This window comes from Engystomops pustulosus, chromosome 4, assembly GCF_040894005.1.
Source record: "Engystomops pustulosus chromosome 4, aEngPut4.maternal, whole genome shotgun sequence".
NCBI lineage: Eukaryota > Metazoa > Chordata > Amphibia > Anura > Leptodactylidae > Engystomops > Engystomops pustulosus.
Window position 1 is genome coordinate 197905662 of NC_092414.1, and position 144179 is coordinate 198049840.

The following is a 144179-nucleotide window of genomic DNA, read 5'->3' on the forward strand; positions in this document are numbered from 1 at the left end:
TTGTCTCTGACTGTTCCTGTTATGGGGTCCTGTCAGTATCCTGCTGCCTAGTCCTTGTCTCTGACTGTTCCTGTTATGGGGTCCTGTCAGTATCCTGCTGTCTAGTCCTTGTCTCTGACTGTTCCTGTTATGGGGTCCTGTCAGTATCCTGCTGCCTAGTTCTTGTCTCTGTCTCAGTTATGGGGTCCTGTCAGCATCCTGCTGTCTAGCCCTTGTCTCTGACTGTCTCTGTTATGCGGTCCTGTCAGTATCCTGCTGTCTAGTCCTTGTCTCTGACTGTTCCTGTTATGGGGTCCTGTCAGTATCCTGCTGCCAAGTCCTTGTCTCTGTCTCAGTTATGGGGTCCTGTCAGTATCCTGCTGTCTAGCCCTTGTCTCTGACTGTTCCTGTTATGGGGTCCTGTCAGTATCCTGCTGTCTAGCCCTGCTCTCTGACTGTTCCTGTTATGGGGTCCTGTCACTATCCTGCTGTCTAGCCCTTGTCTCTGACTGTTCCTGTTATGGGGTCCTGTCAGTATCCTGCTGTCTAGCCCTGCTCTCTGACTGTTCCTGTTATGGGGTCCTGTCACTATCCTGCTGTCTAGCTCTTGTCTCTGACTGTTCCTGTTATGGGGTCCTGTCAGTATCCTGCTGCCTAGCCCTTGTCTCTGACTGTTCCTGTTATGGGGTCCTGTCAATATCCTGCTGTCTAGCCCTTCTCTCTGACTATCTCTGTTATTGGGTCCTGTCAGTATCCGGCTCCCTAGTCCTTGTCTCTGACTCTTCCTGTTATGGGGTCCTGTCAGTATCCTGCTGTCTAGCCCTTCTTTCTGACTCTTCCTGTTATGGGGGTCCTGTCAGTGTCATGCTGTCTAGTCCTTGTCTCTGACTATCTCTGTTATGGGGTGCTGTCAGTATCCTGCTGCCTAGTCCTTGTCTCTGACTGTCTCTGTTATGGGGTCCTGTCAGTATCCTGCTGCCTAGTCCTTGTCTCTGACTATCTCTGTTATGGGGTCCTGTCAGTATCCTGCTGCCTAGTCCTTGTGTCTGACTGTTCCTGTTATGGGGTCCTGTCAGTATCCTGCTGCCTAGTCCTTGTCTCTGACTGTCCCTGTTATGGGGTCCTGTCATTATCCTGCTGCCTAGTCCTTGTCTCTGACTGTCTCTGTTATGGGGGTCCTGTCAGTATCCTGCTGCCTAGTCCTTGTCTCTGACTGTCTTTGTTATGGGGTCCTGTCAGTATCCTGCTGCCTAGCCTTTGTCTCTGACTGTTCCTGTTATGGGGTCCTGTCAGTATCCTGCTGCCTAGTCCTTGTCTCTGACTGTTCCTGTTATGGGGGTCCTGTCAGTATCCTGCTGCCTAGTCCTTGTCTCTGACCCTCTCTGTTATGGGGGTCCTGTCAGTATCCTGCTGCTTAGCCCTTGTCTCTGACTGTTCCTGCTATGGGTTCCTGTCAGTATCCTGCTGCCTAGTCCTTGTCTCTAACTATCTCTGTTATGGGGGTCCTGTCAGTATCCTGCTGCCTAGTCCTTGTCTCTGACCCTCTCTGTTATGGGGGTCCTGTCAGTATCCTGCTGCTTAGCCCTTGTCTCTGACTGTTCCTGTTATGGGGGTCCTGTCAGTGTCATGCTGTCTAGTCCTTGTCTCTAACTATCTCTGTTATGGGGTCCTGTCAGTATCCTGCTGCCTAGTCCTTGTGTCTGACTGTTCCTCTTATGGGGTCCTGTCAGTATCCTGCTGCCTAGTCCTTGTCTATGACTGTCTCTGTTATGGGGTCCTGTCAGTATCCTGCTGCCTAGTCCTTGTCTCTGACTATCTCTTTTATGGGGTCCTGTCAGTATCCTGCTGCCTAGTCCTTGTGTCTGACTGTTTCTGTTATGGGGTCCTGTCAGTACCCTTATGCCTAGTCCTTGTCTCTGACTGTCTCTGTTATGGGGTCCTGTCAGTATCCTGCTGCCTAGTCCTTGTCTCTGACTGTCTCTGTTATGGGTTCCTGTCAGTATCCTGCTGCTTAGCCCTTGTCTCTGACTGTTCCTGTTATGGGGTCCTGTCAGTATCCTGCTGCCTAGTCCTTGTCTCTGACTGTTCCTGTTATGGGGTCCTGTCAGTATCCTGCTGTCTAGTCCTTGTCTCTGACTGTTCCTGTTATGGGGTCCTGTCAGTATCCTGCTGCCAAGTCCTTGTCTCTGTCTCAGTTATGGGGTCCTGTCAGCATCCTGCTGTCTAGCCCTTGTCTCTGACTGTCTCTGTTATGGGGTCCTGTCAGTATCCTGCTGTCTAGTCCTTGTCTCTGACTGTTCCTGTTATGGGGTCCTGTCAGTATCCTGCTGCCAAGTCCTTGTCTATGACTGTCTCTGTTATGGGGTCCTGTCAGTATCCTGCTGCCTAGTCCTTGTCTCTGTCTATCTCTTTTATGGGGTCCTGTCAGTATCCTGCTGCCTAGTCCTTGTGTCTGACTGTCTCTGTTATGGGGGTCTTGTCAGTATCCTGCTCCATAGTCCTTGTTTCTGACTGTTCCTGTTATGGGGGTCCTGTCAGTATCCTGCTGCCTAGCCCTTGTCTCTGACTGTTCCTGTTATGGGGTCCTGTCAGTATCCTGTTCCCTAGCCCTTGTCTCTGACTGTCTCTGTTATGGGTTCCTGTCAGTATCCTGCTGTCTAGTTCTTGTCTCTGACTGTTCCTGTTATGGGGTCCTGTCAGTATCCTGCTGTCTAGTCCTTGTCTCTGACTTTCTCTGTTATGGGGTCCTGTCAGTATCCTGCTGTCTAGTCCTTGTCTATGACTGTCTCTGTTATAGGTTCCTGTCAGTATCCTGCTGCTTAGCCCTTGTCTCTGACTGTTCCTGTTATGGGGTCCTGTCAGTATCCTGCTGCCTAGTCCTTGTCTCTGACTGTTCCTGTTATGGGGTCCTGTCAGTATCCTGCTGTCTAGTCCTTGTCTCTGACTGTTCCTGTTATGGGGTCCTGTCAGTATCCTGCTGCCTAGTCCTTGTCTCTGTCTCAGTTATGGGGTCCTGTCAGCATCCTGCTGTCTAGCCCTTGTCTCTGACTGTCTCTGTTATGCGGTCCTGTCAGTATCCTGCTGTCTAGTCCTTGTCTATGACTGTTCCTGTTATGGGGTCCTGTCAGTATCCTGCTGCCAAGTCCTTGTCTCTGTCTCAGTTATGGGGTCCTGTCAGTATCCTGCTGTCTAGCCCTTGTCTCTGACTGTCTCTGTTATGGGGTCCTGTCAGTATCCTGCTGTCTAGTCCTTGTCTCTGACTGTTCCTGTTATGGGGTCCTGTCAGTATCCTCCTGCCAAGTCCTTGTCTCTGACTGTCTTAGTCATGGGGTCCTGTCAGTATCCTGCTGTCTAGCCCTTGTTTCTGACTGTCTCTGTTATGGGGGTCTTGTCAGTATCCTGCTCCATAGTCCTTGTTTCTGACTGTTCCTGTTATGGGGGTCCTGTCAGTATCCTGCTGCCTAGCCCTTGTCTCTGACTGTTCCTGTTATGGGGTCCTGTCAGTATCATGCTGTCTAGTCCTTGTCTCTAACTATCTCTGTTATGGGGTCCTGTCAGTATCCTGCTGTCTAGTCCTTGTCTCTGACTTTCTCTGTTATGGGGTCCTGTCAGTATCCTGCTGTCTAGTCCTTGTCTCTGACTGTCTCTGTTATGGGTTCCTGTCAGTATCCTGCTGCTTAGCCCTTGTCTCTGACTGTTCCTGTTATGGGGTCCTGTCAGTATCCTGCTGCCTAGTCCTTGTCTCTGACTGTTCCTGTTATGGGGTCCTGTCAGTATCCTGCTGCCAAGTCCTTGTCTCTGTCTCAGTTATGGGGTCCTGTCAGCATCCTGCTGTCTAGCCCTTGTCTCTGACTGTCTCTGTTATGGGGTACTGTCAGTATCCTGCTGTCTAGTCCTTGTCTCTGACTGTTCCTGTTATGGGCTCCTGTCAGTATCCTGCTGCCAAGTCCTTGTCTATGACTGTCTCTGTTATGGGGTCCTGTCAGTATCCTGCTGCCTAGTCCTTGTCTCTGACTATCTCTTTTATGGGGTCCTGTCAGTATCCTGCTGCCTAGTCCTTGTGTCTGACTGTCTCTGTTATGGGGGTCTTGTCAGTATCCTGCTCCATAGTCCTTGTTTCTGACTGTTCCTGTTATGGGGGTCCTGTCAGTATCCTGCTGTCTAGTCCTTGTCTCTGACTGTCTCTGTTATGGGTTCCTGTCAGTATCCTGCTGCTTAGCCCTTGTCTCTGACTGTTCCTGTTATGGGGTCCTGTCAGTATCCTGCTGCCTAGTCCTTGTCTCTGACTGTTCCTGTTATGGGGTCCTGTCAGTATCCTGCTGCCAAGTCCTTGTCTCTGTCTCAGTTATGGGGTCCTGTCAGCATCCTGCTGTCTAGCCCTTGTCTCTGACTGTCTCTGTTATGGGGTACTGTCAGTATCCTGCTGTCTAGTCCTTGTCTCTGACTGTTCCTGTTATGGGCTCCTGTCAGTATCCTGCTGCCAAGTCCTTGTCTATGACTGTCTCTGTTATGGGGTCCTGTCAGTATCCTGCTGCCTAGTCCTTGTCTCTGACTATCTCTTTTATGGGGTCCTGTCAGTATCCTGCTGCCTAGTCCTTGTGTCTGACTGTCTCTGTTATGGGGGTCTTGTCAGTATCCTGCTCCATAGTCCTTGTTTCTGACTGTTCCTGTTATGGGGGTCCTGTCAGTATCCTGCTGCCTAGCCCTTGTCTCTGACTGTTCCTGTTATGGGGTCCTGTCAGTATCCTGTTCCCTAGCCCTTGTCTCTGACTGTCTCTGTTATGGGTTCCTGTCAGTATCCTGCTGTCTAGTTCTTGTCTCTGACTGTTCCTGTTATGGGGTCCTGTCAGTATCCTGCTGTCTAGTCCTTGTCTCTGACTTTCTCTGTTATGGGGTCCTGTCAGTATGCTGCTGTCTAGTCCTTGTCTCTGACTGTCTCTGTTATAGGTTCCTGTCTGTATCCTGCTGCTTAGCCCTTGTCTCTGACTGTTCCTGTTATGGGGTCCTGTCAGTATCCTGCTGCCTAGTCCTTGTCTCTGACTGTTCCTGTTATGGGGTCCTGTCAGTATCCTGCTGTCTAGTCCTTGTCTCTGACTGTTCCTGTTATGGGGTCCTGTCAGTATCCTGCTGCCTAGTCCTTGTCTCTGTCTCAGTTATGGGGTCCTGTCAGCATCCTGCTGTCTAGCCCTTGTCTCTGACTGTCTCTGTTATGCGGTCCTGTCAGTATCCTGCTGTCTAGTCCTTGTCTCTGACTGTTCCTGTTATGGGGTCCTGTCAGTATCCTGCTGCCAAGTCCTTGTCTCTGTCTCAGTTATGGGGTCCTGTCAGTATCCTGCTGTCTAGCCCTTGTCTCTGACTGTTCCTGTTATGGGGTCCTGTCAGTATCCTGCTGTCTAGCCCTGCTCTCTGACTGTTCCTGTTATGGGGTCCTGTCACTATCCTGCTGTCTAGCCCTTGTCTCTGACTGTTCCTGTTATGGGGTCCTGTCAGTATCCTGCTGTCTAGCCCTGCTTTCTGACTGTTCCTGTTATGGGGTCCTGTCACTATCCTGCTGTCTAGCCCTTGTCTCTGACTGTTCCTGTTATGGGGTCCTGTCAGTATCCTGCTGCCTAGCCCTTGTCTCTGACTGTTCCTGTTATGGGGTCCTGTCAATATCCTGCTGTCTAGCCCTTCTCTCTGACTATCTCTGTTATTGGGTCCTGTCAGTATCCGGCTCCCTAGTCCTTGTCTCTGACTCTTCCTGTTATGGGGTCCTGTCAGTGTCCTGCTGTCTAGCCCTTCTTTCTGACTCTTCCTGTTATGGGGGTCCTGTCAGTGTCATGCTGTCTAGTCCTTGTCTCTGACTATCTCTGTTATGGGGTGCTGTCAGTATCCTGCTGCCTAGTCCTTGTCTCTGACTGTCTCTGTTATGGGGTCCTGTCAGTATCCTGCTGCCTAGTCCTTGTCTCTGACTATCTCTGTTATGGGGTCCTGTCAGTATCCTGCTGCCTAGTCCTTGTGTCTGACTGTTCCTGTTATGGGGTCCTGTCAGTATCCTGCTGCCTAGTCCTTGTCTCTGACTGTCCCTGTTATGGGGTCCTGTCATTATCCTGCTGCCTAGTCCTTGTCTCTGACTGTCTCTGTTATGGGGGTCCTGTCGGTATCCTGCTGCCTAGTCCTTGTCTCTGACTGTCTTTGTTATGGGGTCCTGTCAGTATCCTGCTGCCTAGCCTTTGTCTCTGACTGTTCCTGTTATGGGGTCCTGTCAGTATCCTGCTGCCTAGTCCTTGTCTCTGACTGTTCCTGTTATGGGGGTCCTGTCAGTATCCTGCTGCCTAGTCCTTGTCTCTGACCCTCTCTGTTATGGGGGTCCTGTCAGTATCCTGCTGCTTAGCCCTTGTCTCTGACTGTTCCTGCTATGGGTTCCTGTCAGTATCCTGCTGCCTAGTCCTTGTCTCTAACTATCTCTGTTATGGGGGTCCTGTCAGTATCCTGCTGCCTAGTCCTTGTCTCTGACCCTCTCTGTTATGGGGGTCCTGTCAGTATCCTGCTGCTTAGCCCTTGTCTCTGACTGTTCCTGTTATGGGGGTCCTGTCAGTGTCATGCTGTCTAGTCCTTGTCTCTAACTATCTCTGTTATGGGGTCCTGTCAGTATCCTGCTGCCTAGTCCTTGTGTCTGACTGTTCCTCTTATGGGGTCCTGTCAGTATCCTGCTGCCTAGTCCTTGTCTATGACTGTCTCTGTTATGGGGTCCTGTCAGTATCCTGCTGCCTAGTCCTTGTCTCTGACTATCTCTTTTATGGGGTCCTGTCAGTATCCTGCTGCCTAGTCCTTGTGTCTGACTGTTCCTGTTATGGGGTCCTGTCAGTACCCTTATGCCTAGTCCTTGTCTCTGACTGTCTCTGTTATGGGGTCCTGTCAGTATCCTGCTGCCTAGTCCTTGTCTCTGACTGTCTCTGTTATGGGTTCCTGTCAGTATCCTGCTGCTTAGCCCTTGTCTCTGACTGTTCCTGTTATGGGGTCCTGTCAGTATCCTGCTGCCTAGTCCTTGTCTCTGACTGTTCCTGTTATGGGGTCCTGTCAGTATCCTGCTGTCTAGTCCTTGTCTCTGACTGTTCCTGTTATGGGGTCCTGTCAGTATCCTGCTGCCAAGTCCTTGTCTCTGTCTCAGTTATGGGGTCCTGTCAGCATCCTGCTGTCTAGCCCTTGTCTCTGACTGTCTCTGTTATGGGGTCCTGTCAGTATCCTGCTGTCTAGTCCTTGTCTCTGACTGTTCCTGTTATGGGGTCCTGTCAGTATCCTGCTGCCAAGTCCTTGTCTATGACTGTCTCTGTTATGGGGTCCTGTCAGTATCCTGCTGCCTAGTCCTTGTCTCTGACTATCTCTTTTATGGGGTCCTGTCAGTATCCTGCTGCCTAGTCCTTGTGTCTGACTGTCTCTGTTATGGGGGTCTTGTCAGTATCCTGCTCCATAGTCCTTGTTTCTGACTGTTCCTGTTATGGGGGTCCTGTCAGTATCCTGCTGCCTAGCCCTTGTCTCTGACTGTTCCTGTTATGGGGTCCTGTCAGTATCCTGTTCCCTAGCCCTTGTCTCTGACTGTCTCTGTTATGGGGTCCTGTCAGTATCCTGCTGCCAAGTCCTTGTCTATGACTGTCTCTGTTATGGGGTCCTGTCAGTATCCTGCTGCCTAGTCCTTGTCTCTGACTATCTCTTTTATGGGGTCCTGTCAGTATCCTGCTGCCTAGTCCTTGTGTCTGACTGTCTCTGTTATGGGGGTCTTGTCAGTATCCTGCTCCATAGTCCTTGTTTCTGACTGTTCCTGTTATGGGGGTCCTGTCAGTATCCTGCTGCCTAGCCCTTGTCTCTGACTGTTCCTGTTATGGGGTCCTGTCAGTATCCTGTTCCCTAGCCCTTGTCTCTGACTGTCTCTGTTATGGGTTCCTGTCAGTATCCTGCTGTCTAGTTCTTGTCTCTGACTGTTCCTGTTATGGGGTCCTGTCAGTATCCTGCTGTCTAGTCCTTGTCTCTGACTTTCTCTGTTATGGGGTCCTGTCAGTATCCTGCTGTCTAGTCCTTGTCTCTGACTGTCTCTGTTATAGGTTCCTGTCAGTATCCTGCTGCTTAGCCCTTGTCTCTGACTGTTCCTGTTATGGGGTCCTGTCAGTATCCTGCTGCCTAGTCCTTGTCTCTGACTGTTCCTGTTATGGGGTCCTGTCAGTATCCTGCTGTCTAGTCCTTGTCTCTGACTGTTCCTGTTATGGGGTCCTGTCAGTATCCTGCTGCCTAGTCCTTGTCTCTGTCTCAGTTATGGGGTCCTGTCAGCATCCTGCTGTCTAGCCCTTGTCTCTGACTGTCTCTGTTATGCGGTCCTGTCAGTATCCTGCTGTCTAGTCCTTGTCTCTGACTGTTCCTGTTATGGGGTCCTGTCAGTATCCTGCTGCCAAGTCCTTGTCTCTGTCTCAGTTATGGGGTCCTGTCAGTATCCTGCTGTCTAGCCCTTGTCTCTGACTGTCTCTGTTATGGGGTCCTGTCAGTATCCTGCTGTCTAGTCCTTGTCTCTGACTGTTCCTGTTATGGGGTCCTGTCAGTATCCTCCTGCCAAGTCCTTGTCTCTGACTGTCTTAGTCATGGGGTCCTGTCAGTATCCTGCTGTCTAGCCCTTGTTTCTGACTGTCTCTGTTATGGGGGTCTTGTCAGTATCCTGCTCCATAGTCCTTGTTTCTGTCTGTTCCTGTTATGGGGGTCCTGTCAGTATCCTGCTGCCTAGCCCTTGTCTCTGACTGTTCCTGTTATGGGGTCCTGTCAGTATCATGCTGTCTAGTCCTTGTCTCTGACTTTCTCTGTTATGGGGTCCTGTCAGTATCCTGCTGTCTAGTCCTTGTCTCTGACTGTCTCTGTTATGGGTTCCTGTCAGTATCCTGCTGCTTAGCCCTTGTCTCTGACTGTTCCTGTTATGGGGTCCTGTCAGTATCCTGCTGCCTAGTCCTTGTCTCTGACTGTTCCTGTTATGGGGTCCTGTCAGTATCCTGCTGTCTAGTCCTTGTCTCTGACTGTTCCTGTTATGGGGTCCTGTCAGTATCCTGCTGCCAAGTCCTTGTCTCTGTCTCAGTTATGGGGTCCTGTCAGCATCCTGCTGTCTAGCCCTTGTCTCTGACTGTCTCTGTTATGGGGTACTGTCAGTATCCTGCTGTCTAGTCCTTGTCTCTGACTGTTCCTGTTATGGGCTCCTGTCAGTATCCTGCTGCCAAGTCCTTGTCTATGACTGTCTCTGTTATGGGGTCCTGTCAGTATCCTGCTGCCTAGTCCTTGTGTCTGACTATCTCTTTTATGGGGTCCTGTCAGTATCCTGCTGCCTAGTCCTTGTGTCTGACTGTCTCTGTTATGGGGGTCTTGTCAGTATCCTGCTCCATAGTCCTTGTTTCTGACTGTTCCTGTTATGGGGGTCCTGTCAGTATCCTGCTGCCTAGCCCTTGTCTCTGACTGTTCCTGTTATGGGGTCCTGTCAGTATCCTGTTCCCTAGCCCTTGTCTCTGACTGTCTCTGTTATGGGTTCCTGTCAGTATCCTGCTGTCTAGTTCTTGTCTCTGACTGTTCCTGTTATGGGGGTCCTGTCAGTATCCTGCTGCCTAGCCCTTGTCTCTGACTGTTCCTGTTATGGGGTCCTGTCAGTATCCTGTTCCCTAGCCCTTGTCTCTGACTGTCTCTGTTATAGGTTCCTGTCTGTATCCTGCTGCTTAGCCCTTGTCTCTGACTGTTCCTGTTATTGGGTCCTGTCAGTATCCTGCTGCCTAGTCCTTGTCTCTGACTGTTCCTGTTATGGGGTCCTGTCAGTATCCTGCTGTCTAGTCCTTGTCTCTGACTGTTCCTGTTATGGGGTCCTGTCAGTATCCTGCTGCCTAGTCCTTGTCTCTGTCTCTGTTATGCGGTCCTGTCAGCATCCTGCTGTCTAGCCCTTGTCTCTGACTGTCTCTGTTATGCGGTCCTGTCAGTATCCTGCTGTCTAGTCCTTGTCTCTGACTGTTCCTGTTATGGGGTCCTGTCAGTATCCTGCTGCCAAGTCCTTGTCTCTGTCTCAGTTATGGGGTCCTGTCAGTATCCTGCTGTCTAGCCCTTGTCTCTGACTGTCTCTGTTATGGGGTCCTGTCAGTATCCTGCTGTCTAGTCCTTGTCTCTGACTGTTCCTGTTATGGGGTCCTGTCAGTATCCTCCTGCCAAGTCCTTGTCTCTGACTGTCTTAGTCATGGGGTCCTGTCAGTATCCTGCTGTCTAGTCCTTGTTTCTGACTGTTCCTGTTATGGGGGTCCTGTCAGTATCCTGCTGCCTAGCCCTTGTCTCTGACTGTTCCTGTTATGGGGTCCTGTCAGTATCATGCTGTCTAGTCCTTGTCTCTGACTATCTCTGTTATGGGGTCCTGTCAGTATCCTGCTGTCTAGTCCTTGTCTCTGACTATCTCTGTTATGGGGTCCTGTCAGTATCCTGCTGTCTAGTCCTTGTCTCTGACTGTTCCTGTTATGGGGTCCTGTCAGTATCCTGCTGCCTAGCCATTGTCTCTGACTGTCTCTGTTATGGGGTCCTGTCAGTATCCGGCTCCCTAGTCCTTGTCTCTGACTGTCTTAGTCATGGGGTCCTGTCAGTATCCTGCTGTCTAGTCCTTGTTTCTGACTGTTCCTGTTATGGGGGTCCTGTCAGTATCCTGCTGCCTAGCCCTTGTCTCTGACTGTTCCTGTTATGGGGTCCTGTCAGTATCATGCTGTCTAGTCCTTGTCTCTGACTATCTCTGTTATGGGGTCCTGTCAGTATCCTGCTGTCTAGTCCTTGTCTCTGACTATCTCTGTTATGGGGTCCTGTCAGTATCCTGCTGTCTAGTCCTTGTCTCTGACTGTTCCTGTTATGGGGTCCTGTCAGTATCCTGCTGCCTAGCCATTGTCTCTGACTGTCTCTGTTATGGGGTCCTGTCAGTATCCGGCTCCCTAGTCCTTGTCTCTGACTGTCTTAGTCATGGGGTCCTGTCAGTATCCTGCTGTCTAGTCCTTGTTTCTGACTGTTCCTGTTATGGGGGTCCTGTCAGTATCCTGCTGCCTAGCCCTTGTCTCTGACTGTTCCTGTTATGGGGTCCTGTCAGTATCATGCTGTCTAGTCCTTGTCTCTGACTATCTCTGTTATGGGGTCCTGTCAGTATCCTGCTGTCTAGTCCTTGTCTCTGACTATCTCTGTTATGGGGTCCTGTCAGTATCCTGCTGTCTAGTCCTTGTCTCTGACTGTTCCTGTTATGGGGTCCTGTCAGTATCCTGCTGCCTAGCCATTGTCTCTGACTGTCTCTGTTATGGGGTCCTGTCAGTATCCGGCTGCCTAGTCCTTGTCTCTGACTTTTCCTGTTATGGGGTCCTGTCAATATCCTGCTGTCTAGCCCTTCTCTCTGACTGTCTCTGTTATGGGGTCCTGTCAGTATCCGGCTCCCTAGTCCTTGTCTATGACTGTTCCTGTTATGGGGTCCTGTCAGTATCCTGCTGTCTAGTCCTTGTCTCTGACTGTTCCTGTTATGGGGTCCTGTCAGTATCCTGCTGTCTAGCCCTTCTCTCTGACTCTTCCTGTTATGGGGGTCCTGTCAGTGTCATGCTGTCTAGTCCTTGTCTCTGACTGTCTCTGTTATGGGGTCCTGTCAGTATCCTGCTGCCTAGTCCTTGTCTCTGACTATCTCTGTTATAGGGTCCTTTCAGTATCCGGCTCCCTAGTCCTTGTCTCTGACTGTTCCTGTTATGGGGTCCTGTCAGTATCCTGCTGTCTAGCCCTTCTCTCTGACTCTTCCTGTTATGGGGGTCCTGTCAGTGTCATGCTGTCTAGTCCTTGTCTCTGGCTGTCTCTGTTATGGGGTCCTGTCAGTATCCTGCTGCCTACTCCTTGTCTCTGACTATCTCTGTTATGGGGTCCTGTCAGTATCCTGCTGCCTAGTCCTTGTGTCTGACTGTTTCTGTTATGGGGTCCTGTCAGTATCCTGCTGCCTAGTCCTTGTCTCTGACTGTTCCTGCTATGGGGTCCTGTCAGTATCCTGCTGCCTAGCCCTTGTCTCTAACTGTTCCTGTTATGGGGTCCTGTCAGTATCCTGCTGCTTAGCCCTTGTCTCTGACTGTTCCTGTTATGGGGTCCTGTCAGTATCCTGCTGCCTAGTCCTTGTCTCTGACTGTTCCTGTTATGGGGTCCTGTCAGTATCCTGCTGCCTAGTCCTTGTCTCTGACTGTTCCTGTTATGGGGTCCTGTCAGTATCCTGCCGCCTAGTCCTTGTCTCTGACTGTTCCTGTTATGGGGTCCTGTCAGTATCCTGCTGCCTAGTCCTTGTCTCTGACTGTTCCGGTTATGGGGTCCTGTCAGTATCCTGCTGCCTAGTCCTTGTCTCTGGCTGTTCCTGTTATGGGGTCCTGTCAGTATCCTGATGTCTAGTCCTTGTCTCTGACTGTCTCTGTTATGGGGTCCAGTCAGTATCCTGCTGCCAAGTCCTTGTCTCTGACTGTTCCTGTTATGGGGTCCTGTCAGTATCCTGCTGCCTAGTCCTTGTCTCTGGCTGTTCCTGTTATGGGGGTCCTGTCACTATCCTGCTGCCTAGTCCTTGTCTCTGACTGTTCCTGTTATGGGGTCCTGTCAGTATCCTGCTGCTTAGCCCTTGTCTCTGACTGTTCCTTTTATTGGGTCCTGTCAGTATCCTGCTGCCTATTCCTTGTCTCTGACTGTTCCTGTTATGGGGTCCTGTCAGTATCCTGTTTCCTAGCCCTTGTCTCTGACTGTTTCTGCTATGGGGTCCTGTCAGTATCCTGCTGCCTAGTCCTTGTCTCTGACTGTCTCTGTTATGGGGTCCTGTCAGTATCCTGCTGCCTAGCCTTTGTCTCTGACTGTTCCTGTTATGGGGTCCTGTCAGTATCCTGCTGCCTAGTCCTTGTCTCTGACTGTTCCTGTTATGGGGTCCTGTCAGTATCCTGCTGCCTAGTCCTTGTTTCTGACCCTCTCTGTTATGGGGGTCCTGTCAGTATCCTGCTGCTTAGCCCTTGTCTCTGACTGTTCCTGCTATGGGTTCCTGTCGGTATCCTGCTGTCTAGTCCTTGTCTCTGACTGTCTCTGTTATGGGGTCCTGTCAGTATCCTGCTTCCTAGCCCTTGTCTCTGACTGTTCCTGTTATGGGGTCCCGTCAGTATCCTGCTGCCTAGCCCTTGTCTCTGACTGTTCCTGTTATGGGGTCCTGTCAGTATCCTGCTGCCTAGTCCTTGTCTCTGACTGTTCCTGTTATGGGGTCCTGTCAGTATCCTCCTGCTGTCTAGTCCTTGTCTCTGACTGTTCCTGTTATGAGGTCCTGTCAGTATCCTGCTGCCTAGTCCTTGTCTCTGACTGTTCCTGTTATGGGGTCCTGTCAGTATCCTGCTGCCTAGCCCTTGTCTCTGACTGTTCCTGTTATGGGGTACTGTCAGTATCCTGCTGCCTAGCCCTTGTCTCTGACTGTTCCTGTTATGGGGTCCTGTCACTATCCTGCTGTCTAGCCCTTGTCTCTGACTGCTCCTGTTATGGGGTCCTGTCAGTATCCTGCTGTCTATGTATAGAAGAAAAAGAGTTGCCAGCTCACCTCCCCGTCAGTATCGAGTCCGGCACGGGCCCCCCCTGCTGCTGGGGTACATCAAATAGCGAAAAAAAGGGAAATGCGGTCCAGCCAGGCTCCAGATACAAATAGATTCTTTATTCAGTGCAGAGTAAAATATGACAATCCACTCCTGGTAGGCGTATAGCCTACGCGTTTCGGACGGTTATCACGTCCTTAATCATGGCTATAGGGTACTAACACAGTAAGACTTATATAGCTTGGTACAAACAAGGGCACCTCCCCTCTCACGCCCTCATGAACATTTCCGTTTCCGCCCATCTCCGGTCCATTAAAACCTCTGAACTATTACAATTTCTGTATGTGAAAAATAGCAACATTCATCATTGACAAAAATAAGTATGATTCCTGTAAACAGCACATTGATCAGACCAATAATACGAGACCCAAGCAATATATATACAATAGTCCGTGCAAGATCGTATTACGTCACGTGACTTGGATCACGTGGTTGGTCACGTGATCCATCTGGGTCACATGGGTGTATAATGTGATTCATTGCCCGTTGCTTGGTAACCCGACAACAGGAGGAGGGATATAGACAGGGTAATGGAAATTCGTCAACGAAGAGAAAACCAGGGGTGAAGAAGAGTCCCGACGGCACCGCAGCGGGGACCCCCGACGGGAACCACAGAAACGACAGAGCCGGGCATCGGCGAGGATCCTCGCGGCGCCACCGAACAAGGCTCTCCCCAACGACACGGTAGGTGCAACTTTGTCTAAATCCAAGGAAAGAGATATTAGACCAAAAAATGCGCTATAATACATTAAAAACAACAATGGATCAATTCTGTGAATATAGTACAGTAATTTGAATATTAAAAATAGGAAGGAAAGAAAGCGAAGTGGCAAAAATAAGCATGTATCAAATGATATAGTGGCATTAGTCATATATCAGATAGTGAAAAGAAAACTCGGATGGCACGCATGGTAAGGCTAATAATGGTACATAATTTCTCTTCTCATATTGAGACCTTGTGGGAGACGAGTACCCAAAGAAAAAATCCAATAAGCCTCCCTGCTAGCCAAACGAGCTGCCATATTGCCACCTCTAACATTCACATGGACTTTTTCTATAGCAAAGGTAGTCAAGTATTGTACATCTCCATTATGACATGTAACAAAGTGTTGTGATGCACCTGAGAAGATTGCGACCCGTAGGGTTGGAAATATCCCGTAAGTGTTCTAGGAACCGTATCTTGAATCTGCGGGAAGTGTGCCCAACATACATAAGGTTACAAATGGTACATTGGATAATATACACTACATTATCCGTATTACAGTTTAAAAATTTTTTGATGACAAATCGTTTCATGCCATCACTTGACATAAAGTCCTTCTTTTTATTGGCTACAAATTTACAAGTTTGGCACCGGGTTGCTCCACACTTAAAAAAGCCCTGAGTAGAAAGCCACGTAGATTTAGATTGTGTAGAGAAAAGGGAAGGAGAAAGCAAGTTCCCTAAACTCTGGCCTCGTCTGGAAACTATACGGCATCCATTGCCAAGGATGTTTTCCAATATAGGATCTGTTTTTAGGAGGGGGACATGGCGATTTACGATGTCAGAAATGGCTTTAAACTGTGGGCTGTACTGGAGGACCAGAGTGGGGATTTTGGGGTGGTTTTTGGAAGCTTTAGATTGTTGCGGATATAGTAAATCTTGTCTGTTTTTGTTGGAGGCTCTGTTATAAGCTTTCTCCAGTATCCAATTCGGGTAACCTCTACTTCTAAGCCTACCGCAGACCTTAGATGCTTCTCTGTAAAAATCAGAAATGTTGGAACAGTTCCGCCTAGTTCTTATTAATTCCCCTACGGGGATAGCCTGGATCGTGTGACGTGGGTGTTGAGATTGAGCATGCATGATCGTATTACCTGCCGTTGGCTTACGGTAAGTTCTGGTATTAATATTCTCACCAGTGCTGTCTAGCCCTTCTCTCTGACTCTTCCTGTTATGGGGGTCCTGTCAGTGTCATGCTGTCTAGTCCTTGTCTCTGACTGTCTCTGTTATGGGGTCCTGTCACTATCCTGCTGCCTAGTCCTTGTCTCTGACTGTTCCTGTTATGGGGTCCTGTCAGTATCCTGCTGCCTAGTCCTTGTCTCTGACTGTCTCTGTTATGGGGTCCTGTCAGTATCCTGCTGCCTAGTCCTTGTGTCTGACTGTTCCTGTTATGGGGTCCTGTCAGTATCCTGCTGCCTAGTCCTTGTCTCTGACTGTCTCTGTTATGGGGTTCTGTCAGTATCCTTCTGCCTAGTCCTTGTCTCTGACTGTCTCTGTTATGGGGTCCTGTCAGTATCCTGCTGCTTAGCCCTTGTCTCTGACTGTTCCTGCTATGGGTTCCTGCCAGTATCCTGCTGCTTAGCCCTTGTCTCTGACTGTTCCTGTTATGGGGTCCTGTCAGTATCCTGCTGCCTAGTCCTTGTCTCTGACTGTTCCTGTTATGGGGTCCTGTCAGTATCCTGCTGTCTAGTCCTTGTCTCTGACTGTCTCAGTCATGGGGTCCTTTGAGTATCCTGTTGTCTAGCCCTTGTTTCTGATTGTCTCAGTCATGGGGTCCTGTGAGTATCCTGTTGTCTAGCCCTTGTTTCTGACTGTCTCTGTTATGGGGTTCTGTCAGTATCCTGCTCCATAGTCCTTGTTTCTGACTGTTCCTGTTATGGGGGTCCTGTCAGTATCCTGCTGCCTAGCCCTTGTCTCTCACTGTTCCTGTTATGGGGTCCTGTCAGTATCATGCTGTCTAGTCCTTGTCTCTGACTATCTCTGTTATGGGGTCCTGTCAGTATCCTGCTGTCTAGTCCTTGACTCTGACTGTTCCTGTTATGGGGTCCTGTCAGTATCCTGCTGCCTAGCCATTGTCTCTGACTGTCTCTGTTATGGGGTCCTGTCAGTATCCGGCTCCCTAGTCCTTGTCTCTGACTGTTCCTGTTATGGGGTCCTGTCACTATCCTGCTGTCTAGCCCTTGTCTCTGACTGTTCCTGTTATGGGGTCCTGTCAGTATCCTGCTGTCTAGCCCTGCTCTCTGACTGTTCCTGTTATGGGGTCCTGTCACTATCCTGCTGTCTAGCCCTTGTCTCTGACTGTTCCTGTTATGGGGTCCTGTCAGTATCCTGCTGCCTAGCCCTTGTCTCTGACTGTTCCTGTTATGGGGTCCTGTCAATATCCTGCTGTCTAGCCCTTCTCTCTGACTATCTCTGTTATGGGGTCCTGTCACTATCCGGCTCCCTAGTCCTTGTCTCTGACTCTTCCTGTTATGGGGTCCTCTCAGTATCCTGCTGTCTAGCCCTTCTCTCTGACTCTTCCTGTTATGGGGGTCCTGTCAGTGTCATGCTGTCTAGTCCTTGTCTCTAACTATCTCTGTTATGGGGTGCTGTCAGTATCCTGCTGCCTAGTCCTTGTCTCTGACTGTCTCTGTTATGGGGTCCTGTCAGTATCCTGCTGCCTAGTCCTTGTCTCTGACTATCTCTGTTATGGGGTCCTGTCAGTATCCTGCTGCCTAGTCCTTGTGCCTGACTGTTCCTGTTATGGGGTCCTGTCAGTATCCTGCTGCCTAGTCCTTGTCTATGACTGTCTCTGTTATGGGGTCCTGTCATTATCCTGCTGCCTAGTCCTTGTCTCTGACTGTCTCTGTTATGGGGGTCCTGTCAGTATCCTGCTGCCTAGTCCATGTCTCTGACTGTCTTTGTTATGGGGTCCTGTCAGTATCCTGCTGCCTAGCCTTTGTCTCTGACTGTTCCTGTTATGGGGTCCTGTCAGTATCCTGCTGCCTAGTCCTTGTCTCTGACTGATCCTGTTATGGGGGTCCTGTCAGTATCCTGCTGCCTAGTCCTTGTCTCTGACCGTCTCTGTTATGGGGGTCCTGTCAGTATCCTGCTGCTTAGCCCTTGTCTCTGACTGTTCCTGCTATGGGTTCCTGTCAGTATCCTGCTGCCTAGTCCTTGTCTCTAACTATCTCTGTTATGGGGGTCCTGTCAGTATCCTGCTGCCTAGTCCTTGTCTCTGACCCTCTCTGTTATGGGGGTCCTGTCAGTATCCTGCTGCTTAGCCCTTGTCTCTGACTGTTCCTGTTATGGGGGTCCTGTCAGTGTCATGCTGTCTAGTCCTTGTCTCTAACTATCTCTGTTATGGGGTCCTGTCAGTATCCTGCTGCCTAGTCCTTGTGTCTGACTGTTCCTGTTATGGGGTCCTGTCAGTATCCTGCTGCCTAGTCCTTGTCTATGACTGTCTCTGTTATGGGGTCCTGTCAGTATCCTGCTGCCTAGTCCTTGTCTCTGACTATCTCTTTTATGGGGTCCTGTCAGTATCCTGCTGCCTAGTCCTTGTGTCTGACTGTTCCTGTTATGGGGTCCTGTCAGTACCCTGCTGCCTAGTCCTTGTCTCTGACTGTCTCTGTTATGGGGTCCTGTCAGTATCCTGCTGCCTAGTCCTTGTCTCTGACTGTCTCTGTTATGGGTTCCTGTCAGTATCCTGCTGCTTAGCCCTTGTCTCTGACTGTTCCTGTTATGGGGTCCTGTCAGTATCCTGCTGCCTAGTCCCTGTCTCTGACTGTTCCTGTTATGGGGTCCTGTCAGTATCCTGCTGTCTAGTCCTTGTCTCTGACTGTTCCTGTTATGGGGTCCTGTCAGTATCCTGCTGCCAAGTCCTTGTCTCCGTCTCAGTTATGGGGTCCTGTCAGCATCCTGTTGTCTAGCCCTTGTCTCTGACTGTCTCTGTTATGGGGTCCTGTCAGTATCCTGCTGTCTAGTCCTTGTCTCTGACTGTTCCTGTTATGGGGTCCTCTCAGTATCCTGCTGCCAAGTCCTTGTCTATGACTGTCTCTGTTATGGGGTCCTGTCAGTATCCTGCTGCCTAGTCCTTGTCTCTGACTATCTCTTTTATGGGGTCATGTCAGTATCCTGCTGCTTAGCCCTTGTCTCTGACTGTTCCTGTTATGGGGGTCCTGTCAGTGTCATGCTGTCTAGTCCTTGTCTCTAATTATCTCTGTTATGGGGTCCTGTCAGTATCCTGCTGCCTAGTCCTTGTGTCTGACTGTTCCTGTTATGGGGTCCTGTCAGTATCCTGCTGCCTAGTCCTTGTCTCTGACTGTCTCTGTTATGGGGTCCTGTCAGTATCCTGCTGCCTAGTCCTTGTGTCTGACTGTTCCTGTTATGGGGTCCTGTCAGTATCCTGCTGCCTAGTCCTTGTCTCTGACTGTCTCTGTTATGGGGTTCTGTCAGTATCCTTCTGCCTAGTCCTTGTCTCTGACTGTCTCTGTTATGGGGTCCTGTCAGTATCCTGCTGCTTAGCCCTTGTCTCTGACTGTTCCTGCTATGGGTTCCTGCCAGTATCCTGCTGCTTAGCCCTTGTCTCTGACTGTTCCTGTTATGGGGTCCTGTCAGTATCCTGCTGCCTAGTCCTTGTCTCTGACTGTTCCTGTTATGGGGTCCTGTCAGTATCCTGCTGTCTAGTCCTTGTCTCTGACTGTCTCAGTCATGGGGTCCTTTGAGTATCCTGTTGTCTAGCCCTTGTTTCTGATTGTCTCAGTCATGGGGTCCTGTGAGTATCCTGTTGTCTAGCCCTTGTTTCTGACTGTCTCTGTTATGGGGTTCTGTCAGTATCCTGCTCCATAGTCCTTGTTTCTGACTGTTCCTGTTATGGGGGTCCTGTCAGTATCCTGCTGCCTAGCCCTTGTCTCTCACTGTTCCTGTTATGGGGTCCTGTCAGTATCATGCTGTCTAGTCCTTGTCTCTGACTATCTCTGTTATGGGGTCCTGTCAGTATCCTGCTGTCTAGTCCTTGACTCTGACTGTTCCTGTTATGGGGTCCTGTCAGTATCCGGCTCCCTAGTCCTTGTCTCTGACTGTTCCTGTTATGGGGTCCTGTCACTATCCTGCTGTCTAGCCCTTGTCTCTGACTGTTCCTGTTATGGGGTCCTGTCAGTATCCTGCTGTCTAGCCCTGCTCTCTGACTGTTCCTGTTATGGGGTCCTGTCACTATCCTGCTGTCTAGCCCTTGTCTCTGACTGTTCCTATTATGGGGTCCTGTCAGTATCCTGCTGCCTAGCCCTTGTCTCTGACTGTTCCTGTTATGGGGTCCTGTCAATATCCTGCTGTCTTGCCCTTCTCTCTGACTATCTCTGTTATGGGGTCCTGTCACTATCCGGCTCCCTAGTCCTTGTCTCTGACTCTTCCTGTTATGGGGTCCTGTCAGTATCCTGCTGTCTAGCCCTTCTCTCTGACTCTTCCTGTTATGGGGGTCCTGTCAGTGTCATGCTGTCTAGTCCTTGTCTCTAACTATCTCTGTTATGGGGTGCTGTCAGTATCCTGCTGCCTAGTCCTTGTCTCTGACTGTCTCTGTTATGGGGTCCTGTCAGTATCCTGCTGCCTAGTCCTTGTCTCTGACTATCTCTGTTATGGGGTCCTGTCAGTATCCTGCTGCCTAGTCCTTGTGCCTGACTGTTCCTGTTATGGGGTCCTGTCAGTATCCTGCTGCCTAGTCCTTGTCTATGACTGTCTCTGTTATGGGGTCCTGTCATTATCCTGCTGCCTAGTCCTTTTCTCTGACTGTCTCTGTTATGGGGGTCCTGTCAGTATCCTGCTGCCTAGTCCTTGTCTCTGACTGTCTTTGTTATGGGGTCCTGTCAGTATCCTGCTGCCTAGCCTTTGTCTCTGACTGTTCCTGTTATGGGGTCCTGTCAGTATCCTGCTGCCTAGTCCTTGTCTCTGACTGATCCTGTTATGGGGGTCCTGTCAGTATCCTGCTGCCTAGTCCTTGTCTCTGACCGTCTCTGTTATGGGGGTCCTGTCAGTATCCTGCTGCTTAGCCCTTGTCTCTGACTGTTCCTGCTATGGGTTCCTGTCAGTATCCTGCTGCCTAGTCCTTGTCTCTAACTATCTCTGTTATGGGGGTCCTGTCAGTATCCTGCTGCCTAGTCCTTGTCTCTGACCCTCTCTGTTATGGGGGTCCTGTCAGTATCCTGCTGCTTAGCCCTTGTCTCTGACTGTTCCTGTTATGGGGGTCCTGTCAGTGTCATGCTGTCTAGTCCTTGTCTCTAACTATCTCTGTTATGGGGTCCTGTCAGTATCCTGCTGCCTAGTCCTTGTGTCTGACTGTTCCTGTTATGGGGTCCTGTCAGTATCCTGCTGCCTAGTCCTTGTCTATGACTGTCTCTGTTATGGGGTCCTGTCAGTATCCTGCTGCCTAGTCCTTGTCTCTGACTATCTCTTTTATGGGGTCCTGTCAGTATCCTGCTGCCTAGTCCTTGTGTCTGACTGTTCCTGTTATGGGGTCCTGTCAGTACCCTGCTGCCTAGTCCTTGTCTCTGACTGTCTCTGTTATGGGGTCCTGTCAGTATCCTGCTGCCTAGTCCTTGTCTCTGACTGTCTCTGTTATGGGTTCCTGTCAGTATCCTGCTGCTTAGCCCTTGTCTCTGACTGTTCCTGTTATGGGGTCCTGTCAGTATCCTGCTGCCTAGTCCCTGTCTCTGACTGTTCCTGTTATGGGGTCCTGTCAGTATCCTGCTGTCTAGTCCTTGTCTCTGACTGTTCCTGTTATGGGGTCCTGTCAGTATCCTGCTGCCAAGTCCTTGTCTCCGTCTCAGTTATGGGGTCCTGTCAGCATCCTGCTGTCTAGCCCTTGTCTCTGACTGTCTCTGTTATGGGGTCCTGTCAGTATCCTGCTGTCTAGTCCTTGTCTCTGACTGTTCCTGTTATGGGGTCCTCTCAGTATCCTGCTGCCAAGTCCTTGTCTATGACTGTCTCTGTTATGGGGTCCTGTCAGTATCCTGCTGCCTAGTCCTTGTCTCTGACTATCTCTTTTATGGGGTCCTGTCAGTATCCTGCTGCTTAGCCCTTGTCTCTGACTGTTCCTGTTATGGGGGTCCTGTCAGTGTCATGCTGTCTAGTCCTTGTCTCTAACTATCTGTGTTATGGGGTCCTGTCAGTATCCTGCTGCCTAGTCCTTGTGTCTGACTGTTCCTGTTATGGGGTCCTGTCAGTATCCTGCTGCCTAGTCCTTGTCTATGACTGTCTCTGTTATGGGGTCCTGTCAGTATCCTGCTGCCTAGTCCTTGTCTCTGACTATCTCTTTTATGGGGTCCTGTCAGTATCCTGCTGCCTAGTCCTTGTGTCTGACTGTTCCTGTTATGGGGTCCTGTCAGTACCCTGCTGCCTAGTCCTTGTCTCTGACTGTCTCTGTTATGGGGTCCTGTCAGTATCCTGCTGCCTAGTCCTTGTCTCTGACTGTCTCTGTTATGGGTTCCTGTCAGTATCCTGCTGCTTAGCCCTTGTCTCTGACTGTTCCTGTTATGGGGTCCTGTCAGTATCCTGCTGCCTAGTCCCTGTCTCTGACTGTTCCTGTTATGGGGTCCTGTCAGTATCCTGCTGTCTAGTCCTTGTCTCTGACTGTTCCTGTTATGGGGTCCTGTCAGTATCCTGCTGCCAAGTCCTTGTCTCCGTCTCAGTTATGGGGTCCTGTCAGCATCCTGCTGTCTAGCCCTTGTCTCTGACTGTCTCTGTTATGGGGTCCTGTCAGTATCCTGCTGTCTAGTCCTTGTCTCTGACTGTTCCTGTTATGGGGTCCTCTCAGTATCCTGCTGCCAAGTCCTTGTCTATGACTGTCTCTGTTATGGGGTCCTGTCAGTATCCTGCTGCCTAGTCCTTGTCTCTGACTATCTCTTTTATGGGGTCCTGTCAGTATCCTGCTGCTTAGCCCTTGTCTCTGACTGTTCCTGTTATGGGGGTCCTGTCAGTGTCATGCTGTCTAGTCCTTGTCTCTAACTATCTCTGTTATGGGGTCCTGTCAGTATCCTGCTGCCTAGTCCTTGTTTCTGACTGTTCCTGTTATGGGGTCCTGTCAGTATCCTGCTGCCTAGTCCTTGTCTATGACTGTCTCTGTTATGGGGTCCTGTCAGTATCCTGCTGCCTAGTCCTTGTCTCTGACTATCTCTTTTATGGGGTCCTGTCAGTATCCTGCTGCCTAGTCCTTGTGTCTGACTGTTCCTGTTATGGGGTCCTGTCAGTACCCTGCTGCCTAGTCCTTGTCTCTGACTGTCTCTGTTATGGGGTCCTGTCAGTATCCTGCTGCCTAGTCCTTGTCTCTGACTGTCTCTGTTATGGGTTCCTGTCAGTATCCTGCTGCTTAGCCCTTGTCTCTGACTGTTCCTGTTATGGGGTCCTGTCAGTATCCTGCTGCCTAGCCCTTGTCTCTGACTGTTCCTGTTATGGGGGTCTTGTCAGTATCCTGCTGCCTAGTCCCTGTCTCTGACTGTTCCTGTTATGGGGTCCTGTCTGTATCCTGCTGTCTAGTCCTTGTCTCTGACTGTTCCTGTTATGGGGTCCTGTCAGTATCCTGCTGCCAAGTCCTTGTCTCCGTCTCAGTTATGGGGTCCTGTCAGCATCCTGCTGTCTAGCCCTTGTCTCTGACTGTCTCTGTTATGGGGTCCTGTCAGTATCCTGCTGTCTAGTCCTTGTCTCTGACTGTTCCTGTTATGGGGTCCTCTCAGTATCCTGCTGCCAAGTCCTTGTCTATGACTGTCTCTGTTATGGGGTCCTGTCAGTATCCTGCTGCCTAGTCCTTGTCTCTGACTATCTCTTTTATGGGGTCCTGTCAGTATCCTGCTGCCTAGTCCTTGTGTCTGACTGTCTCTGTTATGGGGGTCTTGTCAGTATCCTGCTCCATAGTCCTTGTTTCTGACTGTTCCTGTTATGGGGGTCCTGTCAGTATCCTGCTGCCTAGCCCTTGTCTCTGACTGTTCCTGTTATGGGGTCCTTTCAGTATCCTGTTCCCTAGCCCTTGTCTCTGACTGTCTCTGTTATGGGGTCCTGTCAGTATCCTGCTGTCTAGTTCTGGTCTCTGACTGTTCCTGTTATGGGGTCCTGTCAGTATCCTGCTGTCTAGTCCTTGTCTCTGACTTTCTCTGTTATGGGGTCCTGTCAGTATCCTGCTGTCTAGTCCTTGTCTCTGACTGTCTCTGTTATGGGTTCCTGTCAGTATCCTGCTGCTTAGCCCTTGTCTCTGACTGTTCCTGTTATGGGGTCCTGTCAGTATCCTGCTGCCTAGTCCTTGTCTCTGACTATCTCTTTTATGGGGTCCTGTCAGTATCCTGCTGCCTAGTCCTTGTGTCTGACTGTCTCTGTTATGGGGGTCTTGTCAGTATCCTGCTCCATAGTCCTTGTTTCTGACTGTTCCTGTTATGGGGGTCCTGTCAGTATCCTGCTGTCTAGTGCTTGTCTCTGACTGTTCCTGTTATGGGGTCCTGTCAGTATCCTGCTACCTAGCCCTTGTCTCTGACTGTTCATGTTACGGGGGTCCTGTCAGTATCCTGCTGCCTAGTCCTTGTCTCTGACTGTTCCTGTTATGGGGTCCTGTCAGTATCCTGCTGCCAAGTCCTTGTCTCTGACTGTCTCAGTTATGGGGTCCTGTCAGTATCCTGCTGTCTAGCCCTTGTCTCTGACCGTCTCTGTTATGGGGTCCTGTCAGTATCCTGCTCCATAGTCCTTGTTTCTGACTGTTCCTGTTATGGGGGTCCTGTCAGTATCCTGCTGCCTAGTCCTTCTCTCTGACTGCTCCTGTTATGGGGGTCCTGTCAGTATCATGCTGTCTAGTCCTTGTCTCTGACTATCTCTGTTATGAGGTCCTGTCAGTATCCTGCCGTCTAGTCCTTGTCTCTGACTGTTCCTCTTATGGGGTCCTGTCAGTATCATGCTGTCTAGCCCTTGTCTGTGACTGTCTCTGTTATGGGGTCCTGTCAGTATCCTGCTGTCTAGTCCTTGTCTCTGACTGTTCCTGTTATGGGGTCCTGTCAGTATCCTGCTGCCAAGTCCTTGCCTCTGTCTCAGTTATGGGGTCCTGTCAGTATCCTGCTGTCTAGCCCTTGTCTCTGACTGTCTCTGTTATGGGGTCCTGTCAGTATCCTGCTGTCTAGTCCTTGTCTCTGACTGTTCCTGTTATGGGGTCCTGCCAGTATCCTGCTGCCAAGTCCTTGCCTCTGTCTCAGTTATGGGGTCCTGTCAGTATCCTGCTGTCTAGCCCTTGTCTCTGACTGTCTCTGTTATGGGGTCCTGTCAGTATCCTGCTGTCTAGTCCTTGTCTCTGACTGTTCCTGTTATGGGGTCCTGTCAGTATCCGTCTGCCAAGTCCTTGTCTATGACTGTCTCTGTTATGGGGTCCTGTCAGTATCCTGCTGCCTAGTCCTTGTCTCTGACTATCTCTTTTATAAGGTCCTGTCAGTATCCTGCTGCCTAGTCCTTGTGTCTGACTGTCTCTGTTATGGGGGTCTTGTCAGTATCCTGCTCCATAGTCCTTGCTTCTGACTGTTCCTGTTATGGGGGTCCTGTCAGTATCCTGCTGCCTAGCCCTTGTCTCTGACTGTTCCTGTTATGGGGTCCTGTCAGTATCCTGTTCCCTAGCCCTTGTCTCTGACTGTCTCTGTTATGGGGTCCTGTCACTATCCTGCTGCCTAGTCCTTGTCTCTGACTGTTCCTGTTATGGGGTCCTGTCAGTATCCTGCTGCCTAGTCCTTGTCTCTGACTGTCTCTGTTATGGGGTCCTGTCAGTATCCTGCTGCCTAGTCCTTGTGTCTGACTGTTCCTGTTATGGGGTCCTGTCAGTATCCTGCTGCCTAGTCCTTGTCTCTGACTGTCTCTGTTATGGGGTTCTGACAGTATCCTGCTGCCTAGTCCTTGTCTCTGACTGTCTCTGTTATGGGGTTCTGACAGTATCCTTCTGCCTAGTCCTTGTCTCTGACTGTCTCTGTTATGGGGTCCTGTCAGTATCCTGCTGCTTAGCCCTTGTCTCTGACTGTTCCTGCTATGGGTTCCTGCCAGTATCCTGCTGCTTAGCCCTTGTCTCTGACTGTTCCTGTTATGGGGTCCTGTCAGAATCCTGCTGCCTAGTCCTTGTCTCTGACTGTTCCTGTTATGGGGTCCTGTCAGTATCCTGCTGTCTAGTCCTTGTCTCTGACTGTCTCAGTCATGGGGTCCTGTGAGTATCCTGTTGTCTAGCCCTTGTTTCTGACTGTCTCTGTCATGGGGTCATGTGAGTATCCTGTTGTCTAGCCCTTGTCTCTGACTGTCTCTGTTATGGGGTTCTGTCAGTATCCTGCTCCATAGTCCTTGTTTCTGACTGTTCCTGTTATGGGGTCCTGTCATTATCCTGCTGCCTAGCCCTTGTCTCTCACTGTTCCTGTTATGGGGTCCTGTCAGTATCATGCTGTCTAGTCCTTGTCTCTGACTATCTCTGTTATGGGGTCCTGTCAGTATCCTGCTGTCTAGTCCTTGACTCTGACTGTTCCTGTTATGGGGTCCTGTCAGTATCCTGCTGCCTAGCCCTTGTCTCTGACTGTCTCTGTTATGGGGTCCTGTCAGTATCCGGCTCCCTAGTCCTTGTCTCTGACTGTTCCTGTTATGGGGTCCTGTCACTATCCTGCTGTCTAGCCCTTGTCTCTGACTGTTCCTGTTATGGGGTCCTGTCAGTATCCTGCTGTCTAGCCCTGCTCTCTGACTGTTCCTGTTATAGGGTCCTGTCACTATCCTGCTGTCTAGCCCTTGTCTCTGACTGTTCCTGTTATGGGGTCCTGTCAGTATCCTGCTGCCTAGCCCTTGTCTCTGACTGTTCCTGTTATGGGGTCCTGTCAATATCCTGCTGTCTAGCCCTTCTCTCTGACTATCTCTGTTATGGGGTCCTGTCAGTATCCGGCTCCCTAGTCCTTGTCTCTGACTCTTCCTGTTATGGGGTCCTGTCAGTATCCTGCTGTCTAGCCCTTCTCTCTGACTCTTCCTGTTATGGGGGTCCTGTCAGTGTCATGCTGTCTAGTCCTTGTCTCTGACTATCTCTGTTATGGGGTGCTGTCAGTATCCTGCTGCCTAGTCCTTGTCTCTGACTGTCTCTGTTATGGGGTCCTGTCAGTATCCTGCTGCCTAGTCCTTGTCTCTGACTATCTCTGTTATGGGGTCCTGTCAGTATCCTGCTGCCTAGTCCTTGTGTCTGACTGTTCCTGTTATGGGGTCCTGTCAGTATCCTGCTGCCTAGTCCTTGTCTCTGACTGTCCCTGTTATGGGGTCCTGTCATTATCCTGCTGCCTAGTCCTTGTCTCTGACTGTCTCTTTTATGGGGGTCCTGTCAGTATCCTGCTGCCTAGTCCTTGTCTCTGACTGTTCCTGCTATGGGTTCCTGTCAGTATCCTGCTGCCTAGTCCTTGTCTCTAACTATCTCTGTTATGGGGGTCCTGTCAGTATCCTGCTGCCTAGTCCTTGTCTCTGACCCTCTCTGTTATGGGGTTCCTGTCAGTATCCTGCTGCTTAGCCCTTGTCTCTGACTGTTCCTGTTATGGGGGTCCTGTCAGTGTCATGCTGTCTAGTCCTTGTCTCTAACTATCTCTGTTATGGGGTCCTGTCAGTATCCTGCTGCCTAGTCCTTGTGTCTGACTGTTCCTGTTATGGGGTCCTGTCAGTATCCTGCTGCCTAGTCCTTGTCTATGACTGTCTCTGTTATGGGGTCCTGTCAGTATACTGCTGCCTAGTCCTTGTCTCTGACTATCTCTTTTATGGGGTCCTGTCAGTATCCTGCTGCCTAGTCCTTGTGTCTGACTGTTCCTGTTATGGGGTCCTGTCAGTACCCTGATGCCTAGTCCTTGTCTCTGACTGTCTCTGTTATGGGGTCCTGTCAGTATCCTGCTGCCTAGTCCTTGTCTCTGACTGTCTCTGTTATGGGTTCCTGTCAGTATCCTGCTGCTTAGCCCTTGTCTCTGACTGTTCCTGTTATGGGGTCCTGTCAGTATCCTGCTGCCTAGTCCTTGTCTCTGACTGTTCCTGTTATGGGGTCCTGTCAGTATCCTGCTGTCTAGTCCTTGTCTCTGACTGTTCCTGTTATGGGGTCCTGTCAGTATCCTGCTGTCTAGTCCTTGTCTCTGACTGTTCCTGTTATGGGGTCCTGTCAGTATCCTGCTGCCAAGTCCTTGTCTCTGTTTTAGTTATGGGGTCCTGTCAGCATCCTGCTGTCTAGCCCTTGTCTCTGACTGTCTCTGTTATGGGGTCCTCTAAGTATCCTGCTGTCTAGTCCTTGTCTCTGACTGTTCCTGTTATGGGGTCCTGTCAGTATCCTGCTGCCAAGTCCTTGTCTATGACTGTCTCTGTTATGGGGTCCTGTCAGTATCCTGCTGCCTAGTCCTTGTCTCTGACTATCTCTTTTATGGGGTCCTGTCAGTATCCTGCTGCCTAGTCCTTGTGTCTGACTGTCTCTGTTATGGGGGTCTTGTCAGTATCCTGCTCCATAGTCCTTGTTTCTGACTGTTCCTGTTATGGGGGTCCTGTCAGTATCCTGCTGCCTAGCCCTTCTCTCTGACTGTTCCTGTTATGGGGTCCTGTCAGTATCCTGTTCCCTAGCCCTTGTCTCTGACTGTCTCTGTTATGGGGTCCTGTCAGTATCCTGCTGTCTAGTTCTTGTCTCTGACTGTTCCTGTTATGGGGTCCTGTCAGTATCCTGCTGTCTAGTCCTTGTCTCTGACTTTCTCTGTTATGGGGTCCTGTCAGTATCCTGCTGTCTAGTCCTTGTCTCTGACTGTCTCTGTTATGGGTTCCTGTCAGTATCCTGCTGCTTAGCCCTTGTCTCTGACTGTTCCTGTTATGGGGTCCTGTCAGTATCCTGCTGCCTAGTCCTTGTCTCTGACTGTTCCTGTTATGGGGTCCTGTCAGTATCCTGCTGTCTAGTCCTTGTCTCTGACTGTTCCTGTTATGGGGTCCTGTCAGTATCCTGCTGCCAAGTCCTTGTCTCTGTCTCAGTTATGGGTTCCTGTCAGCATCCTGCTGTCTAGCCCTTGTCTCTGACTGTCTCTGTTATGGGGTCCTGTCAGTATCCTGCTGTCTAGTCCTTGTCTCTGACTGTTCCTGTTATGGGGTCCTGTCAGTATCCTGCTGCCAAGTCCTTGTCTATGACTGTCTCTGTTATGGGGTCCTGTCAGTATCCTGCTGCCTAGTCCTTGTCTCTGACTATCTCTTTTATGGGGTCCTGTCAGTATCCTGCTGCCTAGTCCTTGTGTCTGACTGTCTCTGTTATGGGGGTCTTGTCAGTATCCTGCTCCATAGTCCTTGTTTCTGACTGTTCCTGTTACGGGGGTCCTGTCAGTATCCTGCTGCCTAGCCCTTGTCTCTGACTGTTCCTGTTATGGGGTCCTGTCAGTATCCTGTTCCCTAGCCCTTGTCTCTGACTGTCTCTGTTATGGGTTCCTGTCAGTATCCTGCTGTCTACTTCTTGTCTCTGACTGTTCCTGTTATGGGGTCCTGTCAGTATCCTGCTGTCTAGTCCTTGTCTCTGACTTTCTCTGTTATGGGGTCCTGTCAGTATCCTGCTGTCTAGTCCTTGTCTCTGACTGTCTCTGTTATAGGTTCCTGTCAGTATCCTGCTGCTTAGCCCTTGTCTCTGACTGTTCCTGTTATGGGGTCCTGTCAGTATCCTGCTTCCTAGTCCTTGTCTCTGACTGTTCCTGTTATGGGGTCCTGTCAGTATCCTGCTGTCTAGTCCTTGTCTCTGACTGTTCCTGTTATGGGGTCCTGTCAGTATCCTGCTGCCTAGTCCTTGTCTCTGTCTCAGTTATGGGGTCCTGTCAGCATCCTGCTGTCTAGCCCTTGTCTCTGACTGTCTCTGTTATGCGGTCCTGTCAGTATCCTGCTGTCTAGTCCTTGTCTCTGACTGTTCCTGTTATGGGGTCCTGTCAGTATCCTGCTGCCAAGTCCTTGTCTCTGTCTCAGTTATGGGGTCCTGTCAGTATACTGCTGTCTATCCCTTGTCTCTGACTGTCTCTGTTATGGGGTCCTGTCAGTATCTGGCTCCCTAGTCCTTGTCTCTGACTGTTCCTGTTATGGGGTCCTGTCAGTATCCTGCTGTCTAGTCCTTGTCTCTGACTGTTCCTGTTATGGGGTCCTGTCAGTATCCTGCTGTCTAGCCCTTCTCTCTGACTCTTCCTGTTATGGGGGTCCTGTCAGTGTCATGCTGTCTAGTCCTTGTCTCTGACTGTCTCTGTTATGGGGTCCTGTCAGTATCCTGCTGCCTAGTCCTTGTCTCTGACTATCTCTGTTATGGGGTCCTGTCAGTATCCTGCTGCCTAGTCCTTGTGTCTGACTGTTTCTGTTATGGGGTCCTGTCAGTATCCTGGTGCCTAGTCCTTGTCTCTGACTGTTCCTGCTATGGGGTCCTGTCAGTATCCTGCTGCCTAGCCCTTGTCTCTAACTGTTCCTGTTATGGGGTCCTGTCAGTATCCTGCTGCTTAGCCCTTGTCTCTGACTGTTCCTGTTATGGGGTCCTGTCAGTATCCTGCTGCCTAGTCCTTGTCTCTAACTGTTCCTGTTATGGGGTGCTGTCAGTATCCTGCTGCTTAGCCCTTGTCTCTGACTGTCTCTGTTATTGGGTCCTGTCAGTATCCTGCTGTCTAGTCCTTGTCTCTGACTGTTCCTGTTATGGGGTCCTGTCAGTATCCTGCCGCCTAGTCCTTGTCTCTGACTGTTCCTGTTATGGGGTCCTGTCAGTATCCTGCTGCCTAGTCCTTGTCTCTGACTGTTCCGGTTATGGGGTCCTGTCAGTATCCTGCTGCCTAGTCCTTGTCTCTGGCTGTTCCTGTTATGGGGTCCTGTCAGTATCCTGCTGTCTAGTCCTTGTCTCTGACTGTCTCTGTTATGGGGTCCTGTCAGTATCCTGCTGCCAAGTCCTTGTCTCTGACTGTTCCTGTTATGGGGTCCTGTCAGTATCCTTCTGCCTAGTCCTTGTCTCTGGCTGTTCCTGTTATGGGGGTCCCGTCACTATCCTGCTGCCTAGTCCTTGTCTCTGACTGTTCCTGTTATGGGGTCCTGTCAGTATCCTGCTGCTTAGCCCTTGTCTCTGACTGTTCCTTTTATTGGGTCCTGTCAGTATCCTGCTGCCTAGTCCTTGTCTCTGACTGTTCCTGTTATGGGGTCCTGTCAGTATCCTGTTTCCTAGCCCTTGTCTCTGACTGTTTCTGCTATGGGGTCCTGTCAGTATCCTGCTGCCTAGTCCTTGTCTTTGACTGTCTCTGTTATGGGGTCCTGTCAGTATCCTGCTGCCAAGTCCTTGTCTCTGTTTTAGTTATGGGGTCCTGTCAGCATCCTGCTGTCTAGCCCTTGTCTCTGACTGTCTCTGTTATGGGGTCCTGTAAGTATCCTGCTGTCTAGTCCTTGTCTCTGACTGTTCCTGTTATGGGGTCCTGTCAGTATCCTGCTGCCAAGTCCTTGTCTATGACTGTCTCTGTTATGGGGTCCTGTCAGTATCCTGCTGCCTAGTCCTTGTCTCTGACTATCTCTTTTATGGGGTCCTGTCAGTATCCTGCTGCCTAGTCCTTGTGTCTGACTGTCTCTGTTATGGGGGTCTTGTCAGTATCCTGCTCCATAGTCCTTGTTTCTGACTGTTCCTGTTATGGGGGGTCCTGTCAGTATCCTGCTGCCTAGCCCTTGTCTCTGACTGTTCCTGTTATGGGGTCCTGTCAGTATCCTGTTCCCTAGCCCTTGTCTCTGACTGTCTCTGTTATGGGGTCCTGTCAGTATCCTGCTGTCTAGTTCTTGTCTCAGACTGTTCCTGTTATGGGGTCCTGTCAGTATCCTGCTGTCTAGTCCTTGTCTCTGACTTTCTCTGTTATGGGGTCCTGTCAGTATCCTGCTGTCTAGTCCTTGTCTCTGACTGTCTCTGTTATGGGTTCCTGTCAGTATCCTGCTGCTTAGCCCTTGTCTCTGACTGTTCCTGTTATGGGGTCCTGTCAGTATCCTGCTGCCTAGTCCTTGTCTCTGACTGTTCCTGTTATGGGGTCCTGTCAGTATCCTGCTGTCTAGTCCTTGTCTCTGACTGTTCCTGTTATGGGGTCCTGTCAGTATCCTGCTGCCAAGTCCTTGTCTCTGTCTCAGTTATGGGTTCCTGTCAGCATCCTGCTGTCTAGCCCTTGTCTCTGACTGTCTCTGTTATGGGGTCCTGTCAGTATCCTGCTGTCTAGTCCTTGTCTCTGACTGTTCCTGTTATGGGGTCCTGTCAGTATCCTGCTGCCAAGTCCTTGTCTATGACTGTCTCTGTTATGGGGTCCTGTCAGTATCCTGCTGCCTAGTCCTTGTCTCTGACTATCTCTTTTATGGGGTCCTGTCAGTATCCTGCTGCCTAGTCCTTGTGTCTGACTGTCTCTGTTATGGGGGTCTTGTCAGTATCCTGCTCCATAGTCCTTGTTTCTGACTGTTCCTGTTACGGGGGTCCTGTCAGTATCCTGCTGCCTAGCCCTTGTCTCTGACTGTTCCTGTTATGGGGTCCTGTCAGTATCCTGTTCCCTAGCCCTTGTCTCTGACTGTCTCTGTTATGGGTTCCTGTCAGTATCCTGCTGTCTACTTCTTGTCTCTGACTGTTCCTGTTATGGGGTCCTGTCAGTATCCTGCTGTCTAGTCCTTGTCTCTGACTTTCTCTGTTATGGGGTCCTGTCAGTATCCTGCTGTCTAGTCCTTGTCTCTGACTGTCTCTGTTATAGGTTCCTGTCAGTATGCTGCTGCTTAGCCCTTGTCTCTGACTGTTCCTGTTATGGGGTCCTGTCAGTATCCTGCTTCCTAGTCCTTGTCTCTGACTGTTCCTGTTATGGGGTCCTGTCAGTATCCTGCTGTCTAGTCCTTGTCTCTGACTGTTCCTGTTATGGGGTCCTGTCAGTATCCTGCTGCCTAGTCCTTGTCTCTGTCTCAGTTATGGGGTCCTGTCAGCATCCTGCTGTCTAGCCCTTGTCTCTGACTGTCTCTGTTATGCGGTCCTGTCAGTATCCTGCTGTCTAGTCCTTGTCTCTGACTGTTCCTGTTATGGGGTCCTGTCAGTATCCTGCTGCCAAGTCCTTGTCTCTGTCTCAGTTATGGGGTCCTGTCAGTATCCTGCTGTCTATCCCTTGTCTCTGACTGTCTCTGTTATGGGGTCCTGTCAGTATCTGGCTCCCTAGTCCTTGTCTCTGACTGTTCCTGTTATGGGGTCCTGTCAGTATCCTGCTGTCTAGTCCTTGTCTCTGACTGTTCCTGTTATGGGGTCCTGTCAGTATCCTGCTGTCTAGCCCTTCTCTCTGACTCTTCCTGTTATGGGGGTCCTGTCAGTGTCATGCTGTCTAGTCCTTGTCTCTGACTGTCTCTGTTATGGGGTCCTGTCAGTATCCTGCTGCCTAGTCCTTGTCTCTGACTATCTCTGTTATGGGGTCCTGTCAGTATCCTGCTGCCTAGTCCTTGTGTCTGACTGTTTCTGTTATGGGGTCCTGTCAGTATCCTGGTGCCTAGTCCTTGTCTCTGACTGTTCCTGCTATGGGGTCCTGTCAGTATCCTGCTGCTTAGCCCTTGTCTCTGACTGTTCCTGTTATGGGGTCCTGTCAGTATCCTGCTGCCTAGTCCTTGTCTCTAACTGTTCCTGTTATGGGGTGCTGTCAGTATCCTGCTGCTTAGCCCTTGTCTCTGACTGTCTCTGTTATTGGGTCCTGTCAGTATCCTGCTGTCTAGTCCTTGTCTCTGACTGTTCCTGTTATGGGGTCCTGTCAGTATCCTGCCGCCTAGTCCTTGTCTCTGACTGTTCCTGTTATGGGGTCCTGTCAGTATCCTGCTGCCTAGTCCTTGTCTCTGACTGTTCCGGTTATGGGGTCCTGTCAGTATCCTGCTGCCTAGTCCTTGTCTCTGGCTGTTCCTGTTATGGGGTCCTGTCAGTATCCTGCTGTCTAGTCCTTGTCTCTGACTGTCTCTGTTATGGGGTCCTGTCAGTATCCTGCTGCCAAGTCCTTGTCTCTGACTGTTCCTGTTATGGGGTCCTGTCAGTATCCTTCTGCCTAGTCCTTGTCTCTGGCTGTTCCTGTTATGGGGGTCCCGTCACTATCCTGCTGCCTAGTCCTTGTCTCTGACTGTTCCTGTTATGGGGTCCTGTCAGTATCCTGCTGCTTAGCCCTTGTCTCTGACTGTTCCTTTTATTGGGTCCTGTCAGTATCCTGCTGCCTAGTCCTTGTCTCTGACTGTTCCTGTTATGGGGTCCTGTCAGTATCCTGTTTCCTAGCCCTTGTCTCTGACTGTTTCTGCTATGGGGTCCTGTCAGTATCCTGCTGCCTAGTCCTTGTCTCTGACTGTCTCTGTTATGGGGTCCTGTCAGTATCCTGCTTCCTAGCCTTTGTCTCTGACTGTTCCTGTTATGGGGTCCTGTCAGTATCCTGCTGCCTAGTCCTTGTCTCTGACTCTTCCTGTTATGGGGTCCTGTCAGTATCCTGCTGCCTAGTCCTTGTCACTGACCCTCTCTGTTATGGGGGTCCTGTCAGTATCCTGCTGCTTAGCCCTTGTCTCTGACTGTTCCTGCTATGGGTTCCTGTCGGTATCCTGCTGTCTAGTCCTTGTCTCTGACTGTCTCTGTTATGGGGTCCTGTCAGTATCCTGCTTCCTAGCCCTTGTCTCTGACTGTTCCTGTTATGGGGTCCCGTCAGTATCCTGCTGCCTAGCCCTTGTCTCTGACTGTTCCTGTTATGGGGTCCTGTCAGTATCCTGCTGCCTAGTCCTTGTCTCTGACTGTTCCTGTTATGGGGTCCTGTCAGTATCCTCCTGCTGTCTAGTCCTTGTCTCTGACTGTTCCTGTTATGAGGTCCTGTCAGTATCCTGCTGCCTAGTCCTTGTCTCTGACTGTTCCTGTTATGGGGGTCCTGTCAGTATCCTGCTGCCTAGTCCTTGTCTCTGACTGTCTCTGTTATGGGGTCCTGTCAGTATCCTGCTGTCTAGCCCTTGTCTCTGACTGTTCCTGTTATGGGGTCCTGTCAGTATCCTGCTGCTTAGTCCTTGTCTCTGACTGTTCCTTTTATGGGGTCCTGTCAGTATCCTGCTGCTTAGTCCTTGTCTCTGACTGTTCCTGTTATGGGGTCCTGTCAGTATCCTGCTGTCTAGTCCTTGTCTCTGACTGTTCCTGTTATGGGGTCCTGTCATTATCCTGCTGTCTAGCCCTTGTCTCTGACTGTCTCTGTTATGGGGGTCCTGTCAGTATCCTGCTGTCTAGTCCTTGTCTCTGACTGTTCCTATTATGGGGCTCCTGTCAGTATCCTGCTCCATAGTCCTTGTCTCTGACTGTCTCTGTTATGGGGTCCTGTCAGTATCCTGCTGCCTAGTCCTTGTCTCTGACTGTCTCTGTTATGGGGTCCTGTCAGTATCCTGCTGTCTAGCCCTTGTCTCTGACTGTCTCTGTTATGGGGTCCTGTCAGTATCCTGCTGCCTAGTCCTTGTCTCTGACTGTCTCTGTTATGGGGTCCTGTCAGTATCCTGCTGTCTAGCCTTTGTCTCTGACTGTCTCTGTTATGGGGTCCTGTCAGTATCCTGCTGTCTAGCCCTTGTCTCTGACTGTCTCTGTTATGGGGTCCTGTCAGTATCCTGCTGTCTATTCCTTGTCTCTGACTGTTCCTGTTATGGGGTCCTGTCAGTATCCTGGTGTCTAGTCCTTGCCTATGACTGTCTCTGTTATGGGGTCCTGTCAGTATCCTGCTGTCTAGCCCTTGTCTCTGACTGTCTCTGTTATGGGGTCCTGTCAGTATCCTGCTGTCTAGCCCTTGTCTCTGACTGTCTCTGTTATGGGGTCCTGTCAGTATCCTGCTGTCTAGCCCTTGTCTCTGACTGTCTCTGTTATGGGGTCCTGTCAGTATCCTGCTGTCTAGTCCTTGTCTCTGACTGTTCCTGCTATGGGGTCCTGTAAAGAAGTTATATGCAGGCAGCTGACAGCACAGCAGTGTAAGGACACTCCCACAAGGGTTTGAGTACAATCCTTAAATATATCTATGTTTCACAGTCCTGCTGCTACTAACAACATACACAATGTTGATGTAAATTTTCTATCTATTCAGTGCTTCTTCTCTGACCATCCCCCATGCTTTATACCGCAGCTCTGCTTATTCCTATTGTTGCTGTGTGTAAACACAAACCTGTCACGGTCTCATCAGAGAGTCAATGCGGGGGAATGTTGATCTATAGACACAAGGACTTACTGCAAGCGACTACATGAAAAGATTATAATATTCATACATATGTTAAGCATCATCATATCAATTACATTCAGAATTTTTATTTACATGTTCCAAGTGAATAAAAAATATACAAGAATATATATGCAAATCTGCATGTACAGAGGTTTGGATACATCTCTAATGCTCATTCTATGAGAGGAGGCTATAGAACACTGCCCCCTGCAGGCCAGATGTGTGTATAGCACCGGCATTCAATAATAATCAATAAAAGTGACAGCGCATAATGAGGACCATTCGTTTATTTACTTGCCTTTCATCTCTGATGTATTATATCACATTGCCTTTAATTAACCCCACGAGGGCAGAATATCGGCAATGCTCTGTCATCACAAATACAGGATATTTGTTTCTGTACTGTCATGAATATAATCTGCATTCATCCTCACACGCGAAGACCCTGGTGAATATTTATGTGGGGCTGCGTCCTGCGCTCATGTATGAGCAGCCTTGTCTAGATGGCGACACGTGACCCGGCGCCGTGACATGGCACATAACAGGTGCACATGTAGCCGCACTGATTTCCTGGCACAGCGACCACCTGCTCTTCTGGGAAGTGGCGCCCAGGACTCTGCCCTTTAATAGGGAGGTGATGGCAGTCCAAGGGCACTGTAATAGTGCAGAAGAGAGCGGTAGTCACAAAATTCCTTACCAAGCACAGCGCCGCTCATGGTATAGTGGCTGTGATCGGTACTGCAGCTGTACATTGGCACTGAGCTGCAATCAGGCCAGGTGACTGAGAGGTCAATACTAAAACAAAAATCTATATTTGCATTTCTATTTTTTTATATTTCTGTTTCCAAGCCATACGAGGGCTTGTTTTCTCTGGGATATATTATACTTCCTACTGGCACTGTTTGATATTTCGTTACAATGTACTGGAAGCTGGAAAAAAAATCTGAATGCGATGGAATTGATGGAAAAATGTTATCATTTTCTTGCTGTTTTTTTTTTAATGGCTTTCACAATGATCCGGGGGAAGGGGGGAGGCAGGCACATGTCAGTGAGATGTAGCAGAGCTGTGTGTCTAATAAGCATCTAATGGATCTCATGATCTGTGAGATGTAGTAGAGCTATGTGTGCAAAAGGCATCTCATCATGTCTGATCTGTCTTATCTCTGTGTCAGTGTGTTAGTAGAGTAGCCAGATGAAAGTGTATATATACCTGTACCCTGATAATGTAGCCACATTGTCAGCCCAAAGAACTAGATAGATAATAATATGTATGTTTAGAGAGGCCCCGCCCACACCCTGGGATTATGCACTGACCATCACTGAGTGATGGGAGCTAAAACAGCAATAAAACTGAGTAACACTGTAAAGTAAGGGGTTAAAATGATCTTTATTGTGTGAACATCCCTAGGGGACTGAGATGTGAGAATGTTCTTTCGTGTGGAAAACCCCTTTAAGGGGAGAAAAAGTTGCAATTCCTGGCTGTGTGCCAGGAATTGTGACTTTATGAAGGCGGAAGTTTGAATGAACCCTTACTTCTAGGGAAAGGGGGATGATTAGAATATTTTTTTTTCAGGATCTAGGGGATCTACAGTGACAGGTATCAAAACTGTTGACTCCTGATGATGTCACAGGGGTCGGGGATCAGTACCACCTTTGCAGTTCCCAATGTGCCACTGTTGAACACTGTTGAACCAATGATGAGCCAGTGCCAAAGAAAAATAAAATCAAAGGAAAATTAATAACTTACAACCATCCAGTGTAGATATTGAATTATATTTTATTTAGAATTTCTTTTCTGGACAATCCCTTTAAAATGTGACTGGTTCTTTAAGAGATTCAACCATAGTTCTATGTTTTACCATGAATTAGTCAGCGATTTTCAGCCATTATTGATATTATTCTCTGACGGATCTGTCAGCAGAGAATGGGTCCTGTGTGTAGCTGATAGAATATTTTTAGATTACTGTAGAAACTTGCTGTCATGGATCTGATTACAGGCAATGACAGATCTACTCAGAAATACTGTCTGTAGTGATCGTATTTTGTTTACAATCCCTACTACAGGCCGCACATGGGAATAGTTTCATATTCTGAAAAAATTAAAAAAAAATTAAACAAAAAAATTCTAATCTGAGTGTGGGGTCTGTTTAGGGTCTCGACACTGAACCGTCTCCATCTTTGCTCTCATAGAGCAGTATAGGTTTTCTGCAGCCGGAACTGTATCAGGAATTGTATTTAATATAAGCTGTACAACATCACGTACAGTTAGCTCCCCCTAGTGGTGACTATAAACAGTCAAAAAGATAACATTTTATTAATCTAAAAAATCTAAAAATCCCACATAATGTGGGGGTGATCTGGTTTCTGCGTATGCCCTGCAATAAGTCAATTGAGGTTGCATGCAGCGTTTTTAAACACAAGCCACAATTCAGAGGCTACGGGGAGGGGCTTGGCCCAATCATGGAAGTGTTTCTACTAAAAAACAAGTAGCGCTCATTCCAGAGTGCATAGGCCGCATAGGCCGCAGTCACATGTGTTGCTAGCATTGCGTTCATAATGCACGCATTGTTGATGCATGTGTGTGTACAAACATTTTGGAAATGTAAGTGTTAACAATAATGTAATTAGGCAAATCACCTCTACTCAGTGCTGTAATGCGTTTCAAAACTCAATGAAAACGCAACCAAAACGTGTGAACGCGCCCTTGGGATTGGGTTTGAAACACCTAAAAGAAGCAAGATGTGAATGCTGCCTCACTTGCACTGTGTGAACACACACCTATTTCCATAGTGGATGTAGGCGCTGGCCTGGTCTATGAGCAGCAGCTGTGGAGCCTCACCCTGGGATCTCCATTAGTTGTGTGGAGGCTCCGGAGTGACTACCGGGGCCTGGACGCCTGTGGATTAGGATATGATTTCCCGAGCATCATTCAGCCTGTCCAGCATTCACTCAGTAGCGTCAGCGAGGCAAGTGTGCGAGATATGGGGTGAGTGTGACTGCCATATACCAACCAGAAAAACCATGTGATGGAACTACATAATATTAATAATAATAAAAATGCTCTCTACCTCTATGTGTAAAATAAAATGTAGCTTTTTTTCTGTGTCTGCATAAAACACAATGTGAAGGAAATCTTAGGTTGTGTTCACACATTGCGTTTGTCAAACACATGCATTTTTTTTAAATGGACTGCCTAAAAACAGGTTCGCCGCTTTGTCTGCGTTTTAAAAACGCAAACGCAAACAAAGCCGCGCCTACCGGGGCGGGCCAGGGCCCAATCGCATCGGCGTTTGTATGGAAACGCCTGCGATCGGGAACGAGCCACCAGTGTTTTGCGTGAATTTAATGCAAAACACCGGCGGCTCGTTCCCGATTGCAGGCGTTTCCATAGAAACGCCAATACGATCGGGCCGCGGCCCGCCCCGGTGGGTGCGGCTTTGTTTGCGTTTTCAAACGCAGACAAAGCGGTGCGTGTGGCACCGGCCTGAGGGCGCGTTCACACGTCGCGCTATCGTCGCGTTCGTAACGCGACCCTAGCGCACAGTGGGCGGGGCTCGGGCCGATCGCATATGCGCTTCCCGGGAAACGCATGCGGTTGATAACCCGATCGCATGCGTTTCTCTGGAAACGCATATGCGATCGCCCCAAACTCCGCCCCCTGTGCGCTAGCGTCGCGTTATGAACGTGACAATAGCGCAACGTGTGAACGCGCCCTCAGGGTGAAGACACACGTGGCGTTTTTAGGCCGTTGTTGGGTCGTTTTTGCAATCGGGAACGAGCCGCCGGTGTTTTAAATTTTGCGTTTTGCCGGTGGGTGCGGCTTTGTCTGTGTTTGCAAACGCAGACAAAGCGTTACGTGTGGCACCAGCCTTAGGGTGCTGCCACACGTTGCCATTTTGGTCTGTTTTCGATCCGTCTTAATGCATGCGTTTTTGACCGTTTTCCATGCGTTTGGCTGCTTAGAACCTGTTCATCTATTAAGATAAACAGCCAAACGCATGGAAAACAGTAAAAACGGATGTGTTTTTTAAACAGGGGGGAGGTTCACGGATTATCTATTCTTTTATTACTTTGATGTGAAAATAACAAACCACTTATAATCAACTCGCTCTGGTGATGTCACAACGACAGCCCCTGGCTGCAGTCCATAGCAAATAGGTAATCCCAGACTACCCCTTAAAGGGGTATTCCGGGAATATGAACGTCTGATACAGAAACCCATGATGCTATAAATAAATGAATGTAACAATAGTCAATGTCATTAGTCACTAAATGGAGCTTAAATAGTCAGATTTTATGATTTACAAAATTCAGGCCTCTCTAAAGTAGGTGGAGTTGGTAAAATTAAAGAGATCCCAAACATGTGCAGATATTCTTAGATTTTACTACTTTAGCAAATAAAACTTCCTTTTTAACTAAACTGCATTTGCCTGTGTCACGCCATATTCTGAGTGCTATAACTTTTTTTTATTCCCCAATCAAAAGTGGGTTATTGGGGTTGTATATAGCAGGAAAAGGTAACGGTTAGATTGGTGATATTATAGGGGACATCTGAAAATTTTGATTGCTCTCTATTACATATTTTTGGGAGGTACGAAGCACTAAAATTGCAATTTTTAATTAGATTTTAATTTTTATATTTTATACCCTTGACCATACGGGTATAATAATGTAATAGATGCTTGGCCAAGGTCGCTACAGGCGTGACAATACCAATTTTGTGTTTTGGCGTGGGGGAGGGGGTAATTTATTTTATATATAAGTATATACAGGCGGTCCCCTACTTAAGAACACCTGACTTGCATACGACCCCTAGTTACAAATGGACCTCTGGATATTGGTAATTACTGTACTTTATCCTTAGGCTACAATAATCAGCTATAACAGTTATCACCGGTGTCTGTAGTGAAGCTTTATTGTTATTCCTGGCTCTTATGACAATCCACCATTTTTAAAATCCAATTGTCACAGAGACCAAAAAAGATTTGGCTGGGGGTTACAATGATAAAATATACAGTTCCGACTTACATACAACTTCAACTTAAGAACAAACCTACAGACCCTATCTTGTATGTAACCCGGGGGCTGCCTGTATAAGAAAATGGGTGGTTTTTGTGTTATAGTTAACTTTTTTTTACTGTCCCACCAGTTGACTTACACTGGGGATACCTTGATCCCATTCCATTTTTTTAATCCCCTTCCTTAAAAATACTTAAATTCTTTAAAAGTAACTTTTTCATCCTTTTCAGGATGTGATTTTTTTCATTGCTACCTTTCTGGCGAGTAGTCTAAGGCTAGGCTTGTATCATTACACCCTGCTGATGTCTGCCAATCATTTTCTCCCTCATACAGTGAAAATAATTGCCCACTTTCTGCCCCCTGCCATTTTACCCCTGTGCCACCTGTTCTACCTCTTTTCCAATGCCTCCCTTCCTGTTGACCCCCTCCCCCTCCTTTAAAACAATAACCCTAAAGGTGCGTTCACACATAGGCCACATTTATTAAAACGCTTGCGCCAGTTTTCTGTCTGAACGTCAAGTGTCTGCACCAGTTTTGTGTGGCAGCTGCTCTGTAGCCGCCGCACCACAAAATTCTGCACATAAAGGGGCGTTGCAGTGCATAGTGGGACTCTCCACCACATTTATTACTGCAACTCAACAGGATTGCGTTGCACGCTCTATGTTAACAGTGCACATAAAAAAGGTTGGTGACACTTCCCAAAAAGTGCAGGGTGTATCAGATTAATGAAGACCGTTCGGTAGTATTCTATAATGTGCTGCATCCTGCACACTCCACAGGCAAACTTTTGCACTACTTTTGATAAATGTGGCCCACAGTGTTTTCTGCACATGATTGTACGGATGCATAACACCACATGTGTTTTCATGTGTTTGGCTGCTTAGAAAGAGTTTTCTTTCATTGCTAGAAGTGTAAGCAGGTGTGAAAACGTAAACACAGCAGCTTACGCTTCCATCAATGAAGAAAATGGCTTTAAAAGCAGCCAAACACCTGGTAACATGAAAAACGTATGGTGGGGCAACAGGTGGGGGCAAAAGCGGGCCATGGGTCACTTTTTCTGACTCAAATTTGGGAGGCATAGTAAAGGGGCCCACTGAGGCACTGGCGCCCAGGGGCCTACTATAACCTGGAGCCGGCACTGGTTGGATTCACAATTGTCTGTGATCAGTCGGCACAGAAAAGTGCTGTGCCATGAACTGATCACTCTTCCGGGACTGAACTCTGTGTATAATCTTGATATATAATACATGGCTCCGCTAGGTTAGATACTACCAAGAGTATATGGTGTCCGTCAAGTCTCCGTAGTTTCTGTATGCTTAGAAATATGGTGTGGTTTGGATTGTGTGTGGGGCCTGGAACTGATACCCGCTGGTTGTGTGTGGGCCCAGCGTCTACTACCTGCTGGTAACTATCCTTGATACATTTGGTGGCAATCGCCCTGCGTCACCAGTAGCCCACTATATCCCCCACTACGTTCATGATTGACCAGTCAAAGGTCCATCAATAAACAATAAGCAGTTGAAAGAGACTAAAAAACCAGAAAAATGTGAGGGCACGTCACACCACCAAAGCTTTATTTAAAGACCAATCCACCAAGAGGGAGCAGGGGGGTATCAATCCTAATCTGTGTTGTGGTCAGTTGATGATGGAATATCCCTGAACAGACCTCTAGCACATTGTCAAGTTATTATTACACTTTTGTTTTGCTGTTAGAGTAATATCTTGATTCTTTGTTCTGGTTGGATTTCTAGGCTGTGAACTGAGCTCTTCATGCCGGAAGTTTTTGTTTGAGCCTGAAGATGAATATGTGGTCCATTTGCTAGGATTGTGGACGGTAAGATATAAACCATACAGTATATAAAATGCAACTTAATTTTGTTAACCGGCTCCTCCTCTAAATTTGGACACTTCTAGCATGTTCTCCAAAAATCACCTCATCTTCATCCTCCATTTTCAAAGGCCCTGTACTTGGTTTCATTCTAAATGCCTCCTCACATCCCGGGCTTGTTCTATATCTCGTATTCTGTTTCAGACGTAGGATTAGGAGCGGTCCACCTAACTCAAATCAACATGGACCTCATTAAGGGGCGTAACTACAGGTTTAGAAGCCAAAGCAGCTGCTATGGGGCCTGCAGTGTCTGGGGGCCCGGCACTCGACCAGACACTGTAATTAATGGAGGATGAGAACCATTATATACATATGATGCTGCAGAATATGTATATAACAGAGCACATCTTCCACAGTATACAGTTGAGCCTACAGCACAGATAAGAAATGTCTGGGGAGGGCGAAGCAGGACTAGGGATCTCATCTGTACTTCCTGCCCTCTATTAGCCCCATGTGGTCAGCAGCCACTGTGCTACATGAAATCATATCTGTGGCCTCTGACCCCCACCTGGGATGAGAAGACTGTCTGACAGTGAGTATGTGCATATGAGTGTTTGTGTGTGTGTGTGTGTGTGTATATGGTTATGCAGGGCCGGATTATAGGGAGGTGTGAGCTGACTGTTTCTGGGAGTGAAGTGCAGTGGTGGTACCATCACACAGCACGTGCTTCTGCCTCCATGCTGTGACAGTGACTCACTCCCTGGTTCGGTCGGTGAGAGCGTGTCTGCCCAGCCGTACTTAATCGCATGCTGCATGCTTTTCAGGAACTACGTTGCATGCAGAATAACACCTGATTCCTACCCCTCCCCCCCCCCACCTTAGTACCTAATACTGGTTGTCTCAACTGATCACTTGGCCCATGGAGGAGAGAAAACTTTCACAGAAGCAGTGACACGTGGAACTGGTATGGTGACTAGGACAAGGGCTATCACCACTGCCCCTGTGCCAGCCAGGCAAGCAGCCAGGCTACCTCCACTGCCACTGTGCCAGCTAGGCCAGCACCAGGCTACCACCACTACCACTGTGCCAGCTAGGCCAGCAGCCAGACTACCACCACTACCACTGTGCCAGCCAGGCCAGCAGCCAGACTACCACCACTACCACTGTGCCAGCTAGGCCAGCACCAGGCTACCACCACTACCACTGTGCCAGCTAGGCCAGCACCAGGCTACCACCACTACCACTGTGCCAGCCAGGCCAGCAGCCAGACTACCACCACTACCACTGTGCCAGCCAGGCCAGCAGCCAGACTACCACCACTACCACTGTGCCAGCTAGGCCAGCACCAGGCTACCACCACTACCACTGTGCCAGCCAGGTCAGCACCAGGCCACCACCACTACCACTGTGCCAGCCAGGCCAGCAGCCAGACTACCACCACTACCACTGTGCCAGCTAGGCCAGCAACCAGGCTATCACCACCACTACCACTGTGCCAGCTAGGCCAGCAACCAGGCTATCACCACCACTACCACTGTGTCAGCTAGGCCAGTAACCAGGCTATCACCACCACTACCACTGTGCCAGCTAGGCCAGCACCAGACTACCACCACTACCACTGTGCCAGCTAGGCCAGCAGCTAAGGTGCAGAGAGACAGAGAAAGTTCTGTAGAATCACAGACTGCATGGAGGGACTGATTGGGAACAGGGAGATCTTGTACCTCGCTGTTCTGTGCAGGAGAAATATGCATTCACACATCCAGCTTTACTTCATTCACGTGACTTCCTCCCTTGTGGGCAGGGATCAGCAGCCCCCCCCCTCCCATGAAACCGTCAGATAAACATCAGATAAAAAAAATCTACGGACTCTAGGGCTTATCAATGCATAAAGAGGAAGCAGCTATTGCAGCCCTGAGGTAGAAACTACTGCAAATAGGTAACAAACATAAGAGCCAAAGTTGTTTTACATCACAATAGCTATTGATTTGTAAAAAATAAAAAAAACTTTTACAGTTACTCTTTAATGTGTATATAAATACATTTTGTGTGATTGTATAAACTCTGTGTGTGTGCAAATATGTATATATCTTTTTAAGCAGAAGGGGGTCCGCCAGCAGAAGTCTGCTATGGGGCTTATCTTCTCCTCCCCTATTATGGTCATTTGTTAGGCAACCCAGGAACAAAAGTCTGATTTGCTCCCCCCTCAAGAATACTGAAGTATCTATCCCATATACCGGGACGTAACTAGGAGAGGCTGGGCCCCATAGCAGATTTCTGAATTGGGCCCCCCTTCCCCTTTAAAAATATACATCTACACTCATATAAACACACATTAATATACTTATGTATACAGTAAATAGAATATACTGTATACAGAAAAAGAATACAAAAAATTGATTATTTCAATATTTTCAAAGGTATAAGTACATATTTCTTCCCATTTAAGTGTTATTAAAAATATATATTCAGTGAGTTCCATATAGAACAATTTAACAATAATCCCCCCCCCCCCCTCCCAGTTTCTAAACCAAAACAATTAGTAATGTGATGGTACAGGATTTTTTTTCATAAAAATTTTAATGTGCACAAATAATTAAAAATGTTACACTTAACATGCTGTGTAAATGTAACGACGTACAACACCGTCCCACCCCCAAAAGCTCCCCCTCCAAAGAAAACACAAGAACACTTAGACCCTCAGCATTTGTGTTTTAAAAAGGAAACAAAAAGTGGAGAGGTTAATTTTCATGCGATGTTCATTCGATGGGTGCACAGTGAATGTGAGATAATCCTGAAGTCTTACACACGCAACTAATTTTTACTACAAAATAATTCCGTTACAAAGAATTCACCCGACAAAAAATATAAAATAAAATGAATAATCGTGTCCTGAAAGTCAGACATCGCTCATTTCACATGACTTTTTTGTATCTATTTATTTATTTTAGTTTTTCTTGTTTTTTTTTTTTTTTTGCTTGCTCAGCAGATTTGTCTTGGAGATGCAGAAGATAAAACCCACGTGATCGCTGTGGAAAGTGAACAAACACACGGCCAGCCGGTGCACATTGCCTCTCTCCATCCTTCTCTACTACCGATGGTACACACTTAAGGACGCAGGGTTTTTCGGCTCATTTCTCGCTCTCCAACTTCAAAAATCCATAACTTTTTCATTTTTCCGTGTACAGACCTGTGTGAGGGCTTATTTTGTGCGTAACGAATTTTACTTTCCCGTAATGTTATTTATTTTAACATGCCGTGTACTGCAAAGCTGAAAAAAAATTCCAAATGTGGAAAAATTGGTCTTTTTTACGACTTTCACTCTTCGCTCAAAATAACACGCCTACTTTATTCTTCGGTTCGGTGTGATCGCGGTGATACCAAATTTATACAGGTTTTATTGTGTTTTAATACAAATTCAAAAATTAAACGAATGTGTACAAAAAAGAAAAAACATTTTATGCCATCTTCTGACGCTAATAACTTTTTCATACTTTGGTGCACGGAGATGTGTGAGGGGTCATTTTTTGCGAAATGAGGCGACGTTTTCATTGCTACCATTTTGAGGTCTGTGCGACATTTTGATTATTTTTTATTTAATTTTTTATGTTCTGTAAAAAGGTGTAAAAGTCGCATTTCGGACATTTGGGCGCCATTTCCCGCCTCGGAGGTCACCGCCGCCTGTAACCGTTTTTATATTTTGATAGATCGGGCATTTTGGGACGCGGCGATACCTAATATGTTTGGGATTTTTACTGTTTATTATGTTTTATATCAGTTCTAGGGAAAGGGGGGTGATTTGAATTTTTAATATTTTATTAATTTTTTTTATTTTTTAAACTTTTTTTTTTCTTTTTCTTTTCACTATCTTTTAGACCATCTAGGGTACATTAACCCTGGATGGTCAGATCGCTGCTACCATATACTGCAATACTTCTGTATTGCAATATATGGCATTTTTGCAGCTCATTCATTACAATGAGCCACTGGCTCATTGTAACGAATCTGCAGATGCCAGATAGTCTCGGGTCAAACGAAGACCCGAGGCTACCATGGCAACCGATCGCCGCCCCCCGATGACGTTCGGGGGCCCGCGCGCCGCCGTCTTTTAAGTCCCGCCGGCGACTTTGCCGGTAGCAACGGAGGGGTTAATAGCCGCGATCGGAACACCCGCAATTCCTTTTGGTACTGATTGCGGATGTCAACCCTTTACATGCCTCCAGAGCCTCATTGGCGTCATCACGTCATCTTGGTTGTGGTCATCACTCCCTGTGTTGTCATTCTGGAGCAACGATCTGTCATCATGACAGCCCGGAGTCTTTATAACACCCTAGAACTTGTCATTTCTGCAGATCTGTTATAGTGTGCTGGTGGCACATTGTACCAGATCACATGCAAGAATGCCATTTATTGCCATACTACAGTAGGCGCAAACTCCCAAGGGTTAAAGTACCTTAGGGGGTTCTAAAACATAGTAAAAACACGTTAGTTGAATTTTTATTTTGCAACTAAAAATTAAAATGAAAAATGAGTTAAAAAGTCACAGTCCCACAAATGGTATCAATATAAACATCATCACGTTCTGCAAAATATGACACCTTACACAGTTCCATATGTTAAAGTATTAAAGTTATTGGTGTCAGAATATGGAAAAATTAAGAGATGTGTTTTTTTAAAATTATTTTTGTACATAAGGTTTTATTAGAACCTGTAAAAAATGTGGTATCCCCATAATCCTACCAACCCAAAGGATAAAGGACAAGTTGTTTTTCACAGGGCACAGAGAGAGAGCTGTAAAAACACAAGAAAATGGTGCAAAAGAGTTTTTCACTTAAGTGCATGGCATTTGGAATTTTTTTTCCCCTCTTCAAAGGACACGGAATGGAAAATTAAATATTGCCAATAGGAAGTACAATTTGTTACACAGAAAAAGAGCCCTTGTAAAGCTCTATAGATGGAAAAATAAGAGTAATGGGAATGCCAAAATGCGAGCAGCAGGGGTGTAACTACAGGGGGAAGCAGCCTTAGCAGCTCCTATAGGGCCCGTTGTGTCAGGGGGCCCTGGCATCTTAGTTATTGGTTGTGCATATGATATGCTGGATGGGTGTGTCTCTATATTTTGTATGTCTCTATATGGAGATGTGTACATGTTCTATATGTGTGTGTATATGCTGCATGGGCGTGCATGGTACTGTTTGTATGTGTGTATATGCTTTATGTAAGTATGTATATATTTTATGTATGTGCTGTATGTATATAAATGTGTGAGTATACAAATATGTATATTTTTAGTATAATTTTGTATATGTATATTAGTTACACCCCTGGAAAAAGGCTATCGGCAGGAAAAGTTGATGCGTTACATGAATGTCAGAGTCGGTCTGACACTGCACGGTCTTGACACTTTTGATAAATCTGCCCCAGCGTATTCACTTTTCAGTAGCGATGTCCTCGGCCATGATGAATGTTACCGTATTTACTCACTTTTATTCCCTTAGGTCAATATCCACGGCCTGGAGATTACTCCACCTGTAACGTTCCTCCTGACTTCTGGCTCGGGCCCGGTGTACATCTCCGGACAGCATGTAACGTGTAAGTGCTACTCGTATACAAAGAATGACAGGATCTATGTCTGGATTCTGTAAGACATGATAAAATAACTTTCTCACGCGTTTCAAGACGTGCATCAAATATGTCATACGAAAGTGTGAGTATAGGCAGGGACACCACGGATTCCATAACATATTGGGGCAGATTTACTTACCCGGTCCATTCGCGATCCAGCGGCGCGTTCTCTGCGGTGGATTCGGGTCCGGCCGGGATTCACTAAGGTAGTTCCTCCGACGTCCACCAGGTGGCGCTGCTGCGCTGAAGTTCCCCGAGGCCAGCCTGAATGCACTGAAGTACACCGGCCTATTCCTAGTGAAGGTAAGCGCGAGTCCCGCTTTTAAATGTGGCGGTTTTTCTAAATCCGTCGGGTTTTAGTTCGGCCGCGCCCCCCCCCCGATTTCTGTTGCGTGCATGCCAGCGCCGATGCGCCACAATCCGATCGCGTGCGCCAAAATCCCGGGGCAATCCAGGGAAAACCGGCGCAAATCGGAAATATTCGGGTAACACGTTGGGAAAACGCGAATCGGGCCCTTAGTAAATGACCCCCAGTCAATATATTCATGAATTTCTAAGGCATGTGTCCTATTTCATGTGGTGGTCATGCAGGTATCTTATAGTTTTTTTTTTATATTTTTCCTCATTTTAGTGGAAGATACTTTGGACTTCTCTCACGAAGTTGGTGTCCATTTAGGGTGAGGATGCCCTTTCATAACTATCCAGTTGGTACTTGAATTCATAGAGGTAACACTCTCTACCCTGTACTAGCACCAAGACTTTTATTTTTGGGTAGTTCTCTGACGACTTCTACTCGTTACCGATAGTAAGGCCCCGCCCATGTGAAATGCCCCTCCCACAAGCGGGTAAAACCCCCATTTTTTTTTTTTTTTTTTTTTTTTTCAGTAGGTTCCTGTTTAGTGATAATATAACTAGTGGAATTTATTTTTCCATATAAACACAAGTTTATTATTATTATAATATGTTTACTGATATCCTATATTTTTCTGTATAAAAATGTTTTCTAAATGTCAATTTCTTTGTGTTTTTAGTACTTTTTAGGTTCCTGCAAAAAGGAGACCGCGCCACTGATGAACATGTATGATGTGTGACCTAGACCTCTCCGGACACCTGAATAATTTATATTTCTATACAGGATAAGCTTGTCTTCCTGTTTTACTCATTGATTGAATATTGTGACTATAAATCAAACTTACAATTAAAAGTGTTATAGTTTTATTCTATTTTTTTGATAGTTAAATCGTACCCAACCAAAGCAGTTATTCCCCTATTCCCTGTACACAAATTAGGTCTTCAGCAATCTTAAGGGTCAGGGTCCAGTGATGGTCATGTAGAGGTTCTCCTGCTATGGCATTGATAGAGATGGTAAAGCGCAGAATTTGTCCCATACTTGACTTTATAAATAAAGAATTATTATTTATGCAGTGCTGCACAGAGCTTGTCAAATCAGTCCCTGTCCCCAACGGGGCTCACAATCTAATCAACCTACCAGTATGTTTTGGAGTGTGGGAGGAAACCAGAGGAAACCTACGCAAACACGGAGAAAACATACAAACTCTTTGCAGATGTTGACCCTGGGACTTGAACCCAGGTCCGCAGAGCTGCAAGGCTGTAATGCTAACCACTAAGCCACTATGCTGATAGTATTATGATGGGGGTTGGGCAAAACAGGAAGTCTATGACATACAACTTTTAGCTAACAGCTTCCCCTCCTTTTTTTTGTGCCCCCCCCCCAGCAGTTCTCCTTCTCAATTTTCCCCCACCATGCAGCTCTCACTCTTCTTGTGCTCATCTGTAAAATAATAACCACAGATACTCGCCTCTCCCCATTCCCCCGCAGCAACTTCTCTCTCCTCTGCTCCTGCTGTATGCACCTCTGAAGGTGGCAGGCACATGATAATGAAGGGATAATGCAGGGAGCTACCAGCTCTCTGTATTATTGTATTTAGCTTTGTTGTTGTCCGAGTTGTTCTCCTGGCACATACCTTTCCCCTGTTGGGGCAGCAGGACAGAGCCCAAATATATCTATTCCAGCAGGAACAAATGCAACCACATCGAAACAGTGCGTCTACATTTGGGGATTATCTTCCTTGTGGAATACATATACTGGTTTGATTTTAATCCCACCCCATATCATTAGGCTTCCTGAAAGTCATGCTTGATGTTAAGGGGCTACCTCACAAGGTAACAATAAAGGAGTGTTTTTTTTTTTTTTGTTGTCGCATCCTGGAAAACTTATTAGCATATTTTCACATTGGGGGGGGGAATCAGCCAAGGAAATACAGGCTATACAATGGGGTTATATTCCACATTAAACATTACTCCCTTCCCCTTGGGACTAAAGTCCTGTACAATAATCCTTTTATAATGATGGAAATCAAGTCCAATTTGCATACAGAGACTCTGAGCTTCATATATGACTAAGATGCTGTGAGTCCAGGTTCAGTTGATAAAATATGGCCATCGTATGGGTCAGTACATTATGGACTGAAAATACCTCTAAGTAGGAGGGTCTCAAGTCTAATAATTATACAAAATAAGAGCAAACAGACGCCAATGTAATGGCCATACTACAGAGAAAAGCAGACGGGGACATAGTAAATTCTGTTTATTTGGGTCCGTTGATTTGCAGTCGGGACAGGATTTACATTAATACCCTCTGAATTCTGTTTAACAGTAACAAGAAGTTCTCTCCTCTTCTATTGAGCCCTGGAGGATTTGTAGTTGTAATACACATAAGATGCTCTATAAACTCCTTACTCCGTGTATTAGGAGCTCCCTCTGTATGTAGTCACCTCACCCAGCCCGGGGCTATGTTGACAAGTTTCCTTGGTGACTCTAGTCCTTCACATTCCCTTTCCAACGACATAAAGGAAGAGAAACACTGACTGCTATAGACGCCGGGCCTGAGGCGCTGTGTACAATGAGAGGATTGCCTTCTGTGTTCAAGGAATGTACAGATCCATCTATCGGAGAAATCCAGATGAACAGAACTTTCTAGTGTAAGAGGTAAGGGCTGTGCCGTGAACGTTCCAATTTCCCTCACAATATAGCACCTACTTCTAAATGTGATTAGAGGGACTCTGATCAGCCGGACCTCATGTTACTTTACGGCATGTAGATAGTGAGTAAGATGTAGCCTCCTTATGGTACTTCTCACCACTTTGTTTTGGTTTCCTCCTCTACCTTTTGATACTTTTTCAAAAAGTCTACTACTTTGTCTCAGGTGACTACTACAGATTTGTCTCAGGTGACTACTACAGATTTGTCTCAGGTGAGAACATTTTCAAGAGATGGTAGAATAAACCAGACAAAGCAGTGATAAGTCTCCCTCCACCCCCAGGGTCTCGGAGAAGCGAATCCACATTTCCATGTTATTGTTCTTCCAACATTTGAGATTTATGAAAGTGATATTTTAAAGAAAGCCAGCCCCTCTAGGTTTTCTGTCCACTGAAAATAGCAGCATGTATGATGACTATGCAGCGAGTGTGACGGGGAAGGAGGAGACAGAGCATACAGCAGAGATCATCTACACACTGTACTGTGGTGTCTACTCCTAGCCATGTTGCCTCCAAGCTGATCTGCTGAGATGTACGGTGCATTGGTAGTTAAGTCTCCATCGAAACTCTCTGACAGATGAGCAGCCGTGAACATGTTAAACGGTTCCTATAGCTACTAATGTAATTTTCACCTCACCGGCCTTCTGAGTGGCCACATCCCATAGTAGGAGTGTCTAGTACTCTGACCATTGGACACGAGAGGTGGCTCCTCCTTCAAGGTGGGTAGAGCTTCACATTTAAAGTTCTCAGTGCAGAGATGCTTAGCGCCCCTGTTATTTTCATATACTACCAGACAATATGCAGAAATGTTCCCTGATGTGCTGGGGCTAAAACCCTGGCGAAAGGCTTGGTTAGATGTCCTAGGCGGTACTACTAGAGAAAATAATTGGGATTGGGCAGGGATAATTAGCAGGGGTAGGTGGACTAGCAAATGGTGGTAAACCGGCCTAGATACCAGACGACAGTGAGATCTATATGGCCAGTTTAAAGGGCACCTACCACCACGAGGAGTGGTAGGAGGAGTAACGTGGCTACTGGGGCGGGGAGAAGTCGCGCCGTGTAGCCTCGTGCCCGGCTACTCCATGTCCCAGTACTACTCCATGTAATAACTAAATTTACATATTAAGGGAATAAAGTTTATTAAAAGTTAGCGGGGACACGAGGATTAGCTCTAAAAAGGGCTATCCTCACGTCCCTTACATCCACCTACCACCCGATCTACCTTTATAGGTAGAATCGTGGTGGTAGGTTCCCTTTAAAGGAAATCTGTCATCATAATTCAGCATGATAAACCAGGGTCACTTACTAGGTCCAGACACTGATTAAAGTAATCTTACATTTGTTATTCTTGGCCTCCTTCCTTCTAAAATCAATGTTTAAAATTATGCCCCTCTGAGCTGCAGGTTCACAAGCTGTTACATTATGAAGGAGCATTTCCCCAGTGGAGAAGCTGTCGGCTCCCAATGCAAAGTCTGTGCCAGGGCCCTGACTATAATGTATGGTTTATAGTATTAGTCTTCTCATGTGGGAAAGTGACACTTTATAGGCCCCCTAAACCTCTTTTGCCTTGTTGCTTGTGACTGCACCCTCTGTGCCCCCTCAAGTGATGCCCCTGCATTTACCCCCTCACACTGTGTGCTCACTGCTGCCAAGATTACGGGAACTGCAGGGGGGGAGGGTGAGAGTGAGACGTGGTAGTTACCGCCTAAATTCCCAGAATAAGAGATGGCTCTGATCATGGGAAGTTTACATCTTAGATGCCACAGTTCCCTCTTTCGCAACTTTGGTTTCTTATGATGTGACTGTGGTGTCCTAACGGGTTTCCAAGGCAAAAGGGGGCAAGGGCCCAGTAGGCATTCTGTTTGATTTCTCACATTCAGATATGAAACTGTTTACTCAAAGTGGTTTCACAGATAACCCCACTGATGCCAGGGCAGTGGTGAATAAATAGAAAATGAAGTCTACTACCCTCTTTCAGCTGCCATGTCACTTTGGTACTTTTGTATTTTGGCCCAGCTTGTGGCAAAAGTTCAGGAGGTTCATGTGGCTTACTTCGGCCTCCTTAGACTTTGGACAAAGTGCCTGCCCACAAATGTGCCATTTATGGTCCTCGAACAACCTTGTGCAGGGGGCTTAATATTTTTATATCTTGGTTGAGCAGAAAAGCCCCTTCAGTCTTCCTCGAAGAAGAAAGGATAAGTACAAGATGATGACCCTCTCCATCTTCCTTGATGTTCCTGAAGCTACAAAAGACACAGATAAGCAGAAGGAAGAGGCTCATCTTAAAGACAGAGACAGGAGAAAAATTTTCCTTGCTCAAAGAGGTAAATTCATCACACAATATCATTTTATTTTTTGGGAACTACCAGGATCTTCATATCGAAGGCTTATAGTCACTTATAGACCTACAGGATGAGTATTTAATAATTTACAGGCCTTATTTAAAGAGATTGTCCATGACTATTATTGGTGGCCTATCCTCAGAATATTGAACAGATGTGATTGCCTATCTTTAGAATAGGCTTTCCAAAAAAAAAACATGGCGCATGTAAGGGAAGGTTTGAAAATCCTGGACTTGTGTAATGGCCAAGTGGCCACTTTGAATGTACGGCATCTAGGAAGCCACCTAGATGCTACCACTATCCTCACACCAGTGATGAGTGGCAGTGATGGGCCACAGGATAACATGGACAGGTAAGTATGTAACTTTTAGGAAGTCTTTTTGGACTTTTAGTGATTCTCAAAGAGGAACTGGTTACTAAAAACATTCTTCATTTCTTCTAAGTCCTCCTATCTGAGGATGGTCAGCCATGGGTTCCATTGCCGGTAAAAAAGGCATATCTACAGATAGTCAATGATCCAACAAGAAATCATGAGCATCTACCGGTGGCAGGAGAACAAGGATTCATCCGAGGAGTCATAGAGTTTGCTCTTGGAAAGGACAGTAAAGCCATCTTACACAACAGGGTAGGATCTCTTGTCCAAATTACCTTATGGTAGAATACCTAGAGGAATATGATTTTCTGATGGCCACTGATGTTACATTTCTTTGTCAGGCAAGTGGTGTGCAAACCCCAGGAACCACTGGAGCCTTCAGAATAGGAGCAGAATTTCTCCATCGTTGGTATCATATAAATAAGACTTTTTCGGTCTGTCTTGCTCAACTTGCTCATGGTAGGTACTTTTTATAGATATACAAGAGCCAAACAACTAAACATGTATAGAAAATCTGTGCTGCCTTCATATCTCGTATTTCCAATGTTTCCACCCATCTTAAACTAAATTCTGTTTAAATGGTGAAAGGATGGTGTTTGAGGTTACCATATTCGACTCACTTCGATTGACTATGACCCCAAAGATCAGACCCTATGAACAAACAGAAACAAAAGAAGACCTTCTAAATTCAGACCTGAGACCAAACTCTAGAGATACGCTCCTCGTCTCATTTCCTCAGTGTATAACATTCTGCATTTCACTACAGGAATATGGAGAAATATTAGGTGAGACATGGGGGGGGGGGGGGGGATTTGCCGCCTCTCACAGGTATGGATAACATTTCTTCCATGGAGAAGATATCTCACCATGTTTGGACAGTATCATCTGCTCCTCAGTGTGATGATTGTACTTTTGTACAGACACCCTATAAAAGGGGAGAGGCATTTCTAAATATTGGTCAACCCTTTCTTCTTATATGTGTGTGGTCCTGTATAATAGCTCATTGACCAGTCCATTGAATGACACTGGTTGGATGTTCATGATCTATTCTTTAACATTTTCCCACAACAGAATGTGAAGCAGAAATGGTCTTCAGGGACCAATTCCTTCTCCTGTCACTGGATTGCTGTCATTCCTTATTGTCTGAAGCATTGTCATAGGATGTAACCTAGGATATCCTTCTGCTATGTGAAAAATCCTCTGTACTCCATGTACAGATGGAGTAGTAAACTAACATCAAAAAATGCATGTGGGGGTGTCCTGAAACACAAAGCTCTATGGAGCACAGAAGAGGCTATAGAGTAACCCTGGTTAACCTCTTAATGACCAAGCTATTTTAGGATGTTATGTTCAAGCACTTTTTCAATATTGCATTGATGAATGGTTGCTCTGCTTAGGGTCTGTACCATGACCATTAGTGGCTTTCTTATCTTGGTCTCCATCTGGTCTACACTGAGCCCTGAAAACGGTCTCGTCAGGAAGGGAGAAAACCCAGTCCTCCGACCATCGCAACACATGGCACATCTTTCTCATCTTTCTATAGCTGCTTACCCCCAGCAAGAGGATGAGTTCTCTCTGTGGAGCAATATGTAACCTGTACCAGGGTCTTTAACTCTAATGTATTGTATATAGTACTGGTCTCTTTGTATGAGTAGAGGCACCTGATACACCTTCAACACAACAAGTCTTCGATTCAACCCAACGCTCTTCACCACTTTAGAGGGGTTTTTTTTGAATTCCTATAAAATCCTTGGGGCAGGGGTGGCAAAAAAACTAAACAAAACAAGTTCAACCAATCCCTAGTCTTCTATGACCACAATACATTGCTTCCTCTGATGTCACTAGGGACAAGGAGTTCATTGGTTGGCCAAAGAGGCCCTATGTCCCCAAACAATGCAATGTAGGAACTGGGAGAAAAATCCCCTTAGAACCTAAGAATCTCCGTTCTAACACCCGTCTAGTACTTTTTTAGAGGTCTTTCTACTATTCTCCATGAACATTGATACATTAGCCACATCTCTGCTCATCACTTAAAGGCGTCAACTCTTCTGTTTCCATATCCAGAAAAGGGTTACAGAATACTTAAACTATTGAATGATATCCAGTCCCAAAAACTAGTAACGGCTGATGCTATGTCAGCCTTTAAAAAAGGGATGACCAGAATCGTGGCAGGAAAAATCTTATTCTTGAGGATTGGTGACCTAGTTCTTGTTGTGTCAGAAGTCTTGGTGGTCACGGGACTGTCAATAGCCTCATTGGTCACGTGAAGGAGAAGGGAGATGTTCGTCAGTGTCTTCAGTATTCTCCCTGGTGTATAAATTCAACAGTGACGTCAATGTCCACCACTGATACCAGTAGTGTCAACAATGGACCAGAGGCCATGAATGCAGATTGAAGTGGGTACCTCTTTTTTTTGGCACCCAACCATAGGGTTTTCTCTAACCTGTAAAACACCTTAAATACAACTGGCATTGGCTAATGTATAGTGCATCTGCAAATCACTGAACTTGATGGACATATGGTCTTTCATCCCGAGAAACAATGCCGTGTTTTTCCCTCTACGACTTTGATCTTGTTACATAACCCACAGTAAATAACCGCGTCCCGCGATGGGTCCCGACTCGCTAGTTATCTAATGTGGCATATTGGGGTCAGGAAGGCTCCTGTACACAAAGGCTCAGCAGTGATGACACCGGTGTATCCGCTTTCCCAAAATTCCCAAAGAGGTCTTTAAGCTTGGCATTTGTAAACAGATTATCCTTGGCACGCTAATAACAATTAGGGCCGCTCCTGGGAGAGGTTTCACATATATACAGCTAACTTCCCCCCGCTGGCTCCAATTCTATTCTCTTTCTTCTAAACCCTTAAATGCCTACTGGGACCATTGCCCACCGTCACAATCAATCAGTATTTGTCTATTTTTATTCATTTCCTCCTCTGTAGTTAAAGAGACCCCTCTCTCTTTCTTTTCCTTTTAACTTGTCTTATTTCATGACAGGAAGAGCTGGGTGGCTACGGCAGCCGGAGGAAAAAACAGGAGCTGACTGGTGTATAGCTTACTGGGGGCTCGGAGACGAAATATAAATATTCTAGCATGTGGCCCGCAGCCTGGCAGGATCACACGCGATGTTATTGTATAGGATGGCACCTCCATTGTCTACTTACATAATCTTTGTTTGGAGTAGAGGACGGCCATCTATACAGCCGCACAATATTTTAGGGTATCCGGATATACAGTATAGGAGAGTGGAAGCTTCCGAACACTTTCTGTCCCTTGACCGTTATGGAACAATTTATATCTTTCAAAAAGGGACTTTTATTGATGTGTATGCATTGACCTCAAATAAGTAGGTGCCATGTTCATACTGTGGTGTCATACTTGGATTTTTTGGCTTTTTGGACTTTTGGTTGTTTGGTAGGTGGCCAAACTGTTCTAATGAGAACAAAGTTGACTGAATCTGGTATTTCAATAAGTCTGACCAAGTACCTTCTGGGAATTCCAAGTTTCCCCCCAAAGGATGATGTCAGCAGAAATATGGATTGAGTGCATTAAATGTTCTTAAAGACGACAGGTCCCCAGTTGTGTCTTGTTGGTTCCTATTCCCTTCCATCAATCTGGAATCGGGGGGGAAAGGTTAGATTGATGCTTGATCCCTGTTTTTAAAGGGGTTGTCTCACAACATTAACCATAGAACAGAAGATAAGTAACAAATCAATGAGACAACTGCTGGGACATGTTCTAAAAACAAAGGCCCAACTAGTGCTCGAAGGGTTTGTGAAAAGAATGTCTGGCAACCAAACAGACATATACACACACATACATAATATACACACATACATACATAATATACACACATACATAATATACACACACATACATAATATACACACACACATACATAATATACACACATACATAATATACACACATACATACAGTACCATATACAGACATAATTATATGGCATATACACAGCACATACACACACACACACACACACACATAAAGAGAATATTTACACGACGCATAGTTATATATACACTTCCTATATATTATTATTTCAGGTGTGTATTGTGGAAGATGTGCACTGCTATAACCGTGTGCAGCATAATGGGGCAGATTTACTTACCCGGTCCATTCGCGATCCAGCGGCGCCTTCTCTGCGGAGGATTCGGGTCCGGCCGGGATTCACTAATGTAGTTCCTCCGACGTCCACCAGGTGGCGCAGCTGCGCTGAAGTTCCCCGAGGCCCGCCGAAATGCACTCAAGTTCACTGACCTATTCCTGGTGAAGGTAAGCGCGAGTCTCGCGACACTTTTTTTTTTTTTAATGCAGCGGTTTTTCCGAATTCGTCGGGTTTTCATTCGGCCACGCCCCCCGATTTCCGTCACGTGCATGCCAGCGCCGATGCGCCACAATCCGATCGCGTATGGCAAATTCCCGGGGCAATTCAGGGGAAATCGGCACAAATCGGAAATATTCTCGTAACACGTTGGGAAAACGCGAATTGGGCCCTTAGTAAATGACCCCCAATATGTATATAACACTGCACATCCTCCATTCTTTAGTGCGGCAGGTCGGGAACTGAGCCTCCTGACACCGTGGGCCTCATAGAAGCTGCTATGGCTTCCACTCCTGATGGGTTACTGCGAGTGATGTTATGTTCTTTGCACACAGGATGTTTGAGACAAACCTCTGCAGTTAGGTTTGAGGCCAGGGATAGGCTATGAACGTAATGTCATCACCAACCAACCATCGGGAGGGGAAGCAACAGTGAATGGGTCACCATGGGAGTCAGTGAAGCCCACCAAAGTGGAAGCATTTTCTTCTATTTCCCATAAATTCTACTTAAAATGTTGCCTCTTTTTGAGCATATTCTGTCGTTTGCTAGACAGGTACCGAGGGATATTTGAAGCTGCAGGACTAAAAAACTTCTGTCCGTACCGTTTTTGGGATAAAATAAATATGGGCCTGGCATTACCAGAAATGCTGGAAGATCTGGAGGTAAGAGGATCCCTACTGTTATCTACATCACTGATATTTGGGTTTGGACTGTTCCGGTATAATGGGTAGCTTCTTCATTTGTCTATCTGTCTAGTGAAATGAACTATAACAGGTGGAAGCGTTTAACTACCCTACAGCACCCCCACAGGAGAATTGAAGTATTACACAGCGCTTTTAATGTGAATATCCTGCACGTACAAGTTGAGTCCTCCAGAGACTAAGACCTTTTGTCTTGTTTCCTTCATTAGCGCTAATAAAACTACTAAAAGAAGATGTCTCCCATAATATAGTCAGACTTCTCTAAAGGGTTTTCTAAAATCAGCAGCCTCCACATATTAAATGTCCATGTTTTTTTTTTTAGAATTCTCCAGACTTTTCCATTGTGGTACTACCAACTTCTTGCAACTCAACCGGAGTCCAACTCAGCCACAGTGATTGGAGGCAGATAGCGGACATCATGAAGGTGAGAGGGGGAGGGGCTTTTTATCAAAATGTTAGCCATGGGGTTGAAATGGATGAACGTGATCTTATTGCTGAGAAGGTTGACTAGTTCTGTTAGTGAATATGTGGTGGTCATGTCATTTCAGACAGGCCCACCAGAGACTCAGAGGATCCTTCAGTGGGCCCAAGCTCTGACCCACTTTGGACAGTGAGGTTATCACTGTGTGTATGGCCTGGAGGGCCTGCTGTTTCTACTCCCTAGGAGTCCTGGGAAGGTGGTCCCCAGAATAATTGTATAAGATGGGCTTACGGAACCCTAGCCTGACAATGTGGTCATGTTGTTTCAGACAGGCCTACCAGAAAATCAGAGGATTCTCTGATGGGCCCAAGCTCTGGCCCACTACTGAAAAGTTAGGACATCCTTGGGTGTATGGCTCGGAGGGCCTACAGTTTCTACACCACTGGAGTCCTGGGAAAGTGGTCTACAGAATAATCTTATAAAATAGGCCCAAGGAACCCTAGGCTGAGACTGCGGTCATGTTGTTTCAGACTGGCCCACCAGAGAATCAGAGGATCCTCCGGTAGGCTCAGACCTACTACTGGACATTGAGGTCATCACTGTGTGTATGGCTCGTGGGATCTGCTGTTTATACACCCCTGGAGTCCTGGGAAAGTGGTTCACAGAATAATCTTATAAGATGGGCCCAAGGAACCCTAGGCTGAGACAGCGGTCATGTCGTTTCAGACTGGCCCACCAGAGAATCAGAGGATCCTCCGGTAGGCTCAAACCTACTACTGGACATTGAGGTCATCACTGTGTGTATGACTCGTGGGATCTGCTGTTTCTACACCTCTGGAGTCCAGAGAAAGTGGTTCACAGAATAATCTTATAAGATGGGCCCGAGGAACCCTAGGCTGAGACTGCGGTCATGTCGTTTCAGACTGGCCCACCGGAGAATCAGAGGATCCTCCGGTGGGACCAAGCTCTGACCCACTACTGGACTGTAGGGTCATCACTGTGTGTATGGCTCGGGGGATATGTTGTTTCTGTACCCCTGGAGTCCAGGGAAGGTGGTCCACAGAATAATCTTGTAAGATGGACCCAAGGAACCCTAGCCTGACACTGCGGTCATGTGATGGACATACAGTATATGTGTGTGACTCATCACAGTCCAGGTGTCATAATTCAGTCTTCTTCAGGCCTAATATTTCTACATCGCTATTAGTCACCCCCATCTTTTATTTCAGAGAAAAAACATGCTCCCGTTCTTCCATCTGAAGGACCAGGGCCTGGGCTCCGGGGATGTGGATGCAGATGCTTGGCCTGTGCGATACTTTGTATCTGAAGACTTTGAGCTCTTCTGTGCCCAATCATTTTCTACAAGTTTTGGGTTGTATGGTATGTATGATATATAGTGTGCAGAAATGATGTGGTTCGTGTAGGGTTTGTACTGATTTTACAGCTTGTATCGGTTATAATGTAGTTTCTTTGGATTATATGGAAGACGAGGGTCACACTTGCTGGTTTTGATCAGCCTTTTCTGCTATTACTATGACTACAGTGTGATGCTTATTCTGCTCTTTATATACCATAGTCATAGCGTATACTATGCCAGATGTCACACCAAGACTGTACAGTCTGTTACAGTTAGTATTGAATGGTGATGGCGCCACCAGGTGTTCATGTCATACATTACAGATTTGAGGACACTTTTATTTCCCTTCTGCAGGTGAGAGGGTGGGGAATCTACTAATTGTAATGAAGAACAATGAAGTTGTCGTCAGCGTCCGCTCCCAGCTGGAGGGTCTCGCACGTGACATATGGTCCACGCCACCTTCTATAGGGTCACGGGTTGTGGCAACGGTGCTGAATAACCCAACACTGTATGTGGAATGGTGAGTGGTGCTGCCAGAATGGAGAGGCCTGGATTGCATGGAAAAATTGTGGGGCACAAAGAGGTAATACAATGAAAGTGTCAGGAGGTATCACAACAACAAACTGTTGTTGTAATGCTGCTTTCAGGACCTACCCACATTGTCATGTGAACATGCGTTGCAGGTCCTTTAACACATAAAGGTCCTGTACTCTGTATGTATTGTCCCTGTACTGTGACATCACTGTGTGTATTATCCCTGTACTGTGACATCACTGTGTGTATTATCCCTGTACTGTGACATCACTGTGTGCATTATCCCTGCACTGTGACATCACTGTGTGTATTATCCCTGTACTGTGACATCACTGTGTGTATTATCCCTGTACTGTGACATCACTGTGTGTATTATCCCTGTACTGTGACATCACTGTGTGTATTATCACAGTACTGTGACATCACTGTGTGTATTATCCCTGTACTGTGACATCACTGTGTGTATTATCCCTGTACTGTGACATCACTGTGTGTATTATCCCTGTACTGTGACATCACTGTGTGTAATATCCCTGTACTGTGACATCACTGTGTGTATTATCCCTGTTCTGTGACATCACTGTGTGTATTATCTCTGTACTGTGACATCACTGTGTGTATAATCCCTGTACTGTGACATCACTGTGTGTATTATCCCTGTACTGTGACATCACTGTGTGTATTATCCCTGTAATGTGACATCACTGTGTGTATTATCCCTGTGCTGTGACATCACTGTGTGTATTATCCCTGTACTGTGACATCTGTGTGTATTATCCCTGTACTGTGACATCACTGTGTGTATTATCTCTGCGCTGTGACATCACTGTGTGTATTATCTCTGTACTGTGACATCACTGTGTGTATTATCTCTGTACTGTGACATCACTGTGTGTATTATCCCTGTACTGTGACATCACAGTGTGTAGTATCCCTGTACTGTGACATCACTGTGTGTATTACGTGATCTTTTTGAAATGCTCTGCTGGTGATGTCCTATAATTGGGCTTCTATTGTTACTAGTGACGCCCCTGGTGCAGATATAACCAGCGCTGTTATTACAATCCCATAATCCTCTGCTTTATACTCGTCTCCTTTCACCTCTGTAGGAAGGACAGTGTGATGATGACAGTGAGACGCCTCATGGTTATCAGGGAAAAAATCCGGGAGAAGTTAAGACTCCTGGAGACCATAAAGTCATGGGAGCATGTCACCAGGCAGGCCGGGCTGTGCGCTTTTTTAGGGCTAACATGTAAGTAGTCACATGTCTCACATCTGACAATTATTTTATATAGGGAATGTCAGGACTGCTGGAATTACAGTGTAATCTACATAGGGGTGGTGGGTTAGGATGCTATGCTCTTCTCATCCTGCTCTATAACATGCTTCCTGCAGATAGGACTCTATGTACAATCTGCTCATCTCCTCCTGCTCTATAACATGCTTCCTGCAGATAGGACACTATGTACAATCTGCTCATCTCCTCCTTCTCTATAACATGCTTCCTGCAGATAGGACACTATGTACAATCTGCTCATCTCCTCCTACTCTATAACATGCTTCCTGCAGATAGGACTCTATGTACAATCTGCTAAGCTCATCCTGCTCTATAACATACTGTCTGCAGATAGGACACTATGTACAATCTGCTCCCCCTGCTCTATAACATGCTGCCTGCAGATAGGACATTATATACAATCTGCTCAGCTCCTCCTGCTCTATAACATACTGTCTGCAGATAGGACATTATATACAATCTGCTCAGCTCCTCCTGCTCTATAACATACTGTCTGCAGATAGGACACTATGTACAATCTGCTCCTCCTGCTCTATAACATGCTGCCTGCAGTAAGGACACTATGTATAATCTGCTCAGCTTCTTATGCTCTATAATATGCTGTCTGCAGATAGGACACTATGGGGGTCATTTACTAAGGGCCGATTCGCGTTTTCCCGACGTGTTACCCGAATCTTTCCGATTTGCGCCGATTGTACCTGAATTGCCCCGGGATTTTGGCGCACGCGATCGGATTGTGGCGCATCGGCGCCGGCATGCACGCGACGGAAATGGGGGGGGGGGCGTGGCCGAACGAAAACCCGACGTATTCGGAAAAACCGCCGCATTTAAAAACCGAAAATGTGTCGCTTGGGAAGCGCTTACCTTCACCTGGTCCAGCTCGGTGTATTCCGGCGCGTTCAGATGATTTTCAGCGCAGCAGCGCCACCTGGTGGACGACAGAGGAACTACCTTCATAAATCCCGTCCGGACCCGAATCCTGTGCAGAGAACGCGCCGCTGGATCGCGAATGGGCCGGGTAAGTAAATCTGCCCCTATGTGTAATCTGCTCAGCTCCTCCTGCTCTATAACATGCTACCTGCAGATAGGACACTATGCACAATCTGTTCAGCTCCTCTTGCTCTATAACATGCTTCCTGCAGATAGGACTCTATGTACAATATTCTCAGCTCATCCTGCTCTATAACATGCTTCCTGCAGATAGGACACAATGCACAATCTGCTCAGCTCCTCCTGCTTTATACCATGCTGCCTGCAGATAGGACACTATGTGCAATCTACTCAGATTCTCCTGCTTTATAACATGCTGCATGCAGATAGGACACTATGGGGGTCATATACTAAGGGCCCGATTCTCGTTTTTGCGACGTGATACCCAAATTTTTCTGTCTTCCCCCGATATTCCCTGTATTGCCCCGGGATTTCGGCGCAGTGATCGGATTGTGGCGCATTGGCGCCGGCATGCACACGACGGAAATCGGGGGGCGTGGCCATTAAAAAAACCCGACGGATTTTTTTTTAAAAAGTGTCGCTCGACACGCGCTTACCTTCATCCAGGAGGGCTCGGTGAACTCCGATGCTCTTCAGCGCAGCAGCGACACCTGGTGGACGTCTGAGGAACTGCCTTAGTGAATCCTGGCCGGACCCGAATCCACCGCAGAGAATGCGCCGCTGGATCGCGAATGGACCGGGTAAGTAAATCTGCCCCTATGTATAATGTGCTCCGCTCCAGCTGCTCTATAACATGCTGCCTGCAGATAGTACACTATGTATAGTCTTCTACAGGACTATATTTTGATCTGTTAAAGGGTTTCTGATAGCGGAGCTGACACTTTGCACTACGAGAATAAAGTAACTCACTGAATTGAATTCTTTGTGGAGCCGCCATTTTTTTTCCCTCTGCGTATTGAGGATGAATCAGTTTCTGGCCGTGCACTCACTTCTACTGACTGGTGCAACTGCTCAGCGTATCTGTAGTATATTCTGTGACTTCATCATGAATACTGAGAGTGACTGGAGCCATTGTAGGGGATTAGGATGAGGAGCAGCTTCTTAATGCGATTATATGACTGGAATATTTCTCTCTTCTCTGTTAGTAAATCAAGTGGATGTTCTGGCCAAGAAGAAGCACGTGTACTTACCCGAACATGGACAGATGAACATCTCAGGGCTCAATGCCACTAATCTGGATTATGTCACCCGGGCCATACATGACGTCACTATGGATGGCCACTAGATTCCAGCACAGCACTGTGAGGCAATATGGACTCTCAGAAGATGAAGAGCAGAGGAAGTGGCACCATCCCAGGGGCTGATGAGGGTTTCCAGGCCGATGATCCTAAGGGCTCAATTAGACGGATGTAATGGGGGCCGCTATGGTGCGGCTCGATATCGGGCCCCTATTGACGTCTATGGCGCCCTGATCACGGGGAGCACACGTTGTCGCACTGCACCGTGACCATGCACATTGAAATATAGGACATGTCCTTTATCTTGCCGTGTTTCCGCGCCGACCCCGCGCTTCTCTACGGAGAGGGGAGGGATAAGCAGCGCTCACTCTTCCTCTCTCCTGCATGCGGCTGGTCCAGTCTACGGCCCGGGTGAAACACCTTGTGTGAATGTACCCTTAGACGACGAGTGAGCTGAGAGATGAAACAATGGGGCACATTCACTTACCCAGTTCAGTCGCGATCCCGCGGCGCGTTGTCCGACGCTGATTCGGGATTCACTAAGGTCCGTGCGCCCGATATCCAGCAGGTGTCGTTGCTGCGCCGAGGTCCGCCGGAGTTCACCTTCTTCGTCCTGGTGCATGTGAGTGCTGATCTTGTGACACAACTTCTTTTTAAATTCCGTGGTTTTTCCGAATTCGTCGGGTTGTCCGACGGCCACGCCCCCCGATTTCTGTTGTGTGAAAGCCGGCGCCGTTGCGACACGATTCGAACGCATGCCAAAATCCCGGGGCAATACAGGGGAAATCGGCGCAAATCGGAAATATTCGGGTAACACGTCGGGAAAACGCGAATCGGGCCCTAAGTAAATGACCCCCAATGTCCTAAAACACAGACTAAAAATAACAACTTCATGGACTATTGGAGCAACATTGGTTCGTATGAAGCAAATTAGAAAAAAATTTGGATTCCATTCTGTGCCGCAAAATCGTCTGATTCATACGAAATCAATGATGATTTTTTTGCATCTCTAATCAAAGCCACAATGTGGGAGGAATCTGCAAGGGTGACGGACGCTGTTAGTGATTTACTTCTGGGTCCATAGTGGAATAATTTGCATTAAATAATTTATTAATCATCCACCATTTATTCTTATGTGATATTTCTATCTCCATAATTTTATACATTTGTATAAATAAAATAAACATTTGGGGGGGATTTAGCACGACTGAATGCCAGCGTACAAGCTGTGATTTAGTCACAGTTCCCGGCTCTGTGCCACCTCCGCCCTCTTTGCCGGTTGGGTGGGGGATGTGGCGGTGCAGGGTCCATGCTCCACACCTGTGCACTAGCTATAGCCTGTGTCTGGTGCAGACTAAAGCGCAGTTCGACACCTAGATCTGAAAGGGATTTCCAGGTCTCGAGAACCCATTTATAATTCAGATATCCTGACTTTATAAACATCTCTTTATCAGTAAACTGCCACGGAGAACATTGACCAAGAGCATCTCTCTCTGGAGGACTCAACACATCTACGACATCTATTAGTATATGTAATGCCTCACTGAACCTGTAGGGGTGCTGCAGGAATATAGAACACTTGCTATCAGGTTCCTCTACAGATTATAACTCATGGTTAGGCCTTATTCTAAGGAACCTGGCCACGATAAGCGGTCACTAGGCTTTCAATGGAGCAGAGCGCTCACTCCCTCTACTTTCTCCACCCGGCCAGGTGCTACACCCGGGATCCGGTCAGGGTGAGCACACTACTATGTGAATAAGGACCTAAGGACAATTTACAATCAACTCAATTTCAGATTTTAATTGTTTATGGATTTCAAAAATTTTCTCAAAGCCTCCTTCACGCTTTGGTTTCTGAGACTATACACCACCGGGTTCAGCAGGGGGATGAGATACACGTACAATGTGGTTAAAATTTTGGCTTCGCTCAATGACATAGACGATGATGGTCTCATGTATATCACAAACACCATAATATAGAAGAGACTCACAACGGTGAGGTGGGAGCCACACGTGGAGAAGGTCTTGTATTTCCCCCCAGGTGTCCGGATCCTCAGGATACTACATAATATTTGCATATAGGAAATTAGGGTGACTGCGAAAGAAGTCATAACTAGGACGACTCCCTGTATGAGTATTACCACGTGAAGAAGCGTTGTGTCACTAAGCGCCAGATGGATGAGGGCATTGATGTCACAGAAGAAGTGATTGACCAGGTTAAAGCCGCAATAGTCAAGGCTGGAGGTAACAGATGCAATGGGAATGGAGGCTACTAGTCCGCCAACCCAAGAACCAATGGCCCCAAATTTACATATTTGTGGGTTCATTACCATAGAGTAATACAAAGGTTTACAGACGGCCACGTAGCGGTCGTAGGACATAATGGTTAGTAAGAACTACTCGGTACTGGCGAAGGCGATGAAAAAGTAGAGTTGGACGATACAGTTCACATGGGAGATTCTACCACTGCTGGTGGCAAAGATGGACAGGAGCTTTGGGCAGGTCACGGATGTATAAAGGATATCCAGGGATGAGAGGTTACATAAGAAGAAGTACATCGGGGTGGAAAGCAACGGACTCCACATTATAAGGACAACAAGGAGAAGGTTCCCACACAGGGTCACAATATAGACACCAACAAAGTACAAAAACAGAGGCGTCTGTAGAGCGTGAAAGTCCAAGAAGCCAACAATGTAAAACTCTACCGATCCACTCGTACAATTTCTCGAATACATCAGAAATGTGATGGAAGGTTATCCTGTCATATATGCACTATATACATTTAGGAAACTTTATGTTGTTTTTTATCCACAATCCTGTGTAGAATAAGGAAAGAACTTAAAAAAAAAGTTTTTTTTCAGTTTTTTGTAACATTTCTGGACACGATTCATATTCATTAAAAAAGTATAAAAATGGAAAACACCATAAAACTACAAAAAAACCTGACTGTTCTATCTTAAAGGGAACCTATCAGCAGAAATTGACCTAATAAACCACAACCATTAAGTTGTCAAGCATTTTTACTTATTTAACTTATTTCTTTCCTGGCCTCATGTCGATGTTGAATCAAGTGAGATGTAAATTAATTGTTTAAAGTAACGGAGAGTGCAGGACTGAAGTCACATAAGCAAAGGCAGCAAAAGGTCAGAATCGGCCCCGTCTCTGTGATACAACGAGCCGTGGACCTGTGTGACCATCCACCGCTTTCTGTCCACTGGAAGTAAACATAGAGGGGCTCATTTACTTATTCGGTCCAGTGGCGATCCTGCGGCGCGTTCTCCGACGAGGATTCGGGTTCTGCCGGGATTCACTAAGGTCTGAGCGCCTGATGTCCACCAGGTGTCGCTGCTGCGCCGAGGTCCGCCGGAGTTCACCTGCTTCTTCCCGGTGCATGTAAGTGCTGATCTTGCAACACAAATAATTTTTTAAATTCTGTGTTTCTTCCGAATCCGTCAGGTTGTCTGAGGGCCACGCCCTCCCGATTTCTGAAAGTCGGCGCCGATGCGCCAAAATCCAATCACATGCGCCAAAATCCCGGGGCAATTCGGCACAAATCGGAAACTTGACGAAAGTGTGAGATTCGGACCCTTAGTAAAGGAGCACCAGAATCTTTCAATAGAAGGACAGAGAGCAGAGATCTAGAAAACTCGTATGAATTGACATAAAAAAACGAAAATATTTTTCTGCTGCAATGGGAAAACCCCTTTAATTCTGACATCAATGTATTAACTCTCATGTATTTGACTCGATAGCATCTAGATCCGATCCTGGTGCATTTTGAAAGATCAAAAAGGTTCTGCGTGCTGGAGGTACTGGCAATTAAAACGATATTGGAGGGAATTTATAAAAAACTTGTCCACAAGTTTTCTGGCAGACAAAGCATTTATAAAGCCCTCCCCCCCACACGCCACTTTGGGACAGCACAGGAGCAGGGGGCCGGCATGTGGAGCCTATAGATGAAATCTCCACCAGGGCAGACTTGTTCTAAACAGGTCGGACCTGGTGGAGATCCCTTCTGGATGGAACCTCTTAGCAGACCTGGGATACCAGGCACCAACAGGGAGAATTTAGTTAGTTTCAAATACCAGTCTCTAGAAATTTCCCTGCATTTTTGAAATTGGATTTTTATCTAAAGCCTGTATTCCCTACTTCCTTCAATTGTCCATGAATCTGGTCCTACACTACATATCATTGTACCTGGTGCATGTTTCGGGTCCTACACTACATATCATTGTACCCGGTGCATGTTTCGGGTCCTACACTACATATCATTGTACCCGGTGCATGTTTCGGGTCCTACACTACATATCATTGTACCCGGTGCATGTTTCGGGTCCTACACTACATATCATTGTACCCGGTGCATGTTTCGGGTCCTACACTACATATCATTGTACCCGGTGCATGTTTCGGGTCCTACACTACATATCATTGTACCCGGTGCATGTTTCGGGTCCTACACTACATATCATTGTACCTGGTGCATGTTTCGGGTCCTACACTACATATCATTGTACCTGGTGCATGTTTGAAGCAGAAATTCTTATCTTTAAAATGACAACAGGCACAATGGTTCTAGATACTATAGAGCCTGACAGGAAGAACCTTTCCCTCCAGCCTCACAATTTGCATCTATGTTTTTTTTAATAAAGGAAAAGAAAATTATAGAAATACATTTTTTTTTTAAAGGACATTCTGTTCCTTTTACATGAATGTATGTGGCTAGTTTCTGAATGCAGAATCTAAAATAATTCTACATTGGACTCAATGACCGAAGGGATGAGCTATGAATGTTTGGCTCTGCTACATCTACAGTCAGAGGTGATTGGGTTTGTTTGTGCACATCCTATGCATATGATTATAGATTTGACAGTTTTAACCCAGATTGTCTTTGGTCTCCTAAGATTCTAAACCCCATTATATTACCTTGTATTGTGGCAGGTGACAAACTCAGTTCTGCAACATCATTAACACAGGGTTTTCATAGTATTTTCCACTCTCCAAATAGGATTCAACTTTGTTCTTGTAAGTGTCAATGTACCAACGGTCCTAGCTCTGCTCTGGACATTGAGTCCAGTGATCAGACCCTCAAACTGAGTGAATGCTCGTTTCGAGTACACAGCCCGGAGCGGAGATGTGAGCGGCTGCTCCCCTCTGGAGCTTTATATCAGACACAGACAATAGATTCAGAAGATTTAACTCCCTAATGGCTGCGCTACGTTGTACCCTTGAGAAAACTAGAAAGCTCTTCTCTCCACGGTTTACTACGAGTTTCATAAATATTCTTGTTATTGAAAGATTTTAGAAGAATTTAGAATAAATTTAACTCCTAAGTGACCACGGCCGACAAGGAAGATAGTGGAATCTATTTGTTGTGCTTTTGCCTCCCTACATTACATTCATATTATGTTGACGGAGGACTTGTTTTTTGCAGGTTGAGAAGCAGATTTTTTAAAGAATATTTGGGAAACTAAATATATAAATTGCAGAAAAACCAAATGTAAGCCAGCTCACCCATATGATGGTAGATATCAACCCAATCTGGAAGCTTTTGGTGCACGGACTAGGTCCAAAGCTCACGGATATACAACTCCAACAAAACCTTTTAATCCGGCACAGGAACTCATATGCATCATTGATGGGTGAATCATCTTTATTTATCCATAAGTTGCAAAAAACACATACACAGCGGTATAAAATAATCAACGTGTCTAGACGCATAGGGGCTTACTTACTAGGGGTCCCGCCCCCGCATTTTCGTTGGGCTTCCCAAATTTTCGGGGATCACGCCGGGGATTGTGTCGCACGTGATTGGATTGTGTCGCAATCGCACCGGCTTTCACGCAACACAAATCTGGGGCGGTGCAGTCAGACGATCCGACGGATTCGGACTGAGCACGTGATTTAACATTTAAATTTGTGTCGCAAGACAATGCATTTACATGCAACGGGATGAAGAAGGTGATCTCCGGCGGACCTGAGCGGGGAAGCGACACATGCAGGATATCGGACGCACAATCTTCTTGAATCGCGGTAGATGTGCATTCCGGCGGATCGGGGAACGCACAGGACCAGGTAAGTAAATGTGCCCATAGCATCTTAGTCATGATCATGGTGCATATACACTCACCGGCCACTTTATTATGTACACCTGTCCAACTGCTCGTTAACACTTAATTTCTAATCAGCCAATCACATGGCGGCAACTCAGTGCATTTAGGCATGTAGACATGGTCAAGACAATCTCCTGCAGTTCAAACCGAGCATCAGTATTGGGAAGAAAGGTGATTTGTGGCCTTTGAACGTGGCATGGTTGTTGGTGCCAGAAGGGCTGGTCTGAGTATTTCAGAAACTTCTGATCTACTGGGATTTTCACGCACAACCATCTCTAGGGTTTACAAAGAATGGTCCGAAAAAGAAAAAACATCCAGTGAGCGGCAGTTCTGTGGGCGGAAAGGTCTTGTTGCTGCCAGAGGTCAGAGGAGAATGGGCAGACTGGTACGAGCTGATAGAAAGGCAACAGTGACTCAAATCACCACCCGTTATAACTAGAGATGAGCGAGCACTAAAATGCTCAGGTACTCGTTATTCGAGACGAACTTTTCCCGATGCTCGAGTGCTCGTCTCGAATAACGAGCCCCATTGAAGTCAATGGGAGACTCGAGCATTTTTCAAGGGGACCAAGGCACATGGAAACCTCAGAAAAGGATGGAAACACCATGCATGGATGCCTCTGAGGCTGCTTAAACGCACCATTATGCCAAAATTATGGGCAACAGCATGGCCATGACAGAGTGACAGAATGAAGCTAGATAGCATCTAAAACATCCAATAATTGACCCTGACACTATAGGGGACGGCATGCAGAGGCAGCGGCAGCAGGCTAGAGAGTGGCATGGCGACATACCCTAAATGGACTCAGGCTTCAAACCAATGGGTGGCAGAGAGGAACCAAAGGAGGTGAGCAAGAAGCGCTGAAATTATTTCCTCTGTGAACAAAAGGTTGACGGTATATTTAGTCGATAACACAGCATGGTGGCGACATAGTGACCAAGTTCCATAACGTATCTGGTGAAACACCCGAAAAATGAGCCTGACACAGCTCGTTTGATAAGGGGACGACATTTAGAGGCAGCCATGGAGAGGACTTCCATGATTAAGAGCGACAGTATGGGGCATCCATATTGCGCTTCTATGATTGCAACTGCAGGTCTCCAGCATGGCGGCAACAGACGCGCCGAGTTCCACTATGTATGTGGTGAAACACCTGAAAATTCTGCCTGACACAGCTCGTTTGATAAGGGGACCATGTATGGAGGCAGTGAACTAGTAGTAGATTAAAGGTGCTGCAGTTAAAACTATGTTAGTTGGATCTTGGGATGGAGCTGGCGCTCCGCTGCCAGGCGAGCTTTCGCCAATCCAAGCCCCTGTCTCTAGGCTACTCCCCAAACAGCACTTCTAAGAACCTTTTGTATAAGATCAAGTGTAGTAGCGTTCTTATAAGTTTGGGATATGGCGGGTGAGGAAAATGTAAACAGATGCGCAAGAAGCGCTGAAATAATATCGGTAAATGGTAAAAGTTTGGCAGTATATTTTGTGGATTACACAGCAGGGTGGCGACAGAGTTAACAAGTTTGATGTGGAATGCCCTGTAATAGCTCTTGGGCGGTGTGCCTTTTATCGCCTAGGCTCAGCAGTTTGAGCACCGCCTGCTGTCGCTGCTGTCGGTCCCAGCCTCCACCAAGTTAAGTGTAGTAGCGTTCTTATAAGTTTGGGATATGGCGGGTGAGGGGAATGTAAACAGATCCGCAAGAAGCGCTGAAATAATATCGGTTAATCATAAAAGTTTGCCAGTATATTTTGTGGATAACACAGCAGGGTGGCGACAAAGTTAACAACTTTGATGTGAAATCCATGAAAACAACCCAAATTTCTGCCTGACACACCTCATTTGATAAGGGGACGATGTTTGGAGGCAGCTATATGGACGACTTTTGGAGGTAGCAATGGAGACAACGTGTGGAGGCTACTATGGAGACAATTTAATTTGGATAGTGCCTGTATGTGGCAGTCCAAAAAAGTTTTCAAACCAGAGGAGCAGGTAGGTGGCCCTCCAGAAAAATTTAATAGATTGAGTGCCTGTATGTGGCAGTCCAAAAAAGTTTTCAAACCAGAGGAGAAGGTAGGTGGCCCTCCAGAAAAATGAAATAGATTCAGTGCCTGTATGTGGCAGTCCAAAAAAGTTTTCAAACCAGAGGAGCAGGTAGGTGGCCCTCCAGAAAAATGAAATAGATTAAGTGCCTGTATGTGGCAGTCCAAAAAAGTTTTCAAACCAGAGGAGCAGGTAGGTAGCCCTCCATAAAAATTGAATAGATTGAGTGCCTGTATGTGGCAGTCCCAAAAATTGTTTCAAACAGAGGACCGGGTAGGTGGCCCTCCAGAAAAATGAAATGCATAGAGTACTATAGCTAGAGCTAGTGGGCCCTGTCAAAAAATAGCCAGTTTCCTCTGCTTTAGTGTACAAAGAGGAGGAGAAGGAGGAAAATGAGGAGGAGGAGTGCATAAATTATTCAGGTTGAGCTTCCTTCACCTGGTGGAGATTGGAAATTATGAGAAATCCAGGCTTTATTCATCTTAATAAGCATCAGCCTGTCAGCGCTGTCAGTCGACAGGCGTGTACGCTTATCGGTTGCACTGAAAACCCGCTCGGACAACACGCTAGCGGCAGGGCAGGCAAGAACCTCCAAGGCGTATAGCGCCAGTTCGTGCCACATGTCCAGCTTTGAAACCCAGTAGTTGTAGGGAGCTGTGTGATCATTTAGGTATGGTCAGCTACGTACTCCCTCACCATCTTTCTGTAAAGATCAGCCCTACTCTGCCGAGACTGGGGACAGGTGACAGTGTCTTGCTGGGGTGACATAAAGCTGGCAAAAGCCTTGTAAAGCGTACCCCTGCCAGTGCTGGACAAGCTGCCTGCTCGCCTACTCTCCCTCGCTACTTGTCCCGCAGAACTACGCACTCTGCCGCTAGCGCTGTCAGAAGGGAAACACTGTTTCAGCTTGTGCACCAGGGCCTGCTGGTATTCATGCATTCTCACACTCCTTTCCTCTCCAGGGATGAGAGTGGAAAGATTTTGCTTGTACCGTGGGTCCAGGAGAGTGAATACCCAGTAATCGGTGCTGGAATAAATTCTTTGAACCCGAGGGTCACGGGATAGGCAGCCTAGCATGAAATCTGCCATATGCGCCAGAGTACCAACGCGCAAGAATTAACTCCCCTCACTGGCCTGACTGTCCATTTCCTCCTCCACCAACTCCTCCAACTCCTCTTCTTCTGCCCATACACGCTGAACAGTGAAGGACTGAACAATGGTCCCCTCTTGTGTCTCGCCAACACTCTCCTCCTCTTCCTCCTCATCCTCCTCCACCTCCTCCGATATGCGCTGAGAAACAGACCTGAGGGTGCTTTGGCTATCAACAAGGGAATCTTCTTCCCCCGTCTCTTGTGACGAGCGCAAAGCTTCCGACTTCATGCTGATCAGAGAGTTTTTCAACAGGCCAAGCAGCGGGATGGTGAGGCTGATGATGGCGGCATCGCCACTGACCATCTGTGTTGACTCCTCAAAGTTACTCAGCACCTGACAGATATCAGACATCCACGTCCACTCCTCATTGTAGACCTGAGGAAGCTGACTGACCTGACTACCAGTTCTGGTGGAAGTTGACATCTGGCAGTCTACAATCGCTCTGCGCTGCAGGTAAACTCTGGATAACATGGTTAATGTTGAATTCCACCTCGTGGGCACGTCGCACAACAGTCGGTGAGCGGGCAGTTGGAGGCGGCGCTGCGCTGCCCTGAGAGTGGCAGCATCTGTGCTGGACTTCCTGAAATGCGCACAGATGCGGCGCACCTTCGTGAGCAAATCAGACAGATTGGGGTATGTCTTGAGGAAACGCTGAACTATCAGATTTAACACATGGGCCAGGCATGGCTCATGTGTCAGTCTGCCGAGTTGCAGAGCCGCCACCAGGTTACGGCCGTTGTCACACACAACCATGCCTGGCTTCAGGTTCAGCGGTGCCAGCCACAGATCAGTCTGCGCCGTGATGCCCTGTAATAGTTCTTGGGCGGTGTGCCTTTTATCGCCTAGGCTCAGCAGTTTGAGCACCGCCTGCTGTCGCTTAGCGACGGCACTGCTGCTGTGCCTAGAGCTAGCGACTGATGGCGCCATGCCCACGGATGGTAGTTCGGAGGAGGAGGTGGAGGAGGGGTGGGAGGAGGAGGAGGCATAGTAGGCCTGAAAGACCTGGACCGAGGTAGGCCCCGCAATCCTCGGCGTCGGCAGTATATGACCAGCTGCAGGGTCAGACTCGGTCCCAGCCTCCACCAAGTTAACCCAATGTGCCCTCAGCGATATATAGTGGCCCTGCCCGGCAGCACTCGTCCACGTGTCCGTGGTCAGGTGGACCTTGTCAGAAACGGCGTTGGTCAGGGCACGGATGATGTTGTCTGACACGTGCTGGTGCAGGGCTGGGAAAAGTAGTGGCGGCTGGGGACCGAATACCGAGGGGCGGCCGCCGCCATGAGGTTGCGAAAGGCCTCGGTCTCTACCAGCCTATAGGGCAGCATCTCCAGGCTAAGCAATCTGGAGATGTGGACATTGAGGGCTTGGGCGTGCGGGTGGGTTGCACTATATTTCCTTTTCCGCTCCAGCGTCTGGGGTATGGAGAGCTGAACGCTGGTGAATGCTGTGGAGGATCGTGGAGGCGACGATGGGGTTTTTGGGCCAGGGTCCTAGGCAGGGGGCTGACTATCAGCTGACACAGGGGAAGGAGCAGTGGTGTGCACGGCCGGAGGTGAACGGGCTTGGTGCCACTGAGTGGGGTGTTTAGCATTCATATGCCTGCGCATACTGGTGGTAGTTAAGCTAGTAGTGGTGGAACCCCTGCTGATCCTGGTTTGGCAAAGGTTGCACACCACAGTCAGTCGGTCATCCGGTGTTTCCTTAAAGAACCTCCAGACTTCTGAAAATCTAGCCCTCGCCGCGGGAGCCCTCGCCACGGGAGCTTCACTACGTGACACATTTGGCGCTGATGCACCAGCTCTGGCCCTGCCTCTCCGTCTGGCCCCACCACTGCCTCTTCCAACCTGTTCTGGTCGAGGACTCTCCTCCGTCTCAGAAGCACTGTGTTCACCCGGCCTCTCAACCCAGCTTGGGTCTGTCACCTCATCATCCTCCGATCCCTCAGTCTGCTCCCCCCTCGGACTTCCTGCCCTGACAACAACTTCACCACTGTCTGACAACCGTGTCTCCTCATCGTCGGACACCTCTTTACACACTTCTTCCACTACGTCAAGAAGGTCATCATCACCCACAGACTGCGACTGGTGGAGAACCTGGGCATCGGAAAATTGCTCAGCAGCAACTGGACAAGTGGTTTGTGACTGTGGGAAGGGTACAGAAAACAGTTCCTCAGAGTATGCCGGTTCAAATGTCAAATTTTCCTGGGAGGGGGCAGACTGGGGGGGAGGAGGCTGAGGTGCAGGAGCTGGAGGAGTGCCGATTTCGGTGACATGGGTGGACTGCGTGGAAGACTGACTGGTGGACAAATTCCTCAAAGCATTGTCGGCAATCCACGACATCACCTGTTCGCACTGTTCTGGCCTCAACAGTGCTCTACCACGAGTCCCAGTAACTTCAGACATGAACCTAGGGAGTGTAGCTCTGCGGCGTTCCCCTGCTCCCTCATCAGCAGGTGGTGTCTCACCCCGCCCAGGACCACGGCCTCTGACCCCTGCAGTAGTTGGACGCCCACGTCCCCGCCCTCGTCCTCTACCCCTAGCCCTCGGGTTAAACATTTTCAAAATGAAAGTTATAACTTTAATTTTTTTTTTACTTTTTTTTGTGTTTTTTTTTGTGTTTTTTAGTTTTTAAAACCAAACGATGCTATCCTATTGCTGTGGCTATTTTCTAGCCAACTATGAAAGCACACTGCTATGCCAGATGAGATGACGCTGAGTTATGAAAAAATACACGTAAAATAAAAAGAAACTGGCAGACTGTGCCTAATTGAAATCAAACCCCTAATAAATTGTCCCACTTTGGTGTTTGAGGTGGATATGTGTGTCACTAAGAGCTAAACACAACGGTCGCAGGTCTCCCAGCAAATTCCTCACAATATGGTACTAGCTGCAAATAAAAAAAAAAAATGTATAACGTTATTGTAGCCCTAAGAAGGGCTGTTGGGTTCTTGTAGAATCACTCCTGCCTAACACTATTCTAATAGAACAGCCTAACTCTTTCCCTGACCAGCAGCAGCTCTCTCCCTAGCGGCATCCAGACACAGAATGATCCGAGCAGCGCGGGCAGCGGCTAGTCTATCCCAGGGTCACCTGATCTGGCCAGCCAACCACTGCTATCGACGTGTAAGGGTACCACGTCATGCTGGGTGGAGTGCAGAGTCTCCTGGCTTGTGATTGGCTCTGTTTCTGGCCGCCAAAAAGCAAAACGGCGGGAGATGCCATTTTCTCGAGCGGGCGAAGTATTCGTCCGAGCAACGAGCAGATTCGAGTACGCTAATGCTCGAACGAGCATCAAGCTCGGACGAGTATGTTCGCTCATCTCTAGTTATAACCAAGGTAGGCAGAAGAGCATTTCTGAACGCACAGTGCGTCGAACTTTGAGGCAGATGGGCTACAGCAGCAGAAGACCACACCGGGTGCCACTCCTTTCAGCTAAGAACAGGAAACTGAGGCTGCAATTTGCACAAGCTCATCGAAATTGGGCAGTAGAAGATTGGAAAAACGTTGCCTGGTCTGATGAGTCTCGATTTCTGCTGCGACATTCGGATGGTAGGGTCAGAATTTGGCGTCAACAACATGAAAGCATGGATCCTTCCTGCCTTGTATCAACGGTTCAGGCTGGTGGTGGTGGTGTCATGGTGTGGGGAATATTTTCTTGGCACTCTTTGGGCCCCTTAGTACCAATTGAGCATCGTTGCAACGCCATAGCCTACCTGAGTATTGTTGCTGACCATGTCCATCCCTTTATGACCACAATGTACCCTGTAACATCTGATGGCTACTTTCAGCAGGATAATGCGCCATTTCATAAAGCTTGAATCATCTCAGACTGCTTTCTTGAACATGACAACGAGTTCTCTGTACTCAAATGGCCTCCACAGTCACCAGATCTCAATCCAATAGAGCATCTTTGGGATGTGGTGGAACGGGAGATTCGCATCATGGATGTGCAGCCGACAAATCTGCAGCAACTGTGTGATGCCATCATGTCAATATGGACCAAAATCTCTGAGGAAAGCTTCCAGCACCTTGTTGAATCTATGCCACGAAGAATTGATGCAGTTCTGAAGGCAAAAGGGGGTCCAACCCATTACTAGCATGGTGTACCTAATAAAGTGGCCGGTGAGTGTAAATTGAACCTGGGTTCAAGTCTCAGGGTCAACATCTGTTTGTATGTTCTCTCTGTGTTTGCGTGAGTTTCCTCCGGGTCCTCCAGTTTCCTCCCACACTCCAAAACATACTGATAGGTTGATTAGATTGTGAGCCCCATTGGGGACAGGGACTGACATGGCGAACTCTGTGCAGCGCTGCGTAATCTGTGTGCGGTATATAAATAAAAAGAATTAATAGAAATATATAAACTGTTAGATGCTGCATATAAATAAATTGGAGGTGCTACATATAAATAATTAGTGAGTGATATATAAATGAATAAGTAGGTGGTACATAATTTGAGGGATGCTCTATATAATATGGGGGCCTGTTTATAGATATAAGAAGATGAAGATGATGAAGTGAGGAAGTTTTCCATGTTGCCATAACTACATATATCTTGTGGCTGGAAGAAGATGACATGGTGGTCTGGAAGTTGTGGAAGAAAATCAAAGAAAACTCCTCCAATAAAACCCAATCTGATGTTATTCATTTTTGACTGGAAAAGTTAAAAATATCATTGAAAAGAATTTTAAAACAAACAATCAAACCCGTCATCTGTGAGTCACCAGATTACAGTAAGTTCTTGTATTACCCATGAGCTCATAATTCTGCATCATTTCTTCTGTACTCTGTACTTTTGTTATTACTCCTATGAAAAGGAATAATCCAAAAAACGTGGTCAATAACGGTTAATGACCCGTGATCACTTATATTCTTAAGGCAGAAAAATACATACAAAGAAGTGATCTTTTTAAAACTTAACATTTACTGAGAAGTCTCATAAAATATACAAACATTGAGTGGTACACAATAGCTGCTGCTATGTAGAATCCTTAGTGCATGAACCCCATCTAGAAAAGAATAGACAAATGCAAGACGTGAGCTGGGTGGCCTAAATGGATAAGGTTTCACATGAAAAAATATTAAACACCAGTCTCACCTTGAATGCTCAGCAGCATAAGTCATCAATGTACACTATCCAACTTCCTTGAGCGTGTCAATTTGTTCATTGGTTTTGTCTCAAGATAGAAGCGTCGGAGTGCTCGTCCGAAAAGTAGACACAACGTGTCTTAAAAGGTGTGAAGAGGATAGGTGAGTATAAACAGGGTAAGATGGGACTTACGGATGTCAAGAATGGGGTCAAGATGACAATGTCACTCTCCCTGGTACACCCTGAGTCCAACTTCTCTGATACCCTGAAAACCTAACCGCGGAGTCGTGGTCCTATTTGGCCACAACCCCAACAGGAACCTGTCCCTGGCCGGATGGGCCTATTAAACAAGCCTATACCACCGGAATGGTTCCCGTAAAAAGATTGAAGAGAGTCTGGTATACAGTTATGGACAGTATATAGTCCTATGGAAATTTAATACACAATGTAGGGATGAGAGCGACCGAATCCCGACAGGACCTGTTTCACCCTTCCAGGGCTCATCAGGGGAAAGTTGCGGTGCGCCAAAAGGTGTCCCTAATAAATATAACCATATTATCGCAAAACATCACGAAACAGACCGAAGGCGGGGCTGGGCGTGCGCATGCGTGTATAAGCACAGGCATGCTATGCCCGCGCCTGGTCGCCCGCAGCCCGGACACCCACCGTGCACATAATCTGTCGCACGGGGAGGCCGCCGATGCGCACGACCCGCACATGCGCAAAGAAACTCACCGCTCAGAGTCTGGCAAAAGTGCCAGGACTCCAGCGGAGTGAGTGTCCCCGGGGAGGGTGGAGAAGAGCAGGGAAATGTGGTTGGATGAATAATGCGCCATAAAGTCCCTCAATTTAAAGGTTAGGGACAAAAGTTAATGGATCAGGTGTACATTAGGTGAATGTCTGACCCTGATGAAAAAATACATACTAAAACGGGATTTAGGTCAACGTCTCCCTGGTAGTAGAGGCTAGTGGAGTAAATGCATCTAAAGCTGTCCGAATAAAAAGAAGAAAAAAATATTAATAACAGGATGTTATAGTGATCTGGTTAACTTAATATGCTTGATATGGGCAAAAAATAGGGACTAGAGAAAACAAGTAAAGCTTAACTGTTCATTCAGCCCTCTTGGGGCTTCTGTCTTAAGTCTGAATATCCAGCGTGTCTCCTTCTGTCTGAGAATGCGATCCCAGTCCCCTCCTCTTTCTGGTGGTTTTACCAGGTCTATGCCGACAAAGGAGAGCCCATGTAGGCTGCCTCCATGTTGGTCATGTATATGTCTTGAGAGGGGTTTGTCCCTATTGTGCCTAATGTCACCCAAATGTTCCCCAACACGGCGTCGGAATTCCCTAAATGTTTTTCCCACGTACTGTTTGCCACATCCACAGGTAAATAACCCCAAGGGATTTGCAGTTTATATAGTGTCTGATGGTATACGTGGCCCCTGTGGTAGAACTGTTAAAGGTTTTAGTCTTCTTTATAACCTTACAGGCCACACATCCAATGCATCGGTAGCATCCCACTACCTCCTGTTTGAGCCATGTGCCTGCCTGTTCCGGTCTACTAAAGTGGCTATGGACTAGTCTGTCCCTGATATTCCGCCCCCTTCTGAAGGTAATTGTAGGATGGTCCTGTGTCACTGTGGATAAGTCTGGGTCCATTTTGAGCACGTGCCAGTGTTTATCAAGTATCTGTCTGACCAATTGTGCGCCACTGTCATAGGTACCGACTAAGCGAATAGGCTGTGGTGAAGAAGATGCCGGACGGGGCCTGAGTACGTCCACTCTATTGGATCCTAGCGCTTGTTGATATGCTGAGCGGAGGATGTGGTCTGTATAACCACGGGCCAAAAAACGGGATCTTAAATCCTTAGCCTGGCGTCTAAACTCACAAATGGATGAGCAATTTCTGCGCATCCTGAGGTATTGACCATACGGGATGCCTTTCTTTAGGGCCGGTGGATGGAAAGAATCCCAGCGCAGGAAGGAATTGGTGGAGGTGGGTTTTCTGTACACCGTGGTATCCAGTTCCCCGTTAGATCTTTTCTGGATAAATACGTCCAAAAATGGTATGGTTGTGGTGTGAATCTCATGTGTGAACCTGAGGCCCAAAGTATTTTGGTTAAAGTCACCCATGAGTGTCAGGAACTGTTCCTCTGAGCCCTCCCACGTGATGAAGATGTCATCGATATAGCGAGCCCAGAGGCTCGCCATACCGATGTATCGAGGGCCGGATTCGTCACTGAAGACGACACTGTGTTCCCACCAGTCCAGGAACAAATTTGCGTAGTTGGGTGCCAAGGAGCTACCCATCGCAGTGCCCCTGAGCTGGTGGTACACAGTGCAGTCGAAAGTGAAGCAGTTACGTGTAAGTGAAAATTCTAGTAAGCGCAGAATAAACCGATTATGTGCTCTGCTATTGTGTACCACTTAATGTTTGTATATTTTATGAGACTTCTCAGTAAAAGTTAAGTTTTAAAAAGATCACTTCTTTGTATGTATTTTTCTGCCTTAAGAATATAAGTGATCACGGGTCATTAATCGTTATTGACCACGTTTTTTGGATTTTTTTTTTGTGTTTATAGATTTATAGGGATGGCCGGTTTCCTCAAAACTGGGCTAGATACATCCCAGTGGTTGACTGAAGCTAGTGAGGTTTTTTCAGACAAAGCTTTTTCTATTAAGAAATACACACCAACCATTAAGGGTGCCTTTAAAGAACTGCATCAAGCCTATAGGGACCAGATTAGTTCCTGGTGGGAAGTTCAGGGCTTAGAGAATTATATCAAACACAACATAGTCCCCCGGGGCCTGCGAATATCACTAGTCCCAGCGACCAGATATCAGGGACCGGGGTTCACGACCAAGTGGGAGAAGGAGGCCACTGTCTGCTCAACACGTCTCATGCGACTCCTCCTTCAGGAGGAAAAAGCCCGACTTGAAACACTGACCACTAAGCTACAGGAACAGATCGATATAACCACAGACACAGTTCTCCACAGACCCAGAGTTCCAAGGTCTGGAGAAACAATTGCAAAACAACCTGGAAAGATTCCAATACCATTTGAAAGAAAGCATAAACAGTTTAATAGAGATCTCTGTGATTTTAGAGACAACAAGGCATACTCCTGCATCAACACCAGGCAGGTCCCTAACGACACAGAGGCATCCACGGACACTGACACGGACACAGACCTACTGACCAAAAACCAAACTAGTAGGGGTGGCAGTAGAGGAAGGCGAGGTAGGGGTAGAGGCAGAGGCACAACTGGACGTGACACAACATGTCAAGGACCACCTATAAACAGCAACACCCATCTCCCTCCTCCTCATCTTCATCTTCTTCTTCTTTTTTAACAACAGGTCCCTTGTATCCCCTGAGGAACCGGAACCCCAGGGGACGACCTTAGACTCCTTTATAGTAAATCTGTTGCGGTGGCATAAATTCTTTAAAATAAGAGAGAAGAAAGAAAGTCAGGAACTGGGAATACCACAGGACGTCCTTAGGGACGTCCATTTGCTGGGGAACCTAGCGGAACCCCTACCAGCCACCTCAGGACTAGGCCCTTTCACGGACCTCAAATTGAACAGCACAAAAAAAACCCCTATAGGAGAGATCTCCACTATCGATGTCTTTGCACAATGGGTGCTCAAGGACCTAGAAGAAGCAGCAATTGACCAAAGACATACCAATTACGATAAAGAAGAAGTACAGGCACTCTCCTCTCTAGAGAACGATACCAGTATTACCATCAAGCCCTCAGATAAGGGGGGTAACATCGTGGTCATGCAATCTGAACAGTATCAAGTCATGTGCCTTGACCTATTGAGAGACAGAGCGGGCTATGCCACCCTCTCTAAGAACCCCACTAAAACATTCTTGGGGGAACTCAAAGACATCTTGGGGTCAGCACTTGAGGATCACCTAATTAGCAGAGACAAATTTGATTTTCTTCTACCTATGTACCCTAGATTGGCAACTTTCTACAGCCTCCCCAAACTGCACAAAGGGACGAACCCTCTTAAAGGCAGACCCATAGTCTCAGGGGTTGGCTCCTTATGCCAGAATGTTGGCATCTATAAAAATCCTAGCCCCTTTCGTGTCAGCACTCCCCTCATACGTTAGGGACACTACAGACCTGCTTAAAAGACTTGATGGACTGTCGATAGGCCCAAATACCTACCTTACTAGCATTGACGTAGAATCCCTTTATTCATCGATCCCACACAATCTGGGTCTTCGGGCAGTAGACTTCTACTTGAACACCCGAAGTAGTCAGTGCCTATGGTGTGACCTTAACCAAAATACTTTGGGCCTCAGGTTCACACATGAGATTCACACCACAACCATACCATTTTTGGACGTATTTATCCAGAAAAGATCTAACGGGGAACTGGATACCACGGTGTACAGAAAACCCACCTCCACCAATTCCTTCCTGCGCTGGGATTCTTTCCATCCACCGGCCCTAAAGAAAGGCATCCCGTATGGTCAATACCTCAGGATGCGCAGAAATTGCTCATCCATTTGTGAGTTTAGACGCCAGGCTAAGGATTTAAGATCCTGTTTTTTGGCCCGTGGTTATCCAGACCACATCCTCCGCTCAGCATATCAACGAGCGCTTGGATCCAATAGAGTGGACTTACTCACACCCCGTCCGGCCTCTTCTTCGCCACAGCCTATTCGCTTAGTCGGTACTTATGACAGTGGCGCACAATTGGTCAGACAGATACTTGATAAACACTGGCACGTGCTCAAAATGGACCCAGACTTATCCACAGTGACACAGGACCATCCTACAATTACCTTCAGAAGGGGGCGGAATATCAGGGACAGACTAGTCCATAGCCACTTTAGTAGACCGGAACAGGCAGGCACATGGCTCAAACAGGAGGTAGTGGGATGCTACCGATGCATTGGATGTGTGGCCTGTAAGGTTATAAAGAAGACTAAAACCTTTAACAGTTCTACCACAGGGGCCACGTATACCATCAGACACTATATAAACTGCAAATCCCTTGGGGTTATTTACCTGTGGATGTGGCAAACAGTACGTGGGAAAAACATTTAGGGAATTCCGACGCCGTGTTGGGGAACATTTGGGTGACATTAGGCACAATAGGGACAAACCCCTCTCAAGACATATACATGACCAACATGGAGGCAGCCTACATGGGCTCTCCTTTGTCGGCATAGACCTGGTAAAACCACCAGAAAGAGGAGGGGACTGGGATCGCATTCTCAGACAGAAGGAGACACGCTGGATATTCAGACTTAAGACAGAAGCCCCAAGAGGGCTGAATGAACAGTTAAGCTTTACTTGTTTTCTCTAGTCCCTATTTTTTGCCCATGTCAAGCATATTAAGTTAACCAGATCACTATAACATCCTGTTATTAATATTTTTTCTTCTTTTTATTCGGACAGCTTTAGATGCAATTACTCCACTAGTCTCTACTACCAGGGAGACGTTGACCTAAATCCCGTTTTAGTATGTATTTTTTCATCAGGGTCAGACATTCACCTAATGTACACCTGATCCATTAACTTTTGTCCCTAACCTTTAAATTGAGGGACTTTATGGCGCATTATTCATCCAACCACATTTCCCTGCTCTTCTCCAAACCCCCCCCCCCCCCCGGGGACACTCACTCCGCTGGAATCCTGGCACTTTTGCCAGACTCTGAGCGGTGAGTTTCTTTGCGCATGCGCGGGTCGTGCGCATCGGTGGCCTCCCCGTGTGACAGATTATGTGCACGGGGGATGTCCGGGCTGCGGGCGACCAGGCGCGGGCATAGCATGCCTGTGCTCATACACGCATGCGCACGCCCAGCCCCTCCTTCCGTCTGTTTCGTGATGTTTTGCAACGGACCGATCATGTGACGGGGCGGGACGTCGGGGGGCGTGGCAATATAGTACAGGGCGCGCTATTTAACCTGTGCAGTAGAAACCCACACACAGACCCACTGGTCCTACAAGGCCGTGCACGGGGACGCTGTAACTGGGCCCCCACAGCCCCCACCTGACCACCAGTCCGTACCAACAATTTAGACTAAGGTAAGAACACAATTTTTGGGCGCCCACCGTTGAAACATTAGCCCTTATTAGATTTTCAGGATTGACCATCAGTATACTCCTTCCCTCCTTTATAATAGGGACGGATTACCCCTGTGTTTCCCTTACCCACAGGAAAGGTAGGACTTTTCAAGCTTTTCTCTGTTAAAAGCACCACCCACTTGTTGCTTTGACTGAAACAATGTTGTATGGTTATATTTATTAGGGACACCTTTTGGCGCACCGCAACTTTCCCCTGATGAGCCCTGGAAGGGTGAAACAGGTCCTGTCGGGATTCGGTCGCTCTGATCCCTACATTGTGTATTAAATTTCCATAGGACTATATACTGTCCATAACTGTATACCAGACTCTCTTCAATCTTTTTATGGGAACCATTCCGGTGGTATAGGCTTGTTTAATAGGGCCATCCAGCCAGGGACAGGTTCCTGTCGGGGTTATGGCCAAATAGGACCACGACTCCGAGGTTAGGTTTTCAGGGTATCAGAGAAGTTGGACTCAGGGTGTACCAGGGAGAGTGACATTGTCATCTTGACCCCATTCTTGACATCCGTAAGTCCCATCTTACCCTGTTTATACTCACCTATCCTCTTCACACCTTTTAAGACACGTTGTGTCTACTTTTCGGACGAGCACTCCGACGCTTCTATCTTGAGACAAAACCAATGAACAAATTGACACGCTCAAGGAGGTTGGATAGTGTACATTGATGACTTATGCTGCTGAGCATTCAAGGTGAGCCTGGTGTCTAATATTTTTTCATGTGAAACCTTATCCATTTAGGCCACCCAGCTCACGTCTTGCATTTGTCTATTCTTTTCTAGATGGGATCCTATGAATAGGAACCGCATGGAGACTTTTTATTATAATTTTCTTTCTCGATTCTTTGAGGCTTAAATATTTAAAATCAAATTCTCCTTGTCACATGCGATGATTGGACACTGTCACAGTGTATATTTAGCACAGTCCTGTGACTAAAGGAATAGCAACACCCACTTGTCAGTTTATTCACACATATAAAGAGGAATAGCTGGAGCATAATCCAAACTTTTTGAAAGTTCCTGTGCTGTATTTATACATTTTGCTTGCTTCTGGTGCTGTATTGATACCCGCGGCTTGGTTTTTGTGCTCCATTTAGGTACAGTTGTCATTTATGATATTGTTCTGGTGCTGCCTTTTGGTATGAGTTTGGTTCTTATGTAGTATTTATGGTCTGAGCTTGGTTCTGCTGTAGTATTTATTAGTACAGGAAGGGTACTTGTCTTACGTCGGCGCACACAGATACGTGAAATGCACAAGATGGATCCAATAAAAGGGGCGTATTTTTATTCAGTATCTTAGGAACACTCCTAAGATACCGAATAAAAATACCCCCTTTTATTGGATCCATCTTGTGCATTTGACGTATCTGTGTGCGCCGACGTAAGACAAGTACCCTTCCTGTACTACTGACTACGCTTACAGACCGGTTTGGCAACCGTGTCTCGACGACCCTTGTCTACAGGCAGCACCAGGAAATATCAACCCTTTCACCTTCATTAGAGTTGTGCCTAATACAGCACAACCAAATCCGGTGAGCCTCTCTCCACCTCTCCTAAACAGCACCACAGCCTACGACCTTACTACTCTATGAGCGGTTTTTGGTCTCTCCTTGTCCGCCTTGCTGTAGTATTTATGGCATAAGCTTGGTTCTGCTGTAGCACTTATGGCATGAGCTTGGTTCTGCTGTAGTATTTTGGGTATGAGCTTGGTTCTGCTGTAGTATTTATGGTATGAGCTTGGTTCTGCTGTAGTATTCATGGCATGAGCTTGGTTCTGCTGTAGTATTTTTGGCATGAGCTTGGTACTGCTGTAGTATTTTTGGTATGAGCTTGGTTCTGCTGTAGTATTTTTGGTATGAGCTTGGTTCTGCTGTAGTATTTATGGTATGAGCCTGTAGTATTTATGGTATGAGCTTGGTTCTGCTGTAGTATTTATGGTATGAGCCTGTAGTATTTGTGGCATGAGTTTGGTCCTGCTTTTGTATTTATGGCATGAGCTTAGTTCTGCTGCAGTATTTATGGCATGAGCTTGGTCCTGCTGTAGTATTTATGGTAAGAGCAGGGTACTGCTGTAGTATTTATGGTATGAGCTTGGTTCTGCTGTAGTATTTTTGGTATGAGCCTGTAGTATTTATGGTATGAGCTTGGTGCTGCTGTAGTATTTATGGCATGAGTTTGGTCCTGCTGTTGTATTTATGGTATGAGCTTGGTTCTGCTGTAGTATTTATGGTATGAGCTTGGTTCTGTTGTAGTATTTATGACATGAGTTTGGTCCTGCTGTAGTTTTTTTGGTATGAGCTTGGTTCTGCTGTAGTAATTATGGTATGAGCTTGGTTCTGCTGTAGTATTTATGGTATGAACTTGGTGCTGCTGTAATATTTATGTTATGAGCTTGGTGCTGCTGTAGTATTTATGCCATCAGCTTGGTTCTGCTGTAGTATTTATTATTGCATGAGCTTGGTTATGCTTTAGTATTTATGACATGAGCTTGGTTCTGCTGTAGTATTGATGGTATGAGCTTGGTCTTTGCCTGCTGATTTTTTCTTTTTTTTTTTTTTTGAATTTTCCAATTGGTTTATGGTCAGGGTGCTGAAAAATGACCCAGTTAAATGCCTTTGCATAACCACAAAGAAAGCATACAGGAAAGAGAGACATTTAACACAAGTCAGGACATCATCATTGTCCGCCAGTGCACAACGTCAGCCTCAGCGGCACAAGGCAACGATAAAAAATGCATCTGCATCTGCCCGAGGATTGTCGCTGGTTAAAATCCGGGGATCAAGATAAAAAGCTTTAGAAATGAGGAAGAGGGGAGTGAGTGAGTTGAGGGAGACGTTAGTCGAGTCACTTTGGTGAAGAGAAATTCCTAAGCAAAGGGGGGAGATGATGGAGCTGAGGGAGACATTGGAGCCCCCACAGATTGGACCCCTCGTCGCTCCATCAGACTAATGGAGCAGACGGCCGCGCATGACTGTTCTGTTATCCATTAATCTCTATGGAGCTGATGGAAACTGCCGAGCGCAGCGCTCACCGATCTCCGTCAGTTCCATAGAGATTCACGGGACCCCTCGTTTTTGCTGTCTGTGGGGGTCTCAGCAATGAGACCCACACTGATCAGCAGGTTAGGCCCCTACCTTATGGATGGGGCCTAACTTCAGTTCATGTGGACCAATGACCTTGACATTTAGGAAATTCTGTTTTGTTCTCTAATTTTGATCTTCAGTCGATGTGAGTGTGCACAGCTCATCCAGATTCTGCTGTAGTAATAAATTCTGTCCACCAGGTGTCTCCGCAGACTCACTGCATCCCATTTTTTCATAGACCTGCGTTTTGTATAAAAATAAGTCATTTCTACTGTTTAACATCTTTATGGGGTGACATACATAGTATTTATTCATTATCTATGGAAATATCCTTAAAAACTGACATTTTCTTAAGACCCTCTTATAGTGCAACAGATTTATAAGTGTTTGATGCTGGGTCATAATTCTCATGTAGCATACAACTATTTATGACATGAGCTTGGTTCTGCTGTAGTATTTATGGCATGAGCTTGGTCCTGCTGTTGTATTTATGGCATGAGCTTGGTTCTGCTGTAGTATTTATTTATGGTATGAGCTTGGTTCTGCTGTAGCATTTATGGTATGAGCTTGGTTCTGCTGTAGTATTTATGCCATGAGCTTGGTTCTGCTGTAGAATTTATGGCATGAGCTTGGTTCTGCTGTAGTATTTATGACATGAGCTTGGTTCTGCTGTATTTATGACATGAGCTTGGTTCTGCTGTAGAATTTATGGCATGAGCTTGGTTCTGCTGTAGTATTTATGGCATGAGCTTGGTTCTGCTGTAGTATTTATGGCATGAGCTTGGGGCTGCTGTAGTATTTATAGCATAAGCTTGGTTCTGTTGTAGTATTTATTATTGCATGAGCTTGGTTCTGCTGTATTGTTTATGGCATGAGCTTGGTTCTGCTGTAGTATGTATGGCATGAGCTTGGTGCTGTTGTAGTATTTATAGCATAAGCTTGGTTCTGTTGTAGTATTTATTATTGCATGAGCTTGGTTCTGCTGTAGTATTTTTGAGATGAGCTTTATTCTGCTGTAGTATTTATGGTATGAGCTCGGTTCTGCTGTAGGATTTATGGCATGAGCTTGGTTCTGCTGTAGTATTCATGGTATGAGCTTGGTTCTGCTGTAGTATTCATGGAATGAGCTTGGTTCTGCTGTAGTATTTTTGGTATGAGCTTGGTACTGCTGTAGTATTTTTGGTATGAGCTTGGTTCTGCTGTAGTATTTACGGTATGAGATTGGTGCTGCTGTAGTATTTTTGGTATGAACTTAATGCTGCTGTTGTATTTATGGTAGGAGCTTGGTACTGCTGTAGTATTTATGGCATGAGCTTGGTTCTGCTGTAATAATTATGGCATGAGCTTGGTTCTGCTGTAGTATTTATGGCATGAGCTTGGTTCTGCCGTAGTATTTATGGCATGAGCTTGGTCCTGCTGTTAGATTTATGGCATGAGCTTGGTTCTGCTGTAGTATTTTTGGCATAAGCTTGGTTCTGCTGTAGTATTTATGGCATGAGCTTAGTTCTGCTGTAGCATTTATGGTATGAGCTTGGTTCTGCTGTAGTATTTATGCCATGAGCTTGGTTCTGCTGTAGTATTTATTTATGGCATAAGCTTGGTTCTGCTGTAGTACTTATAGCATAAGCTTGGTTCTGCTGTAGTGTTTATTATTGCATGAGCTTGGCTCTGCTGCCGTATTTATGACATGAGCTTGGTTCTTCTGTAGAATTTATGGCATGAGCTTGGTTCTTCTGTAGTATTTATGGCATGAGCTTGGTTCTGCTGTAGTATTTATGGCATGAGCTTGGTCCTTCTGTAGTATTTATGGTATGAGCTTGGTTCTGCTGTAGTATTTATGGTATGAACTTGGTTCTGCTGTAGTATTTATGGTATTTGCTTTGTTCTGCTTTAGTGTTTATGGTATGAGCTTGGTACTGCTGTAGTATTCATGGCATGAGCTTTGTTCTGATTTAGTATTTATGGTATGTGCTTGGTGCTCCTGTAGTATATATGGCATGAGCTTGGTTCTGCTGTAATATTTATGACATGAGCTTGGTTCTGCTGTAATATTTATGGCATGAGCTTGGTTCTGCTGTAATATTTATGACATGAGCTTGGTTCTGCTGTAATATTTATGGCATGAGCTTGGTTCTGCTGTACTATTTATGGTATGAGCTTGGTCCTGCTGTTGTATTAATGGTAAGAGCTTGGTTCTGCTGTAGTATTTATGGCATAAGCTTTGTTCTGCTGTAGTTTTTATTGAATGAGCTTGGTTCTGCTGTAGTATTTATGGTATGAGCTTGGTGCTGCTGTAGTATTTATAGCATAAGCTTGGTTCTGCTGTAGTATTTATGGCATGAGCTTGGTTCTTCTGTAGTATACATGGCATGAGCTTGGTTCTGCTGTAGTATTTATGGTATGAGCTTGGTTCTGCTGTAGTATTTATGGTATGAGCTTTGTTCTGCTTTAGTGTTTATGGTATGAGCTTGGTACTGCTGTAGTATTCATGGCATGAGCTTTGTTCTGATTTAGTATTTATGGTATGTGCTTGGTGCTCCTGTAGTATATATGGCATTAGCTTTGTTCTGCTGTAGTATTTATGGCATGAGCTTGGTTCTGATGTAGTATTTATTATTGCATGAGCTTTGTTCTGCTGTAATATTTATGACATGAGCTTGGTTCTGCTGTAATATTTATGGCATGAGCTTGGTTCTGCTGTACTATTTATGGTATGAGCTTGGTCCTGCTGTTGTAATAATGGTAAGAGCTTGGTTCTGCTGTAGTATTTATGGCATGAGCTTTGTTCTGCTGTAGTTTTTATTGAATGAGCTTGGTTCTGCTGTAGTGTTTATTATTGCATGAGCTTGGTGCTGCTGTAATATTTATGACATGAGCTTGGTTCTGCTGTAGTATTTATGGCATGTGCTTGGTTCTTCTGTAGTATTTATGGCATGAGCTTGGTTCTGCTGTAGTATTTATGGCATCAGCTTGGTTCTGCTGTAGTAATTATGGCATGAGCTTGGTCCTCCTGTAGTATTTCTGGCATGAGTTTGGTGCTGCTTTAGAATTTACGGTATGAGCTTGGTTCTGCTATAGTATTTATAGCATGAGCTTGGTACTGCTGTAGTATTTATGGTATTAGCTTGATTCTGCTGTAGTATTTGTAGTATGAGCTTGGTTCTGCTGTAGTATTTATGGCATGAGCTTGGTTCTGCTGTAGCATTTATGGCATGAGCTTGGTTCTGCTGTAGTACTTATGGCATGAGCTTGGTTCTGCTGTAACATTTATGGCATGAGCTTGGTTCTGCTGTAGCATTTATGGCATGAGCTTGGTTCTGCTGTAGTACTTATGGCATGAGCTTGGTTCTGCTGTAGCATTTATGGCATGAGCTTGGTTCTGCTGTAGTACTTATGGCATGAGCTTGGTTCTGCTGTAACATTTATGGCATGAGCTTGGTTCTGCTGTAGCATTTATGGCATGAGCTTGGTTCTGCTGTAGTACTTATGGCATGAGCTTGGTTCTGCTGTAGTATTTATGGCATGAGCTTTGTTCTGCTGCAGTATTTATGGCATGAGTTTGGTTCTGTTGTGGTACTTATGGCATGAGCTTGGTTCTGCTGTAATATTTGTGGTATGAGCTTGGTTCTGCTATAGTATTTGTGGCATGAGCTTGGTTCTGCTGTATTATTTGTGGTATGAGGTTGGTTCTGCTGTAGTATTTGTGGCATGAGCTTGGTTCTGCTGTAGTATTTATGGTATGAGCTTGGTTCTGCTGTAGTATCTATGGTATCAGATTAATTATGCTGTAGTATCTATGGTAAGAGCTTGGTTCTTCTGTAGTATTTATGGTTTCAGATTAATTCTGCTGTAGTATTTATGGTATCAGATTAATTATGCTGTAGTATCTATGGTAATAGCTTGGTTCTGATGTAGTATTTATGGTATCAGATTAATTCTGCTGTAGTATTTATGGTATGAGCTTGGTTCTGCTGTAGTATTTATGGTATGAGCTTGGTCCTGCTGTAGTATTTATGGCATGAGCTTGGTTCTTCTGTAGTATATATGGCATGAGCTTGGTTCTGCTGTAGTACTTATGGCATGAGCTTGGTTCTGCTGTAGTATTTATGGCATGAATTTGTTCTGCTGTATTACTTATGGCATGAGCTTGGTTCTGCTGTAGTACTTATAGCATGAGCTTGGTTCTGCTGTAACATTTATGGCATGAGCTTGGTTCTGCGGTAGTACTTATGGCATGAGCTTGTTTCTGCTGTAGTATTTATGGCATGAGCTTGGTTCTGCTGTAGTATTTATGGCATGAGCTTTGTTCTGCTGTATTATTTATGGCATGAGCTTGGTTCTGCTGTAGTATTTGTGGTATGAGCTTGGTTCTGCTGCAGTATTTGTGGCATGAGCTTGGTTCTGCTGTAGTATTTGTGGCCTGAGCTTGGTTCTGCTGTAGTTTTTGTGGCATGACCTTTGTTCTGCTGTAGTATTTATGGCATGAGCTTGGTGCTGCTGTACTTTTTATAGTATGAGCTTGGTTCTGATTCTATTTTAATGCACTGAGCTTCGTTCTTGTGCTGTATTTATGTATCACAGATAGAGTCCTCATATTGATCTGTAAAACTGTAGTAATCATGGTGCTCTATTTCTGTTATGGCCTCTCGTTCTTGTGTAGCTTTTTTTATTAAATAAAATTAGTTCTCTATTAGCAAATGTTGGAGCCAGATTGATCAATCTGTTCTCACTGAAATCTGATGGAATTTGGCTTTGGCCTCTACAAAAGTTGCGTCTCACAATCTTATTTTTCGGTATATATATTTCGATTACTTGCTCACGTTTTTTTTAGCGGATGACATTGTTGGATTCATTTCAATGGCTTTGTGAGTTTTAACAGATCCATGTGGAGAATGTAGCAGCTCCTATTCCTGACCCTTTGCGGATCTGCATAATCAGATGTCATGTGGATGATGCCACATTCACCTCCAAATTGCTTCATTGATCCGTTGTTAGAGGTCCGAAAACAGCAATTGAAGCCAACTAACAGAAGGTGTAAACTTAGATTAGACAGTTTTATGCTACATGAGAATTAAGACCCAGTCTCAAACACTTATAAATCTGTTTCACTATAAGAGGGTCTTAAGAAAATGTCAGTTTTTAAGGCTATTTCCATAAATAGTGAAGAAATACTGTGTATTTCACTGCGTAGAGACATAAAACAATAGAAATGACTTATTTTTATACGAAATGCAGGTCTGTGGATTGTTAAGAATGAAATGCAGTGTATCTGTAGAGACACCTGGTGGGCAAAATTGAATACTACAGCAGAATTGGATGAAGTGTGGAGACTCACATGCACTGAAGATCAAAATTAGAGAACAACGCAGAACTTCCTAAATATCAAGGTCATTGGTCCACATTTATTAAAGGGATTTTCCCTTGTGGCTGTGTCAGATTAATGGAGCAGACGGCCGTGCATGACCCTTCTGCTCCATTACGGTAATCTCTATGTAGCTGACGGAGATCGGTGAGTGCGGCGCTCGGAAATTTCCATCAGCTCCATAGAGATTAATGGAGAAGAACGGTCATGCGCGGCCATCTGCGTCATTAGTCTGACAGAGCTATGAGGGGTCCAATCTGTGGGGGTCCCACTGATCAGCAATTTAAAGGGAATTTCCACATCATCTATTACAATGTGCAAATCGCACATTTTAATAAATGTGTTAAAACGAGACAGCCTTTGGTCTTCGTGTGACCCGAGGTTGTCATAGCAACGGATCACCAATTCCAGATGACGTCACGGGGAGCGAGTTTCTGAGCCAACGTGTCAACTCCAGCTTTTTAATTCCACTTGTGATTGCGGGTGCTACCGGTAGGTATTAGCTGCAATATGCAGCAAACACTCGCTGGCTATGGAGAGGGCTCATCCCGTGATCCCTCTCCAAACACCCACAGCCGACGCGGTTTTAAGTTTGTTTTATAAATTGTATATTTTCTAAAGCACAGAATAAAAATGTAAATGACATAATTGTAAAACGCACTGATCAAAATTCGAGTACACTTTCAGATACCTGCAAGTTATTGGTGTTAATCTAGCACTTTCCAGTTTTCACTGACTTTGCAAAAATGTTTGGCTGTTCCAAAGTGACTGAAACCGTGCGGCAGCAGGTTGTCCAGATGAAGGTGAAAGGGGCGACCCTATAACACCCATAGCAAAAGAAGTTGGTCTTTCCACGTCTTTGAATTCTATAATATTGCCTCTCTAAAACATCTTGTCCCCAAGAAGGCTGATTGCAATAGAGGACAGGATAATGCGGAAAATCTCCATGGGTAGTCGTTTCATCATTGCACCTGGACTTGCTCACTAACTCGGTACTGAATAGGGTAAGGGTCTGCCTCGTCATACAGGGTCACAATGTTTAATAGCATGTGGACTGAACTCTGCAGTGATCAAACCGTTCATTAGCAGAAAGAATCAAATGGCTTCACTCACCTCTGGTAAGGAGCATGTTGTGTGGACAGAGGAATAATCCACAGTTCATTTTAGAGATGAAAGCAATTTTAATTTATTTGGATCTGATGGGAAACATTGGGGCACATTTACTATGCTCTGTGCGCCAGTTCTCTGTCGGACTTTGCACATTCACATAGTGCAAACTACTTACCCAGGAATTTAAGAAGTGTCTGCCCCACAAATTTTGTAGCATGTGACCATTCTGTGTCACGGCTGCACTATTTTTCACGCAAAGTCCGACAGAATAGTGTACCACGCCCCATGTTAAATGTGCACCAAAACAAAAGTGGTGAGTCCTGAATTTGGCTTCCCCTGCAGACTACACAGGCAAGCTGCACATACTACACACTGCACTGTTATTAGTAAATGTGCCCCATTATGTTTGTCTACACAGCTATATGGCGTCCACAATCAAATTATTTGAAATAATAGTTGAAGCCCTAAATAAAGTGTGCAATTCTGCAGAAGCTGTGTCAGAGGGTCAGTCAGGGGTGCGAAAGGAATTGAAGGGGGTGAGGACAAACATGTATCAATCTAATTCCTACCACCAGGAATTGATTGCCCAAAATTCAAGTTAGCATAATCCTCCTTGCCAGACTGGCTTCTCCAATTAGAACCTTGGCTCCCACAGTTTCCGATTCAGTTTTTATTACACAGACCTGTAGCTCATGTCTTTATTAGATCAATGTAGCAAAAAGCCTTGCCAGCCGACCAACCAAGTCAAAAAGGACGTGTTTGCTCCAACGTCTCCCTCAGCTCCATCATCTCCCCCCTTTGCTTAGGAATTTCTCTTCAGCAGAGTTACTCTACTACCATCTCCCTCAACTCACTCACTCCCCTCTTCCTCATTTCTGAGGAACACAAGCTTTTTAACTTGACCCCCGGATTTTAACCATCCTCCAGATTCGGATTGCATTTTTCCTTACTCTGTGCCGCTGAGGCTGATGTTGTGCACTGGCGGACAATGATGATGTCCTGACTTGTGTTAAAGGGATATTCCCACGAAGACAAGTTTCTTATATATACTCAGCACATCAAAATAAACATTCTCTAATTCACTGTATGCATGCAGCATTTCACAGATATAAGTCAAACCTGACTCTATCAGTCCTGCTTTACACAACATCAGTTGCCCTTAGACACAACCCTGTAACTTCAGACTTAGGGTTGGGCACCATCTTGGATTTCTGTGTGAGATCGTGCTGCTGAGATTACTGGGGCACATTTACTTACCCGGTCCTTCGGAGTTCCCAAAAGTGCATTGTCCGACGATAATGCACTGTGCCGTGATTCGCTAAGATCTTGTGCCCGACATCCTGCATGTGTCGTTTCCCCGCTCAGGTCCGCCGGAGTTCACCATCTTCTTCCTGGTACATGTAAGTGCATTGTTTTGCGACACTATTTTAATCTTAAATCCCGCGCTCTGTCCAATTCAGTTGGATCATCCGGTGGCTGCCCCCCCCCGTTTTCTGCCGCATGATAGCCAGAGCCGCTGCACCAAAATCTGACACGATCCCCTGCTAAATCAGTGTCCCAGTGGCGCAAATCCCCCAAAAATTAAAAATTAGCGGGCAAAGAAGAAGATCCACGGAACAAGCAAAAGGTCACGGAATATTAGCTCTGTGCTACCATAATATTACAGCAGGCAGATGGAAGGGGGAGCATGGGGGCAGATTACAAGGGCTTTCAGAGGAAGGGGGTAAAGCCCCCAAGAGCCCTTACGCTTAATTTCCATAAAGTCAAAAGTACATGTCACAATCTCGGGGGATAAACAGTGGACTCCCTGGACCACCGCGGGAGATAACAACCTTAGCAGCCACAGGATAACAGGACCACTATAGGATACCACAGAACAAGGGAACACAGGAAACCAGGAACACGGGAACACCACGGAACACGGGAATCACAGAATCCACAGAGGCGTCTGGAAACGCTCGGGAACACGAAGGGCTTTCTCTTCAGTAACAGGACATGAAGATCCGGCAGGGGATGCTGGGAGTCGCCAGGCTATATAGCCGAGCCAGGAATGCCAGAGCCAATAAGGAGGACGCTGGCCCTTTAAGGCTGGGAGAAGTCAGTGCGCGCCCCCTCTAGTGGCAGGAGCACGCAACTGCATGGAAGGAGCATGCGGCCTACACGCTGGGAGCAAGAGTGCAGGCCGGAGCCAGGAGAGGTAAGTGAGAGCTAGGGGAGCGGGGACCGCGGCAGCAGGCACAGGTACACAGGTACCCTCAATCCGTACCGAGGATCGCAGGTGTAACCGTGACAGTACATAAATAACCTTAAAGAAAATCTAGCATCAAAATCCAGCAAGATAAACCACAGACATTTAAAATGATTTTTTTAAGCATTAGGGGCCCTGCAGGTAGTTACCAGAGCTCCACAGGCTTCTTTACTGTGCAGGAACACTTCTCCCTCCCATTGTGTGAGATTACATCAGATTAGTTTTTGAAGGAAGGAGGACATAAACACTAGTACCCCCCAAATAAATAATGACTACAAACCACAAGTAGGCCACCCTAAAAATGTATAATACAAAAAAAAGAGATAAGCAAAGGAAAACCACCCACTCAGCATGAGCCTCAACTAACGTTCACAATGCCTTATTTATTCACCATAGGTTATGAGAACATGACAGACCTAAGACAATGGTGTACCAAGGTATTCCCCAAAGAGATTGTAGAAATTGTAGAATAGAAATTGTTTCCACATCGAAAAGGTGATGAGGATTTGCCAAAAGTTCACATACACCACAAGAAAGCAGAGGCCAGCTGACAGAGCTCCTCAAACATGCATCTCCACATCAGTGGCTCTCCGACATGAAGGTCCATCAAATTTAAACACTGGTGAAAATTCAATCACACTGATTAATTTGGTGGCAAAAAAACTAAAGAAAAGGGAAAATAAAGTAGCTCCGTGGACGCCAATATGGAGGTGTTGTTGGCTTTAAAGGTTTTTTTGGGGGGTATAGAAGCATGGCTGCTTTCATACAAAAACAGCTTCTTATGGGCACCCCCAGAAGAACAAGAAGAAGAAAAAGAGCAGGACCAAGGACCAAAGTGATGTTCTAATTGCACAGAAATTACTTTCTTATATTTAAAATTGGGAAACTTATAACTTCTGATTTAAAACAGTCTTCCAGGCTCTCCAGACATCTTTGTTCCTTAAGCTGTACACGAGGGGATTCAGCATGGGGATGACATTGGAATAAAGGACACTTATGACCTTGCGTTGGTTCTGGGTCACTGAAGCCCTCGGCACAATATAGAGTGTGAAAATCACTGAATAGAACAGAATAACTGTGGTAAGATGGGAGGCGCAGGTGGAGAAGGTTTTGCGTTTCCCACCCAAAATGTTTATCTTGGACACAGTATTCATTATGAAGACATAAGAGATTATTGTAGGCAAGAAACAGGAGGTAAAGAACAAAGCTCCTTCAAACAATATGATGTTCTGGGTAAGGGTTGTACTGCTACAGGAAAGTTCTAGCAACACAGAGATATCACAAAAATAGTGATTGATGACATTGGAAGAGCAGTAGACATTTCGAGACGTAGTGATGGATATAGGTAAACAGAAGATGAAACCACAAAGCCAGATCATTGAGGAGGCTACATGACAAAACCTCCTGTTGAGGACCATATGATAGTGTAGAGGTCTGCAGACTGCCACATAACGATCGTAAGACATGATGGTGAGGAGGAAGTACTCAACGGATGTAAAAGCAACAAATAAAGTATACTGGAGTATACATTCCCAGTGGGAAATGACACCACTGGATGTGATGAAGATACATAGTAACTTTGGAGAAGTGACAGATGTGTAGGTAATGTCCAAAAAAGCCAGGTTACACAAGAAGAAGTACATGGGGTTCACTAGCAAATTACCTAAGGCAATGAGAGCAATGAGGAAGAGATTGGCCACCAACGTGACCATGTGAGACAAGAGAAAAAAGAAAACAAAAGGAACCTGAAGGGAAGGAAAATTGGAAAACCCAACAATGATGAAGTCAAAATACATTGTATGATTTCCACCTGTCATTTCTGTAGATCATGGAACAATAATGGTTGCTTGTTAGCAAAGGTAAGTGAGGTCCTCTAAGAAGAGTCATCATTATCCCACCATGTTCCTTGGATTTTTTTTACCATTCTGCTGGGTATAAAATACACAATAGTCATTCTTTTTTTTACCAATGTCTACCAAGGATATAAATTCTGAAATGGCAAAACTTCAACAACCATGAAGAAGAATATCCTTCTAACTAGAGGTTGGGGTTTTGATAGTGCGGCTTGAATCTTTTCTTACTGTAGTGGTTGGGGTCGATTTTGAAGATCAGAATCTTAGCTTTAGCTTGTATCTCTAGCCTCTATGTATATCCTAGGATATCAGTAGTTCAAGTTTTCTCAAACCTTCCAGTTCCTTACTCCACTAACATGGAGGAAGAGAGGTGGAGCCAGTTTTAGACATGTTGACCGGTTATAGAAGACAAGGAGGACCTCCTACTATCGAATACAGGCAGTCCCCGGGTTACATACAAGATAGGTTCTGTAGGTTTGTTCTTAAGTTGAATTTGTATGTAAGTTGGAACTGTATACTTTATTATTGTAATCTCAGACAGAATTTTTTTGGTCTCTGTGACAATTGGATTTCAAAAATGTTGGGTTAGCATAAGAACCAGGATTAAAGGGGTATTCTCGTCTGGGCATTCACATTCAGTTTCACTAATCTTCCATATATAAAAATTTCTTCAATTGGATGTTATTAAAAAAATTGTTCCTGTGTGAAGATAATTTCTCATAAACATAGCCATGTTGTCCCTTAGAAACAAGATAGCTTCCTCGGTTACGACCACGTCACACTCTGGTAGCGGTGGCCAGACATGCGCTATTGAGTCCTGCCTGAGCACCTGGATTCAGCCTCCATTACCACAGGACGGCTGTGCGACATGCAGTAACATTTCATATACAAAAACTTTTTGTGTCTTTGTGCAATCACTCCAGCAGAGGTGGCCGTATGCGAGGAAGCTATCTCGTTTCTAAGGGACCATATGACTACATTTATGAGAAATTATCTTCACACAGGAACATTTTTTTTAATAACATCTAATTGAAGAAATGTTTATATATGGCAGATTTATCAAACTGAATGTGAGTGCCCAGATGAGAATACCCCTTTAATAACAAATCTTAATTGCAGACGCCTGTGATAACTGTTATAGCTGATTATTGTAGCCTAAGGCTAAAGTACAGTAAATTACCAAAATCCAGAGGTCTGTTTGTAACTAGGGGTGGTCTGTAAGTCGGGTGTTCTTAAGTTGGGGACCGCCTGTACTCCAGTAATGGAAAGACCATGGACCGTTATGCTACAAATCTTTTACCTAATCATTCATTTGGTGCCCCAATTCAGATGTTTAATAAAGTGAAAATAGGAATTCTCACCTCTGGATGATTTGAAACAAGAGAGAGATGGCTGCATGTTCATACCTATGCGGCAAAAAAATAAAAAATAAAGGTCAAAAATAAAATATCTACCAAGCCAACCAGAATCTCTTCAATTGAAATATGGTTTTAATACAGGCAGTCCCCGGGTTACATTCAAGATAGGGTCTGTAGGTTTGTTCTTAAGTTGAGTTTGTATGTAAGTCGGAACTGTATATTTTATCATTGTAATCCCAGCCAGAACTTTTTTGGTCTCTGTGACAATTGGATTTTAAAAATGTTGGGTTGTCATAAGAATCGATATTAACACTAAAGCTTCATTACAGACACCAGTGATAACTGTTATAGCTGAGCATTGTAGCCTAGGACTAAAGTACAATAAATTACCAATATCCAGAGGTCCGTTTGTAACTAGGGGTCGTATGTAAGTCGAGTGTTCTTAAGTAGGGGACTGCCTGTAAATGCAAATTCCATTCTAATACAAACTCATAAATAAAAGATTTGGCTCAACCCCCTCCACTGCTAACACCTGTGATTGGGGCTGGCAAAGTCACCAGCAGCAATTTAATGCAGGCCGCCATCATTTTGGGGAGGATCACCACTGCTCAATCCTCCCCAAAATGTTGGTGCCATGTTAGTGCCAGTGAGCCCAATCACGGGTGTCACTGGTGGGGGTTCAAACCTAAAAAGGGTTTTAAAAATTGAATAATGCTTGAAAATGAATAAGTTAACCCCCTGACTCCGAATTCAGCTTTCACCTTCGTGGTCAGGGCCTGTTTATAGAATCTATAAGTGGTTACAACTTTGGAACGCTTTAACATATCCAGGGGGTTTTGAGATCATTTTCTCATAATACATTACACTTTATGTTATTTGAAAAATTTGGGCGACATGTTTTGCATTTAGCTACCAAAAAAATGGGACAATGAATCAAATTTCAAAAAGTTCTCCATTTACAAAGTTCAAAATTTTCTGCTTTCCAGAATGACAGTCATACCACCCGAATAACATGATAACAAACATTTACCGAATGTCTGCTTCATGTTGGCCTGATTCTTTTTTATGTCCTCTTATTTTTCTAGGATATTATGAGGCCTAAAACTTTACGTGCGATTTTGCCCATTTTCATGAAAACCACCAAAACTTAATTTTTAACTTTGAAGTGGCTTTAAGAGGTCTTAATAACAGTAATACCCCGGAAATTTCCAATTAATGAAACTATACCCCTTAACAATTGTACAAGAACTTTTAGGAAGTTTGTTAACACAGGGGTTAAAACAGAAAGGAGTCGCAATTAAATAATTTTAATTTTTTTTCGAAGCTACAATCATACACATTGATGAGATTTTTGAGAATTATTTCTGGGTGGAGGACAATAAAATCACGAATCCTCGTTTAGAATTTGCAGCTTATTTTTTTCCATTGTTCACCGTACCAATGGAGCACATTTACTTACCCATCCAAGGAGTTCACCGAAAGTGCATTGTCCGCTAATAATGCACTGTGCCGTGATTCACTAAGATCGTGCCCCCGATATCCTGCATGTGTCGCTTCCCCGCTCAGGTCCACCAGAGTTCACCTTCTTCTTGAAGCTTGAAAAAGGTTCCCGTGGAGCCGAAACGTTGCTGCACTTTGTTGTACCTTATGAACATGGAATAAAAGAACACTTAGGTCACTGAATATTGCATGACTTGGAGTGCTGCCTACTTTTGTTTTTCTACTTTAAAGGACTTTAGGCCTAGTCCTATTGAGCCTCCACCCACAACTAATTACCTTCTTCGTGTGCTGTTTGGACTTCCCTTGTCTATGTATCTATCTATCTATCTATCTATCTATCTATCTATCTATCTATCTATCTATCTCCTATCTATCTATCTATCTATCTATCTATCTATCTATTTCCTATTTATCTATCTATCTCATATCAATCTATCTATCTATCTATCTATCTATCTATCTATCTATCTATCTATCTCCTATCTATCTCCTGTCTATCTATCTATCTATCTATCTATCTATCTATCTATCTATCTATCTATCTATCTATCTATCTATCTATCTCATATCAATCTATCTATCTATCTATCTATCTATCTATCTATCTATCTATCTCCTATCTATCTGTCTATCTAGGAAAAAAAGAGAAGTCCGGAGCAGCACTACTGGTTAAGTGATAAAGTGGTGCAAAGCCGTAAGTTCCGTGGCAAGCGGTCTTTTGTAGATAAGTCCAAAAAATAGGCAGCACTCCAAGGTTGTAGTCAAAAGTGTGAGGGTGAAGGCAATGGAATAAAGCTTCACCCTCACACTTTTGACTACAACCTTGGAGTGCTGCCTATTTTTTGGACTTATCTATCTATCTATCTATCTATCTATCTATCTATCTATCTATCTATCTATCTATCTCATATCTATCTATCTATCTATCTATCTATCTATCTATCTATCCATTACTATCTATCTATCTCATATCTATCTACAGGCGGTCCCCTACCTATGAACACTCGACTTACATACGACCCATAGTTACAAACGGACCTCTGGATATTGGTAATTTATTGTACTTTAGTCCTAGGCCACAATAAACAGCTGTAACAGTTATCACAGGAGTCTGTAATGAAGCTTTAGTGTTAATATTGATTCTTATGACAACCCAACATTTTTAAAATCCAATTTTCACAGAAACCAAAAAAGTTCTGGCTGGGGTTACAATGATAAAATATACAGTTCCGACTCACATACAAACTCAACTTAAGAACAAACCTACAGACCCTATCTTGTATGTAACCCGGGGACTGTCTGTATACATCTATCTATCTATTATTTAAGAATACGTACAATTTTGGAGATTACGATAGAAGCGTCAGGCCAAGATGTTCCAGAAATGCAGGAGCTGATTGTATCTCACAAGTCCCTATTTATTAGTCTGTTGATCCCCAGTAGGATTAGTATAATGAGTCCCTCTTAGATTTGGATGTCATTCTACTGATTAACTTTGTTATTCCATGGGAATGGAGATTTTCTATATTTTGTGGCTGAATGTGAAGAGTGCTGGACCCCAGCACAATAATGAAAAGTGACCATTATGAAACCCCTTTTAATAATTTGCTTGTGATTTTTATTTTGTGTCTGATTGTTGTTAATGACGCTCTAATACTCCGGAGCTCTGCTCCATCTCCCCTCCACACCGTCCTCTCTTTGTGACTCGCAACATTGACAACTCTCACGTAACCTTTTGTATTTTGGAGATGAATCACTGCCTTTCCCAAAACTTAGGCAGGTTATCTCATATCTTATTGGGCAATAAAGAGAAAATAACTCTCCAACCTACCTACCTAATCAATTAAGACAGCCAGGAGTGGAATAAAGCAGTGTTCAGACCAGTTAAGGACAGAATGTAAATTGAGAACAAAATAACACTCATCATGGCATCCTCAGTTGAACATAGCACAGATGTTACAACTAGAGATGAGCGAGCACTAAAATGCTCGGGTACTCGTTATTCGAGACGAACTTTTCCCGATGCTCGAGTGCTCGTCTCGAATAACGAACCCCATTGAAGTCAATGGGAGACTCGAGCATTTTTCAAGGGGACCAAGGGTCTGCACAGGGAAGCTTGGCCAAACACCTGGGAACCTCAGAAAAGGATGGAAACACCACGGAAATGGACAGGAAACAGCAGGGGCAGCATGCATGGATGCCTCTGAGGCTGCTTAATCGCACCATTATGCCAAAATTATGGGCAACAGCATGGCCATGACAGAGTGACCGAATGAGGCTAGATAGCATCTAAAACATCCAATAATTGACCCTGACACTATAGGGGACGGCACGCAGAGGCAGCGGCAGCAGGCTAGAGAGTGTCATGGCGACATACCCTAAATGGACTCAGGTTTCACCAAAGGAGGTGAGCAAGAAGCGCTGAAATGATTTCCTATGTGAACAAAAGGTTGACGGTATATTTAGTCGATAACACAGCATGGTGGCGACATAGTGACCAAGTTCCATAACGTATCTGGTGAAACACCCGAAAATTAGCCTGACACAGCTATTTTGATAAAGGGACGACATGGGGAGGCAGCCATGGAGACGACTTCCATGATTAAGAGTGACTACTGGGGCATCCATATTGCTTCTATGATTGAAACTTCAGGCCTCCAGCATGGTGACAGATGGGCCAAGTTCCACTATGTATCTGGTGAAACACCTGAAAATTCTGCCTGACACAGCTCGTTTGATAAGGGGATGATGTGCTGCATATCCTCTCATGCTCCAGCGTCTGGGGTATAGACAGTTGAAAGTTGCACATGGAGACATTGGTGGACGCTGTGGAGGATCGTGGAGGTGAAATGGACAGGAAACAGCAGGGGCAGCATGCATGGATGCCTCTGAGGCTGCCTAATCTTGGGATGGAGCTGGCGGTCCGCTGGCAGGCGAGCTTTTGCCTGTCCAAGCCCCTGTCTCTCGGCTCCTCCCCACCCAAAATGGGCCTGGGGGCCAGAAGCGTTTACTTTGAAAAAATTATAATTTTCAAAGCAGGCCAGGTCGTTTCAATATTTCACGTAGGAATAATGGAATAGCATAGTGGTTCTATTTTTAATTGTTTTTACGGAAATGGTTCCATGATTAAGAGCGACAGTGTGAGGCATCCATATTGCACTGCTATGATTGCAACTTCAGGTCTCCAGCATGGCGGCGACAGATGGGCCGCGTTCCACTATGTATCTGGTGAAACACCTGAAAATTCTGCCTGACACAGCTCGTTTGATAAGGGGACCATGTATGGAGGCAGTGAACTAGTAGTAGATTAAAGGTGCTGCAATTAAAACTATGTTAGTTGGATCTTGGGATGGAGCTGGCGCTCCGCTCCCCAAACAGCACTTCTAAGAACCTTTTGTATAAGATCAAGTGTAGTAGCGTTCTTATAAGTTTGGGATATGGCGGGTGAGGGGAATGTAAACAGATGTGCAAGAAGCGCTGAAATAATATCGGTAAATGATAAAAGTTTGCCTGTATATTTTGTGGATTACACAGCAGGGTGGCGACAAAGTTAACAAGTTTGATGGGGAATCCATGAAAACAACCCAAAATTCTGCCCGACACAGCTCGTTTGATAAGGGGACCATGTATGGACGCAGCTATATGGACGACTTTTGGAGGCAGCTATGGCGATGACATGTGGAGGTAGCAATGGAGACAACGTGTGGAGCCAGCTAAAAAGACGACATGTGGAGGCTGCTATGGAGACAATTTAATTTGGATAGTGCCTGTATGTGGCAGTCCAAAAAAGTTTTCAAACCAGAGGAGCAGGTAGGTGGTCCTCCAGAAAAATTAAATAGATTGATTGCCTGTATGTGGCACTCCCAAAAATTGCTTAAAACAGAGGACCGGGTAGGTGGCCCTCCAGAAAAATTTAATACATAGAGTACTATAGCTTGAGCCAGTTGGCCCTGGCAAAAAATAGCCAGTTTCCTCTGCTGTAGTGTACAAAGAGGAGGAGAAGGAGGACAATGAGGAGGAGGAGTGCATACATTAATCAGGTTGAGCTTCTTTCACCTGGTGGAGAATGAAAATCCGGAGAAATCCAGGCTTTATTCATCTTGATAAGCGTCAGCCTGTCAGCGCTGTCAGTCGACAGGCGTGTACGCTTATCGGTGATGATGCCACCAGCTGCACTGAAAACCCGCTCGGACAACACGCTAGCGGCAGGGCAGGCAAGAACCTCCAAGGCGTATAGCGCCAGTTCGTGCCACATGTCCAGCTTTGAAACCCAGTAGTTGTAGGGAGCTGTGTGATCATTTAGGACGATGGTATGGTCAGCTACGTACTCCCTCACCATCTTTCAAGTAGGCCACCCTAAAAATGTATAATACAAAAAAAAGAGATAAGCAAAGGAAAACCACCCACTCAGCATGAGCCTCAAGTAACGTTCACAATGCCTTATTTATTCACCATAGGTTATGAGAACATGACAGACCTAAGACAATGGTGTACCAAGGTATTCCTCAAAGAGATTGTAGAAATTGTAGAATAGAAATTGTTTCCACATCGAAAAGGTGATGAGGATTTGCCAAAAGTTCACATACACCACAAGAAAGCAGAGGCCAGCTGACAGAGCTCCTCAAACATGCACCTCCACATCAGTGGCTCATGGTATGAGCTTGGTTCTGCTGTAGTTTTTATTGAATGAGCTTGGTTCTGCTGTAGTATTTATGGTATGAGCTTGGTAGAGATGAGCGAGCACTAAAATGCTCGGGTACTCGTTATTCGAGACGAACTTTTCCCGATGCTCGAGTGCTCGTCTCGAATAACGAGCCCCATTGAAGTCAATGGGAGACTTCAGCATTTTTCAAGGGGACCAAGGCTCTGCACAGGGAAGCTTGGCCAAACACCTGGGAACCTCAGAAAAGGATGAAAACACCACGGAAATGGACAGGAAACAGCAGGGGCAGCATGTATGGATGCCTCTGAGGCTGCTTAATCGCACCATTATGCCAAAATTATGGGCAACAGCATGGCCATGACAGAGTGACAGAATGAAGCTAGATAGCATCTAAAACATCCAATAATTGACCCTGACACTATAGGGGACGGCATGCAGAGGCAGCGGCAGCAGGCTAGAGAGTGTCATGGCGACATACCCTAAATGGACTCAGGCTTCAAACCAATGGGTGGCAGAGAGGAACCAAAGGAGGTGAGCAAGAAGCGCTCAAATAATATCGGTACATGATAAAAGTTTGCCAGTATATTTTGTGGATTACACAGCAGGGTGGCGACAAAGTTAACATGGAAGCCATGAAAACAACCCAAAATTCTGCTTGACACAGCTCGTTTGATAAGGGGACGATGTATGGAGGCAGTGAACTAGTAGTAGATTAAAGGTGCTGCAGTTAAAACTATGTTAGTTGGATCTTGGCATGGAGCTGGCGCTCCGCTGCCAGGCGAGCTTTCGCCAATCCAAGCCCCTGTCTCTAGGCTACTCCCCAAACAGCACTTCTAAGAACCTTTTGTATAAGATCAAGTGTAGTAGCGTTCTTATAAGTTTGGGATATGGCGGGTGAGGGGAATGTAAACAGATGCGCAAGAAGCGCTGAAATAATATCGGTAAATGATAAAAGTTTGCCAGTATATTTTGGGGATTACACAGCAGGGTGGCGACAAAGTTAACAAGTTTGATGTGGAAGCCATGAAAACAACCCAAAATTCTGCCTGACACAGCTCGTTTGATAAGGGGACCATGTATGGAGGCAGTGAACTAGTAGTAGATTAAAGGTGCTGCAGTTAAAACTATGTTAGTTGGATCTTGGCATGGATCTGGCGCTCTGCTGCCAGGCGATCTTTCGCCAATCCAAGCCCCTGTCTCTAGGCTACTCCCCAAACAGCACTTCTAAGAACCTTTTGTATAAGATCAAGTGTAGTAGCGTTCTTATAAGTTTGGGATATGGCGGGTGAGGGGAATGTAAACAGATGCGCAAGAAGCGCTGAAATAATATCGGTAAATGATAAAAGTTTGCCAGTATATTTTGGGGATTACACAGCAGGGTGGCGACAAAGTTAACAAGTTTGATGTGGAAGCCATGAAAACAACCCAAAATTCTGCCTGACACAGCTCGTTTGATAAGGGGACCATGTATGGAGGCAGTGAACTAGTAGTAGATTAAAGGTGCTGCAGTTAAAACTATGTTAGTTGGATCTTGGCATGGATCTGGCGCTCTGCTGCCAGGCGATCTTTCGCCAATCCAAGCCCCTGTCTCTAGGCTACTCCCCAAACAGCACTTCTAAGAACCTTTTGTATAAGATCAAGTGTAGTAGCGTTCTTATAAGTTTGGGATATGGCGGGTGAGGGGAATGTAAACAGATGCGCAAGAAGCGCTGAAATAATATCGGTAAATGATAAAAGTTTGCCAGTATATTTTGGGGATTACACAGCAGGGTGGCGACAAAGTTAACAAGTTTGATGTGGAAGCCATGAAAACAACCCAAAATTCTGCCTGACACAGCTCGTTTGATAAGGGGACCATGTATGGAGGCAGTGAACTAGTAGTAGATTAAAGGTGCTGCAGTTAAAACTATGTTAGTTGGATCTTGGCATGGAGCTGGCGCTCCGCTGCCAGGCGAGCTTTCGCCAATCCAAGCCCCTGTCTCTAGGCTACTCCCCAAACAGCACTTCTAAGAACCTTTTGTATAAGATCAAGTGTAGTAGCGTTCTTATAAGTTTGGGATATGGCGGGTGAGGGGAATGTAAACAGATGCGCAAGAAGCACTGAAATAATATCGGTTAATCATAAAAGTTTGCCAGTATATTTTGTGGATAACACAGCAGGGTGGCGATAAAGTTAACAACTTTGATGTGGAATCCATGAAAACAACCCAAATTTCTGCCTGACACACCTCGTTTGATAAGGGGACGATGTATGGAGGCAGCTATATGGACGACTTTTGGAGGTAGCAATGGAGACAACGTGTGGAGGCTGCTATGGAGACAATTTAATTTGGATAGTGCCTGTATGTGGCAGTCCAAAAAAGTTTTCAAACCAGAGGAGCAGGTAGGTGGCCCTCCAGAAAAATGGAATAGATTGAGTGCCTGTATGTGGCAGTCCAAAAAAGTTTTCAAACCAGAGGAGCAGGTAGGTGGCCCTCCAGAAAAATGAAATAGATTGAGTGCCTGTATGTGGCAGTCCAAAAAAGTTTTCAAACCAGAGGAGCAGGTAGGTGGCCCTCCAGAAAAATGGAATAGATTGAGTGCCTGTATGTGGCAGTCCAAAAAAGTTTTCAAACCAGAGGAGCAGGTAGGTGGCCCTCCAGAAAAATGAAATAGATTGAGTGCCTGTATGTGGCACTCCCAAAAATTGTTTAAAACAGAGGACCGGGTAGGTGGCCCTCCAGAAAAATTAAATGCATAAAGTACTATAGCTAGAGCCAGTGGGCCCTGTCAAAAAATAGCCAGTTTCCTCTGCTTTAGTGTACAAAGAGGAGGAGAAGGAGGAAAATGAGGAGGAGGAGGAGTGCATAAATTATTCAGGTTGAGCTTCCTTCACCTGGTGGAGATTGGAAATTATGAGAAATCCAGGCTTTATTCATCTTAATAAGCGTCAGCCTGTCAGCGCTGTCAGTCGACAGGCGTGTACGCTTATCGGTGATGATGCCACCAGCTGCACTGAAAACCCGCTCGGACAAGACGCTAGCGGCAGGGCAGGCAAGAACCTCCAAGGCGTACAGCGCCAGTTCGTGCCACATGTCCAGCTTTGAAACCCAGTAGTTGTAGGGAGCTGTGTGATCATTTAGGACGATGGTATGGTCAGCTACGTACTCCCTCACCATCTTTCTGTAAAGATCAGCCCTACTCTGCCGAGACTGGGGACAGGTGACAGTGTCTTGCTGGGGTGACATAAAGCTGGCAAAAGCCTTGTAAAGCGTACCCTTGCCAGTGCTGGACAAGCTGCCTGCTCGCCTACTCTCCCTCGCTACTTGTCCCGCAGAACTACGCACTCTGCCGCTAGCGCTGTCAGAAGGGAAATACTGTTTCAGCTTGTGCACCAGGGCCTGCTGGTATTCATGCATTCTCACACTCCTTTCCTCTCCAGGGATGAGAGTGGAAAGATTTTGCTTGTACCGTGGGTCCAGGAGAGTGAATACCCAGTAATCGGAGCTGGAATAAATTCTTTGAACGCGAGGGTCACGGGATAGGCAGCCTAGCATGAAATCTGCCATATGCGCCAGAGTCCCAACGTGCAAGAATTCACTCCCCTCACTGGCCTGACTGCCCATTTCCTCCTCCTCCAACTCCTCCAACTCCTCTTCTTCTGCCCATACACGCTGAACAGTGAAGGTCTGAGCAATGCTCCCCTCTTGTGTCTCGCCAACATTCTCCTCCTCTTCCTCCTCATCCTCCTCCACCTCCTCCGATATGCGCTGAGAAACAGACCTGAGGGTGCTTTGGCTATCAACAAGGGAATCTTCTTCCCCCGTCTCTTGTGACGAGCGCAAAGCTTCCGACTTCATGCTGATCAGAGAGTTTTTCAACAGGCCAAGCAGCGGGATGGTGAGGCTGATGATGGCGGCATCGCCACTGACCATCTGTGTTGACTCCTCAAAGTTACTCAGCACCTGACAGATATCAGACATCCACGTCCACTCCTCATTGTAGACTTGAGGAAGCTGACTGACCTGACTACCAGTTCTGGTGGAAGTTGACATCTGGCAGTCTACAATCGCTCTGCGCTGCTGGTAAACTCTGGATAACATGGTTAATGTTGAATTCCACCTCATGGGCACGTCGCACAACAGTCGGTGAGCGGGCAGTTGGAGGCGGCGCTGCGCTGCCCTGAGAGTGGCAGCATCTGTGCTGGACTTCCTGAAATGCGCACAGATGCGGCGCACCTTCGTGAGCAAATCTGACAGATTGGGGTATGTCTTGAGGAAACGCTGAACTATCAGATTTAACACATGGGCCAGGCATGGCACATGTGTCAGTCTGCCGAGTTGCAGAGCCGCCACCAGGTTACGGCCGTTGTCACACACAACCATGCCTGGCTTCAGGTTCAGCGGTGCCAGCCACAGATCAGTCTGCGCCGTGATGCCCTGTAGTAGTTCTTGGGCGGTGTGTCTTTTATCGCCTAGGCTCAGCAGTTTGAGCACCGCCTGCTGTCGCTTAGCGACGGCACTGCTGCTGTGCCTAGAGCTACCGACTGATGGCGCCATGCCCACGGATGGTAATTCAGAGGAGGAGGTGGAGGAGGGGTGGGAGGAGGAGGAGGCATAGTAGGCCTTTGAGACCTGGACCGAGGTAGGCCCCGCAATCCTCGGCGTCGGCAGTATATGACCAGCCCCAGGGTCAGACTCGGTCCCAGCCTCCACCAAGTTAACCCAATGTGCCGTCAGCGATATATAGCGGCCCTGCCCGGCAGCACTCATCCACGTGTCCGTGGTCAGGTGGACCTTGTCAGAAACGGCGTTGGTCAGGGCACGGATGATGTTGTCTGACACGTGCTGGTGCAGGGCTGGGACAGCACATCGGGAAAAGTAGTGGCGGCTGGGGACCGAATACCGAGGGGCGGCCGCCGCCATGAGGTTGCGAAAGGCCTCGGTCTCTACTAGCCTATAGGGCAGCATCTCCAGGCTAAGCAATCTGGAGATGTGGACATTAAGGGCTTGGGCGTGCGGGTGGGTTGCACTATATTTTCTTTTCCTCTCCAGCGTCTGGGGTATGGAGAGCTGAACGCTGGTGGATGCTGTGGAGGATCGTGGAGGCGACGATGGGGTTTTTGTGCCAGGGTCCTGGGCAGGGGGCTGACTATCAGCTGACACAGGGGAAGGAGCAGTGGTGTGCACGGCCGGAGGTGAACGGGCTTGGTGCCACTGATTCGGGTGTTTAGCATTCATATGCCTGCGCATACTGGTGGTAGTTAAGCTAGTAGTGGTGGAACCCCTGCTGATCCTGGTTTGGCAAAGGTTGCACACCACAGTCCGTCGGTCATCCGGTGTTTCCTTAAAGAACCTCCAGACTTCTGAAAATCTAGCCCTCGCCGCGGGAGCCCTCGCCACGGGAGCTTCACTATGTGACACATTTGGCGCTGATGCACCTGCTCTGGCCCTGCCTCTCCGTCTGGCCCCACCACTGCCTCTTCCAACCTGTTCTGCTATAGGACTCTCCTCCGTCTCAGAAGCACTGTGTTCACCCGGCCTCTCAACCCAGCTTGGGTCTGTCACCTCATCATCCTCCGATCCCTCAGTCTGCTCCCCCCTTGGACTTCCTGCCCTGACAACAACTTCACCACTGTCTGACATCGTTGGACACCTCTTTACACACTTCTTCCACTACGCCAAGAAGGTCATCATCACCCACAGACTGCGACTGGTGGAAAACCTGGGCATCGGAAAATTGCTCAGCAGCAACCGGACAAGTGGTTTGTGACTGAGGGAAGGGTCCAGAAAACAGTTTCTCAGAGTATGCCGGTTCAAATGCCAAATTTTCCTGGGAGGGGGCAGACTGGGGGGGGGGGGGAGGAGGCTGAGGTGCAGGAGCTGGAGGAGTGCCGATTTCGGTGACATGGGTGGACTGCGTGGAAGACTGACTGGTGGACAAATCGCTCGAAGCATTGTCGGCAATCCACGACATCACCTGTTCGCACTGTTCTGGCCTCAACAGTGCTCTACCACGAGTCCCAGTAACTTCAGACATGATGAACCTAGGGAGTGTAGCTCTGCGGCGTTCCCCTGCTCCCTCATCAGCAGGTGGTGTCTCACCCCACCCAGGACCACGGCCTCTGACCCCTGCAGTAGATGGACGCCCATGTCCCCGCCCTCGTCCTCGTCCTCTACCCCTAGCCCTCGGGTTAAACATTTTGAAAATCAAAGTTATATAACTTTAATTTTTTTTTTAACTTTTTTTTGTGTTTTTTTGTGTTTTTTAGTTTTTTTTTGTGTTTTTTAGTTTTTAAAACCAAACAATGCTATCCTATTGCTATGGCTATTTTCTAGCCAAGTATGAAAGCACACTGATGAGATGACGCTGAGTTATGAAAAAATAAACGTAAAATAAAAAGGAAATGACAGACTGTGCCTAATTGAAATCCAACCCCTAATAAATTTTCCCACTTCGGTCTTTGCGATGGATATGTGCGTCACTAAGCGCAAAACACAGCGGTCGCAAGTCTCACTCCAAATTGCTCACAATTGGCTAGTATATGCACTGCAGCAAGGACAGCCACCAGCAGATCAACCAAAAATAAAATATATATAACGCTATTGTAGGCGTAAGTAAGGCGTTTGGATTCTCCTTTGGCTATTTTCTAGCCAAGTATGAAAGCACACTGATGAGATGACGCTACATTATGAAAAAATAAACGTAAAATAAAAAGGAAATGACAGACTGTGCCTAATTGAAATCCAACCCCTAATAAATTTTCCCACTTCGGTCTTTGCGATGGATATGTGTGTCACTAAGCGCTAAACACAGCGGTCGCAAGTCCCCCTGCAAATTCCTCACAATATGGTACTAGCTGCACTACTAGTGCCAGCAAGCCCAGCCACAAGCAAACAAACAAAAAAAAAAAAGTATAACGTTATTGTAGCCCTAAGAAGGGCTGTTGGGTTCTTGTTGAATCACTCCTGCCTAACAGTAATCTACTAGCACCCTAACGCTGTCCCTGACCAGCAGCAGCTCTCTCCCTAGCGGCATCCAGACACAGAATGATCTTGATTCTGCTGTAATAATTATGGCATGAGCTTGGTTCTGCTGTAGTATTTATGGTATGAGCTTGGTTCTGTTGTAGTATTTATGGTTTGAGCTTGGTCCTGCTGTTGTATTTATGGTATGAGCTTGGTTCTGCTGTAGTATTTATGGCACAAGCTTTGTTCTGCTGTAGTATTTATGGCATGAGCTTGGTCCTGCTGTAGTTTTTATTGAATGAGCTTGGTTCTTCTGTAGTATTTATGGTATGAGCTTGGTGCTGCTGTAGTATTTATGGCATGAGCTTGGTACTGCTGTACTATTTATGGTATTAGCTTGATTCTGCTGTAGTATTTGTAGTATGAGCTTGGTTCTGCTGTAGTATTTATAGCATAAGCTTGGTTCTGCTGTAGTGTTTATTATTGCATGAGCTTGGCACTGCTGCAGTATTTATGACATGAGCTTGGTTCTTCTGTAGTATTTATGGCATGAGCTTGGTTCTGCTGTAGTATTTATGGCATGAGCTTGGTCCTTCTGTAGTATTTATGGTATGAGCTTGGTTCTACTGTAGTATTCATGGCATGAGCTTGGTTCTGCTGTAGTATTTATGGTATGAGCTTGGTCCTGCTGTTGTATTTATGGTATGAGCTTGGTTCTGTTGTAGTATTTATGGCATGAGCTTGGTTCTGCTGTAGTATTTATGGTATGAGCTTGGTTCTGCTGTAGTTTTTATTGAATGGGCTTGGTTCTGCTGTAGTATTTATGGTATGAGCTTGGTCCTGCTGTAGTATTTATGGCATGAGCTTGGTTCTGCTGTAATAATTATGGCATGAGCTTGGTTCTGCTGTAGTATTTATGGTATGAGCTTGGTTCTGCTGTAGTATTTATGGTATGAGCTTGGTCCTGCTGTTGTATTTATGGTAAGAGCTTGGTTCTGCTGTAGTATTTATGGCACAAGCTTTGTTCTGCTGTAGTATTTATGGCATGAGCTTGGTCCTGCTGTAGTTTTTATTGAATGAGCTTGGTTCTGCTGTAGTATTTATGGTATGAGCTTGGTGCTGCTGTAGTATTTATAGCATAAGCTTGGTTCTGCTGTAGTATTTATTATTGCATGAGCTTTGTTCTGCTGTAGTATTTATGACATGAGCTTGGTTCTGCTGTAGTATTTATGACATGTGCTTGGTTCTTCTGTAGTATTTATGGCATGAGCTTGGTCCTCCTGTAGTATTTATGGCATGAGTTTGGTGCTGCTGAAGTATTTACGGTATGAGCTTGGTTCTGCTGTAGTATTTATGGCATGAGCTTGGTACTGCTGTACTATTTATGGTATTAGCTTGATTCTGCTGTAGTTTTTGTAGTATGAGCTTGGTTCTGCTGTAGTACTTATGGCATGAGCTTGGTTCTGCTGTAGTATTTATGGCATGAGCTTTGTTCTGCTGTAGTATTTATGACATGAGTTTGGTTCTGTTGTGGTACTTATGGCATGAGCTTGGTTCTGCTGTAATATTTGTGGTATGAGCTTGGTTCTGCTGTAGTATTTGTGGCATGAGCTTGGTTCTGCTGTAGTATTTGTGGTATGAGCTTGGTTCTGCTGTAGTACTTGTGGCATGAGCTTGGTTCTGCTGTAGTATTTATGGTATCAGATTAATTATGCTGTAGTATTTATGGTATGAGCTTGGTTCTGCTGTAGTATTTATGGTATCAGATTAATTCTGCTGTAGTATTTATGGTATGAGCTTGGTTCTGCTGTAGTACTTATGCCATGAGCTTGGTTCTGCTGTAGTATTTATGGCATGAATTTGTTCTGCTGTATTACTTATGGCATGAGCTTGGTTCTGCTGTAGCATTTTTGGCATGAGCTTGGTTCTGCTGTAGCATTTATGGCATGAGCTTGGTTCTGCTGTAGTACTTATGGCATGAGCTTGGTTCTGCTGTAACATTTATGGAATGAGCTTGGTTCTGCTGTAGCATTTATGGCATGACCTTGGTTCTGCTGTAGTATTTGTGGCATGAGCTTTGTTCTGCTGTATTATTTGTGGCATGAGCTTAGTTCTGCTGCAGTATTTGTGGCATGAGCTTGGTTCTGCTGTAGTATTTATGGCATGAGCTTGGTGCTGCTGTACTTTTTATAGTTTGAGCTTTGTTCTGATTCTATTTTAATGCACTGAGCTTCGTTCTTGTGCTGTATTTATGTATCACAGATAGAGCCCTCATATTGATCTGTAAAACTGTAGTAATCATGGTGCTCTATTTCTGTTATGGCCTCTCGTTCTTGTGTAGCTTTTTTTATTAAATAAAATTAGTTCTCTATTAGCAAATGTTGGAGCCAGATTGATCAATCTGTTCTCACTGAAATCTGATGGAATTTGGCTTTGGCCTCTACAAAAGTTGCGTCTCACAATCTTATTTTTCGGTATATATATTTCGATTACTTGCTCACGTTTTTTTTAGTGGATGACATTGTTGGATTCATTTCAATGGCTTTGTGTGTTTTAACAGATCCATGTGGAGAATGTAGCAGCTCCTATTCCTGACCCTTTGCGGATCTGCATAATCAGATGTCATGTGGATGATGCCACATTCACCTCCAAATTGCTTCATTGATCCGTTGTTTGAGGTCCGAAAACAGCAATTGAAGCCGACTAACAGAAGGTGTAAACTTAGATTAGACAGTTTTATGCTACATGAGAATTATGACCCAGCATCAAACACTTATACATCTGTTGCACTATAAGAGGGTCTTAAGAAAATGTCAGTTTTTAAGGCTATTTCCATAAATAGTGAAGAAATACTGTGTATTTCACTGCGTAGAGACATAAAACAATAGAAATGACTTATTTTTATACGAAATGCAGGTCTGTGGATTGTAAAGAATGAAATGCAGTGTATCTGTAGAGACACCTGGTGGGCAAAATTGAATACTACAGCAGAATTGGATGAAGTGTGGAGACCCACATGCACTGAAGATCAAAATTAGAGAACAACGCAGAACTTCCTAAATATCAAGGTCATTGGTCCACATTTATTAAAGGGATTTTCCCTTGTGGGTGTGTCAGATTAATGGAGCAGACGGCCGTACATGACCCTTCTGCTCCATTACGGTAATCTCTATGTAGCTGATGGAGATCGGTGAGTGCGGCGCTCGGAAATTTCCATCAGCTCCATAGAGATTAATGGAGAAGAACGGTCATGTGCGGCCATCTGCGTCATTAGTCTGACAGAGCTATGAGGGGTCCAATCTGTGGGGGTCCCACTGATCAGCAATTTAAAGGGAATTTCCACATCATCTATTACAATGTGCAAATCGCACATTTTAATAAATGTGTTAAAACGAGACAGCCTTTGGTCTTCGTGTGACCCAAGGTTGTCATAGCAACGGATCGCCAATTCCAGATGATGTCACGGGGAGCGAGTTTCTGAGCCAACGTGTCAACTCCAGCTTTTTAATTCCACTTGTGATTGCGGGTGCTACCGGTAGGTATTAGCTGCAATATGCAGCAAACACTCGCTGGCTATGGAGAGGGCTCATCCCATGATCCCTCTCCAAACACCCACAGCCGACGCGGTTTTAAGTTTGTTTTATAAATTGTATATTTTCTAAAGCACAGAATAAAAATGTAAATGACATAATTGTAAAACGCACTGATCAAAATTCGAGTACACTTTCAGATACCTGCAAGTTATTGGTGTTAATCTAGCACTTTCCAGTTTTCACTGACTTTGCAAAAATGTTTGGCTGTTCCAAAGTGACTGAAACCGTGCGGCAGCAGGTTGTCCAGATGAAGGTGAAAGGGGCGACCCTATAACACCCATAGCAAAAGAAGTTGGTCTTTCCACGTCTTTGATTTCTAGAATATTGCCTCTCTAAAACATCTTGTCCCCAAGAAGGCTGATTGCAATAGAGGACAGGATAATGCGGAAAATCTCCATGGGTAGTCGTTTCATCATTGCACCTGGACTTGCTCACCAACTCGGTACTGAATAGGGTAAGGGTCTGCCTCGTCATACAGGGTCACAATGTTTAATAGCATGTGGACGGAACTCTGCAGTGATCAAACCGTTCATTAGCAGAAAGAATCAAATGGCTTCACTCACCTCTGGTAAGGAGCATGTTGTGTGGACAGAGGAATAATCCAGAGTTCATTTTAGAGATGAAAGCAATTTTAATTTATTTGGATCTGATGGGAAACATTGGGGCACATTTACTATGCTCTGTGCGCCAGTTCTCTGTCGGACTTTGCACATTCACATAGTGCAAACTACTTACCCAGGAATTTAAGAAGTGTCTGCCCCACAAATTTTGTAGCATGTGACCATTCTGTGTCACTGCTGCACTATTCTTCACGCAAAGTCCGACAGAATAGTGTACCACGCCCCATGTTAAATGTGCACCAAAACAAAAGTGGTGAGTCCTGAATTTGGCTTCCCCTGCAGACTACACAGGCAAGCTGCACATACTACACACTGCACTGTTATTAGTAAATGTGCCCCATTATGTTTGTCTACACAGCTATATGGCGTCCACAATCAAATTATTTGAAATAATAGTTGAAGCCCTAAATAAAGTGTGCAATTCTGCAGAAGCTGTGTCAGAGGGTCAGTCAGGGGTGCGAAAGGAATTGAAGGGGGTGAGGACAAACATGCATCAATCTAATTCCTACCACCAGGAATTGATTGCCCAAAATTCAAGTTAGCATAATCCTCCTTGCCAGACTGGCTTCTCCAATTAGAACCTTGGCTCCCACAGTTTCCGATTCAGTTTTTATTACACAGACCTATAGCTCATGTCTTTATTAGATCAATGTAGCAAAAAGCCTTGCCAGCCGACCAACCAAGTCAAAAAGGACGTGTTTGCTCCAACGTCTCCCTCAGCTCCATCATCTCCCCCCTTTGCTTAGGAATTTCTCTTCAGCAGAGTTACTCTACTACCATCTCCCTCAACTCACTCACTCCCCTCTTCCTCATTTCTGAGGAACACAAGCTTTTTAACTTGACCCCCGGATTTTAACCATCCTCAGGCAGATTCGGATTGCATTTTTCCTTACTCTGTGCCGCTGAGGCTGATGTTGTGCACTGGCGGACAATGATGATGTCCTGACTTGTGTTAAAGGGATATTCCCACGAAGACAAGTTTCTTATCTATACTCAGCACATCAAAATAAACATTCTCTAATTCACTGTATGCATGCAGCATTTCACAGATATAAGTCAAACCTGACTCTATCAGTCCTGCTTTACACAACATCAGTTGCCCTTAGACACAACCCTGTAACTTCAGACTTAGGGTTGGGCACCATCTTGGATTTCTGTGTGAGATCGTGCTGCTGAGATTACTGGGGCACATTTACTTACCCGGTCCCTCGGAGTTCCCAAAAGTGCATTGTCCGACGATAATGCACTGTGCCGTGATTCGCTAAGATCTTGTGCCCGACATCCTGCATGTGTCGTTTCCCCGCTCAGGTCCGCCGGAGTTCACCATCTTCTTCCTGGTACATGTAAGTGCATTGTTTTGCGACACTATTTTAATCTTAAATCTCGCACTCTGTCCAATTCAGTTGGATCATCCGGTGGCTGCCCCCCCCGTTTTCTGCCGCATGATAGCCAGAGCCGCTGCACCAAAATCTGACATGATCCCCTGCTAAATCAGTGTCCCAGTGGCGCAAATCCCCCAAAAATTAAAAATTAGCTGGCAAAGAAGAAGATCCACGGAACAAGCAAAAGGTCGCTGAATATTAGCTCTGTGCTACCATAATATTACAGCAGGCAGATGGAAGGGGGAGCAGGGGGGCAGATTACAAGGGCTTTCAGAGGAAGGGGGTAAAGCCCCCAAGAGCCCTTACGCTTAATTTCCATAAAGTCAAAAGTAGATGTCACAATCTCGGGGGATAAACAGTGGACTCCCTGGACCACCGCGGGAGATAACAACCTTAGCAGCCACAGGATAACAGGACCACTATAGGATACCACAGAACAAGGGAACACAGGAAACCAGGAACACGGGAACACCACGGAACACGGGAATCACAGAATCCACAGAGGCGTCTGGAAACGCTCGGGAACACGAAGGGCTTTCTCTTGAAGATCCGGCAGGGGATGCTGGGAGTCGCCAGGCTATATAGCCGAGCCAGGAATGCCAGAGCCAATAAGAAGGACGCTGGCCCTTTAAGGCTGGGAGAAGTCCGCGAGCGCCCCCTCTAGTGGCAGGAGCACACAACTGCATGGAAAAAGCATGCGGCCTACAAGCTGGGAGCAAGAGTGCAGGCCGGAGCCAGGAGAGGTAAGTGAGAGCTAGGGGAGCGGGGACCACGGCAGCAGGCACAGGTACACAGGTACCCTCAATCCGTACCGAGGATCGCAGGTGTAACCGTGACAGTACATAAATAACCTTAAAGAAAATCTAGCATCAAAATCCAGCAAGATAAACCACAGACATTTAAAATGATTCTTTTAAGCATTAGGGGCCCTGCAGATAGTTACCAGAGCTCCACAGGCTTCTTCACTGTGCAGGAACACTTCTCCCTCCCATTGTGTGAGATTACATCATAGTTTCATAGTTTCTACGGGTGAAAAAAGACACTTGTCCATCAAGTTCAACCAAGGAAGGGAAGGGATTGGATGAGGAAGGGATTCAGGGGAAACAATTCTAAATAACATAACCATCAATGTTATTTAGGTGTAAAAAGGCATCTAGACCCTTCTTGAAGCTCTCCGCTGTCCCTGCTGTGACCAGCGCCTGAGGCAGCCTATTCCACAGATTGACCGTTCTCATAGTAAAAAAGCCCTGTCGCCTCCGGTGATTAAACCTTGGTTTCTCCAAACGGAGACAGTGCCCCCTCGTCTTTTGATTTGATCTAATCTGAAACAACTTACCACCATATTTTTTGTATGGACCATTCATATATTTAAATAAATTAATCATGTCCCCTCGTAGTCGCCTCTTTTCCAGACTAAATAAATCTAGTTGTTTTAATCTTTTCTCATAACTGAGACCCTCCATACCCCTTATCATTTTTGTGGCTCTACGTTGAACCCTCTCCAGCTCCAGGGCATCCTTTTTATGGACCGGTGCCCAGAACTGGACAGCATATTCCAGGTGTGGCCGAACCAGTGCCTTGTATAGTGGTAATATTACATCCCTATCACGAGAGTCCATACCACTTTTGATACATGACAAGATCCTACTGGCTTTAGAGGCAGCTGATTGACATTGCATGCTGTTATTCAATTTATGATCTACTAGTACCCCCAGGTCCTTCTCAACAAGGGACTCTCCCAGATTTACTCCCCCAAGGACATATTTTGCCTTTGGATTATTGGCCCCCAGGTGCATAACCTTACATTTATCCACATTAAACCTCATTTGCCAAGTGGATGACCAAACATTCAGTTTGTCCAAGTCACCCTGCAGCCTATGAGCATCCTCCATAGACTGTATTACACTACACAGTTTGGTGTCATCTGCAAAAATAGACACAGTGCTATTAATTCCTACCTCTATATCATTAATAAATATATTAAATAGTAGTGGGCCAAGCACAGAACCCTGGGGTACACCACTCATAACTGGTGACCATTCCGAGTAGGAATCATTGACCACAACTCTCTGGATACGATCCTTCAGCCAGTTTTCAATCCAATTGCAAATGATTTCTGCCAAACCAATAGTCCTAATTTTACCCATCAGGCGTCTATGAGGGACAGTGTCAAATGCCTTTGCAAAGTCCAAGAACACAATATCCACAGCTGCTCCTCCATCCAGGCACCTGCTCACCTCTTCATAGAAGCAGATAAGGTTAGTTTGACAACTTCTATTCTTAGTAAACCCATGCTGGCTGTCACTTATTATTCTATTTGATGTCACATACTCCAGTATGTAGTCTTTTACTAACCCTTCCAATACTTTCCCCACAATGGAAGTTAAGCTTACAGGCCTGTAATTGCCAGGCGAAGTTGTAGAGCCCTTTTTATATATTGGCACCACATTTGCCTTGCGCCAGTCACTTGGCACCACACCAGACATTACAGAATCCCTGAAGATTTTAGCCAGCGGTACAGCAATAACAGAACTGAGTTCTTTAAGAACTCTGGGGTGTAACCCATCTGGTCCAGGAGCTTTGTACACATTGATTTTATTGAGCTTAGATTGGATAATGTCTACATTTAGCCAGCCTAGTATATCACAGGATCCATGACCCACACTGGCACCACCCAAGTCAGAAGTTCTCTCTTCTATTGTATAAACGGAGCTAAAAAACCTATTAAGTATCTCCGCCTTCTCCTGGTCTCCAGTCACCGATGCCCCATTTTCAGAATAAAGGGGTCCAACCTGTTGTGACCCATTTTTTTTTGCATTGATATACCTAAAAAATTTCTTGGGATTTGTTTTGCTATCTTTAGCTACCTGTCTTTCATTTTGTATTTTGGCTGATTTGATTTCTTTTTTACAGATTTTGGTAAGTTTTTTGTAAGTATTGAAAGCCTCAGGTGACCCGTCAGATTTATATTTTTTAAATGCCCTCTTTTTCTCATTAATTGCCCTTTTAACTGTAGCTGTAAGCCACGCGGGGTGTAATCTAGCCCGTCTATACTTGTTACCTATTGGAATAAATTTAGAAGTATAAAAACCCAGGATAGATTTGAATTTCTCCCATTTAACATTAGTATCACCATGTGACAGTATCTGATCCCAGTCTATATCCTGTATTGCAGCCCTGAATTTTTGGAAATTAGCCCTCTTAAAATTCAAAGTTTTCGATTTTCCCACCTGTTTCTGCTTTTTAAAGTTTAAGAGGAAAATAATTATATTATGATCGCTGTTCCCAAGGGGTTCCCTGATACTGACATTTTGGACAATCTCCTCATTGTTAGAAATCACAAGGTCCAACAATGCGTCACCTCTTGTGGGATCTTCTACAAGCTGCAACATAAAATTATCCTGCAGAAAGTTGATAAAATGTCTCCCCTTCATAGATGAAGACGAGCCCTGACCCCAATTTATATTTGGAAAGTTAAAGTCTCCCATTATCACTACGGTCCCCTCCTGTGCAGCCCGCTCCATCTGTTTATATAGGTGACCCTCTATTTCCTCAGAGATGTTAGGGGGTCTATAAATTACACCAAAAATAATTTTCTCAAAGCTCTCTTGGCTTTGAATTTCAACCCACAAAGTTTCAGCCTCCTCACACTCTGAGACCACTGACTCATTCACAATCGCTTTTAAGTCTCTTCTGACATACAGACATACACCACCTCCCCTCCTATTACATACAGACATACACCACCTCCCCTCCTATTACATACAGACATACACCACCTCCCCTCCTATTACATACAGACATACACCACCTCCCCTCCTATTACATACAGACATACACCACCTCCCCTCCTATTTGCCCTGTCTTTCCGAAAGAGTGTAAAACCTTGAATATTAACAACCCAATCATGCGATGCATCGAGCCATGTCTCTGCTACACCAACAACATCTAACTGTTCCTCTAATATCAGAGCCTCAAGCTCGCCCATTTTGCCTGTAATACTTCTGGCATTTGTGAACATACAATTTAATTTTCCACAGTTATTTATCTGATTTAAAGTAATTTTACTGGCACATATATCCTCACCACTGTTCTGCAACTTGTGGATCTCCTTATCCACTGCCTTAGGCCCCCATACACAGCCCACATCACCACCCACCAACATAACCTGCCCCCTCTCTGACCTGTCTACCCCTTCAGTGTCTTCCTTTCCCTCCTCCCCCGAGCCTAGTTTAAATACTCCGCCACCCCTGCTAGGATCTTCTCCCCCAGCACAGCAGCCCCCCTTCCACTTAGGTGCAAGTTATCTGCAGAAAACAGCTTGTACCCCAGTGAAAAGTCAGCCCAGTGCTCTAGGAACCCAAATCCCTCTGCTCTACACCAGGATCTGAGCCATGCATTTAACTCCCTGAGCTCCCGCTGTCTGCTCTGTGTAGCGCATGGCACAGGTAGGATTCCGGAGAATACTACCTTGGAGGTCCTTTCCTTAAGCTTTGAACCTAGTTCTTTAAAATTATTCTTCAGGCTCCTCCACCTACCATCTATTCTGTCATTGGTACCAACATGGACCACGACAGCTGGGTCATCCCCAGCCCCTCCCAGTAATTTATCCACCCTTTCCACCACATGCCGAACCCTGGCACCAGGGAGACAGCAAACCATTCGGTTGAGGCAGTCTTGGCGACAAATTATTCTATCCGTCTTCCTGATTATAGAGTCCCCTACAACCACCAGCTGCCTTGGCTTACCTGCACTCCCATCCACCCTACTACTAGCTGGTCTGCTCCCCCGGCTGTAAGGGAGAGCAGGATCCGCTAGGGCTGCCATTTCTGACACTGACGTCCTTACATCATTGCACAATTTTGCAATTTTGCTTGGATGTTCAGAGTCAGAGTTGGCCTTCCTTTTCTTTGACCCCTTCCTACCCCCTCTAGTTACAGTAACCCAGCTACCCACCTGGCCCTGCTGGCTTTCCTCTCCACCCTCCACTTCTACCCCGCTTATTGCTTGCTCAGTGAGCAGCATACTCCTCTCAAGATTGTCAATTGCTCGCAGCCGTGCAATATCTTCCTCCAGATCTCTAACACGAGCTTCCAGTAGAAAAATATGGGCACATCTGTCACAGCGGTATTCACCCTCGAACTCTTGCTCCAGCAGTGTATACATGCGGCAGAGTGTGCACTGGAGCATACCACCAATCTTGCTAGCCATATCCTAGTAACAAAACAGTGATAAGTATATAAATCAAGAGATATAAAATGTAGGTTACTTACAGTTCTGTGGACTTCTCTTTTTCAAACTCCGCTTTTTTCAACTCACTTAAGTTCACTAGCCACTTAGAATCACAAGCCAAAACTGAGCAAGCTCAAAAGTGAGTTGCTAGACCTTAACTTATCAGGTGTGAACACTAATCCCTCCTCCCAATAAGCAGACCAGGCAAAGAAAGGAAAAAAAAATCTATTTAAATTGTGACACTAAGAAAAGTGCTATTACCTATATACTCAGTCCACAATCACCCAAACAACAGATTCACTCTTAACACACACAAAACTCCGCTTTTTTCAACTCACTTAAGTTCACTAGCCACTTAGAATCACAAGCCAAAACTGAGCGAGCATCAGAATTACAAACTAATCTGAGCGAGCATCAGATTAGTTTTTGAAGGAAGGAGGACATAAACACTAGTACCCCCCAAATAAATAATGACTACAAACCACAAGTAGGCCACCCTAAAAATGTATAATACAAAAAAAAGAGATAAGCAAAGGAAAACCACCCACTCAGCATGAGCCTCAACTAACGTTCACAATGCCTTATTTATTCACCATAGGTTATGAGAACATGACAGACCTAAGACAATGGTGCACCGAGGTATTCCTCAAAGAGATTGTAGAAATTGTAGAATAGAAATTGTTTCCACATCGAAAAGGTGATGAGGATTTGCCAAAAGTTCACACACACCACAAGAAAGCAGAGGCCAGCTGACAGAGCTCCTCAAACATGCACCTCCACATCAGTGGCTCTCCGACATGAAGGTCCATCAAATTTAAACACTGGTGAAAATTCAATCACACTGATTAATTTGGTGGCAAAAAAACTAAAGAAAAGGGAAAATAAAGTAGCTCCGTGGACGCCAATATGGAGGTGTTGTTGGCTTTAAAGGTTTTTTTGGGGGGTATAGAAGCATGGCTGCTTTCATACAAAAACAGCTCCTTACCTGACCATGGGTAGCGGCTGTTTGTTTAAGAAAGGAGCCATGTTTTCCAACCCTGAACAACCCCTTTAAATTTGTCAAAATAAAACAATAAAACGGGGCAGAAATGTGGCCACGGAGGGTAAACTGCGGTGATGTGAGTATTAGGTTTAGAATATCTCTCTAAAAGCACAAAAATATAAGAACATCTGTGCTTAAATAAGCTCAAATGGGCACCCCCAGAAGAACAAGAAGAAGAAAAAGAGCAGGACCAAGGACCAAAGTGATGTTCTAATTGCACAGAAATTACTTTCTTATATTTAAAATTGGGAAACTAATAACTTCTGATTTAAAACAGTCTTCCAGGCTCTCCAGACATCTTTGTTCCTTAAGCTGTACACGAGGGGATTCAGCATGGGGATGACATTGGAATAAAGGACACTTATGACCTTGCGTTGGTTCTGGGTCACTGAAGCCCTCGGCACAATATAGAGAGTGAAAATCACTGAATAGAACAGAATAACTGTGGTAAGATGGGAGGCGCAGGTGGAGAAGGTTTTGCGTTTCCCACCCAAAATGTTTATCTTTGACACAGTATTCATTATGAAGACATAAGAGATTATTGTAGGCAAGAAACAGGAGGTAAAGAACAAAGCTCCTTCAAACAATATGATGTTCTGGGTAAGGGTTGTACTGCTACAGGAAAGTTCTAGCAACACAGAGATGTCACAAAAATAGTGATTAATGACATTGGAAGAGCAGTAGACATTTCGAGACGTAGTGATGGATATAGGTAAACAGAAGATGAAACCACAAAGCCAGATCGTTGAGGAGGCTACATGACAAAACCTCCTGTTGAGGACCATATGATAGTGTAGAGGTCTGCAGACTGCCACATAACGATCGTAAGACATGATGGTGAGGAGGAAGTACTCAACGGATGTAAAAGCAACAAATAAAGTATACTGGAGTATACATTCCCAGTGGGAAATGACACCACTGGATGTGATGAAGATACATAGTAACTTTGGAGAAGTGACAGATGTGTAGGTAATGTCCAAAAAAGCCAGGTTACACAAGAAGAAGTACATGGGGTTCACTAGCAAATTACCTAAGGCAATGAGAGCAATGAGGAAGAGATTGGCCACCAACGTGACCATGTGAGACAAGAGAAAAAAGAAAACAAAAGGAGCCTGAAGGGAAGGAAAATTGGAAAACCCAACAATGATGAAGTCAAAATACATTGTATGATTTCCACCTGTCATTTCTGTAGATCGTGGAACAATAATGGTTGCTTGTTAGCAAAGGTAAGTGAGGTCCTCGAAGAAGAGTCATCATTATCCCACCATGTTCCTTGGAATTTTTTTTACCATTCTGCTGGGTACAAAATACACAATAGTCATTCTTTTTTATACCAATGTCTACCAAAGGATATAAATTCTGAAATGGCAAAACTTCAACAACCAAGAAGAAGAATTTCCTTCTAACTAGTGGTTGGGGTTTTGATAGTGCGGCTTGAATCTTTTCTTACTGTAGTGGTTGGGGTTGATTTTGATGATCAGAATCTTAGCTGTAGTTTGTATCTCTAGCCTCTATGTACACTCACCGGCCACTTTATTAGGTACACCTGTCCAACTGCTCATTTAATTTCTAATCAGCCAATCACATGGCGGCAACTCAGTGCATTTAGGCATGTAGACATGGTCAAGACAATCTCCTGCAGTTCAAACCGAGCATCAGTATGGGGAAGAAAGGTGATTTGAGTGCCTTTGAACGTGGCATGGTTGTTGGTGCCAGAAGGGCTGGTCTGAGTATTTCAGAAACTGCTGATCTACTGGGATTTTCACGCACAACCATCTCTAGGGTTTACAGAGAATGGTCCAAAAAAGAAAAAACATCCAGTGAGCGGCAGTTCTGTGGGCGGAAATGCCTTGTTGATGCCAGAGGTCAGAGGAGAATGGGCAGACTGGTTCGAGCTGATAGAAAGGCAACAGTGACTCAAATCGCCACCCGTTACAACCAAGGTAGGCAGAAGAGCATCTTTGAACGCACAGTACGTCGAACTTTGAGGCAGATGGGCTAAGGCAGCAGAAGACCACACCGGGTGCCACTCCTTTCAGCTAAGAACAGGAAACTGAGGCTACAATTTGCACAAGCTCATCGAAATTGGACAGTAGAAGATTGGAAAAACGTTGCCTGGTCTGATGAGTCTCGATTTCTGCTGCGACATTCGGATGGTAGGGTCAGAATTTGGCGTCAACAACATGAAAGCATGGATCCATCCTGCCTTGTATCAACGGTTCAGGCTGGTGGTGGTGGTGTCATGGTGTGGGGAATATTTTCTTGGCACTCTTTGGGCCCCTTGGTACCAATTGAGCATCGTTGCAACGCCACAGCCTACCTGAGTATTGTTGCTGACCATGTCCATCCCTTTATGAGCACAATGTACCCTGTAACATCTGATGGCTACTTTCAGCAGGATAATGCGCCATGTCATAAAGCTGGAATCATCTCAGACTGGTTTCTTGAACATGACAATGAGTTCACTGGACTCAAATGGCCTCCACAGTCACCAGATCTCAATCCAATAGAGCATCTTTGGGATGTGGTGGAACGGGAGATTCGCATCATGGATGTGCAGTCGACAAATCTGCGGCAACTGTGTGATGCCATCATGTCAATATGGACCAAAATCTCTGAGGAGCTTCCAGCACCTTGTTGAATCTATGCCACGAAGAATTGGGGCAGTTCTGAAGGCAAAAGGGGGTCCAACCGTTTACCAGCATGGTGTACCTAATAAAGTGGCCAGTGAGTGTATATCCTATGATATCGGTAGTTCAAGTCTTCCCAAACCTTCCAGTTCCTTACTCCACTAACATGGAGGAAGAGAGGTGGAGCCAGTGGTAGACATGTTGACCGGTTATAGAAGACAAGGAGGACCTCCTACTATCGAATACAGGCAGTCCCCGGGTTACATACAATATAGGTTCTGTAGGTTTGTTCTTAAGTTGAATTTGTATGTAAGTTGGAACTGTATATTTTATCATTGTAATCCCAGCCAGAACTTTTTTGGTCTCTGTGACAATTGGATTTTAAAAATGTTGGGTTGTCATAAGAATCGATATTAACACTAAAGCTTCATTACAGACACCTGTGATAACTGTTACAGCTGATCATTGTAGCCTAGAACTAAAGTACATGAAATTACCAACATCCAGAGGTCCGTTTGTAACTAGGGGTCGTATGTAAGTCGAGTGTTCTTAAGTAGGGGACTGCCTGTAAATGCAAATTCCATTCTAATACAAACTCATAAATAAAAGATTTGGCTCAACCCCCTCCACTGCTAACACCTGTGATTGGGGCTGGCAAAGTCACCAGCAGCAATTTAATGCAGGCCGCCATCATTTTGGGGAGGATCACCACTGCTCAATCCTCCCCAAAATGTTGGTGCCATGTTAGTGCCAGTGAGCCCAATCACGGGTGTCACTGGTGGGGGTTCAGTACCCCAGTCCGAACCTAAAAAGGGTTTTAAAAATCGAATAATGCTTGAAAATGAATAAGTTAACCCCCTGACTCCGAATTCAGCTTTCACCTTCGTGGTCAGGGCCTGTTTATAGAATCTATAAGTGGTTACAACTTTGGAACGCTTTAACATATCCAGGGGGTTTTGAGATCATTTTCTCATAATACATTACACTTTATGTTATTTGAAAAATTTGGGCGACATGTTTTGCATTTAGCTACCAAAAAAATGGGACAATGAATCAAATTTCAAAAAGTTCTCCATTTACAAAGTTCAAAATTTTCTGCTTTCCAGAATGACAGTCATACCACCCGAATAACATGATAACAAACATTTACCGAATGTCTGCTTCATGTTGGCCTGATTCTTTTTTATGTCCTCTTATTTTTCTAGGATATTATGAGGCCTAAAACTTTACGTGCGATTTTGCCCATTTTCATGAAAACCACCAAAACTTAATTTTTAACTTTGAAGTGGCTTTAAGAGGTCTTAATAACAGTAATACCCCGGAAATTTCCAATTAATGAAACTATACCCCTCAACAATTGTACAAGAACTTTTAGGAAGTTTGTTAACACAGGGGTTAAAACAGAAAGGAGTCGCAATTAAATAATTTTAATTTTTTTCGAAGCTACAATCATACACATTGATGAGATTTTTGAGAATTATTTCTGGGTGGAGGACAATAAAATCACGAATCCTCGTTTAGAATTTGCAGCTTATTTTTTTCCGTTGTTCACCGTACCAATGGAGCACATTTACTTACCCATCCAAGGAGTTCACCGAAAGTGCATTGTCCGCTAATAATGCACTGTGCCGTGATTCACTAAGATCGTGCCCCCGATATCCTGCATGTGTCGCTTCCCCGCTCAGGTCCACCAGAGTTCACCTTCTTCTTGAAGCTTGAAAAAGGTTCCCGTGGAGCCGAAACGTTGCTGCACTTTGTTGTACCTTATGAACATGGAATAAAAGAACACTTAGGTCACTGAATATTGCATGACTTGGAGTGCTGCCTACTTTTGTTTTTCTACTTTAAAGGACTTTAGGCCTAGTCCTATTGAGCCTCCACCCACAACTAATTACCTTCTTCGTGTGCTGTTTGGACTTTCCTTGTCTATCTATCTATCTATTTCCTATTTATCTATCTATCTCATATCAATCAATCAATCTATCTATCTATCTATCTATCTATCTCCTATCTATCTATCTATCTATCTCCTAACTATCTATCTATCTATCTATATCTATCTATCTATCTATCTATCTATCTATCTCCTATCTATCTATCTATCTATCTCCTATCTATCTATCTATCTATCTATCTATCTATCTACAAGAGATTAGGCAGCACTCCAGTTGTAACGTGCAAAAAGTGGTTTTCTTTATTCCATGCTTTTTAAAGGTACAGCAACGTTTCGACTCACTTGGAGTCTTTTTCAAGCCATTTTGGCTTGAAAAAGACTCCAAGTGAGTAGAAACATTGCTGTACCTTTAAAAAGCATGGAATAAAGAAAACCACTTTTTGCACGTTACAACTGGAGTGCTGCCTAATCTCTTGTAAATATCATTAGAGGATCCGTGGCCCGATCCTAGTGTGCCTGCACCCTCCATCGTTCATTTGCCTTGGTGTGCCGTTCTCATTTTCCTGAAGTATCTATCTATCTATCTCATATCTATCTATCACCTGTCATTTATCTATCTCATATCTATCTATCTATCTATCTATCTATCTATCTATCTATCTATCTATCTATCTATCTATCTATCTATCCATCTATCTATCTATCTATCTATCTATTATCTATCTATCTATCTATCTATCTATCTATCTATCTATCTATCTATCTATCTCATATCTATCTATCACCTGTCATTTATCTATCTCATATCTATCTATCTATCTATCTATCTATCTATCTATCTATCTATCTATCTATCTATCCATCTATCTATCTATCTATCTATCTATCTATCTATCTCATATCTATCTACAGGCGGTCCCCTACTTAAGAACACTCGACATACATACGACCCATAGTTACAAACGGACCTCTGGCTGTTGGTAATTTATTGTACTTTAGTCCTAGGCCACAATAAACAGCTGTAACAGTTATCACAGGTGTCTGTAATGAAGCTTTAGTGTTAATATTGATTCTTATGACAACCCAACATTTTTAAAATCCAATTTTCACAGAAACCAAAAAAGTTCTGGCTGGGACTACATTGATAAAATATACAGTTCCGACTTACATACAAACTCAACTTAAGAACAAACCTACAGACCCTATCTTGTATGTAACCCGGGGACTGTCTGTATACATCTATCTATCTATCTATCTATCTATCTATCTATTATTTAAGAATACATACAATTTTGGAGATTACGATAGAAGCGTCAGGCCAAGATGTTCCAGAAATGCAGGAGCTGATTGTATCTCACAAGTCCCTATTTATTAGTCTGTTGATCCCCAGTAGGATTAGTATAATGAGTCCCTCTTAGATTTGGATGTCATTCTACTGATTAACTTTGTTATTCCATGGGAATGGAGATTTTCTATATTTTGTGGCTGAATGTGAAGAGTGCTGGACCCCAGCACAATAATGAAAAGTGACCCTTATGAAACCCCTTTTAATAATTTGCTTGTGATTTTTATTTTGTGTCTGATTGTTGTTAATGACGCTCTAATACTCTGGAGCTCTGCTCCATCTCCCCTCCACACCGTCCTCTCTTTGTGACTCGCAACATTGACAACTCTCACGTAACCTTTTGTATTTTGGAGATGAATCACTGCCTTTCCCAAAACTTAGGCAGGTTATCTCATATCTTATTGGGCAATAAAGAGAAAATAACTCTCCAACCTACCTACCTAATCAATTAAGACAGCCAGGAGTGGAATAAAGCAGTGTTCAGACCAGTTAAGGACAGAATGTAAATTGAGAACAAAATAACACTCATCATGGCATCCTCAGTTGAACATAGCACAGATGTTACAACTAGAGATGAGCGAGCACTAAAATGCTCGGGTACTCGTCATTCGAGACGAACTTTTCCCGATGCTCGAGTGCTCGTCTCGAATAACGAGCCCCATTGAAGTCAATGGGAGACTCGAGCATTTTTCAAGGGGACCAAGGATCTGCACAGGGAAGCATGGCCAAACACCTGGGAACCTCAGAAAAGGATGGAAACACCACGGAAATGGACAGGAAACAGCAAGGGCAGCATGCATGGATGCCTCTGAGGCTGCTTAAACGCACCATTATGCCAAAAGTATGGGCAACAGCATGGCCATGACAGAGTGACAGAATGAAGCTAGATAGCATCAAAAACATCCAATAATTGACCCTGACACTATAGGGGACGGCACGCAGAGGCAGCGGCAGCAGGCTAGAGAGTGTCATGGCGACATACCCTAAATGGACTCAGGTTTCACCAAAGGAGGTGAGCAAGAAGCGCTGAAATGATTTCCTATGTGAACAAAAGGTTGACGGTATATTTAGTCGATAACACAGCATGGTGGCGACATAGTGACCAAGTTCCATAACGTATCTGGTGAAACACCCGAAAAATTAGCCTGACACAGCTCTTTTGATAAAGGGACGACATGGGGAGGCAGCCATGGAGACGACTTCCATGATTAAGAGTGACTACTGGGGCATCCATATTGCTTCTATGATTGAAACTTCAGGTCTCCAGCATGGTGACAGATGGGCCGAGTTCCACTATGTATCTGGTGAAACACCTGAAAATTCTGCCTGACACAGCTCGTTTGATAAGGGGATGATGTGCTGCATATACTCTCATGCTCCAGCGTCTGGGGTATAGACAGTTGAAAGTTGCACATGGAGACATTGGTGGATGCTGTGGAGGATCTTGGAGGCGAAATGGACAGGAAACAGCAGGGGCAGCATGCATGGATGCTTCTGAGGCTGCCTAATCTTGGGATGGAGCTGGCGGTCCGCTGCCAGGCGAGCTTTTGCCTGTCCAAGCCCCTGTCTCTCGGCTCCTCCCCACCCAAAATGGGCCTGGGGGCCAGAAGCGTTTACTTTGAAAAAATTATAATTTTCAAAGCAGGCCGGGTCGTTTCAATATTTCACCTAGGAATAATGGAATAGCATAGTTTTTCTATTTTTAATTGTTTTTACGGAAATGGTTCCATGATTAAGAGCGACAGTATGGGGCATCCATATTGCGCTGCTATGATTGCAACTTCAGGTCTCCAGCATGGCAGCGACAGATGGGCCGCGTTCCACTATGTATCTGGTGAAACACCTGAAAATTCTGCCTGACACAGCTCGTTTGATAAGGGGACCATGTATGGAGGCAGTGAACTAGTAGTAGATTAAAGGTGCTGCAGTTAAAACTATGTTAGTTGGATCTTGGGATGGAGCTGGCGCTCCGCTGCCAGGCGAGCTTTCGCCAATCCAAGCCCCTGTCTCTAGGCTACTCCCCAAACAGCACTTCTAAGAACCTTTTGTATAAGATCAAGTGTAGTAGTGTTCTTATAAGTTTGGGATATGGCGGGTGAGGGGAATGTAAACAGATGCGCAAGAAGCGCTGAAATAATATCGGTAAATGATAAAAGTTTGCCAGTATATTTTGTGGATTACACAGCAGGGCGGCGACAAAGTTAACAAGTTTGATGTGGAATCCATGAAAACAACCCAAAATTCTGCCTGACACAGCTCGTTTGATAAGAGGACCATGTATGGAGGCAGCTATATGGACGACTTTTGGAGGCAGCTATGGCGATGACGTGTGGAGGTAGCAATGGAGACAACGTGTGGAGCCAGCTAAAAAGACGACATGTGGAGGCTGCTATGGAGACAATTTAATTTGGATAGTGCCTGTATGTGGCAGTCCAAAAAAGTTTTCAAACCAGAGGAGCAGGTAGGTAGTCATCCAGAAAAATTAAATAGATTGATTGCCTGTATGTGGCACTCCCAAAAATTGCTTGAAACAGAGGACCGGGTAGGTGGCCCTTCAGAAAAATTAAATACATAGAGTACTATAGCTTGAGCCAGTTGGCCCTGGCAAAAAATAGCCAGTTTCCTCTGCTGTAGTGTACAAAGAGGAGGAGAAGGAGGACAATGAGGAGGAGGAGTGCATACATTATTCAGGTTGAGCTTCGTTCATTTGGTGGAGAATGAAAATCCGGAGAAATCCAGGCTTTATTCATCTTGATAAGCGTCAGCCTGTCAGCGCTGTCAGCCGACAGGCGTGTACGCTTATCGGTGATGATGCCACCAGCTGCACTGAAAACCCGCTTGGACAACACGCTAGCGGCAGGGCAGGCAAGAACCTCCAAGGTTCTTGCCACATGTCCAGCTTTGAAACCCAGTAGTTGTAGGGAGCTGTGTGATCATTTAGGACGATGGTATGGTCAGCTACGTACTCCCTCACCATCTTTCTGAAAAGATCAGCCCTACTCTGCCGAGACTGGGGACAGGTGACAGTGTCTTGCTGGGGTAAAATAAAACTGGCAAAGGCCTTGTAAAGCGTACCCCTGCCAGTGCTGGAAAAGCTGCCTGCTCGCCTACTCTCCCTCGCTACTTGTCCCGCAGAAGTACGCCCTCTGCCGCTAGCGCTGTCAGAAGGGAAATACTGTTTCAGCTTGTGCACCAGGGCCTGCTGGTATTCATGCATTCTCACACTCCTTTCCTCTCCAGGGATGAGAGTATAAAGATTTTGCTTTAGAGTGAATACTCAGTAATCGGTGCTGGAATAAATTCTTTGAACGCGAGGGTCACGGGATAGGCAGCCTAGCATGAAATCTGCCATATGCGCCAGAGTCCCAACGCGCAAGAATTCACTCCCCTCACTGGCCTGACTGTCCATTTCCTCCTCCTCCAACTCCTCTTCTTCTGCCCATACACGCTGAACAGTGAAGGACTGAACAATGGTCCCCTCTTCTGTCTCGCCAACATTCTCCTCCTCTTCCTCCTCATCCTCCTCTACCTCCTCCGATATGCGCTGAGAAACAGACCTAAGGGTGCTTTGGCTATCAACAAGGGAATCTTCTTCCCCCGTCTGTTGTGACGAGCGCAAAGCTTCCGACTTCATGCTGACCAGAGAGTTTTTCAACAGGCCAAGCAGCGGGATGGTGAGGCTGATGATGGCGGCATCGCCACTGACCATCTGTGTTGACTCCTCAAAGTTACTCAGCACCTGACAGATATCAGACATCCACGTCCACTCCTCATTGTAGACTTGAGGAAGCTGACTGACCTGACTACCAGTTCTGGTGGAAGTTGACATCTGGCAGTTTACAATCGCTCTGCGCTGCTGGTAAACTCTGGATAACATGGTTAATGTTGAATTCCACCTCGTGGGCACGTCGCACAACAGTCGGTGAGCGGGCAGTTGGAGGCAGCGCTGCGCTGCCCTGAGAGTGGCAGCATCTGTGCTGGACTTCCTGACACAGATGCGGCGCACCTTCGTGAGCAAATCAGACAGATTGGGGTATGTCTTGAGGAAACGCTGAACTATGAGATTTAACACATGGGCCAGGCATGGCACATGTGTCAGTCTGCCGAGTTGCAGAGCCGCCACCAGGTTACGGCCGATGTCACACACAACCCTGCCTGGCTTCAGGTTCAGCGGTGCCAGCCACAGATCGGTCTGCGCCGTGATGCCCTGTAATAGCTCTTGGGCGGTGTGCCTTTTATCGCCTAGGCTCAGCAGTTTGAGCACCGCCTGCTGTCGCTTAGCGACGGCACTGCTGCTGTGCCTAGAGCTACCGACTGATGGCGCCATGCCCACGGATGGTAATTCGGAGGAGGAGGAGGTGGAGGAGGGGTGGGAGGAGGAGGAGGCATAGTAGGCCTTTGAGACCTGGACTGAGGTAGGCCCCGCAATCCTCGGCGTCGGCAGTATATGACCAGCCCCAGGGTCAGACTCGATCCCAGCCTCCACCAAGTTAACCCAATGTGCCGTCAGCGATATATAGTGGCCCTGCCCGGCAGCACTCGTCCACGTGTCCGTGGTCAGGTGGACCTTGTCAGAAACGGCGTTGGTCAGGGAACGGATGATGTTCTCTGACACGTGCTTGTGCAGGGCTGGGACGGCACATCGGGAAAAGTAGTGGCGGCTGGGGACCGAATACCGAGGGGCGGCCGCCGCTGTGAGGTTTCGAAAGGCCTCGGTCTCTACCAGCCTATAGGGCAGCATCTCCAGGCTAAGCAACTTGGAGATGTGGACGTTGAGGGCTTGGGCGTGTGGGTGGGTTGCGCTATACTTCCTTTTGCGCTCCAGTGTCTGGGGTATGGAGAGCTGAACGCTGGTGGATGCTGTGGAGGATCGTGGAGGCGAAGATGGGGTTTTCGCACGGGAGGTGTTTGGGCCGTGGTCCTGGGCAGGGGGCTGACTAGCAGATGACACATGTGAAGGAGCAGTGGTGTGCCCAGCCGAAGGTGAACGGGCTTGGCCCCATTGAGTGGGGTGTTTAGCATTCATATGCCTGCGCATACTGGTGGTAATTAAGCTAGTAGTGGTGGAACCCCTGCTGATCCTGGTTTGGCAAAGGTTGCACACCACAGTCCGTCGGTCATCCGGTGTTTCTTTAAAGAACCTCCAGACTTCTGACAATCTAGCCCTCGCCACGGGAGCTTGACTACGGGCAACATTTGGCGCTGATGCACCAGCTCTGGCCCTGCCTCTCCGTCTGGCCCCACCACTGCGTCTTCCAACCTGTTCTGCTATAGGACTCGCCTCCGTCTCAGAAGCACTGTGCTCACCCGATCCCTCAGTCTGCTCCCTCCTCGGACTTCCTGCCCTGACAACAACTTCACCACTGTCTGACAACCGTGTCTCCTCATTGTCGGACACCTCTTTACACACTTCTTCCACTACGTCAAGAAGGTCATCATGACCCACAGACTGCGACCGGTGTAAAACCTGGGCATCGTAAAAGAGCTCAGCAGCAACCGGACAAGTGGTTTGTGACTCTGGGAAGGGTCCAGAAAACAGTTCCTCAGAGTATGCCGGTTCAAATGCCAAATTTTCCTGGGAGGGGGCAGACTGGGGGGAAGGAGGCTGAGGTGCAGGAGCTGGAGGAGTGCCGATTTCGGTGACATGGGTGGACTGCGTGGAAGACTGACTGGTGGACAAATTGCTAGAAGCATTATCGGCAATCCACGACATCACCTGTTCGCACTGTTCTGGCCTCAACAGTGCTCTACCACGGGTCCCAGTAACTTCAGATATGAACCTAGGGAGTGTAGCTCTGCGGCGTTCCCCTGCTCCCTAATCAGCAGGTGGTGTCTCACCCCGCCCAGGACCACGGCCTATGACCCCTGCAGTAGTTGGACGCCCACGTCCCCGCCCTCGTCCTCTACCCCTAGCCCTCGGGTTAAACATTTTGAAAATGAAAGTTATAACTGTAAAAAAAAATTTATTTTTTTTTTTGTGGTTTTTTGTGGTTTTTTTGTGTTTTTTTGTGTTTAAAACCAAACGATGCTATCCTATTGCTATGGCTATTTTCTAGCCAACTATGAAAGCACACTGCTATGCCAGATGAGATGACGCTGAGTTATCAAAAAATAAACGTAAAATAAAAATAAACTGGCAGACTGTGCCTAATTGAAATCAAACCCCTAATAAATTGTCCCACTTTGGTGTTTGAGATGGATATGTGCTTCACTAAGAGCTAAACACAACGGTCGCAAGTCTCACTGCAAATTCCTCACAATATGGTACTAGCTGCACTACTAATGCCAGCAAGCCCAGCCACAAGAAAACAAAAAAAAGTAAAATAAAACGTTATTGTAGCCCTAAGAAGGGCTGTTGGGTTCTTGTAGAATCACTCCTGCCTAACGCTATTCTAATAGAACACCCTAACGCTGTCCCTGACCAGCAGCAGCTCTCTCCCTAGCGGCATCCAGACACAGAATGATCCGAGCAGCGCTAGTCTATTCCAGGGTCACCTGATCTGGCCAGCCAACCACTGCTATCGACGTGTAAGGGTACCACGTCATGCTGGGTGGAGTGCAGAGTCTCCTGACTTTTGATTGGCTCTGTTTCTGGCCGCCAAAAAGCAAAACGGCGGGAGCTGCCATTTTCTCGAGCGGGCGAAATAGTATGTTCGCTCATCTCTAGTTACAACATGATCCCAAGATTTCATTCAGCAACTGTATTTTTAAGGCACTAGTACAGTTTGTGGACCACTTGAATAGATTTAACACAGTCCTATAATCCTCTTTGAAGCTCATAGTTGTGATGGCACAAGTAGTGATGAAATAAAATATGGGTCAATTTTAGCCTTCAAACCTAATGGGTTATTCAAATAACCCTTTGTCTAACAACGCATGATGCCTTCCAGGTGTTGGTCAACTCCTCCAGAATAAAAATACATTTTTTTTTGTTAATATCAATGAGGATAACATTGATAGTGATGTTATATGGAATTGGTTGAACTTGATGGACATGTGTCTTTTTTCAAACATTTAAACTATGATACTATGAGGTTAGGCGGTGGAGATCTATTGCCATAATTGTAGATTTAGTTAGCCCATGAAAAAAGTTTATATTTTTACATGTATTTGTTTCATTCATTGTTTTCATATTTCAAACATCTAATTTGCATTACAAAAATCTGAGTTGTTGAATTAGAAACTCACCTATGGATGTATTTGAAGGCACTCCTCAAACACACTGCTTTTTTGTATAACATTATGGGAAAGTCTGAAGAAATCCGCCAAGATAATTGGAAGATAATTGTGGTTTAGCACATGTCTGGTTCATCCTTGGGTGCAATTCCCAGAAACCTGAATATGCCTCATTCATCTGTTCATATTCAAAAAAGGATTGTCACCATCCAATAATAAACACTTAAACACACTTAATTTAATATATGTATAAAAAGAGCAGACATGTGTCAATAGGCTATAGATTTTATTGCATTACATAAGTCCAAAGTACAAGAATGTAACAACACTAGGACAAGTAAAAAGCAGTCAACAAGTAAAAAATACCAAAATGGGGCAATATAGAGGCAGTTGCATATGGTAATACAGCCTGTCACTATAACAGCCAGTCTCTTATTTAAGAAAACAATAAAAAAATTTATACAAAATTACATACATACTCTACATATAATCATATAAGTGAACAGCACTCGCTTGTTTGTTTGCAGACTAAGATTACAGTGAAACTGAGTAAGCTCCTCCTCCAACATCACATGATGTGATAACATTCACACTGCCATCTGCTGTTCAAGAAAGTGAACTACCAGTCAACTTGTATAAAGGATAATGCCACCTAATTGTAGAAAGATGTTATTGCACTGATAAACTGTGAATGCAAAATTGCATAAAGCAGTTTGTATGGAAATCCCTGTGGCCACGATTTACTGTCCAATACACAACAAACAATACAGAAACATAAAATGCAATCATTGTTCTACAGAGGAAATGCTGCTAGAAAAACTTTCTTGCTTTCAAGATTCAAATGACTTGTTGACATCAAAGGTTCTTCAGACATACAAAATATAATTAATTATATACATAGTCTCATGTCCTTTATTCAATCCTCGAGGATAACAGGAATCTAGAGGAAACATCCCGTAAGCGTCTCTGTTTAATAGTCTTTGTTGTGTCAGTCCTCCATTCTGGTTTGACTTCAACTTTTCTATCCCAAAAACAGATAAATTGTTAATATTTGCATCATGTTCTTATAGAAAATGCTTTGAAGAACCTGAAATACTCTTTCCTTTGGGATTGGCAATGTCATTCAAGTGTTCCAAAAACCTTGTCTTCATTTTTCGTATTGTACCATCCTACATAAAGCTTATTGCATAGATTGCATTTGCAGTATACCAGGTGTCGGGCACCAGGGGTAGTGGACCTACTGGACCACTGCGGGTGATGACGTAAGCCGACAAATGGTAGAGGAATCTAAGTGGCACCTGGTTTTCACCAGAGCCGTGTCGCAAAGCGGGTTGGACTTGCTGCGGTGCCACCAGGTCCTTCCACGGTTGCATCTTTATTTATGGTGGCAGATAAGGCGAAATACAAAGTCGTACAGCAGAATTGTAGTTTGGGACAGGCAGGAGGTCAGGACAGGCAGCACAAGATCAGAGTCGGGGACGTAGCGGAAGGTCAGGACAGGCAACACAGGATTAAAGTCAATAATGGAACCGGAGTAGTCACCCCATATCGTGACCCCTCATCTCCCATCATATTTTGGCCCCATCATCTCCCCCTCATATTGTGGCCCCATCATCTTACCTTCATATTTTGGCCTCCCTCATATCCTCCTTATATTGTGGCCCCTCAACTCCCCCTAATATTGAGGCATCACTCGTATCCTCATAGTGTGCCATTATCATCTCCCCCTTATATTGTGGTATCATAATTCCCTTATATTGTGACACCCCATCATCTCCTTCTCATATTGTGGTCCTTCATCTCTCCTTTATATTGTAGCCTCTTATATTGTGGCCCATATCATCTCCCACTCATAATGTAGACCCATCATCTCCTCCAAATATTGTGGCCCCAGCATCTTCCCCTCACATTTTGGCCCCTCCTTTCCACCTGGTATTATGACCCTCATCTCACTCTTATATTGTGTATATTGTGGCCCCTCTCATCTACCACTTCCATTGTGGCCCCATCATCTTCCCCTCGTATTGTGGCCTTTCATCTCCTCCTCATATTGTGGCCCTTCATCTCCCACTCATATTGAGGCCTGATCATCTCTTATTATTGTGACCCCTTTCATCTAGCTCTCATATTGTCGCCTCTAATATCCCCCTCATATTGTGGCCACTCTCAACTCCACCTGATATTGTAACCCCTCATCCTTCCCTCATATTGTGGCCTCCTCTCATCTCTCCCTCATATTCAGGCCCCTCTCATATCCCCTCATACTGTGGTCCCTCATCTCCACTTTATATTGTGGCCCTTCACCTCTCCTTCATAATTTGTCCCCTCTAATTGCCCCTTCAGACAGTTCCCCCCTCATCTCCCCCTCATATTGTGGCTTCTTATCTTCCCCTAATAGTGTGGCCCACATTCATCTCCCCTTCATATTGTGGCATCTCTCATTCCCCCCTCATATTGTGGCCCATCATACCCTCTTATATTGTGGCCTCTCATATTGTGGCCTCTATGATGCCTCATCTACCCCCTCATTGTTTTGCCCCTCATCTCCCCTTCATATTGTGGCCCCTCATGTTGTTACCTCTTATTCCCCTTATATTGTGGCCTCTCATTTTTCCCTAATATTATCACACTTTATCTACCACCGCATATTGTGGCCTCTCATCTCCCCCTCATATTGTGGCCCCTTATCTTGTCACCCCTCACCCCCCCCTTATATTGTGACCCCTCATATTGTGGCTCCTCATCTTTACTTCATTTATTGGCCCTTACTCCTCCTCCTTCCTTTGTTTTAAATTAATTTTCAAAGATTTTTATACAGCAAAAACGTATTTTCTTCCCCAGCAGCTCTACTCTTCTCATGTTCGGCATCACAGCTACAGGGGAACAATGATGATGGAGATAACTGATTGCCCTCTGCATCAACATGATATTCAACTCTATCTGTGTCCGTAGAATTTGAAGGCATGGCACAGGCAACAGGGAGCAGGGCCATCTTCCGACAAGGGGTGGAGACAAACAGCCCTGTGGCCCACCAATGGTTTTACCGCCACACTGGTAGGCTAGTCCGACCCTGGTCTATAGGAACCTATTGGGCATTATCTCTATGGAATGACCTTTATGTATGCTAGTTTTGTGGTTGGATAGATATGACCCCCTTTTTAATTATTAAAGTATCTGGTTAAGGGTGGGGGATACCTGCATATGTAGTACCTTGTAGAATTCAGTAGGATGACTGATAACTAATGATAGTGAAGGCTTTTTATGGTGGCTTGGACTTCTTGGTCAGTTTTGTCTGCATTTAATTGCTGAAGTTGTTCTTAAGTTATGATCAGTAGGTGCAATGGTAGTAAGTATTGTTCCACTTTTTGCACATCAAGAGATTATTTGTTGTTATATAGTGGTTTATATTAAAAAAAAAAAAGATGGGCTCGAAATTTAAACTCACTGATGTGAAAAACATCGACTATGTATTAACATTTTTAGTTAATGTTGAAACTACATTTGAGAGAAATTTAAAAATGTAAATACAACTTTTAAAATAAATCATAATTTTAGGGTAGAAAATAAGTAGAAAATAATGGACAAAAAGCAAAACACAACAATAAATGCCACTTTTTCGTGACCTCATTGACTTCTCATATAGAGTCATTGAGATGGTTGGACAGATATGGACCTATAACCAGGGACATCCAGTATTTGCAGCATACAGGCTACTAATGAGATTACTCAACTGTAGCCAATTATGGCCTTGGGTTATTGTAATTATGAAGGTTTTCTCTTTTCTCTTGTTTGATTAGTTCCTATGGGATAAAGGGACTGTTAATAATGTCATTTAATCTAAACTCCCAGATGATCCAGAACATGATAAAAGGAATCCTCATTGGTGATACAACGTGCTCCACTATCTTTACGCAAGACACCAGGTACGGAGGATCCACAATCTTTAAAAATAAAACTTACAGAAACGATCATTTGACACTGAGATAAACAAAGCAGAAGATTTCACCATGAGAATAGACAAGATATTTTTTACCTCTATTTCACTTGTATTTTGGTCTTCAGGAGTCATTGAGTTCAGCATGTTCATTACAAAATGAAGATAACTAAATTCATTTCATGCAAAACAATTCATTTTTATGTTCTAGGAAAGTGGTGGCGAACCTATGGCATCGGTGCCAGAGGGGGCACTCCAAGCTCTTTCTGTGGGCACCCAGGCCATCGCCCCAGCACCCCAGACAGAACTCAAAGAATTTTCCTGTAGTTCCAAGCAACTGAAAAGATGCTGCTTTCAGTGATATTTTAAAGTGACTTACTTGGCTACTTGGGACTGTAGGAAGAGGGAGAATGTGTAGACAGGGCTGAATTATCCTTAGAGGACCTCCTGCTGGCCCCATGATTCTTTGTGTACTGAGGGACACTGGAAAGAAGCTACAATTATTCAACTTTTCCCTCCTTCTTTCTACTATGTTGGTGTCCTCAGGAGGCCAGGAAGATTGAACGCTGTTGAAGAACAGGGAGCAATAAGTTACTGCTCTAATTTTGGTTGGCACCTCGCGATAAATGAAGGGGATTTGGGTTTGCAGTTTGGGCACTCGGTCGCTAAAAGGTTCGCCATCACTGTTCTAGGATCTAGTGATTTAACCAAAAATATTTAAAGGAAACCTGCCATCAGATCCATTGGAAGGTCCCTACTAACATCCTAAGCTCTAAACTTTCTTTCCCCAATCCTATAATGTTTCCTAGCCTGATCTAAACTTTATCTAACAAATATGCAAATTTTTGGCAGAGATTACTGGGGCGTGGAGCAACTTCTTCGGCCTGTGGGAGCAAAGGCTACTCCATGATGCCATACACAGAGCTTGAAGAAGCTGGCATTGTGTGCACGAGCTGTATATCAAGAGCGCACTGTCGCAAAAGGAGGTGAGACAGCAGAGGCTACTGAGGTGTGGAGGGGCCTTTGCTCCTACAGCACAGATTCCACGCCCCTGTAGCCTCTGCTGAAAAATGAGCATATTAGTTAGATAAAGTTTAGATAAGGTTAAGAGGCGTCATAGGATTAGGGAAACTGGGAAAGATAGTTTCGGGCTTAGAATATTAGTAGGAACCTACCATCAGATCTACTGTACTGTGGTCGCGGCTTCCTTCAAGAACTATAGTTCATGTATTTAGGAATAAAATTAAGAAAAGAAAATTAGATCTGGGAACCACCTCCCCAACACGTGTTACTGTTCCATACTTTTAAACAGATCTTATGTGTCTATTGTTTTTATGCATTTTATGAGCCAAACATTTCAAAAACTGAATGTTACCATCCAGGAGTCATCACAGAAAACACTCTGCAACCTTGACTACTGGTGATCATAGATGGAGACATCTGTGACAAGTACAAACAGAGGGGTCCAAGGACAAGAACTTGTTTACTGGGGATCGAACGGCAACAGAGCATATATAATAGGGATGCCGAGGGTTACAGCAGACGGTGAACAGAATTTTAATAATAAAATAGAATTTAAAGCAGGTTAATAAGTAAAGGCATTGATGGTCAACAACAAGCTTTTAGAAGGTCCTCTAGGTCATCACCTGTAAATTATTTGTGGGTTTGAAATAAAAATTTTCCTCTAGGCAGTGGTTCTCAACCTTTCTAATGCTGGGACCCCGCAATACAGTTCCTCATGTTGTGGTGACCCCAAACCATGCAACTTGCAGTAAAAACACAATAAAATTGCAGCTCCGATGGCTTTAGTCGACCCCCGGTTTTGGTCGTTTGACCCCCGCTGGGGTCCCGACCCACAGGTTGAGAACCGCTGCTCTAGGGGATTGAGAGATTTCAGATTAGGAAGAGAGTGATTACAGGAAACCCCATCAGGCCTTCTCATTTACACTGTATATGGAAAGCCTGTCCCTACATGCTAAAGATAAGAGTTTACTTTATACATTGCATTGCAGTAGGCACCTAAACTAGTTGCAGATATTTAGACAAGGATGTCTATTTTTGGATAAGGTCTGATACTC

The 144179-nt window shown here is 45.8% G+C and overlaps 2 protein-coding genes across 3 annotated transcripts; both read left to right on the top strand.

The window, feature by feature from the left end:
* The first annotated feature begins 13756 nt into the window (after nt 1-13756).
* LOC140128524 (nucleoplasmin-like) lies at nt 13757-49240 on the top strand. Its single transcript, XM_072150221.1, has 7 exons — nt 13757-13767; nt 14182-14297; nt 42319-42401; nt 45379-45492; nt 47891-47984; nt 48649-48694; nt 49049-49240. The coding sequence occupies exons 1-7, from the start codon at nt 13757-13759 to the stop codon at nt 49056-49058; spliced, it is 474 nt and encodes a 157-aa protein (XP_072006322.1). The 3' UTR covers nt 49059-49240.
* A 1636-nt stretch (nt 49241-50876) lies between these two features.
* LOC140128037 (aspartate aminotransferase, cytoplasmic-like) lies at nt 50877-65752 on the top strand. Of its 2 annotated transcripts, XM_072149387.1 has the most exons (10): nt 50877-51026; nt 53238-53400; nt 53862-54043; nt 54133-54250; nt 58684-58796; nt 59158-59259; nt 60486-60636; nt 60968-61133; nt 62257-62399; nt 64541-65752. In XM_072149387.1, the coding sequence occupies exons 2-10, from the start codon at nt 53283-53285 to the stop codon at nt 64678-64680; spliced, it is 1233 nt and encodes a 410-aa protein (XP_072005488.1). In that variant the 5' UTR covers nt 50877-51026; nt 53238-53282; the 3' UTR covers nt 64681-65752. The 2 variants fall into 2 exon arrangements, with proteins under 2 accessions (XP_072005488.1, XP_072005489.1); XM_072149388.1 differs by lacking the exon at nt 62257-62399.
* The last annotated feature ends 78427 nt before the right edge of the window (nt 65753-144179 follow it).

Excerpts from the sequence above, each read along its gene's own strand:
- LOC140128037 (XM_072149387.1), top strand. The coding sequence starts at position 53,283 with ATGATGACCCTCTCCATCTTCCTTGATGTTCCTGAAGCTACAAAAGAC. Across the intron at positions 54,044-54,132 it reads AAGCCATCTTACACAACAGG|GCAAGTGGTGTGCAAACCCC; the intron begins GTAGGATCTCTT and ends TTTCTTTGTCAG. Across the intron at positions 60,637-60,967 it reads TACAAGTTTTGGGTTGTATG|GTGAGAGGGTGGGGAATCTA; the intron begins GTATGTATGATA and ends TCCCTTCTGCAG.
- LOC140128524 (XM_072150221.1), top strand. Across the intron at positions 42,402-45,378 it reads ATTTGCTAGGATTGTGGACG|CAGATTTGTCTTGGAGATGC; the intron begins GTAAGATATAAA and ends TTGCTTGCTCAG. Across the intron at positions 47,985-48,648 it reads CTCCGGACAGCATGTAACGT|TGGAAGATACTTTGGACTTC; the intron begins GTAAGTGCTACT and ends TCCTCATTTTAG.